Source organism: Lygodium microphyllum, chromosome 18 (genome assembly GCF_053477565.2).
Source record: "Lygodium microphyllum isolate KBCC chromosome 18, Lygodium_microphyllum_v1.1.10, whole genome shotgun sequence".
Classification (NCBI taxonomy): Eukaryota; Viridiplantae; Streptophyta; class Polypodiopsida; order Schizaeales; family Lygodiaceae; genus Lygodium; species Lygodium microphyllum.
The window spans coordinates 9,898,783-10,042,961 of NC_141152.1; the positions used below are offsets into that span (position 1 = coordinate 9,898,783).

General features: G+C 41.5%; 1 protein-coding gene and 1 pseudogene across 1 annotated transcript; one reads left to right on the forward strand and one right to left on the reverse strand.

Annotated features, from left to right (window-relative positions):
* Positions 1-55,109: 55,109 nt before the first annotated feature.
* On the forward strand, positions 55,110-99,246 carry LOC148020570 (TCP-1/cpn60 chaperonin family protein). Its single transcript, XM_087698350.1, has 13 exons — positions 55,110-55,458; positions 88,637-88,899; positions 88,974-89,120; positions 95,565-95,726; positions 95,847-95,924; positions 96,008-96,141; positions 96,280-96,352; positions 96,428-96,505; positions 96,584-96,706; positions 96,801-96,895; positions 98,118-98,327; positions 98,439-98,496; positions 98,615-99,246. The coding sequence occupies exons 1-13, from the start codon at positions 55,311-55,313 to the stop codon at positions 98,678-98,680; spliced, it is 1,635 nt and encodes a 544-aa protein (XP_087554476.1). The 5' UTR covers positions 55,110-55,310; the 3' UTR covers positions 98,681-99,246.
* On the reverse strand, positions 78,257-78,867 carry LOC148020571 (uncharacterized; annotated as a pseudogene).
* Positions 99,247-144,179: the final 44,933 nt, after the last annotated feature.

Here is a 144,179-nt window from a genome sequence, read left to right on the forward strand (position 1 = left end):
CATGTATCACTTTGGCATGCCCGTTTGGGGCATATGTCTTTGAAGGGAATGAAAATGTTATCTAGTTTGCAGTATCTTCCGCCTTTGGACTATGCACGTTTTGACTCGTGTGATCATTGTCTTTATGGTAAGCAGAATAGGTCTATGCATAAGAAATCGGGTAGGCCATGCATGAGTGAGCCCTTGGCTTTGGTGCATTCAGATGTTTGTGGGCCCATGTCGTGTATGCCTATGGGTGGCGCGAAGTACTTTGTTACCTTCATTGATGATTTTTCTAGGAAAGTATGGGCTTATCCCATAAAGCAAAAGTCCGATGTCTTGGCAGTCTTTCAGCGTTGGCTTGCTCTTGTTGAGAACTAGACTGGGTATAGGCTGAAATGCCTTAGGACTGACAATGGGGGAGAATTTGTCTCACATGCTTTTGAGCAGTTTTGTGATGACAGGGGTATTAAGCGTCAGTTGACCGCCCCTTACACCCCCGCCCAGAATGGTTTGGCTGAGCGCATGAACAGGACTATTTAGGAGCGTGTCTGCTCTATGCTTAGCCATGCAGGCCTACCACAGAGCTTTTGGGCTGAGGCAGTTAGTACGGCAGTGCATGTCATAAACCGATCGCCTTCTGGTGGATTGGATTTCCAGGTTGCAGAGGAAGTTTGGGCTGGTAAGCCACCCTCTTATGCGCATCTCTGTGTCTTTGGATGTGAGGCATTCTGCCATGTGCCCAAGGACAAGAGGAGTAAGTTGGATCCAAAGAGCATTAAATGCATCTTTCTTGGTTATGGTGATTCAGGAGAGATAGGCTATCGCCTATGGGATCCGCAGGCGCGGAAAATAGTACGTAGCCATGATGTAGTCTTCCATGAAGACAAGATGCACAGGCAGCCTGAGAAAGTGGTTGAGATCCGCAGAGTGATCTTTCAGGAGGAGCCTAGAGCTCCTGCACAGCCAGTTGGACAGCCTACAGCTGCAGCAGATGCTCATGGTCAGGGTGTTGGACAAGCAGCTGGGCAGGCAGCAGAGCCTGCAGTGAGACGGTCTGCTAGAGACAGACGTCCACCTGATAGATTTCAGCCCTCTATGCATTATATTTTGGTTACAGATGCAGGAGAGACTTTCACTTATGATGAGGCTATGCGCAAGGGTGACAATCACTCCTGGGAGAGGGCTATGCAGTCTGAGATCGACTCCTTGCATAAGAATGAGACTTGGGATTTGGTTGCCTTGCCTAAGGGCAAGAAGGCTTTGCCATGAAAGTGGGTGTACAAGCTGAAAAGTACCCCTGGACACCCCAAGCCGGCATACAAGGCTAGATTGGTAGCAAAGGGTTTTAAGCAAGAGCATGGTGTAGACTTTGATGAGGTCTTTTCTCCTGTGGTTAAGATGACCACCCTGCGCTTGGTCTTGGCTTTGGTTGCTCAGCTTGACTTAGATCTATATCAGATGGATGTCAAGATGGCTTTCTTACATGGGGACTTGCATGATGAGATCTATATGGAGCAGCCTAAGGGCTTTGCAGAACCTGGCAGGGAGCACCTAGTGTGCAAGTTGAAGAAAAGTCTTTATGGCTTGAAGCAGGCACCTAGGAAATGGTATCATAAGTTTGATGCCTTTATGAAGTCACAGGGCTATAGCAAGAGTGCTATGGATCCGTGTCTTTACACGAAGAAAGCCCGTGATGGTTCATTGCTTATTTTGGTACTCTATGTGGATGATATGCTGATAGCAGGGAAAGCTCATGATGAGCTAGATGCTCTTAAATCTCAGCTGAAGAAGAGCTTTGAGATGAAGGATTTGGGACAGGCCTCTCACATACTTGGTATGCGCATTAGACGTGACAGGCATCAGGGACTCCTCTACTTGTCACAGAGGGAGTATATTCATAAAATCCTTGAGCGCTTCCGCATGCAGGACGTAAAGCCTATTGGCTGTCTATTGCCTTCTTATGTGAAGGTATCACAGGCCGATTGTCCGTAGACAGATGAGCAGAGGGCCGAGATGGCCCAGATCCCTTATGCTTCAGCCATGGGCAGTTTGATGTATGCCATGATAGCCACTCGTCCATATATTGCCTTTGCAGTTGGTGTTGTGGCACGTTATATGGCTATACCTGGTAGGAAACATTGGGATGCCGTGAAGGGTATCATGAGGTACCTGAAGGGCACAACAGATATGTGTATTTGCTATGGCAGCCAGGATACAGGGGTCATGGGGTACACTGACTCTGATTATGCAGGACATGCAGATAGTAGGAAGTCACCTTCTGGCTATGTATTCACCTATGCTGGAGGTGCTGTCTCTTGGATGTCCAGGGTTCAGAAGTGTACAGCTTTGTCTACCACTGAGGCCGAGTATGTTGCAGCCACTGAGGCTTGCAAGGAGGCCATATGGCTAGGCCGTCTAGTTGCTGACCTTGGGATTGATGCTATACCTACACTGCATTCGGATTCTATGAGTGCCATTCAGTTGGCTAAGAATCCGGTCTTCCATGCGAAGACAAAACACATTGAGGTGAGGTATCACTTCATACGTGGTGTCGTGGAGGACAAGTCTGTTGACCTTGTCAAGATCTCCACTGACGAGAATCCTGCAGATCTGCTCTCGAAAAGCCTCACTACTGAGCGCTTTGCCTTCCTCAGGAGATTGATGGGCGTTGGATGAGATGTTGCCTTTCCTCATCCCTTGTACCTATGTACAGTTGTACTGTCTTTTTCTTTTCTTTCTCTCTCACTGGGGCAGATTCGCCTTTAAGTGGGAGGTTGTTGGGGTAAAGGCGCCTCCGCCGTGCCGCCCCGTGTATTACTACGCTGACAGTACCTGCCACTGCACACTGCAGGTGGCGGGCGCCCGTCACGTCACTTTATTCTTTACATTCATTTTTTAGTGACTAGTAAATAAAGGAAGGCCCGGTCACACATTGTGACTGTTGGAGTTCCCATTTCTTGTCTCTCTCTTTCTTGCTCTTGCTCTCCCGCCATAGCTCATGTGCAAGCTTCGATCCTTCTCACCTTTCACTAGTGAGGTGAGGAGATTGCTAGTTGCTTGCCATACTCCAGTCTCTGCGCTTCCTAGCCAATGGCTTGGCTGATTCATTGGCGCGTAGCGTTTAGGCTTTGTTTATGCGGCACTGTTTGTGGTGCTGCTACATTTCTCGATTTTGGTCATGGAGGTGACACTAACATGCTTATGCTTATTGAGAGATCATCAATCTTGTCCTCCAATATGGGCTTGGCATCTTTTAGGTGTTCCTAGGTTTCTTTCACCCACTCCTTCATCTTTTCAATGGCTTCGAGTTGGCGCTTTGGGTTGGGGTACTCCCCGACCCTCACACTTCCTTTCTCAGTCGTCCTTGGGGCTGATGTATCTACTTCTGTGTCCGTCGCTTTCTTTATCACAGGCATCATTGTGGCACTCTCTATTTTTAGCGTGACCTTTGCATCCAATTTCTTCCTCCTCCTATGACTTCCCTTTCCGATTGAGGCTGTATCTAAAGTTGCTAAGCCCTGGCAATGATATGCTAGCCTACTTTGTCTGTGCACGGGTCATGACATGCAATAGGATAGGTGTGGCCTCCCCTCAAGTGTCTCGACATAGAACAACCCTAATGGGGTTGAGGGCTTGTTTGACAAGTTAGAGGAGGGCTTTTGTTTGGGGAAATCAACAAAGAGGTGTGTGATTCCACATTCAGCACATCTCTGATCGACCTTATCTCGATTTGCTTGCTCCCATTCAGGGTAGGATGAAGAGATATGTCTTGGTGGGTGATCGCAAGTCCAGCATGTGATTGGTTCTTGGGTCCCCCCTCCTAAGACTCTACGTCTCCCTCTACCTAATGCCATCATTGGTATTGGTCGGTAGTCCATAAGGACTGCATTTTCCCCTTCATCGTATGAGACGTAAGTGTGTATGTAAGGCTCTTTGTTGTTTGGCTCTTACACGTAGTGGATTGGAGTGTCACTTGGTGGATGGGTCACGTAGGGTCTAGGTGGTCTAGGTATGCCAATAGGGTTTATCTCCATCATAGGGATGGTTGATTTGGCATCATTGGGTGCCAAAAGAGCCAATGGGGCTCCCCTTGCGAACAAGTTTGGCGGTCTATTCACTAGGTATGTTTGATTATATGGTTGCGAGAACAGGAGTCTCCTAGCAATCTGCAATGCATGACATCGTGGCCAGGCACAAGGTCAAGACCAAGGATCCTAACACTTGGCTAGTAGGTGGTTTTCACCACAATATATGCATTGGATGTGAGGGCGTGTCAGTTTTCTCATTATTTCTTGTAATCTAGCCAGCTCCTGGCTTGAGTTCGTGCCCTTGCCTTTATCTTGAGTACTTGGGCCTGATCTTTTGCTTGTTGTTGAAGCTCTCTCGGGATTCCTAGAGGTAGTCTCTTCTCGATTCGAGCTCTTGGAATTTCTCTCCTTGAGCTAGTCGTCCACTCTAATGGCCTCTTCAAAGACCCACGTCAGCGCATCTCATTGTAAGCTCAAGTTGCTGGCCAAGGCCTTTTAGAGCTCTTTGCCTCGTATTTCATTAATGAATACTATGGACCTTGCTCTCTTGGTTGGTTGCCCGTTTCCAGTAGGGATTCTCTTGAAGGGACTCCTCACATGGGTCACGTAATCCCGAATATCCTCATTATCCCTCTACTTGGCATTTATCAGTCACACTAGCAGGTTGTCGGAGTACTTAGGCTCAGAGAATATCTTAATGAAGATACCCTTGAGGTTGTTAAAGTCAGTTCACTTGGCAACGTCTAGACTCATGTTCCAAGTCCTACCCTTATCTCCTAAGCATAGACCAAAAGCTTGTGAGTGAAAAGTAAGAACTTGGTGAGGCCGTTGGCCTCGTAAACTTGCTCAAACTGCTCTAAGAATCTATATGGGCCATTGTTTGGTTGATACTTGTCTAGCTACTTTACGACTATCCGGATTTTAGACTTGCTCTTGGAGCCCTGAGTAACTCCTAATCCTGCAAGCAACAAGGTTGCCATGTAGTGGCACTTCGCTCGGCGAAAGCGTTGTCTATCAGTTAGTGTAAGATCTCCCTCTAGCGCTCTTTCCCTCTTGGCATTAAGACATGTCCTATTTTTTGCTTGCTAGTGCTAGCACCCACTGAATTTCTTGCATTTTTATGTTTTGCTGCAAGTTCTTGGTTTGTTGCTTCCGATTGTAGTTCATTACACCGTGCAAAACTTCCTATGCTAGTCTTCTTTCCTCTTCTAGGTCCGTTATGATATCCTCAGATGTCCTACCGTAGTTGTCTTTTTGGGTTTGTAGATCGTAATTGGTGATTAGCTGTTGGAGCTGTTGGATTTCTATAGAGAGACCGCCTAAGTCGAGCTCCTCGTGTTGTTTGTGATTTGTGCTTGTCTTTGCCATGTTCGTGGTCTCATGCTCTACCAAGTTGTTAATGAGATTGATTAGGTTGGATAGATCCACTTCTCTGATGGAGTTTGTCCTGCTGCACCTGGCTTCTCTGTTGTGTTTTTAGCTAAGTCCTATACTTGGGGTTTCAGTCACCCAACCAAGTCTCAGGATCTTCTCCTCTACTGGTGGGTTCCTTTAGGTTATTGCCTCTGAGTGTATTCCTTGTTAATTACAAGCAATTCTCAATTTATAGTCACTCTCTGTGTGTGTGTGTGTGTGTGTGTGTATTCTTTTTTGTGCACTATGCACAATCAGGCTTTTAGCTTTTATCAAGTGCACTTCAAGTGTTGGAAAATAGTATGAGTGCAAAGACAAGATGACTATTCAAGTTCTACACTCCCACTTGTGTTCATGGCATGATGGGGATCTAAGCTCAGTTCTTGGCCTTCTTTTCCACTTGTTAGGGTCTCTGCCATGTCGTTCAGTTTGTTCAAGGTTAGTTTGGGGTGCTGGTCACCTACGATTCTAAGCATGTCAAATTTGCTACTAAGTGTGTTAGCATTATTCGCTACCGTTTGGCTATGATTTCTAGGTCTAGAACCTTGCTATGAGCACAACCTTAATCTTCTAGATCACTCCCCTTGTGATTCCAATACATCTAAGCACTCCTTTTTTCCATTTTTCCCTGTTTGTGCCCTGTTTGGGCCAGTTTTACAGCAATGAATCCGAAGCTTTCCACTTCAATTTCTCGATCCTATCCTACTCTACATGGAACAGAAATCAAAAGCAAAGTACTAAACTGATTTCTCCAACTCAACTAATCATCAAAAACCAAAAATACTTACGTGTAGCATGGATTAAAACCCAAAATCTCCTACCTAACTCAATCTCCAATTCAGGGATGAAACCCTTACTTCAACACTCGATTTGAAGTGCACAAGCGCTCAATCTTGAATCCGTTGGTCCCGACAACGGAACCAAAATGTAAGGGGAGCTCTCGCTCAACCGCCAAGACCCACGGACCACTTATTCCTTCAAGTGTTTCAAGCGAGCACTAATGGCTACCTCTCACCTAGTTGACATGGTATCCCTCTCTACGAGTGCAGTGAACTTACCTTGATGCCCAATTGAGTTGTTTCCTCTTTCAAGCACTCTGATAGCTCCACAATTCGTGATGGCAAGCTCAAGCATTCTCAAGCCTCTTCCTCCAAGATCCATCCTCCATAGCCACACGGGAGATGAGAGAAGAGAAGAGAATAGAAGAAGAAGAGAGGAGATGGTGGAGGGCTTCACCTCCAAGATCCCTCACCCTCACACACTCACTCCCTCACTCACTCACACTCCCTTCCTCGAGCACTCGCAAGCAAGTAAGCAAGAGAAGAGAAGGAGAGAAGAAGAAGAGTCCACTTTGCCACACACCAAAGAATGAGCTCTTCATTCACTTTTCAACTTTATATACAAAACCCTAAATCCCTTTTGGGTGGTCATCCCCTCATCCCTCTTTTTTACATGGCAGCCCTCTTTCCCATCGTCCTCCTATCTTCCTAACTTCCTTTATTTTGCCCATGTACCTTTACAATTTGCACAAGAGGGAGCCTGGCGCTCTTTTACAACAGTTTTAGGGGTGCCTTGTATTTAAAAATGTGCTTTTGCCTTTGACTTGATTTTTGAGGACACCCTTGCACTTTTAGTCGTTCTCCTTCCTGCCTCTTTCGTTGTGTCTGATTTCCTCATGGGCCACCTCTCTTAGGTCTTGTGCTTTTCTATTTTTTCTCTTTCTTATTGTGCTGAGGTTAATTGTTGAGGAAAAGTTGAAAACACCTCTTATTTCAAACCCCTCTACAACCTTCAGTGTTGCCTCTCCTTGTTCAAGCATGTGGTCCACCTCCCTCTATCTGGCTAACCCTCAAACGTAGAAGTAGATGTAGTTCCTTAGCCACCTCCTTTGGTACTTTGTAATCCACCTATAAGCACATGTACTCCACTATACCTCCCTTGGTGTACTCTATGCCATCAATAGACCATCGAATCTTTGTGCCCTAAAGAGCCCTTGGATGATGGGGTTATTGACATTGATATTATAGCCACTAGTGATTTTTCCCTTGAGGATTCTTCGGTAATGAGAGTACTAAGGAACACTTTGTAGGTTAATGCATTTGTGACTACATTTTCATTTTGCCTAGCTTGTCTTTAATCTCAAAGTTGTACTCTTGTAAGACTTCAATCCACCTTAATTGTCTCATGTTTAGATCCGGTTGGATTTGAGACTTTTATGATTTGCTACCACCAAGGTGAATTTCTTATTAAGCAAGAAATGTCTCCACAATTTGAGAGAATGGATCATAGCAAACAATTCTAAGTCATGAGTAGCATAGTTTCTTTTATGAATCTTTAGCTTTCTTGCGAGGAATAAGCAAGTGGATGTCCCTCTTGCATAAGAACACAACATAATGCAAGAGAGCTTGCATTCTTAACAACCTCAAATCCTTGGTTTAAGTCGAGAAGCTTCAAAATGGGGGATTATTACTAAACTTTGCTTAAGTCTCTCAAAGCTAGATTGCTCAATTAGGGTCCATACAATGTAGATCTATTTCTTTAGCAAGTCAATGAGAGATGCAATAATCAAGACATAATCCTTGATAAAGATCTGTAGCATCCCGTCAATCCTAAGAAACTGTTTACTTCTTTGATTGTCATTGGGGGTAGTCATTCTTGTACATCCTTGACTTGGCAGGATCTACCATAATTCCTTACTTTGATACTATGATCCCAAGATACTCAATTTGTCTTTTGAAGAATGCACACATCTTCTTTTTAGCATAAAGCTTGTGCATCCTCATTATTTCAAGAACAATGCACATTTATGATTCATGTTCCTTATTTTTCTTGGAATAGGTCAAAATGTCATTGAAGAAGATAAGAATGAAATCATCAAGATAAGTCAAAAGATATCCTTTATTAATCTATTGAAAAGTTTGTTGGAGCATTGGTTAGTTCCAAAGATATAACAATGAGCTCATATTGGCCATACCTTATATTAAAGGCAATTTTGGAAATATCTTCTTATTTTATCCTTATTTGATAGTACCCAAACCTCAAATTGATATTTGAAAATATCTTTGCTCCTTGAAATCTATCAAATAACTCATGAGTCCTAGGGATTGGGTACTCATTCTTAACTATGGCCTAGTTTAGCTCCTGATAGTCAATTTAAAGATGAAGGGTTTCATCTTTCTTTTTCTAAAATTGGACCAAGACTCACAATGGCCAATTGCTTGGCTAGATGTATCCCTAATCCAATAATTGCTTGAGTCATTCTTTCAACTCAATTACCTCAAGATGGACATTGGGTAAAGCCTTTTTGCATCTAGAGCAACTCTTGGGACTAGCTTAATATCGTGGTCAACTTCTCTTTGAGGTGGAAGTTCAACTAACTCTTCAAGAAGGATTTATCTTGATGATTCACTGGTGTGTGAATCACTGAGAATTGATAATTTGGTCCCTTCTTGGCGAGAGCAATCTTGTTGAGAGTAGCCCAGACCATCCCTCTTCCCATTTTAGCTTGGCAATTCAGTTCCTTCTTGTCAAGAGTAGCATTGACTATCCCTCTTTCCACTTTGGCTTCCATTGTGCACTATTCCTTTTCTTCTCTTATGAGGGTCACTTGACTAGCCCTTCCTCTTTCTCTTCCTTTTGCACTTCTATTTTGGATATGAAACTATCCTTGTCAAGAAGATTGGTTTAGCTTGGGACACTGTCTTTTATATTAGTCGAGTTCATTGCAATCGAGACACCTTTGAGTGCCCCTTGTTGATGCTCCACCATAAGGGGAAACTTTCCACACGTGACCTCCTACCTAAACATTGGTCAAGCACTTGTAGGTAGGCAGAAACTCATTCATCTTCAAGGCATGATAGGAAGGTAGAATATACATTCCACGTATAGCCTCCTTTGTGAGTTCCCAAGTAGTAGTAATATGTGAGATTCCAATCTTCCACCAAAGATGCGCTTCGACATCTCTCTCTACATCCTTACCCTTCCCATCAAACTTGGGGGTTTTTATTTGTTTGAGAATGGCTTTTTTCTCTTGTAACTCAATAGGATTAGTTTATAATATGCAAACAAAAAGTTTCCTATATGTTATTAAGATTTCATATAAACTTTCTCACCTTTTAATGTAAGATTTGTAAGAGCTATTAACCTTGCACAATATAGAAGAGAAGAAATACCTTTTATTTAAGTTTTTCCAATAGCCAGAGGCATTATATTATGACAAGGATCCTATTATAATAACTCACTCGTGGAAATCTAATACATCAATAGTGTGCTAGAACATAGGTTCGGAAAATAATTCTAGGAGTTTGTATTTGGAACTGAAGGTTTGGATAACCTTCTTTATAATAATTTTGGCAGCATCTAGAATAGCAATTCTATTAATTAGAATCATGTCAGTTACTTCATCACTAAATATAATGATTTAAATGAATCTACCATCCTCTGATGAGAATATCACTTTCAATGAAATGACCAAAATATATGTAAAGGCACGTGATTGCCTAGTCTTCCCTTAAGAAACATTAGACTTAGTTGAGCATGGGAATCCTAGTTCTACTTCATAGGGGAAGCGTAGATAGGTCACCCCTAATAGTAGTCTAACACTCACTTAAGAAATATCACTTTGTAATCAATTAGAGTCAAGAATAGGGTTAATATTGCACCTAGTTTAAAGAGAGTAAAAAACAAGAGAGATTAGAATGTTGATCCCTCTATCCATGAGGCATAGTGTCACGTCGACCCTCTAAAATAGAATTACGCTTGATATATATCTTATTGAATTTGGAGAGTCACACAATAGCTCTATCTAGTGTTTAGGAAAGCTACAAGACCTATTAAGTCCATCCACACAATAAGAGGCGATCGGCCCTTGGGATCAAGGCTATCCCATTTTTCTTGATGATGACGAATTTTATTTATTTGGTACGGATAAATATCAATTATTGTTTTTTGAAGTTTTTAATATGTGTGCTAAAGGTTGCGTTAAACAAACCATGTTTTATGGGATGATAAAATGAAGCTTTTTAAATATGTTTCAACTGCGTTTTGTGTGGCAGCATGCTTTGCATAATTAGATAACTACGAAAAACCTTGTTGAGGAAAGTGTAAGACTTCAATCCCGATGATAGATCACATATGGCTAGATAAACTTGATAAGCTAGGTAGCTTTCCTAAATACATGATAAAGCTATCAATATATGGCCCTCCAAATTTGATAAGATAGATGGCAAGCTTAACATCATTTTAGGGGACTGATATGAGATTGTGCCTTATGGGTAGGGGGATCGACATTCTATTTTTTCTTGTTTCTCAAACTATTTGAACCAAGTGTGATTTTAGCCCTACTCTTATCTTTGATTGATTATAGAGTGATATTTCTTAGATGAGTGTTATAATACTATTAGAAGTGACCTATCTAGGCTCCCCCTATAAAGTAGAACCGAGATTCCCATGCTCAACTAAGTCTCGACATTTCCTAAGGGGAGACTGTGTGGTAATGTGCATGGACATGGAATTTGGTCGACTGCTAGAGAACTCATTTGGGTTTATTAGAGGAAGTACCTCATATGTGATATCAGAGAAGTGGTTTGAAGGATAGGTGAATGGAAAATAAAAGGAATTAACTAAATAACAATACTTGAATGAATCTTTGTTGGGTGCATGTACTAAAGTGAGTGGAAATGTAATATGATGCATAGGAAATTGGAGAGGAAGAGATTATACGGTTGAGGGAGATCTTTCTAGTGATGTATCGTGTAACATTAGGCTCATGTGACTTCTCAAATCAATAAACTATGTTCGAGATAGTGAACAATATATTTATTCCTCCAAATATATTGCAACCTTACCAAGTAGATGGAACATGAGTGACTTTTGAGCAACTAAAGTTAATCAATGTATATCTTTCATTTGTTGCTATTGATGAATGATTGTTGGCAATTGGCAACAAACTAGTACCTAAAATATTGTGGATCCATTACATATAGTATCATGTGAAAGAGTAGTTATAGTGCTAAGAAGGCCCACATTTGGAACCGAATGTTAAGGCTACCCCCAAAACTTGCTAAGTACGTTATTTGTCATACTCAATAGAAACCTGCTAAGTAGATTTTGAGAACTTTTATGTGGAGAGAATTTATGAAATTGATATTTTGCTAGATTGACTACGGTGGATAAGTTTTGCAATTAATACTGCATTGATAAAGAGCAGCCTTGCCGCCGTAGAAAAATATAAGTATTATACCCATGCTTAATAGTTGAGTTTGGCTAAGTTCCCGTATGCATCCATAGTGTGGACACTTTGATGTATGCCATGATAGCCACTTGTGCCGACTCCCATTGGCTCAGCTAGCTAATTCCAAAGAACGGGTATCAAAGTTTATGGGGAAGAATAAGGAAGATCCTAACTGTCACTTTGTTCAATTTGAAATTTGATGGGATTAGTGGCTTCACCCTGCTATATAATGATAAGGTCAAAAAAACATAGTTTGGTAGCTAATCCCAAAGTACAGGTGTCAAAGTTTCTAGCGAAGAAGAGGGAAGATCCTGACTATCACATTATGCAATTTGAAATTCAATGGGAGGATCGTTGCTTCACCCTGCTATATAATGAAAATGTCAAAAAGACATAGTTTGCTACAATCCTCCAAGGAAAAGCCATGGATTGGTTTAGTAATACCCACCCTTCAAGTTCAGTATGGGCAAGATTTTTTATTATGTGTTGATTGTGGTGGTCTAGAAGAGGAATGGGAATATTGACAAGGAGCAAGCTCCTCCGTTACACATAAGCCAATTCTTACTTGTAGATCTTGGAAACAAGATCACAGTTCCTTGCATGGTATACAATTGGCTAACACTTGCATGCACAACTTGGAAGTTGGCACCTTTTGATCCTTCTTGAGTCTCCTTCTCTCCTACACAATATGTGTAGGGCTCTCCTCTTGGCGCTTGATTTCAGTAGAGCTTCTGCAGCACTTGCACCTTCTCTTCTCCTCTTGGAACTTGATTTCAATAGAGCTTCTGCAACACATGATTTTTAGCAGAGCTCTTGCAGCACTTGCACATTCTCTTCTCCTCTTGGATGCATGCAAAGTGATGCTTCCTTCTACCTCTCTTACACCCAAGGAGAGTCTGCTCTCTTATAGGCTTTTAAGAGCTTCTCTTCTTGGAGAGAGACTTGAGTTGATCTTCATGCAAGATGTGGTTGTTCCAGGACCTATTCTGGAGCACTAATTTCGAGATATCTCTCTGTGCGTTGTTTAGATGAAAAAACGTCCACCACGAAAGTTGTAGATCTCGTTGTTTCCGATAACCCACGCGGCCCATTTTTAGAGATCATCTTTCTATCGCAAGATATTTTAAAAATGGATTCACCATGTCTTTTTTAAAAATAGCATCTTCTCAAACTGTACTCTTAACTTGTGGTCCATGAAACCACCTTAAGAAGAGTTCATTAAATTCCCTTGGGCCTCAACCTTAAATTTGACTTTCACACAAAAGCTTGTGTCTTTTTAGACCTTAGAAATAGAAAATCACTTCTCTCCTCACTTCCAGAGGAACACGTCTATTGTCTTTCTTAGTGAGAGAATTACCTCTCTTGTCTTTCTTAATGAAAGAAAAGACCTTCAACCTTGACTTGTAAGGGAGAGGATGACCCCAAATGAATGCAATGCTCATTACACACAAGTAAACATTTCCAGGCGTCCCCAAATGCACACATAAATACATATACACAATGCTAATGCACTTCCTCTTCTTAGAACTTAATCCATCTTCATTTATGTGTAACTCCTTGGTTTTGTGTACACTCTTACACTTGGCAGACACTTCTTCCCCCCTTCATAACTTGTATTGCATGTATGAGATATCCCCGTCACAGTGCTCTGATCACCCCATTAAGTGATGCACCAAGAATATTGGTCTCTAAATGGTCTCATGGCCATGCTAGATCATCATCAACACTTAAAGAAAAATGAGTCATTAATTTATTGGCATGAATTTATTAAATAGAGAATGCGTAATAAGTGTGGGAGTTTTCACTCAACCGCCAAGACCCTCGGACCGCTTATTCTTTCAAGCGTTTCAAGCGAGCTCTAATGGCTATCTCTCACCTAGCCGACGCGCCGTCGATCCTACGAGTGTAGTGAGCTTACCTTGATGCTCGATCGAGTACCCTCCTCTCTCTTGCACTCCGGTAGCTCCACGATTCTTGATGCTAGCTCAAGCATCCTCAAACCTCCTCCATCTCCAAGCTCCATCCTCCATAGCCGCACGCGCAAGAGAAGAGAAGAGAAGAGAAGAGAAGAGAAGAGAAGAAGGGAAGAGGAGATGGTGAAGAGCTTCACCCTCTTGATCCCTCACTCTCACATATACTCGCTCCCTCACACTCTCACACTCACTCTCTCAAGAGCACACACAAGCAAGAAGGAGAGAAGAAGAGAGGAAGAAGAAAACTCTTTTTGCCACACACTAAAGAATGATCTTCTCATTCACTTTTCAACTTTATATACAAAGCCCTAAATCCTTTTTGGGCGGTCATCCCCTTTTCCCTCTTTTACATGGGCGGCCGTAGCCTAGGCCCTTTTTCCCATTTCCTACCATTCTAATTTATCCTATTCCCAACTAATGCGTACACTTTGCACAGGAGCGAGCCTGGCACTCTTTTACAAAGATTCGGGGGGTGCTTTCGCATTTTAATTCTTTTGTTGCCTCGGGCCGACACCGAAGCTTCTTGAGGGTCATGCCCGAACATTTGAATTTTTCAGGGACTGGCTCCTGGTCAAGGCGCCTTTTTTTGCTTTTATCTTGCGCCTTTTTTGCTATGTCCATTTTTTTCCATTTTCCGCTCCTCTGTGCTACGGGAACACAGTAACATTACCCCCCTTCTAGCCAGGTGCCAGTCCCATGGCACTGCGGTGGGACATAGTGGCTAGTTAGGTCGGCTGCTGGGCGGAACAGGTAGGTGGGTGGTTGGGGGAATGATAGGTGATGGAGGTTGGGGACAATGACTAGGAAAGATTCCGGCGTACTTTAGGCTCCATAAAGATACTCGGCATCTTTCGCACTGTTGTGGCACCCCTTATGTAGCCGGTCGGCTTTTGAGTATTAGAAACGCTTGAAGCAATAAGAAATCCCTTAAGAGGATGGTATTGGAGGGATTTATTCTGGAGAAACCCCCTAAAACTATTTGTCTTGAAAACCCGTGGTTTTGATTGAAGATCCTTGTGTTTGAGTTGAAAGTCTTCAGTTTTGAGTTGAAGGTCTTTAGGCTTGTGGAATCAATAAGCGATCCGTGGATCTTGAGGCGTTGGGCATGGATCTTTGGACGATGAGGTTCCAAGATCTATGCCAATGGTAGTTCTACCTTGACTTGGTTCGATCATGGTGGCCATCAGCAGCAGCAGGCAGATGGTTGGATGCCAGCGCATGAAAAGAAGTTTGGGTCATTAAAGGGTGTCGTGGGTGATCTTCTTCTGCGGGTAGCCATTTCTTGAGAGTCGATCATAACCTACAAGAAAAGTTGTGCACTCCCTAAGGGGTGTATCTGCTCGCCGTGTAGTGTGTGGTGCTCGTGGCAGTGGAACTGGGAGATGGGTCCAACCTTGGGTAAGCCCTTTGTAACGTCCCACACTTGAGGACCCAGTTCGTGCTTCGTTGGAGGTGCGGTGCGAGTGTTAGGGTGACAGGTCCAAAAGTTTTGCCCTTGATGTGCCCTAAGCATGGAGTGGGTGAGGGGACTAGGGAGAACCCTAGGTGCAGTGACTGTGGTGCCTTTTTTTTTTATAATGATACATAGGCCTAATTGTCTTGATCGGAATGAGGAGGAGAAGGGGGTCGGATAGACTTGCTCAAAAACTGGCGACTTTGCATGTAATCTTTCAGATTCATGCATACATGAAGGGAGGTGGTGGAGAGGAAGGGGTGGGTGCATCTAGTGAATTGGCTTGTCGTTCATGTCTTCTAAGAGGGCTAGGTAAAAAGAGGGAAGCAGACTAGCCCTCATCATGAGACGAGCCATGGCGCAGTTATCTATAGCGTTAGGGTCAAAGAATAGGGGAGGCAGGCTGCGCTCTTATGGAGTCGGGTCCTACTTAAGAAGTAGCCTAAGTAACCTAAGATAATTACAAGTGGTTATAAAAGCGGGGTCAAGACATGAGGAGAAGTCCGCAAGGAAGCGCATCATAGACTCTTCTAGGCTTTCTGCGGTAAAAAGAAGGGCACGGCTCAAAGGATACTACAGTGGAGTTATAAATAATGGGAAAGTCATACCGCCCATGGAGGGTGGCATCAAAATCTACCCCTACCCTTTGAGGGTACACCATATAGGTAGGGTCCTTCCACTCGAATGGCAAGGTATTACAAAACGCCATCTAGGCGAGCATGCTTATGTCGCATACTCGCCTCCTCCACAAGGGTTGGCTCTTGTAGTTTTGTACAGTGTGGGGGATTTCAAAAACCTTATCTTGCTAGTAGTCGGCCGCTTCTGTGCCCCAAGAGGTTGCCCCAAGAGGTTGGGGTCTTTTCCCGCTCTTCCAGCCATTTTTTTCCCAACCGGCCACCTACCGCGATTACCTCGTCCATCATTTTGAGCGGCAGGACCCTCCGCAGACTGTTGGGTAGGAGGAAACTGAAGGGGAATGGATCCTTTCCTAGTTCCCGTACCTCCCACACCACCAGTTCTGCGTGGAATCCTGCGGGAAGATCATCTAGGCACGGAGGGAGAGGCGCGGATGGTAGCACGGCTGGCTTGGCTCTAAGTTTTTGTCTGGCCTCCTCCACAGCTTTTTGTGTATTTCTTTAGAGATGGCTTTTCTTTCTGCAGGTCACCTTGTGGCGGCTCTTGGGCCTGCGGTGAGGGGGTTTGTGAGACTACGTTTTCCCTTAATCGATTCACATAGATTTCTAGCTCTGCTTCTTTCCCCTGCCGTTCTACATGTGCTACTTCTTCCTCAAATCCAAGGGCGTCTATCTCCTAGGGGTTAGGCCGGCCAGCATTAGGTATTTTCGCTGTTCATCCAAACTCAGCCTAACCTCCGCAAGTAATGGTGGCATCTGCAGTCCAGCATGTAGGACTCTTCTTGCCATGCCGAGCTTTCTTTGCATTGCCTCCAGTGGCCCTCCTTGCACTGCATGCATGGCGTCTAGGATAGTGTCGAGGAAGGCCTTCTGTTGAGTGCTGAAGGCCACTTGGGCTGCCTCCACCTTGCTCTCCACGATGATTTTCTTCTTTTCTATCAGAGTAAGGCACCGCGCCAGTGTCTTCACCCTCTTTTCGTTGTGCGCAGCCCACTCCTCTACCCTTTTTGCTCATTACTTCCAAGCCCTCTCCCTGTCTTAAGGTCAGCATCATGATTTTCTGCTCATAATTCTCTAGTTCCCTGACTAGCCTCTCTTATTCTCCTCTTTCAGAGGTCATCTGATCTGTCAGGCGCTTGAGTTCCTCCTGCTGCTCCTCCATGCCTCGTTTTCTTTCTTCGTCCCTGGCATTCAGCTCCGTCACGAGTGCATCAACCTGAGTAGATTGCGCAGCAAGATCCTGGTTATGCACTATTAGGAGCTTGTGCTCTCTTTGCATGTTTACTAACTCTTGAGTCTCATTTTCGAGCAGCTGCCTCCAGTGTTTCTCCCTCTCATCCCTAGCCTTCAGTTCTTATCTCAGATCTGTAATCTCCCGTCTGCTGCAAGGCTATCATTCTTGTCTTATCCAGCTGGAAGGCGGCCACTGTTTCCTTCTCGGCTATCAACTCAGCCCCACGGCTATCTTGCAATCCTCCTTTGCTTTCTCCAATTGGGAGAGCAGCTCGACGACGTATTCGTCGTAATTAGTCGATGGCGTCATTATTGTGTGAATGGGTGAGGTTGAGGCTTCGACTTTTTGCTTTTTGGGCTCTTGCTTGGACTCCGCATCCGCGGCTGGCCTCTTTGTTCCTGTGGCCGTAGTCTCTGTGCTCTGCCCCTGGCCCATCTCCTTGTTGATGAAATACTGCATCCACGCCACGAAGTTTGACACATCTGCACTAGTCAGGATACTGGGGGTGATGGTGGTGAGTTCCGCGGAAGGCACCAGGAGAGTAGGGATCGGATGGAGCGGGGCCTTGCCCTTGCCTTCACGGACTGGAGGTGGCACAAACTTTGGCACTTGTGTGCTAGACCCTGGCCCCTCTTCTCTGTGCGGGCTCAGGTTCCTTAGTTCATCTGCCCGGCATTGTTGTTCAATGGACCGGCGGGGTGGCCTCCGCCAGGTCCTCTTCCTCCTTTCTTCGTAGCTCCTCCTCCTCCTCATCCGCTTTTCTCTTCCTTTACTCCTCCCTTTTTTTCTGCTCCTCCTTCTTTTTCCCTTTCTGTTCTTTTTCCCTCCTTTTCTCCTCTTCTGCTTCTTGTTTTGACACCTCCTTTGCTTTCCGTAGCTCCTCTTTTTCCCTCTCCTCCTCTTGTCTCTTTGTTCTCTCTCTCTCTCCTTTGCTTCTTTTAGGGATTCCTTCTTCTCCCTTTCCAAGTCTTCCCTTTCCTTCTTCCTGCCTTCATCATTCTTCTTCTTCCTCTGCGTCGCCTTCTTCTTCGTTGTCCTGATTGTCTTTTTGCTAGTCTGTCCCTCCCCTTCTTCTGTTTCCATTCTGTCGGTGGACCTGTCTTTGTCCTGGCAAGGAGGCGACCTCTCCGGCGTTTCTCCTTCTCCCTCCTCCACCTCCTGTGCTTCCTTTACTGCCTCCTGGATGAGTGCAATCCAGGATTCCTCCGTACCCGATGAAGGAGGCCTTGGAGGAGGCTTTCTTCCTTTCCGTAACTTTAGAAGCCGGAGATTCTCCTCCTGTTGGTGCACTTCTTAGGGCTAGCGCTTTGGCCGCTTGATCAATCATTTTTCGCACATAACCATTCCAATCTACTTCGTCTAGAGTATGGGCTGCTACATTCTCCAGCACTGGCACGCTAATTCGATGCATTAAGGAATTATAACGTTGGCTGGAGAAGAGCACGTGCACCAACTTGGCCTGCAACCTGGCTTCTGTGTTAGGGATGTCCTGGATGCTTATGCCGTCGTTCGTGAGCACCTCTTCCTTCTTCATTTTCAGCAAGGCATAGACATCCCTTTTTTGTCTCCTTTCTATCCTTGGTACCAATCCCAAAGCCTTCTCCACCAAGGTTGGATCCAACCGGACTTGCACCTCCTTTGCACCCTCTCCTCGGCCCACTGTTACAATGCCACCTTCTTGGTTCAGATTGTATGTTCTGAGGAATTCTACGCATTTTAGGTGATCCGGCTCCTGCGAGAATTTTTCAATATACTTTGTAAGGTTGCATTGTTCCACTACCCTCCTGGCTGCTTCCTCCTTGGCCACCACGACTTCGATGTTGTGGATGGTTCAGAACTTGAGCTAGCCAAAGGCGCGGTTCTCTAGATGGATGTGATACTACTCCCTTTCCTCGTCTGTGAACGGGAGTCGATGGGCATGGTCTTGCTGTGACATTTTCTGCTCCTGCCATAATTCGTAACTTTCATTAGCATTTTCCACATATCACTTTGCTGTTTATGTGAGAATAAAAACTCTTGAATGAATTTCTGAGGAAGCCATTTTTTCATACTATATGCTTATGCTTTTCACTACCTTTACTTTATTGTACCCCCTTTTTATTCATTTCCTATCTGATTCCTTTCACCTTCACCACATACCCACATACCCCTTCCCTTCCAGCTTAGAAAAGAATCCTTCCTAGGATTGGGGGTTAAAAGGTGAGGGGCTTTGGGCCTGTTGGGGTAGGAGTTACGTGTGAAGAAGCCACGTGTAGAATTTTGGATTGTATTCCAGTTGAGTATGACAATCAAGAGCAGACGGTTGGATGGAGACTTGGGAGATATAGGTCAAGACATCGTGAAAGAGATCTCCAGTATTAAGGCAGCTGGCAACATGTAATTCCTCTTCTGTGAGGAATTGGTCAATGTAGGGGTGAGCGAGCACATGGTCGTCTAAGTGCTGGTTGTGGGTGATGGCCAAAACCCTAAACGAGATAGGTGCCACATAAGTAGGGTCATATTTGATGGTTTTAACTGCCCTACGTTGCTCAGCATTGGTCATTATCCGACAACCTTTTTTCTCCCATTGGATTCTCAGAGTAAACCACTGCTGCAAGAACGTGGAAGGCGAGCTCGCCATCTACGTGAGCTCTTGCAACTCATGTTTAGGAACAGAACGAGGAGGCTTACGATATGAAGTGATTAGTCTTCTGAGGGCAGCTTGCTCCTTTGAGATTTCATCGTTTGCTATCAGTTCGGCAGCAATTTTGGGGAATTTAGTGGTCATAAGTTCGTATTCTTCCCAAGTGCATGGTAATGCACGAACATCCAAAGCAAGTGTTTTGTCAAGAAGACCTAGGTCTAGCCTCTCATAACTTCTAGCAAATGTAGTGAAAGTTTTGTCCAACATCTTGATACAGGTTATTAAGTCATCCCCAGAAGTCGCGACGAGGTCTTTAGCCAAGGAGAGGAAAGGTCGTATCGCGTAGGAAGGTTTAAGACCTGCTAGTGGGGATGGTGCAACTGGACTGGATAGTGGTGACTCCATCATTGGTGTCACAGATTAAGCTTTGCACTCCGAAGCACTTTGAGGTGCTGTAGGAAGCTCTGGGGGCATGGGAGTTGTGCTGGGTTCTGAGCGAGCAGTCATGGGGGTTTTTAAGGTCTCTGGATTAGGTAAGTTTAAGGCTTGTGGCGTTTGCTTTGGTCAATAGATGAGCTGGGGCTTACTAGCCACATCGGGCAATGGTTTGCTGACTATGCCCTGGGCACCACGCATGCAAGCCTCCCTCACTGGGGTGAGACTGCTTGTAGATGAGCTTTTTAACTGGCCATTTTTAGGCACCCAAATCCAAGGGTTGCCCTTGTAGTATCCTTGTGCTCGCAAGAGATCTTTGGGGATCCATCACGGCGTGGTTGTGTGTCTACGTCGATAGCGTCTAGAATGCCTCTTAGGCCACGATTGGCTGATTATTTTGGCGTTTAGGATCACGTTTGGGTGGTCTACCCGAATGTGGTCTTTGCCGTTTTGGCACCCATATAAGCTTGGACTCCTTGGCCTTGTGAGCACTCTTGGTGGGTTTGGGCCTAGCATCGAGAGCCTGGCATGAGGCCGTAGTTTTCTTCTGTTTAGACTCGGGCTGGAGCATGGTCGCAGGGGTTTCTACCGGTGGCTTCGTAATGGTGGAGGAATCAAGACAGCCCTTGCTGAAAGTCGTCACTATACGCACAGTGCCTATAGCAAGATGAATGCGGTCTAGGTTGTAATCCACATTACAATTCGTTTGCTTCTTGAAAGTATGACCCAATAGTGACACATTACCGGCTCCTTTAGTATCAAGCAACACATGGAAGAAAGCTGGTAAACTTTCAGACTCGATAGAAACGACTACCTTGCACTTTCCTAAGAGTGAATAAGCAGTACCCCCAAACGGGGTAAGTTTGGCATTAGTGGGCTGTAGTTTCGATTGACCAATGCGTGTCCAATGGTCATGCGTCAAGATGTTGTAGTTGGCACCTTCATCAATCAAGGCATCGAAAGAATACGTCGCTCTTGCTGCGACTGCGATTCGTAGATACACCGGTGCCACTGCTTCTTCGTCCTGATTTGTAAGGTCGGTTATAGTAGCCATGCAGACGTTCATTGGGGGTTCTAGCATGGGTGGCTCATGTAATGGATGGGAAGGAGGATAGTACTTCTTTATGCGGCTGCCATTAAAAAATCCTATTCCTTCACCTTCGTCTCTAACTCAACATTCCCTGTTCTACCAATCATGCGTACTCTGAAATGCCCTAGCCCTCGAAACTTCATCTTCTATTTATGTCCTTTTACAGAGTATAGCAGAACAAGGTCCCCTTGTTCAAAGTCTCGCTGTTTGACATGCTTGTCAAACCACATCTTTCGTCGAGCCTTCTCACAAATCAGAGAGTGAGTGGCGGGGAGTCGGGTCTCCGTTAAGCGCTCTAGCTCCACTAAGCGATTGGTCCAAGCCTCTCTTCCCTCCCAACGCTCCTGGATTTCTATCCTTAAGCTAGGGATGAAGAATTCTAAGGGTAAAATGGCTTCAATTCCGTATGTCAGTCTAAAAGGCGTTTGTTCTACAGCCATTTTATAAGCCGTGTGATAGGCCCACAAGGCCGCCATTAGCTTGTTGTCCCAGTCACTTCTTGAAGTAGACACTACCTTTGTAAGCACGTTGACTAAGATTTTATTCGTGGATTCGGCTTGGCCATTAGCCTGAGGGTAATAGGGAGAGGACTTCCGATGAATTATTAGGAAGGTAGAGAGCAAGTGGAAAATCACCTCATTAATGAAGTGTGTGCCAAACCATGATTGGATAGCCAAACCATGAAATGACCTGCTCCCACAAGAACTTTGCAGTGGTTCTAGCATCATCCTTCCTCGTGGCTCGTGCCTCTACCCACTTCGTTACATAATCGGTTGCCACTATGATGTAGCGAGCTTGGGAATATTGTGTCGCAGGATTGATAGGTCCAATAAAATCGATGCTCCATTTTTCAAAGGGTTGTCGGGCTATGACAGGGGTCAACTCCATCTTGTCTTTCAGCACAGGCACTTTGGTCCTTTGGCACTCATCGCAGTGCTTTACGAATTTAGCTGCATCGCGGAAAAGGGTGGGCCACCACAGTTGGGATTGTAGCACCTTTCAAGCTATTGTGTCCCCGCTAAAGTGTCCTCCAGCGATTCCGCCATGTGCTTCTTTCAATGCATCGTGCATCTCGTGCTCACATACGCATCTGCGCAATAAACTGTCTTGTCTCAACCTGTAGAGTTAGCTGGCTATCAGTTGTTGGTATGGCTGAATTTTCAGGATAAGTCTTCTCAGCCTGGCCTTCTCAATGGGTCGCTCAGGTAGTCCACTCTCTAGTACTTGCACTATGTCATCGGCCCAATACGGCGTCAGATCAGCTTTGAATAATTCTCTCTCGCTAGACAGGTTAAAGAGATGAGCATCCGGTAAATCGTTAGGTATGCCTTGTCCAGCGGCTTCTCTTGTGGGTATGCGGGACATGTGGTCAGCCATGTAATGCTGCTTTCCTTTGTGTACAACCACAGAGAGGTCAAACTCTAGTAGAAGGAGTAACCATCTAGCTATGCGTCCTGTAGCGCAAGGCTTGTTCACAAGATATAGCAAGGCTTGATGGTGGTCAACAAAGAAGACAAAGGGAGTGGCCAACAGGTAATGCCTAAATTTCTTTACCGCGAATACCATGGACAACCCCTCCCTTTCTGTCGTGGAATAGTTCATCTCGGTCTCTGTGAGCTACATGCTGGCAAAACTGATAATGTAATCTAAGTTATGTTCACCAAGCTGGCATAGCACGGCTCCAATAGCGAACTTAGAGGCGTCTATGTGTACATGAAATGTTATGTTCCAGTCTGGGGCTCATAAGATTGGTGCAGTCGTAAGAGCCTTTTTCAACTCCTCATATGCGCACTGGAATTCCTTAGTCCACTCGAACACTATCAACAGCTTGTACAATGGTCTAGCAATTAGTGCATAATTTAGTACAAAGCGTCAATAATATCCAGTGTGTCCTAAGAAGCACTGAACTCCCTTGTAGTTATCAGGTGGCGGTAAGTCAAGAATGACTCTGACTTTAGAAAAGTCAGTGGCAATGCCGTTCCTTGACACTATGTGCCCTAAAATGCATCTGTGTTTCACCCACAACTGGCACTTTAAGGGGTTTAACGAGAGGTGGTACAACCTACACCTTTCAATGACAGCTCTCAATTTCTCTAGGTGGTCGACCCAACTAGAGTGTAAGCACAAGTCGTCTACGAACACTTCCAGTTCGCGCCTAAGCATGTCCTTAAAGATAGTGCACATTAGGCGTTGAAAAGTCGCAGGTGCATTCATCAGCCCAAAGGGCATGACAATGTAGGTGAATACACCCCATTCCGTGGCAAAGGCAGTCTTGTGCCTGTCGTCGGGGTGCACTTGCACTTGATTATAGCCCGAGAAACCATCCAGAAAGCTGTAGGCTTCTTTACCTGCTACCCTCTCAAGCATGTGCTCGGTGTAAGGTAAAGGATAGTTATCCCTCTCCGTAGCAGCATTCACTTTCTTGTAGTTCACTCACACTTGGATTTTTCCATTTTTCTTCATGACAATCACGATAGGTGATACCCAGTCCGTGTGCTCGATCTCATATATGAAACCTGCCCTCATGAGTTTATCAATCTCCTCTTTTACTGCATGGGCGTGTTTGGGATTCATGGGGTAAGGTCGTTGTTTCGTTGGCACTGCATCAATGACCATTGGGATATTATGAGTCACAACCCTAGGATCGACTCCCTTAAGTTCATCCAATGTCCAGGCAAATACGTCAATGTACTCTTGTAAGAGTGCAACAAGTTTGGTCTCCTCATCCTCTGCCAAGTCATCAGCAATGAATACAGGTCTTGGCTTTTCACCTTCCCCAGCCAAGTTAACCTCCTTGACTTTGGCAGGTCCCTCGATCGGTTCACTAGTTTGGCCTTGTCTTTTCGCACTTAGCAAAATCACCACTCTGTCACCCTTTTTAAATTTTGTAAACTGTTTGGGTAGATCCTGCGGTTTCTTTTGCCTTTCTGCTTTCTGAGTCCTTTGCTTGCTTCCTGGCCTCCTCCTTTAGTCTCATGTGCCTTAGGTGGACTGGCAAGTCTCCCTTAGTGCGTTTGACTTTAGAAGGTTGTGGTATCTCGGGATCACTCTCAGTGTTGACTTCCGACTTTGAGTTAAACTCGCACCCCTCACTTGAGGAAGGTGTTTCCCCAGGCGGTCGTAGTTCAGTAGGTGCGTCCGTCTTGAGCACTGGGATTACCCATGGTCGTGCCACTGTGGCTTGCTCATAATCCACGGCTCCTATGCGTTCTAGCCAGGATCTGTCACACTCCATTCGCATGACTCCTTTTTCATTCTGACTGGTCCTTCCTCTCCTAGGCCTCGAGTCTGCCCTGATTTGTTCTATCGCTTTTCCTTCCGTGTCGTACTCTATTGTATCTATCTCTTCTTCACTCTCCTCTCCTGTAGAGCAACAGTCCTCATACTTGTCATCATCAGAGTCCTGTCCTTCTGAATGCTCATCATCACCTAAGCTTTCCTCTCCAGTCTCTGTGTCATCAGTAACTAAAGCCCGGTTATATAACAAATTCAGGTCGTGGACCTTGGTCCATTTCCATTCTGGCTTAGCTAATAGATCACGTAGAGGTTTTAAGCTAGCAGCCAAGTTGCCTTCCAGTTTATTGGTCAGATACTCTACGATTTCCTGAAGCTCTAGTTTGTTGCAGGGGATATGGAATGAGGTTGGTTTGCCTGGGTTGAGTGAGCTTCCTACCATCATGCAGAGTGGCACAACTGGCTCCTCAATTGGCATGGTTGCGGCTTTAGCAGCCTGCCGATATAATTCTTCCTCATCCGAGAATGGTAGGTCAATGGTTGCCAAAACGTGCATCCAATCCCTCTCATCCTCAGGGCAAGGAATATATTTAGTGAGTGATCCATAGGGTTTGGTTGTTTGAGTATCGCCTTTCAGCATAGCTCAGATGGCATCTAGGTCAATAGGGGTCGTCTTCCAAGTGTCCATCTCTACCCTTACTGCACTAGTTTTGTTCCCTAGGAAAATCAAACCATCGCCCCAGTCCTCAATGACACGTGCATTCCTCATCCAAGGTCAGCCTAATAGTATGTCGTAATCCACTCCCTTCATGATAATGAAGTTTGCAGAAAACTGCACACTTGCAATCTTTACTGGCCAATTCTTTGAATGGTCTTACCTTCATCCCATTTGCTAATGTGACATTAAACCTAGCAGTCTCCACAAGAGGGTTTCCCCATGCCTCTAAGACTGCATGGCTTAGTATACTAACACCTACGCCTGTGTCTACAATTCCTTTTCGCGTCATATCTCCTAAGGCTAGGACAGGTAAAACTGCATGCATTTCAGTGCCTTCCCAAAAAGCATTGATGTGCAAAGACTTAGGATTTGAGTGTAGAGTTAGACTTGGGATCTGTGTGACTGCATCATGATCTTGTAGATCAGCACCTGCAAGTCCTGTATGTCCCTCCATCAAGTCCTTTAACTCCTGCCATAAGGAATGATTTTGCCTAAGCAGATCTTCCAAGCTTAGAGTTACTGGAGTAGACAACAAGGTTGTGAGGAGGCTACTGGGCTCTTGTCCTTCCCTGAGGCTAGCATTTCTAGGCCATGCATTCTGTCTGCCCTGGCAAGTTTCCCCCTGGCCTTGCTACCCCCAGTGGTGCAGGTATGCTCGCAGCTTGTGGTCTTGAAGGTGAGACTGGTGTGCTCACGCTAGAGAAGTCCTCAATGGGATCTTCTAATATGGGTTCAGCATCCCTGAGGTGCTTTTGGGCGTCCTTGACCCACTCCTTGACCTTAGCTATAGCCTCAAGTTGCCGTTTGGGGTGGGGATACTCCCCTGCCTTGGCACTCCCTAGCTCAGCTGTCTTAAGAGCTGAGGTCTCTGTCTCTGCGTCTGTGACCTTCTTTCCCGTTACTAACGTAGTCGCTTCCTCGGTTTTAAGAGTTATCTTTGCATCGGTTCTCTTTTTCCGTCTCCTCTGGCTTTTCTTTTCTATTGAGGTTGCGTCAAGGTTACTTGGCCCTGGCAAGGAGATGCCTGCCTGTTTTGTTTGAGATCGCGTCATAGCATGTAGTGGGATGGGCGTATCCTCACTATCAAAGGTTTCCACTCCAAAGAGCCCCAAAGGCACCGATGGCATGTTGGCAGAGCTGGTTGATGGCTTCTCCCTAGGACAATCAGGAAACAAATGTGTGATTCCACACTCTGTGCATCGGAGATCCGCTTTGTCCTTGTTAGCTTGCTCTCGTTCTAGGCAGCATGATGAAATGTGGCCTGGGTGGCCGTAAGTCCAGCATGTGACTGGATCTTGGATTGGCCCTCCAAAGCCTCTGCCTTTTCCTCTTCCTAAGGCCATCATCGGCACCGGCCGATAGTCCATCAGGACTGGGTATCCCTCCTCATCATAGGATATGTATGGGTTGACATATGTTTCTTCCTCATTAGGCTCCTCCACAAAGTGAACAGGAGCATTGCTAGATGGGTGGGTTACAAAAGGCCCCGGTGGTCTGGGTATACCAGTTGGGTTCATCTCCAGCCTAGGCACGGCAGGTCTTGAGCATGCTAGAAGAGCTAACTAGGCTCCCCTCCCAAAGAAATTAGGTGGCCTATTACCTAAGTATGGAGGATTGTACTGTTGCGTGTATGGGAATCTCCTCGGCATTCTTCAATGCACTGCATCATGCCCGAATCTACCTCAATTTGAGCACGGTCGAGATCTAGGATCTTGGCACTCAACTGGGAGATGATTGCCGCCGCAGTATATACATTGTACATGTGATCTCACAGGCTTCCTTACCAGCTCTTGCAACCGTGCAATCTCCATTCTCATTTCTGCCATCCCCTGGTCGTGGTCTACACTCTTTCCCTTATCCTGCACACTAGCAGTTGCTTTTTCCCCCGAAGTAGTTGATCTCTCAGGGTCCCTCTGGCTCGCACTTTCTCGGTTGGTAGTCCTCATGCTGCGTTCCCTGAGTTGATCATCTACGCGTATTGCCTCTTCGAAAACTCTAGCTACCACGTCTCGTTGCAAGGTGGAGTTACTAGCCAAAGCCTTGTAGAGCTCCTCACTCCGAATCCCGTTCATGAACACTGTAGACAGTGCTCTCTCGGTAGGTCGCTCATTGGCAGGGATCCTCTTGTAGAGGCTACGCACCTGAGTGACGTAATCCCTAGCGTCCTCCTTCTCCCTTTGACTGATATTCATCAACCTAACGATGAGGTTATCCGAATACCCTGCCTCCGAAAACCTCTTGATGAAGAGGCCCTTAAGGCGAACAAAGTTTATACGTTCTGTGTCATCTAGACTAGAATACCAGGCCCTCCCCTTATCGCCTAAGCACAGGCCGAAAGCTTGAGCTTGCTGCGCAGGGTCAGTAAGACCGTTTGCCTCATACTTGCTCGAACTGCTCCATGAAGCTGTACGGGTCATTGCTAGGTTCGTATCTAGCTAGTTGTTTTGCTACGATGGGGATTCTAGCCTGCCCTTTAGCCCCTTGCGTGACTCCCAATCCCGATAGTAGCACGGTGGCTAGGGTAGTAGCGCTCTGCTCAACGAATGTGTTGTCCAAGAGTCGCTTTGCTACCAGTTCGCTCAATGTCATGTCAGCCTCTGCTGCCCGTTCGCTCTCTACATTCGGTCCAGATTTGGCTGCTCCAGCTAGGTCTAGCACTCGTCTAGCCTCGTACATATCTACGTCTTGCTGTAGCCTTCTAGCTCTTTGCTCATGGTTGTAGGCAATTATGCCTTCTAGCACTCTCTTGATTGCTCTTCTCTCTTCCTCCAGGTTTGCTACCACTTCCTCTACAGGTCTGCCTTGGATTACGGTCCTAGTGAGTAGATCGTAGTTGTGGACCAGTTCCTGGACTGAGGTTGGAAATTCTCCTAAGTCCAATTGGTCCTCTCCTCATTCGCCTCTTGATCCCGACATTGTTTTCTGCTTCCAGCTCCATGAGGTTGTCAATAAATCCAAGCAACTCCAGCAGCGTCCAATCCTCTATCTTGTTGCTTCCCGTGTCTTCGTGTCTTCTCCAGGTCCTACTAGTAGGGCACTCAGGCACTTGTCTAAGTCTTGGGGTCTTCTCCTACTAGTGGGTTCCTTAAGCGATTTATCTGAGTGAGTTTCTTTGATTATTGAATACAATCCTCAATTTATGGTCACTTAGTGAGTGTGTTGTTTCTCGTGCACTTGTGCTTAATTAGGCTTTCAGCTTTCTTAAGTGTACTTCAAGTGCGGAAATTCAATGTGAGTGCCGCAAGCAATTCCTCGGCGTCTTACTCACTCTCGCTCGTTTCGGGCCTGATAGGCTTGTAGGTCCATTTTTCGGCTGTTTAGTCAAGGTTTAGGGTTTCCTTGTAAGTTGCCTTGTTCGCTTCCGATCGATCAGGTTTTACGGCTCAATGGCTCGCGGCCAAGTCCTTGGGTCCCTCAAACCGTTAAGCGGCTGTGTACTACAATTTCTCTTATCACGTGTGCCAGAATCAAGTTCTGGGCGCCCGAAGGGTTTCGACAAGTTGCGCTAATGCATATTTGCCGGGTCGGGTCAAATTTCTGACAGATTTGACAAAAAGTTGCACTCGGACCAACCGGTCCGAATTGCAGGGTCCGAGTCAGTCACTCGGACGAGCCGAGGCATGGGGTCGAGGGCCGAATTTCCGGATTTGACTCAGACGATTTTTATTCGGATGGGCCGAATGGCAGGTTCGGACTGGCTGAACGGCGCTTGGTCGAGGGCCAAATCCCGGGTGTGGCCGAGTGTTGAATTTGAGACTCGGATGGGTCGCTCGGACGGGCCAAGGCCGGATGTGCCACGTGGCAAAGAGCTTTGACTCGGATGGCCAAGTGGGTTGACTCGGATAGTTGCCTCGGACGGTCCGAGAGCCGACTAGGGTTTGGCCAAGTGGGCCGAGGGCTGATTCTGGGACTTGGCCCAAGAGAGGCCACTCGAACGGGCCGAACGCAGCGCACTATCCCGCGCGAATGCAAATTCGATCGTTTCACCCAATGTAGGCCGGCGCCATGGTCATGCACTTCCAGATCCTATCTAGGGAAGTAGAGGGAGAGGTTTGTATACCTGAACGGGTCGGTAAGTGCGTCGGTGATGCGATCGAATCACACGGGCTGGGGCTCTCTAGCTCTCTCTCTCTCTCTCTCTCTCTCTCTCTCTCTCTCTCACTAAAATGGCACAAATGAGCTCTCTTTTGGCCTCCTGGCTCTTATATGCCTTCCCAAATGTGGCATTGAGGCCCCCAATCACTCTTGTCGATCTTAGGCCTCATCAACAAGCATTTTGCGCATTTTGCACGATTTTTCCCTGTTTTGCCCTGTTTTGAAACAGTAAACCCTACCCTTTTCCGGTTCGATTTCCTAACTTTAACCTACGCTAAATGCAATGAAGATCGAAGGCAAAAAACTGAAATAGATCCTCCATGCTTTCCAATCATCGACCAACCAAAATATCCCAAAATACTTACTTGTTTTGAAGATTAAAAACAACCAACTTCCTATCTATCTCAAGCTCCGTTTCAGGGATGAGTACCCTACTTCGATGCTCAATATGAGGTGCGCAAGTGCTCAAGCTTGAATCCGTTGGTCCCGGCAACGGAACCAAAATGTGGGAGCTTTCACTCAACCGCCAAGACCCTCAGACCGCTTATTCTTTCAAGCGTTTCAAGCGAGCTCTAATGGCTATCTCTCACCTAGCCGACGCGCCGTCGATCCTACGAGTGTAGTGAGCTTACCTTGATGCTCGATCGAGTGCCCTCCTCTCTCTTGCACTCCGGTAGCTCCACGATTCTTGATGCTAGCTCAAGCATCCTCAAACCTCCTCCATCTCCAAGCTCCATCCTCCATAGCCGTGCGCACAAGAGAAGAGAAGAGAAGAGAAGAGAAAAAGGGAAGAGGAGATGGTGAAGAGCTTCACCCTCTTGATCCCTCACTCTCACACACACTCACTCCCTCACACTCTCACACTCCCTCTCTCAAGAGCACACACAAGCAAGAAGGAGAGAAGAAGAGAGGAAGAAGAAGACTCTTTTTGCCACACACCAAAGAATGAGCTTCTCATTCACTTTTCAACTTTATATACAAAGCCCTAAATCCTTTTTGGGCGGTCATCCCCTTTTTCCCTCTTTTACATGGGCGGCCGTAGCCTAGGCCCTTTTTCCCATTTCCTACCATTCTAATTTATCCTATTCCCAACTAATGCGTACACTCTGCACAGGAGCGAGCCTGGCACTCTTTTACAAAGATTCGGGGGGCGCTTTCGCATTTTAATTCTTTTGTTGCCTCGAGCCGACACCGAAGCTTCTTGAGGGTCATGCCCGAACATTTGAATTTTTCAGGGATTGGCTCCCGATCAAGGCGCCTTTTTCTGCTTTTATCCTGTGCCTTTTTTGCTATTTTTATTTTTTCCATTTTTCGCTCCTTTGTGCTACGAGAACACGGTAACGATAAGCCATCAATTTAGTGACATTACTCTGGCTTCTAAACAGTTGACCTCAATTGTAGAGGGGATACATGGTCCTTAAGAAGATGTGGAAAGTCTTATAGTTCTCTCTCAATCATAAACTGAGCGTCCAATGGGGGATAATTCTTAAACTTAACCAGATACTTTTGTAATACCTTACCTGACCTTAGAGTATTGTCCTGATGGTGTAAAATTATTTGAAGCACAATGAATTCTTCATTTACTTCTATGTCAGGTAAATCTTCATTGATTGGTTCCATTGGAGGTTCTCCAATATAGGGATGTAGAAAACTTATATAGAAAGCATTATGAATGTTCTAATGACTTGGTAGATCCAAACAAAAAGTCACATCATTTAACTTATCTGTGATCTTGAAAGGGCCATAGAAATAATTAGAAAGCTTAACCACTTTACCCTTTTGACCTTTCTGCTTCTTCAAGTGAGCCTTCTCAAACTTAAGAAGAACATACTGTCCCAACTTGAGATCTAACATATGATGATGCTTATCACTTTCACTCTGCCCATCCATTTGAGGATGACAATTTTAACTTTGTCCCGAGGTTCTCGAAGAGAGCTTGCCAAAAGAGGCTGGTCATGTAGGGATCTCAATCACTTATAATGGACTTAGGCATGCCATGATGCTTGAAAATATGAGCAATGAATACCTTAGCTATATGATCGGCTTTGATTATCTTTTGCATAGGTATAAAGTGAGCTTGCTTATTGAATATATCAATGATAGTCCAAATTGCATTGTTGCCTGCTTGTGTGTGAGGAAGCTCCATGATAAAGTCCATGGCTATACTTTCCCAAGGCTCATTGGGAATAGGTAATGGCTTCAGTAGACCAGGTGGTTTATGCATGTCATACTTTACTTTTTGGCATAGCTTGCATTTGCAGACATATCTTTCAATGTCAGCTCTCTAAGAGTGGGCCAAAAGAAATATATTTCCAATGCTTGAGTAGTGGGTAGAATACCCCTATGTCCAGTATATGGGGATGCATATGCTTCATCCATTACCTCATGTCGCAATGGTAATGCTACACCAATTGCTTGATTATGATACAAATAACCATCTCAAATGAAGTAAGGTGTAATCAACTGACCTAAGTTAAGCTGATCCCATGTGGTTGAGAAGTCGGAATCAATTACATACATTTTGGATAAATCCATGACCTCGTTATGGTAAACAGTTGTGATTGCATTCACTTGAGGTCGCCATGATAGAGCATGTACTACCACATTCTTAGTTCTAGATGTATGAAGGATTTGAAAATGAAACATAGATAAGAAATTTGCCCAACACGTTAGTTTCTCTTAGAGCTTCTTCTGAGTGAGGAAGTATCTTAGACTTTGGTGATTTGTTTTAATAACAAAATATGTACCAAGTAAGTAGTGTTTCAATATTTGAAGAGCATGTACCATTGCCATAAGCTCTTTCTCATATACTGGAGCATGTAGCTCATGATCCTTGAGGCGTCGACTCTCAAATGCTACTGCATGATGCTCTTGGTTAAGCACAGCTCCAATGCAATCCCCAGAAGCATCACAGTGAACTTCAAAAGGTTTTTGAAGATCCGAAACTATGAGAACTGGTTCTTGAGTCACAATAAACTTAATTCTTTCAAAGGCTTGTGGTTGCCTTGATCCCTAGTGAAAAGGCATTCGCTTCTTAGTAAGGTCATGTAGAGGAGATGCAACATACACAAAATCTCGTATGAACCTCCTGTAGTATGAACATAGGCCCAAGAAACTTCTAACTTCATGTATAAAAGTAGGTGTAGGCCATTCAATAATGGCTCGAATCTTCTCAGGATCCATTCTCACCAAATTGTGAGACACAATATGGCCCAAGTAACGAGTTTCCGAAAGGAAGGATTCACTCTTCTTAGCATTGACTTGTAGTCTATGCTTGGGAAGCTCTTGAAAAATAGTAGATAGATGTTTTCTATGCTCTTCTTCAGACCGTGAAAATATTAGAATGTCATCAAAGAATACACTTGTGAACTTTGAGTGAGGTCTAAAAATTCTCTCCATCATTCGATTGAATGTGGCGGGTGCATCAATCAAACCAAATGGTATGACTAGAAACTCGTATAGTCAAAACTAGATCAAAGAGTATCAAAACTCATTGATTGTTGAGGGTCCCCCAACCCTTTAAACGTTGTCTTTTCTTCTCATTTTAATGAGTGTTAGCTTGCACATCCGGAATATAATTTGAGCATGGCCGAGGAGGATCTTTAACCACATTTGCTTCCTTCCTTTTGTGAGGATAATCAGGCTTCATATGCCCTAACTCACCATAAAGAAAGCACCTTCCTTCCTCTTTGTACTTTTGTATCTCAGAGGGTGAGAGATACTTTTGTTTCTTCTTGTTACCCTCTGGCTTTGAATATTGGTCATGGGTAAAGGTAAGTCTTATTCGATTAGTCTTGTCTCTTGGTTGATTATAGAGCTGCTCTTGTGTAGCTCTATAAGAACTCATCTCCAACTTTCGAGATGTACCAGGTGTATGCAAACTTTCAGCTATAATGGCAGACTCCATCATGCGAGACAAGGTTTCATGTGGATACACCTTCATGGTTTTGTGTAAATAAGGGAGTAGGCAAGCTTCAAACTTCCTTTTCTTCTTTTTGTTGATCTCCATGAAAGGAGTAACCTTGAGAAGAGTAGACCAAACTTTCTAGCCTAGCCAATCCCACTCCTTCTTGACATCATTCTCAAAATCAGGAGGCAAGAACTGAGCATAAAACTTCTTCTTGAACTTTTCCCAAGTCATGGGTTTTCTTCCCTCCAAAATGAGAGTCAACAACCAATTGCTAGTAATGTCTTTCAAGTGCATGCCTATATGCCTTAGCTTGGACTTTTCTGAGAAATTACCATCAGAAAAAGCAACTTCAAATTGCCTGACAAAGGCTAATGCCTTAGCAGCAGTGCCACTTCGAACAAGGTGACTTAGTGCTCTTGTACTCCATTAAGGGGCATAAACAAAAAATGAAGTTTAAAGGTCTAGGGCCGTTCAAGGTTCGTGTCATCAGCCAACGAACCGGTAATGTCGAACTCAAGACTTTGGAAGGCGAGGGTGTAGGCTTCTTCAATGGCACTCGCATCAAGAAGTATTATCCCCCCACACACCCCTTGCACGAACCACCAGTCAGAGTAAGGGTAGCCACAATCACGGAGATTGACGAGGAAAATGAGGAAATTGTAGAACCTTCCTACCTCCGCATCACAATCACTGCCAAGCAAACCTGCACTGTCAATGCTTTAGTCAATGAGGGAGCAGACTTCAATGTCTTAATCCACGATCATTGGACCCATATTGGCAAACCACAACTACAACCCACTACTACCAAACTGAGCCCATATGGGGGGCCCTCATACGCACTCCTAGGGAAATGCAGGGTCACTATTTCTATCGAGTCTGCGAACATACCAATGACATTTTATGTGTTGCCGAACACTGAAAATGCTGGCACTGAATCTCTACTAGGTCAAACCTTTAAAAAGCAAGCTCACTACAATGTCGATTATGAGTCGCAACGTATCCACTTAACCATTGGCAATGTCCGCATAGTGGCAGCTTTCAGTAAGGGCTGCGCAACTCCCACTAGACCCGCAATGCCACTGGTAAACACACATTCAGCCAAGTCCAAGGAGGAGGGTTGTGATTTGTTATACCCTCCCAAGCCTCTATGCCAGCAAAACTGACTAAAACCAAGGTCAATGCCCATGAACATCACTTAAGGTGGTGCCTAAACGTCATAACCTACCACCCAAAACCAATCGGCCATGCCTTCACAAGGCTAACAGCACAACCTCAAAACCTAAAAGGCCAAAACAAAGCTACAAACATTGATGGGTGGTCAAGCCACGATGGGTTCGTAAGACCCTATTGCAAGCACAAGGTTATTATGAGGGTAATGCCAGGATATGGATCCCTAAGTCTAAAGCAGCCAAGAGCACCAATCAAGCACCACCCCCACGCATAACCGTACCCCACCATGTAGCAGGTCAAGACCTAATGCCACAAAAGACTCGAGTCACCAAGCACATTGACTCGCAACTAATTATACACATGCAGGCTGACCAGGTCTACCGGACCAAACTTTAGCATGTTGTTCCCAAACCAGTCTCAGGCAACTTAATCAAGACTCAGGAGGCTGCACCCCCAAGTAGCGACGTCCCAATCATCGCAGTCCAGTCGTCTGAGCCCGCCAAGCAAGCGGCCCAATCGCAATCTCAGGAACAACTAAGCCTGCAACTATCTGCTGCCCAACTCTCTAGTTCTGTCAAACCTCAACCACCCCGCAGGCCTTAGACCCTCCTATGAGTGAAAATCATTCTTGTTATTGGCCACGGATCTAGCCAAAGACACGGGGATGACATCATTGCTTGTCTCAGATGCTTGGATGCCATATTCATGTCACTGGCTCTGAGTTACGACCGCTTGAACTTGGACCTCTTGCAAGAGCCCTTTGTGATAGAAATTCGTACTATGCCTTGTTTATGGGACACACTGGAATTTACATTCATCAAAGCACCCCACTCAGCCTGCTGCAGAATTGCTCCGCATTGAGATATCTACAGAGCAAGCCATCAAACAGCAGCTCATCATGTCATATGATAAGCGAGTCTCTTTTGCTATCATTGATCGAGAATTAGAGGAGTTAAAAAGGCTTGCTGAAATCGAATCCCCATTCTTACGGAGATGGTATGCCCTTCGATTGCAATGGGAACTCAAGGGATACCAAATAATGACCAACGCTGAGCAGCGAGACGAGCCATCAAGACATCGGAATACGACCCAACTTATGTCACTCCAACCTTGTATAGGGTGTTAACTACTATTCGTGACCGACCCCTAGAAGAGCACATCAAAGGACACCCTTACCTTGACCACCTCCTGACAGATGAAGAGTTACATATTGCTATTCGCATTGATTCCGGTGACGTCGTGAGACAGATGTCCTCACTTACATCACACAGGTAGGTACCCGACCCTTCGATATGGACTGCGATGCTCAGTTGGAGTACAATCCATACTTCTATGCTTGGCTCATGTGAAGGTAAACACTCGACCATAAGCTGACAGCCTTGGGCCTGCTAGATTTCAATCCTAGGAAGGATTCTCCCCAAATTCGGAAGGGGAGGGGATAAGGTAAGGTGGGTGAGTCAAATTGGAACCAATAAAACCAAGCAGATACATAAACACGTGGGGAAAAGCCATGCCGCTATGAAAACCTCAGTCGACATTTAAATACAGGAAGAAAAAAAACATATTAGTTTGCGAGTGAGGAAAAATGTCACGAAAAAGTTGAATTAAAGGGTAGAAAAGCAACCATTGTCACCCCAAGCATCTCGGCCAGCACCGATGTGAGCAGTTTTGTGGCATGGATGCAGTACTTTATCAATAAGGAACTAGCACAAGGAAAGAGCAGGGAGACCATGGCCACCGGGCAAAAAAGGCCAACTACAGATGCCGAGTCTAGGCAAGATCCGAAATGCCAAAAGATGGAAGCTTTGACCACCCCAATTCCTACCACTATGATGCCACCCGCAAACCATAACGAATATATTGATAAATTGCTCTCTCAATTAGAGAGGACAAGGGAGGAAAGAAGGATAGCGATGACTGAGTTGGAAGCGGAAAAGGAGGCGATAGCAGCCTTCTAGCTCGAAAAGACGAGGCAAATGGCTACGCAACAAAAGGAAATCCTCGACCTGAAACGAGAACTAAAAACCAAAGAAGAAAAGGAGCAAAGCTGGCAGTGACAGCTCATAGATGAAAATAAAGAGCTCAAGAGAATGTAGGGAGAGTATAAGCTTCTAATCATGCAACACGAGGATCTAACAGCAAAAATAGGTCGGATCGAATAGGGCATGAAAGAGTTTACCGCATAGGAAGAAGGAAGGAAGCGAGAAGAGGAACAACACCACCGAGAAATGGAAACCATGACCGAAAAGCTGAGCCTTGAAAGAGAGGAGCAGGAGAGAATGAGCATGGAATTGGAAGACCAGGAGCGGAGGCTCATGGCCCTGGTGCAAAGACAGGGAGAAGGTATAGAGGAAATGAAAAAGAGAGTTGAAGAGTGGGTAGGCCAAAATGAACGAAGAGTGAAGACCTTAGCGCGTCGCTTGGCTCTCATGGAAAAAGAGAAAATTCTAGCAGAAGGTAGAGCAGAGGCAGCCCAAGTGGCTTTCAATACTCAACAACAAATCTTCCTAAATATCCTGATGGATGCCACTCATGCGGAGGAAAGGGAGTCCTTGGAGGCGGTAAAGAAGAAGCTGAGCATAGCATGCAGAGCTTTGTGAGCAGGGCTACACATGCCCTCCCAACCCATTGCACTTGGGCTCAGCCCTGATGAACAACCTAGATACCTGCTATCAGCCAGCCTAACCCCTTGGGATATTGATGCTTTGGGGTTCGTAGAAGAGGTACAATAGCAAGAGCGCCCAGGGAGTGAGGCTGAACTACAAATTGACCTAGGTGGATTTGAAGTAAAAGTGGTCCCACAACCCCCTTCACCCCATTTTGAAGGACAAGGGCAGCCAGTAGACATGTCCCCAGAAAGAAAAACCACCCTGAGGGAGAAGAGGAGGACATTGGTGGAAGAAGCCAAACAAAGATTGAGGACTAACCCTACGGTAAAGCCGTCTGTACCCCTCCCACCATGCCTAAATGACCTGCCGGCCAGTTTTCATGCGAAGCTCATAATCTGGGAGAGACAAGAAAAAGAGAAGCAGCCCTTCAACTTCAGCTTCCTCATCCCCAATGCCCTGCGCAGAGTCCTTTCCCCTAAAATAGTGGACAAGGTGATCAACGTCAAAAGCCAGCTAAGCCAACAGTGGCTGAAAGAAAGAGAGAAGAATCCCACCCTCAAAAACACCGAGGGTGTGGAATACTGGCAAAATAAAAATTTTGAAGTGCCTCGGTCCTTGCTTGGATACGAGTGCCAGCCATTGTGGCAAAGACGCATCGGCGACGACGTGTTCGCATGGATGGCCTTCTATAACACTCTCCCTTCAGAGAGGAACAACCCTACCCACATGGCATACCCTCGTAGAGTAGGAGTAGACTTTGATGCAAACACCCATGGCCATTATGACTTCCTTGTCATATATAACCCATGTACTACCACCTTAGCCCATGCCCTCACCTTCACCTCCGACAGCTTAGATGCCACCATGACACACTTTATTGCTGATTTCTCCTCCTGCCCGAATCCCGCCTTCATTACCACTTGCAACTATCTTAGGCTATTAAAAATCCTACTTAGGCAGGACCCCACCCCATCAGAATGTGGCCTCCCTCCACTCTTTTTTTATCCTAACGCCATTGATAGCTGCGCAATGACCCACCTAATGATGCGAGCAAGTCTCCTCCCTTCCTTCTGCCTCGTTGTTCTTGAAGATATGAGTGACAGCCAATTCACCCGCTCCTCTCCACCACCCCTCTCTAGGTTCGCTTGAACCTTAAGAATTTCATGCAGAGTTGAAAATTCTTGAGTCACTCCATTAAATCTCCTTCACCACCACCTTCTGAGGATGAGAACTGACAATTATCTACTATTGAACCCTGTACCTCATAGCAAGGTCTTTTTAAAAAAAAGTATCCGCAAACAAGTCGTGGCACATAGCTCATTGTCACTACACCTAGGGGTCCTCAAGTTAGGCATGTCCGGTGACCTCAGTCGGCCGTTCCTAACCCACTAGCCCTTTTTTCCTCCCCACTTCACACTTAGGGCACCCCAAGGGCAGGACACACCTAAGGAGATAGCACTCGCCTATGGTTAGACCTATCACCCTAAGCTACACACATAGAACCTCCCCTTACACAAATAGGATTCTCAAGTGTGGGACATCACCCAGGATTACTTAGGATTAAACCCAACTCCCTATTCCACCAGCACGAGCCCCAAGCACTGCACGAAGACGTAGACACTCCCCTTAGGTTGAGCACTTTCTCCTTCCACGTACAACAAGATGCTGCAAACCACCAACTTCGGAGGCCCCCCATCATCCACTTGACACACCTTAATTCTCCACCCAAATTGTTCTCGAAGCTTCCCAATCGCACGAGTCCCCTAGCCCTAGCCCAGAATCCACCCTTCCACAAGAGAGATCTCGAAGTGCCATGGGATTGGCACCCGTCTCGGAGGGGGGTAATGTTAACCTCAGTTCAAGATGATGGAAAAATGAAGCAAAAAGTGAAAAAAGAACAAAAAAATAGCAAAGGCACAAAGGTGGCCCCTAAAAGACTAAGCTGAGACGAAAGCGCAATTTTAAGGAGAAGGCACCTCAAAAAACTCCAAAAACTCTTGTAAAAGAGCGCCAGGCTTCCTCCTGTGCCATTTATAAAGAAATAAACGGGTGTAGGTTTAAGGCATGAGGCAAGAAAAGGGAAATAGGAGAAAGGACCTTACCACAAAGGCCAATCATGTAAAAAGGATGGGCGGCCATGGAGTTTTAGAGCTTGTATATAAAGTTTAAAAAGTGAATGGAAGCTCGTTCTTTGGTGTGTGGCTAACAAGAGACCTCTCTTCTTCCCTTCTTCCCTTCTCTTTGCTTGTGTGTGTGCTCTTGAGAGAGGGAGTGTGAGATGTGTGGGAGTGAGGGATCAAGAGGGTGAAGCTCTTCACCATCTCCACTTCTCTTCTTCTCCTCTCTTCTCTTTGCTCGCGCATGGACGACTATGGTGGATGGAGCTTGACGAAGGAGGCTTGAGGGTGCTTGAGCTAGCATCAAGGATTGTGGAGCTACTGATGTGTGCAAAGGAGGAGGTAACTCATTTCAGCATCGAGGTAAGCTCACTACATTTGTAGGTTTGAAGGCGCGTCGACTGTGTGAGAGGTAGCCATTAGAGCTCGCTTGAAACGCTTGAAGCAATAAGCGGTCCGTGGGTCTTGGGAATTGAGCGAGAGCTCCCACACATAAGGACATACTAATATGCAATGATTACCTCCACAATAATATACATTCTTAAGTGGCATGATTGTATTGTCTTTGAGTTCCATGGTCAATACCAAATTGTTGTTCCCTTTATCTGGGAGTTCCACATTAGCTCACGAACCAAGTTGTAATGGGTATATAAAAATCTATCATGATGATAGCTCCTTCACCGGGCAAGGGACAAGGAACTTTTAGGATTGATACCTTTTGAACACATTTTGGTTGCATGGCAAGTTGGACTTGGTTGTGGACCTAGGTAAAGGGGAATCACTTTTTTTAAAGCTATCTCTTCTAATGATGTTGTTGGTGGGGGTGATTGGATTGATTCCATATTAAGCAAATGGATGTTCACTATTTTGGTTACTATGATACTTATTTACATAGTCTAGGATAGCAAAGAGCCCACGTTGATTGGACTTTTTGAAAGAAACTTTGTTCAAAGTCTTTCTTCAAGTGCCAATGCTTTGTGCCTTGATGATTTTATTTGCAAAAAATAGTATTTAATGCTATCACGAAGAGCATAATGCTAGTGCCCTTGGAATTAAACTCTATGCATTATTATGTTGGTTATTACTTTGATGGTTCACAGACCACATCCACCTAAAACCTAAAGCAAATCCAGATTTCAAACATCTCTTTCTTTTCCTCATCTCAATGAAGCCCTAAACCAAATTCAAATTTCAAATATCTCCTTTTTCTCTCAGGTCATCTACACCTCTCTCCCCCCGGGGCCTCTCCAATAGGTTATAGCACAATGGGCTGTAATATTTGCCAAACAGAGTGCTCTCCAACATGGAGTGGGCACGACCAAAAGGTGGGGTGGGCAAAGTCAATGGAAGCATCTCTCTCTCTATCAAACCATATCAATGAAGCCAACCTAGGGTGCAAATTTCAAAGCCACGGGATGGCAATTCATGGCAAAATGGCACAATTTAGGGTAGAATGTTCTGGGTGCAAAGTGGACCTAGGGTCTGAAGCTAGTGGACTCATAGTTTAGGGCAGCCAGAGCCTGTGGTAGTAGCCAAAGCCCAGCAAGAAATGAGTGGTTGCCGACACAACTTGAAGGAAATGGGACATGTGTAGAGCATGTGCAGGTAAGTAGAGCTCTATACCCTTAACAAGGGAATAACATGTGGAGAGAGCCCCAACATTTGTAACATCTATAGTTGGATGGGGAGATGCCTCAATGTCCGTATAGCTTCTTTCCAGCTCACGTGACTTCATGGCCTTTGTCACAATGGGTGAGAATGGATGGGACAATTTGGAGAGAAGAGACTAGAGTAGAAATCAATGAGGCAACTTAAAGGGGGGCAACATGACATGGACAGGTGGGTTTGAGTGGATACTAAAGGATTACCTGAGCTCTTACTATTCATCTATGTGGATGATTTGATTATTATAGGTAACAGTGACAGTGGAATTGTGAAGTCAAGAACCTTTTGAAGAAGAAGTTTAAGATGAAGGATTTGGGTGAGCTAAGATACTTTCTTAGTATTGAGGTGATCATATGTGATGATGATATATTGCTACCCCAAGATAGTATATTCAATAAATCGTGGATTCCTTGATCTTTTTTTCCCTCTTTTTTGCCTAAACCATTCTTGAAGGATTGCATGAGAGAGAGAGAGAGAGGGAGAGAGAATTTGAAAGGGACATGTGAGGGCAAAAAAATGTGAGGAAGATGCTAGGATGTTACTTTGCTTTCCTTACAATATTGCTTTATGATATAGTCAGACCTCTAAGAGGCAACTTGCACATGTTTCAAACCTCTAAAAAGGTTCCAATTTTCTAGAATTCAAATTAAAGTGAGGAGCTACGAATTCTCTTTCACTCCATCTTCATCACCTACACTTGGCATCTCTCTCTCTCAATGTAAGAGGGGAGGCCAATGAAGCAGTTGTGCGGGCATTACAACTTTGGGAGGTAAGCTTAGCTATTCATGGGTTGAAGGTCGGGGTCATTGGTAGACCTTAGCAATTTTGAGTAGGAGAGAGGAGGGGAGACAGTGGATGGAATTGGTAGGAGAGAGAGGATCCAGGGTGGGGGACTCTCTCTCTGTCTCTTTGGATGCAACAATGGTGAGTCCACGAAGCAACAATAGTTACCAGACCTTAGTTGTTCCAAGCAAGAGAGAGAGGAAGGGAGGTGGTGTGTGAGATTGGTAGGAGAGAGAAGAGTTCAAGACAAGGCATTGAAGCCATGGGAAAGCCATTATTGATGGGAGAGATAGGTTGCAAATTAGCTGGAGTTAAAGCTAGTTAAACACTGCCCAGCCACGCTACAAATCCCAAAAAATGAGCGCATTGTCTTTACACACTAGAAAACTTGGACTTTAACACAAAGTGGGCCATGGTTTAGTGGTATAGCCAATCAACTCTAAACTCAATGGTAGGAATTTGATTTTATTTAAATGTGCTTGATCTTTTAACGGTCAAAAATTTCATCTCTATTGGGATGGGCATGCATGATGCAAGCTACGTGATGAGTGTTGCCCATCCAAATGTTTCCATGGTCTATAAAATTCGGCACCCATGTGACTTTGCCATGTGTCAAGATGGCACTTCAAAAATTTGGGTGGGTGGGGGTTTGCCCTCGGTGTGTAACCTCCCTAAGCAACATAGTCTAATTGGCATGGAGCAAGTAGATAAGCTCAACGGGGCTCAATGTTGCAAGATTAATAGGCATGGTCGTGAGGTCTGGCCTAGTGAGTTTGGCCAAGCTTAGTCAAGGAGATTGTGCCAACTAGATGGGGGGAGAGCGAGCATGTGTATACGGGTGGTTCCATAGTGATACTTCCTCTTGCAGCACACAGTGTTGTGCCGCTATGCAGACACAATGTGAAAAACCCTAGATGGCATCATCATCATCATCTGGCTTTCTTATTAATCTAGAGAGTCAATCTCATCTGAGTCATTAGTGTTGGTGTCCATAGTATGGTTAGTTCCAAAATATGGGATTTTTGGGCAAGTTTAGCCTATTTTTGATATTTTGGATATTATTTCTTGTAAAAATACAAAAAGGTGTAGAAAACTTTTAGAATAGGGTGGCATACAAAAAGCAAGTGGCTTTTCAGTTGGTTTTGGGAGATCTTAAAAAAAAAGGGACTTTCAAATTCGTGTGGCGTGCAATCACAAAATGGGGAGAAGAAGGAGTCATTTGGAAGAATTCTGAGTAGGTGTCTTGTGATTTTAACCCCCTTTTAGAGCCAATAGAACCATTAGATTTGTCATCTGAGCAGTAGAGAAGAAGCTAGTGTTTGGTGCATGCTTTTGGTCTACTAGGAAGCTCCGTGAGATCTAATGCTTGGAGATTGCTTCTGAGTAGTCTCAGTCAAGGATTTTGCTTATCTTCTTAGGTTCTATCAATACATAGTGCTTTGATTCATCGAGCTTTGTCTTTATCTTGTGTACCTCTTGTCTATTCTTTTTCTTCTCTTCTATCTCCTATTCTTTACTTCCTTCTCTCTTTGATCCCTAGTGGATACAACCTTTTGACTAAAACCCCTGTGACAACGGGCTACAAAGCATCTCTCTCTCTCTCTCTCTCTCTCTCTCTCTCTCTCTCTCTCTCTCTCTCTCTCCCCACATCCGTGTTTGACTCAAGAATCACCTAGCACACAATGACAACCATTGCCAAACCTTGAAGATGAAAGAGGTAAGCAACAACATTAACATCAACATCATCAACCTTGTGTCAAGGGAGACGACTACCTTTAGGCCACGCTAATGGTGAGCAAGTTGAGTATAATTGCCATGGTAGTCTATTGGTGCTAATTGTTATGGGGGAGATTCAAGGGGTTAAGGCTAGGGAGGGAAGTCGTAGCTTCCATTTCCATTATTAGTAAGGGCGATAGCCAAGCTAACTTTGTAGGGAGGAAATGTGTAAACAAACCTCTTTCTCTATTGTCAGCAAAAGGACAAGGGTGTAGACATCAAAAAGTGGAGTAAGGCAAGCATGTGTAGTGTGGGTAGTACAAAGTCACTTTAGAGAAGTAGGTGATAGACCATAAGGGCACAACGAATGGGCTAGCAGATTTTGTGGGCGGGTAGATGTACCAAGCACACACATGCATGAGAGAGAGAGAGAGAGAGAGAGAGAGAGAGAGAGAGAGAGAGAGAGAGAGAGAGAGAGAGAGAGAGATGCTACTTCGCCATAGCTTTGTGTGATAGCAAGGAATGTTAGTATGATTTAACTAGTGAATCACCATATTGACAAAATCCTATGACTCAACAAGTTACTAGATATTTATTTCTTTTCATACACATCAGTGGAGGTGCATACAATGCTTCAGAAGTATTTATTTATATTGGTTCATGAATTAACAAGGATGCACTATCACATGCAAGGGCATTGCTCTTTTTGCTCACACACACAGAAATACTATTTTTTATTTAATTTTCTAAAATAAATTATTCTTTCTTGAAAAGTAAAATATCCACACATTTCAAGGCTAAGTGAACTACTTAACTAAAGTTCACAATGGGTACTTTTTTCGAGGCATGCACCACCTCTTCACATCACACCATTCTATAAGCATATGCCCTAAAAGGTGATGCTAACAAAGGTCTTCTTTTGTCGTATTGTGTAGCTCCTCATTCACTCAACCATTTTCAATAGTTTTTCTCTATTTGAAAAGACCTTATCATGTTTGCATTTTGAAATGGTTTAGTTGTTGTCTATTCATATTCGTAATTTCCCTTAGGGTATGAGGATTCGTGAGGTGATGGCCTTGGAGAGGAAGATAATTGAGGCCCTCGAAAAGGTTGTAATTTTGTTTAGAAATACATGGATGTGATCGCATTTTGTGCTAATCTAACAATTGAGAGCAATCAATTTCCATCATTAGATTGTTCTCATCTCCTCTTTTGGTCCCTCACTAGAACCTAATTGTTTTACAATGCCACACCATCATTCACTCCATTTATTTTCACACTTCCTCGTTATTGAGTGAGAGCCTTTTGCTTCAAGTGTTACATGACAATTATGAGGCATCACAAGCAAAAATCAATGGAGTATAGAGTAAAGGGGCACTAAGATCACACTCACCAAAAGCAAACATATCCCATCTTGATTTAGCGATAATTTTGCATGGAAGCTATATCTCTTTTAGCCACTTAATTGTATTTATCACATATGAGCCTAATATGAGTCATCTAAAGTTTTAAAAGACTTTTGAGTTTTGTAAAGCCTTGAAAGAAACAATGCAACATTGAATGTCACTCTGTTGACCCCTAATTGTCACTCTTTTGTAAACCCTTCATTCCTAACTAGGTCTACTTGATAAAAACATCAAAATATCCTAAGTTATTTAGTTTTAGTGTCATAGATAATGTATGTAGTTCAACTATTAGAGAAAATTTGATGTAACTCATTATAAATACAACTATGTATCGTTTTTTTAATTTTGTTTTACATTATTTGGAGAGATTTGGAAGATTCGAAAAAATCGAAGTTATTTCACGGGTCTATGGCATGATTTCCGATAAATAAAAAGAAAACACATACATAATTTATTTTTTGAAAAACAAAAGCAGGGGAAAAGAAAAACATAGACACCTGCCAACATGCAATGTCATTGCAGTTCCAACTACAACTGCACGCATCTTCCTTTCCCGAGAAACGGCAAATAAAAGGAAAAAATAAAGTTGGTGACAAGTGATTTTATTAATGCTAGGATAAAGTATTGGGAATGGCTTGGGTGGGGTACAGGTACGAGAGGGATAGGGCCCAAAAATCAATGTCAGGAGGGCAACCTGCCGGGGGGGGGGGGACAATCATTAGGGTCAGTGGACATCAAGTTGTCTTGGCATGCCCTTTTGATTTGACTCCGTGTAGGGATTCGAGGTGGGGCCAATCCATGCACCACCGTGCACTTCCTTTCCATCGCTCCATGGCTTTGGGCTTTGGGCCTCCTGAGACACCGACTCCCAATCAATTGCACACCTCCCTTTTTTTAATTGAGGGGGAGAAAAAAAAGGCAATTTTAGAAGTTGAGGAAATCGTGCTCGCAAGTAAATTTCGAAAGTTGAGGTAAGCATGGTCATATAAACGCACTGCATAAATAACAAAATGCTTTAATGATAAAGCTCTTAGCTTTATATTAACACTTATAACACTTCATGAAAGTAAGGCAACGCTTGGCTTTAAAAGTCTACACAAGCCTCTATGTGCCTTCCCATCAAACAATCCTGTCTCATTAATTCAACGACTATGGTGACTATTGTCTCACTCGTGGTACCTCTACAATCCACCGGCCCCCACAGGTTTGGTAGACGTGATATGACATGTTGTGGTGCTTACCACAGAGGAAAAAGGTGTTGGCATTGAAAATTTTGAGACACGTGTCCATGACAAACGCAAGGGACATATTAAGTAAATAAAATTCTCATGTAATTCCCAAGGACCTCAAAAGATGACAAAGAGTAATAAGTTGTCCATATATATGAAGAAATTTCAAATAATTTAATAAACACTTTGAAACTTTAATGACCCCATCTCTCTTTGCCAATGTGAAGAAAAGTTAAAATAAAAATCTTAGACGTTTAAAAACCTTTAGACTTTTCAAGTTTCTAAAAGATAAAAGCCTCGAAAAGCTTAATTGAAAGCTTTTAACATTTGAAAGCCTTATGCCTATGTAAAGGGAGGAGAGTTAAGTAGTATGGGCCATTTCCATGGTATCGAAATTTGTCTATTTATGTTAGGAGCAAGCAAGATCATACACAAGTGTGTGGAAATGCGAACATTAGTTCATCAGTCTCGTTGCATTTGCAAGACAAAAGGTTAGAATCAAATCTTCATCCTTTATTTTGTTGAGGATTAGTTTAAACAATTTTGTCCTTCGTCTTCATTCTCTAGTCACAAATATTATTTTTAACGATTAGTTCATTATTAAACCATTAGTTTTAACTAGTAGATTATATCATTATTGTTAGTAAATATATTTGTTAGTACTAACTTATGTAGTATTAGTAGTATTAGACCATTAGTTAGACTTACTAGTAGTATTAGTGTTAGATTATTAGCAATATTAGATAGTTAGAATTATTAGTACTAAGTAATATTAGTAGTTACACTTATGTTAGTTAGACTTATTAGTATTAGTAGTATTAGTTAATTAGTTAGACTTAGTCAAAGTAAGTATCAATTTTTGTCATTTAGTTTGTCACGAGTCTTGATCGTGATACACAAACATGTTAATTTGTATGTAGTTGTTAGTTCGTAAGCTATAATTTGTAAGTGAACATGGAATAGCAACCATAAGGAATCAGAAATGATTGATTGATCATAAGGAATCACAAACAATGATTATGAAGGCTAATGACATGGCCAAGCCAAGTCCTAGAAAAGCGCACCCTTAGCACTGCTTCTAATAGCTCGCATGCCACGATACACACACCAAAGCCACACTTTATCACATCACTAAATCAAAGCCACCACTAGGTTTAGCACCACCATTAGCCAAAGTTGGACGAATTGAATACTTGTGTAAGCAAAGGCAAAGTGGTGGGCTAATGACTTGGGCAAGCTAAGGTGGAGTGTAGGGCTTGTAAAAGATGAGTTGATGCAAAGCAAGGTAGAGCTAGTGGACGACTTGGGAGCTAGTGAGGTCCTCACAAGCTGCTAGAGGCAAAGAATAAAAAAATTAGTTAGTAGGACAAGACTAGAGAGAGAGAGAGAGAGAGAGAGAGAGAGAGAGAGAGAGAGAGAGATTATTATTAGTTAATTACTTAGACTCATGTAGTATTAATAATAGTTAATTAGTTAAAGTTATGTAGTATTAGTAGCAGTTAATAGTTAATTAATAGTTGTAGTATTAGTAATTAGACTTATTACTAATATTAGTAATACTTAATTAGTTAGACTTATTAGTACTCAAAGTATTATTAGTTAAATAGATAGATTTATGTAATATCAATAGTATTTGTAATAATTAATAGGTAATTAATAGTTCTAGTATTAGTAGATAGACTTATGTAATATTAGTCATATTTGTAATAGTTAGTAGAGTTAATTAGTAGTGAAATGAAGGGGAATGAAAATGACATTTTGAACGTATGGGAAAAACGAAAGTGTAACGATCTTTCAAACGTACTAAAAACCAAAACCGTATATCTTCAACAAATGGTATATTTTGAATGGATAGGGGAATGGCACATTCTCCCATGATTATTTAAATATACAAAGAGACCTTTGCCAACTCTTCGGCATACTATACAACATGTTTTTTTCATTTCATTTAGTTCTTGAAGTATTGTTAATGTTTATTCTTTTAAATATTTATTGATTTCATTTATTCATTAGAATTACTATTAAGAAAAAAATTATCATTCTCACATGCAAAGAGATAAGCTAGCTTTTTAATTTAGTTTAAAATATGCAATTACAAAGTATATCATGCTAATTTCATGAACAAGTCTAGTGTAGTTGAATGATAAAAATATATTGTTCTCATCAGCATTAATGGACACTACACAAAAGCAAAGTCATAGGGCATCCTTCAAGACTTATAGAAAAAGGAAAACTATGGCTTGTAGAAAAACATCAGTAAAGCCCTTTGCTACAGCTTGGTACGACATAGACAACTTCGCATCATCTTGGGTAACAAAATGTGAAAGCATCATTGGAAGACTAACAATGTGTGCAACCTGTGGTATAGTCACAATGCAACATCATGATGTTATATCACAAAAGAATGATCCATCTACAACAAAACTACAAGTAAAAACAACTTTATCAAGTACTATTCTCATCCTTGCATACCAACAACATGGAGTCAACGTGATGGTCATGAAACATCGACCATGTCTTGCAAACAAATAAAAAACAAAATACATGGTCTCACTGTTAGCAGAGTACACAAAACAAATTCTCAATGCAAAGCCATTACAACTTCAACTATTAAGCATCATTGATACATCCATATCGATCTGCAAAATGATAAGAGCAATTGCAAATGGAATCCTAGACCGTCAATCTATTCTCGACAACCCTCTAGTCTAGTGGAATCATGGATCACTTTCGCATCCATCTACTAGAATTGACTTGATTATGTCTGATATTGCAGATGTGTTTGCTTTCAACATGCTACATAATCCATTGATACAGAAGTACATGGCTATACCATAACATCCACATCCAAGGTTAAGGCTTTGCATCCTGAATAGGCAATCCGTCGAAAGGATTATAGACCTCCACCATGAAAGCTCTCCATTCGACCCAATGCTCCAAGCAGAACATAAGAATGAAAGAGGTTACAATTTGCTCGACAATATAGTCAAGCTAAGTCAGCGATAGGCATTCCAAAGAGCTGATCAACACGAGTTCGCATGCATCATATTACGGAATAATAACTATCTCATAGCAAGAATAGCAACGTTTTGGATGAATAGCTTGTCTCCAAGAAGCTCGCCCTACCTAGATATCACATTAGAAAATACAGTGTTTCTATTCCTGTTCCCACTTGGCCATGGCACCTATGATGGCAACATCTATCTTATTGAATACATCAAGATGCAGGCATCAACCCTGTTCACTGTGTACACCTTACACAAGCCTTACATCCTGATTCTATACCATCTAAAACATGTTGTCTTGATCGCAAACATCATAAGTACAACTTGCTTACAAAGGGACATTGATAACTATAGGCGTACAAACAAGCACAATTCCAATGAGGAGGTCATCCAACACATCCTCCGCTACAATGTTCCCGCTTGAATACCGGGATCCCCATCCTAGTACCGACGTAACTTGAAGGACCTTATCACAATGGTCAACGTTCGGGCCATGCCTCATTTCTTCCTTACTTTCACCACTATGGATGAGATCATCAGTATAAGGTGGACTAAGATCAACAAGTTGGAATGTATTTTAAAGGAGTTCAATCATGAATTCTCATGAAAAGATTGCCCCATAGAGTGTGCCATCCTCTTCCACACCAGGTTCCACCTTTTCTTCAACTAGTACATCCTTGGCAGACCTGCTTGCATTGGGTGTGTCCAGCACCATGTCATTAGGTGTGAGATCCAACATAGGGGCTCCTTATATGCACATGTCATCTTATGGTTACATGATGAAGATGTTGCTAATATGACAAACAAGATATGTGCGTACATTCCATCCAATGATAATCATTACAGTTCAACAAGAAAATTAAGAGCCCTTGTCATGGCAAAACAGATTCATAGGTGCCATGTGCTTGCTACATAAGCAAAAGTAACGGCTACAAAAAATGCAAGTATAAATTTTTATATGTGTCATGTGATGATTTGGAACCAAAATAGACCCTGAAACTCAACGATACATCTACTACCATCATAGAGATGAGGATCAAAATGTTATGCCATATCACTGAATGTTGTTGTTGCTATGGGGAGTGCACATGACTATCCAACGAGTAACAAAATCTTCCATCTCTTACTACCTACTCAAGTACGCAATGAAGGCAGAGCCGATCTAAAAGATAAACATCTAGACAAAAAGATGCCAAGAGACTGGGACTGCGAGACTTGGACTCAAACAAGCAAAAAGTAAATTCTGTCGCAATATTGTGCAAGCTAATGTCACCCACCGAAGCGGTGTCAAATTGCATACAGATCCCAATAGTCACATGAAGCAAGCCCGTGGATTACATTGATAGCTCCCCTGCACAAATATGACAACGAAAGCTCACAAGGGTAGGAAACATCATCATGTACCCTGTAGACCTTTATTGTGCCCGGCCATCGAGCTTAGAGAATGTAACATTCTATCACTACCACAAAAACTATAGCATCACCAAAACCACCAATGCATCTGATCACAAATCCACTCTCTACCGTGAAGTAGCATACAAGACTGGTATGATTCACCAAATTTCACCCATGTTACCAAATTTAAGGTTTCTTCTTCAACACATCACTGCAACAAACAACCATCAAGTCATAGAGTGAACTAGTAAGCACTGAGAACTCAACACAATCAATCATACATCAAGTGCCAACTACGTGGTCTTGTGTCCAATGAGGAAGACCTTGAAATGTTTATCACAGAATACACGCAAAGAAACTTGCTCGTCTCGGACTAGAACCCACCAATTGATGAACATGATCATTCAAAATATCCCTTTCATCAAAGACAACCCAACAACATTCATATTACCCCTCCAACAACTTTTCACTATGAAAGTAGTGTTGCATCAATACGGATGGGGATGCTACAGCTCATAAAAGAGTTCCAAGCATTTCCTAACAGTACTCCAACAACAGAGAAACAAGAAGCTGTCTACAACCACCTCATCGATGTGACTTACAGTCTACACATCGTCAATGGCACACTAAGCAGTGTGGGAAGAGCTTCCTCATACGTTACTAAAGTTACAACCTCATTGCTAGGAATAACAACATATTGCTAGCAACAAGCACATGAGTAGATGCAACTAGACTATCCAACCTATCCACCACGGTCCACTCCAGTTCAAGATACTAATATGTGCACATTAATATCTAGTATAGTTGTAAGATATGGACGAATGCTACATTACAATAAGAGAAGTTGATGCAATCATCATCGATGAGATCTCCATGTTTAATAAGGACAATTTTTGATAAATTAGTGTGCTAGATAGTGAGTGTCTGCCAAGGCTCACTGCTCAATCCATTCAGCAAGAAGCTCGTGATACTATTTGGCGATCTTGCACATTTATTGCCTATCTGCAACAACCATCAAAATGAGTTTTGTAAACAATGGCATATTACCTCCTTATCGTACTGGGCACATGGAAAGCAACACTCTCTCTAAACCTCAGTTCGGTATGCATGCAACTTGCCATTCCTATAGTTTCTACAAGTGATCAGGCATCGTTGTTCAACAAAGTGAGAAATATATGAAAGCTTGCATTAGTGTATGATCGACGAGGATGGCCTAGATTTCATCGACAAAAAAACGGCAATCATATGCATATACAAGAAAGATGTTCACAACTACAATAACTAGATTCTACACAAATACTTCACAGCAACTGAACAAATCCAAATCGTCAAAGTTCAATCAAATGCAAATGACAAGCTAGCATTGCAGGCCGGCTACATGACAATAACTTCCACAAGATAGATGAGATAGCAATTAGGGTGACTGCAATGATAAGTGAGAACATTGACCTCACCATAGGTGTAGCAAATGGTGCGATGTGTAAGATCAACCGTATTGACACATCAAATGACAAAAATGGCATGAACAATCTAGGTCATGATCTAGTCAATGAACTAACAACTCACTTTGCAGCGTAGCAAGCACAAACGCAAGGCACTGAATAGCAAGTGGTACCATAAATCCACATTCTCTTTGACACTTGCATACGTGATCATCACTGGTCACAAATCGCAAGGAGCCACAATGAATCAAAAAAGCACTTCTACACATAAGAAGTGTGTTCGTGCCTAGACTAGTATATGTAATGCTCTCCCACACGATCGAAAGAAGAAATTTGCATATCATCGACCTTCTAGATCCATCTACTACTATTATAATATCCAAGATACACACTCGACTTTCTTATATGCTTAGAATATATATGGTGAATATTATGCTGGCGCAGAGAGAGAATAGATGTGAGAGAGAGAGAGAGAGAGAGAGAGAGAGAGAGAGAGAGAGAGAGAGAGAGAGAGAGAGAGAGAGAGAATTTGACAACACACTAGGGATTGGAAGGTGGGCCCATCCTTGCCCTTGTGGAGTTATATTATTGACAAGGAGCAAGCTCCTCTGTTACACATAAACTAGTCCTTACTTGTAGATCTTGGAGACAAGATCACGGTTTCTTGCATGGTATACAACTGGCTAACACTTGCACAACTTGGAAGTTGGCACCTTTTGATCCTTCTTGAGTCTCCTTCTCTTCTACACAATATGTGTAGGGCTCTCCTCTTAGCGCCGCTTGATTTCAGCAAAGCTTCCGCAACACTTGCACCTTCTTGAAGCAGAGCTTTTGCAGCACTTGCATCTTCTCTTCTCCTCTTGGAACTTGATTTTAGCAGAGCTTCCACAACACTTGATTTCAGAAAACATATTCTCAAACTTGTACTCTGAACTTGTGGTCCATGTAACCACCTTAAGGAGAATTCATTAAATTGCCTTGGGCCTCCCTTAAGATTGACTTCCACACAAAAGCTTGTGTCATTTTAGACCTTAGAAAGAGAAAATCACTTCTCTTCTCAGTTTGAGAGGATCATGTCTCTCGTCTTTCTTAGTGAGAGAATTACCTCTCTTGTCTTTCTTAATGAAAGAAAATACCTTAAACCTTGACTTGTAAGGGAGAGGATGACTCAAAATGAATGCAATGCTCATTACACACAAGTAAGCGTTCCCAAGCATCCCCAGATGCACACATAAATACATATACACAATACATTCCTCTTCTTAGAACTTAATCCATCTTCATTTATGTGTAACTCCTTGGTTCTTGTGTACACTCTTATACTTGGCAGACACTTCTTTCCCCCTTCATAACTTGTACTTCTTGTACCAGATATCCTCGTCACAGTGCTTTGATCACCCCATTAAGTGATGCACTAGGAATATTGGTCTTTAAATGGTCTCATGGCCATGCTAGATCATCATCAACACTTAAAGAAAAGCGAGTCATTAATTTATTGGCATAAATTTATTAAATAGAGAATGCGTAATAAGCAATTAATTTAGTGACGTCTGCCTTTGCGCCAACACCTTTCCTGACACTATGACTCAAGTAGAGAAACAACACAGCTTTAAAAAAACAAACAAAGATTAAACACAACACATTCCATCACATAACAATGTTATATGCTTCTTGTAGCATGTAATAAAGCAATCTTGCAAACCTTCTTTCAAATGTTGTTTGTTAATATACTAATGTGTATTCGTAATTTTATTATCCTACTAATAGATTTATTAACATACTAATGTGCTTACCTCGTTTTCTCCTTTATAGATACATAGCACTCATCAAGGGCAAAGGTAACTTCGGACGAGGTACGCACAATCCAAACGATACCTAGACTGTATAAGAAAAAAAATATGTTACTTCATCTGAACACATTGACCTATGCATGTAGATGTTCCATCTATACATTTAAAACCATAGGAACACCCAATGCTAAATCGAGAACCGTCCTGCAAATACACAAAATTGTAGGTATGTAACGACAAACCAGATGAGAATGGCAAACGTTGTTGGGAAAAAGCCATCAACATACGTCAATGGATTCACAACGTACAACGACCTCCAATAATTGATGGCCACATGCATTCAAAATCTTGATAGTGAATGGTGTCTTGCATCAGATGACAAGATCGCAACTAGGACATAGCCTCCTACAAACTCCGCAATCTTCATTTCTACTTGAAACAACAATGTTAAGACATATACACTTAACATGTAGGATTCCTCAAAGACATACTCGAACTTGACTATGAAGACTCGATTGACAATCCACTATCAACAAGCACGGCCCAAGTACTTCTAGACACAAGAACAAACGACATCGGAACATATCCAATTGAGTTGTTGCACTACGGATTTAACATCTTGCTCAACCAGTTGGTAGAGGTCACAAAAAACGAAGACAAGGATACACTAGAAGATTACATGAAAAATAACCACCACTACAATCATGGTCGTGACAATCATGTAATAACAATCAAGAAGGTCACATACCTGCTGAGTAGGGAGGTCTACAACTAGAAACATAATTCCAGCTCTAATCCATTCAGGAACATAATCTACGTAATAGGCAAGTTCTCAAACATGTCTTCTCAAATATCTTTAAAAAAAATAACAACATCAATTTTTCTTGTTAAAATGCAGACAAAAGCAAACCAAGGAGAAATCAAACTTCTTCAAATGCCAAGCTTGCAGCTCCAACCATTGCAAGTCCTGCCACCAGCTTAAGTACTTCCATATCATCGGGCACCTTTCGCAACCAAAGCCAACAAGCTAGTCTAGAAGCTCCTACGCAAAGATACAAAAGCCAGTACTTCATTTACAACATAATATGTAAGAGGAATGGCATGGAGTATGTAGGATAGGTGAACAACATCGAGAAAAGAATCCAACAACATTGAAGAAATCTTGCCAAGAAAATGAAGAAAGACATAGAAACATTCTAGCCGTTCGAGGATAACTTCAAGGTTAACATAGAAGCAATAGTTGACAAACATAGACAAGGTTAGGAATCTTGAGCAAACCACCATCTGTGAGAAAAATGCAACCGTGACAAGGTACAACAACCTATACAGACACCCAACAAGATGTAAAAAGTATTATTGTTTGAAGAGAAAAAAACCTCATTTAACATAGCAAAAAAATAAAGTTCAAAAACACAATCGGATACTCAAGCTATATAAGTAAACATATTCTCGTTTTGAGATTTTGTACACATTCAAACAACGTTAAAAATTATCTACAAACTACTTTGCTTTAAAACACGTCATATATCTGAACACCATCAATAAAATTACAATATAATAAAAATGCAAGAATTGCATATGGAACTTCTTATTCCTTTGTTGGTATCTATCAACCTAGTTTGAGGAAAGAAGTATAAGTGGGGACCATTAGATAACACTCTACTTTGGGCCCGTTATTTCCGGTGTCACTAAGACAATTATCAAACCAATCCCTCACTAGCTTCAACAGAAGAAGCCACAAGGGCACCATCGGGACTCCGGCCCCTCATGGTACAATATAAGAGAGTAGCATCGAACTGGCTCAGAGTGTCGCGAAACCCTTGTTCCCAACTTTCCCTCCAAAAGGCCGTGGTGTCGTCGTTCTTGCTGGGAACTTTTCTGCTCCTCGGCGTTAGTTGGCTTCTTCGTCGGCCCTCCGAGCAGTCGCGATGCCTTTCCAGTTGCAGCCGTATGGCGTGCAAGCCATGCTCAAGGAAGGACACAAGCACCTTTCTGGTCTGGATGAAGCGGTTCTTAAGAATATCGATGCCTGCAAGGAACTCTCCCACATCACGCGAACCTCCCTCGGGCCCAATGGTAAGTCTCCTTTGAATAACAAATACCTTTTCCTTCATTTCTTCACCTCCTTCCTCACATCTATCTGTTTGCTTATCTCACATTTTAATTCGAGGAAGATGTCGTTGGACAAATTGCTTGTGCTTTCTCCATTCTACGGAGTGTAGTTTGAAACATAAAATGCGAGGCCTTGGTAACTGGTGGCACAGATATTTTATTTCGTATCCTGATTATTGTCTAGTTGATCGATCGATGTGAGATGTAGTGGAGGATCGATTCACAATCATGTTCCCAAAGTTCTCTCTATGTAAGAAAACTTGAAGCATGCAAGATTCGATAATGCGGGTCTCTTTGAGCGTTTCTCTTTGGGAGCTCTAGGTGCGTTCTGTCAGGCATACAATAGTGTAGTGTGATTTCTTTTTCCCTCGAAGGTAATCCCTGCACAATACCATGGGCTTATCCCTTTTGAAAAACATGTTGGAGTTTTAACTGCATGAGTTGAATCCAACTGAACCTGAATGCTCTTCAGCAAGAGTTTAGCAGGCATGCCTCACACTATCTTGCTAACTCTGAGTATGCAATAAGATTTTTGCAGGTATCAATCTCATATTATCATGATAAGTTTGAGTATTTAGGGCCCTTTTAGATTAGGCCGGATGGATGCTCCATAAATCACATGGTCCCCTTTTTAGTTGTGAAAAAAATTTGCAGATGATCAACTCTTATATAAGCTATTGAATGATTAGTTGGTTTATGTGGCAAAACTAGATCATTTTATGATGGACATTGGCTTATTCCTCACGTATCTCATAATTTTGTTGGGTGAATCTTGCTATTGTCCATCACCTATAGATGGGACATTTATGTCACGTGATGGACATCACTTTGACCCATCTCTCTTTACATGTTAAAGTTTTGCTCTTGTGTTCAACAGCTTTTACATGGCTGTTCACCAATTTGAATCCACCCTTAACAAAATTTTTGGAGCCATCTACTTGAATGCTATTTAGTAAGAGTTTTGGAGGCATTGTCTTGCACTGTGATGCTAAGTTAGAATTTCTCACAAGACCTTTAGAGGAATCAATCCATAGTCACAAGTGGGGAGGAATAGCCATCACGTGTGATTGTATAATCAAATGGAATGGGACATGGGATGGAAAGAAGCTATCATCTTTGTTATCCTCAAGTCCAAAAATGACCACCTCTTGTGACTATGAATCAATCTCTTAATGTTATGGTAGCTTGTAGGTTTTCCAATCATGACACAAGAGGTACTTGAGTAATTGCCTTATGGAAATCAACTTGCAAAAGGTGGTTTTACATCTTCGAAAGTCACATTTGTTGATAAAATGTAGTTGGAGTTGTCACATGATTTACTTATTTTGATTGTGCAACCCTACACTTAGGAGTATATCATTTGAATTCAAAAATTCTCTTTCTTTGACAATTGTGCTTCATTATTAGTGCCTATGCTCACATTCCAAAGAAACAAAGGGATAAGTCCAAGACGGCTTTCAAGAGATAGGTGTTTGTTGGCTACAATTTTTAGTTACAAGGGCACAGGATATATGATCCCATCTCATAGGATGTCTATACGAGCCAAGATGTGTTGTTCGCGTGGAGTTTCTAACGCTATAGGGGGAGCACCCTATTCTTGGAGATCCAGGTGATAGTTGGGCACGTAAGCAGAGTCTATGCCTCTTGAGGTTTTATTTATAAATTAGGAGATTGCTTCTCCATTGGCTTTCCTATTAGTGGATGTTCGAGAGACTTTGGTAGAGGCAGAGCGGTGAGGAGAGGATGAGCCTCCTCATTGTTGGGCTTCTGAAACACTCTGTGATGTGGGGGGTTGAGGGTCTTCTCGAGGAGTGCAATGAGTACTTGTACTAAGATGCTTACTATTATTCTTTAATACTTTGTTTTGATGCACTATAAGTTGTAGCAATGGAAAGAGTGAAAATTTCTTCAATAGAAGCAAGACGATATACTTCACGTGCTTCACCAAATTTGTGTTTATGTATTCATTCTTAGTCTCTAATGAGTTGGAAAGACTTGTCACAACAGCAATGTAACAATAATTATAGTAATCATGCAAAGGAGGTTGGGCAACAAGTTGTCATGTGTTTGTGATGGGCAGAGTTGATTATTGCTTGGTTGGTCAATCCAATTAAGGTTAGACAATTTGATGACATGACATCATAAAAATTTGAAAGTTAAGTTGGTTTTTAAATAAGGTTGTGACACAAGTAAAGATCGTTGGTGCAAAACACATGGATCTAACCTCTTAGCTAGTAGAGTTGAAAAGAGGATAGTCACTTAGGTAGTCAAGATGTGCACACATTGATCTTTGGGAGAGGTCTCATGTGCTTTTCAACTGTGGTAGGTGATTCCAAAACTCAACCATTAAGAGATGGCTTCGATACTTGTCAAGAATTTGAAGGCCTCACCAATAATATACTAGTTCATCATGAAAATGAACCTAGTGAATGAAGAAGGAAGATGTGGCAATCCTTAGTTGGTAGAGTTGGAGGGACAATCTATTGAGTTTAAAATGCATTACAAATTGATTAGCTCTTTAAATAGGCCCAAATTATGTAAATTACCAAAGTTTCATTGAATAGTGCAACGTTCTAGAGAGTTTTTGTGTCCCATAAGCAAAACCCTAATTTGGGAGGATTCTTTTGCATCCATAAATAGACAGGTTGCCCACCATTCAACCGATTCTTGTTTTATAGGTTTCCACCTTTAACACCTCCTTTAGTGGTTGTCCAACCTTTGTAAAATATTGCCACATCACCATTAGCCCTTGGGGGTGGTGCTTGTCTATTGTTGTTGCTCATTGTTTCCAATTGCTGGTGATTTCTCCTACAACCCTAAACAACAGCGTTTTCAAGTTTTGTAGGTTGGCTTATTGTTTAGCCATCTCTTGTGCATCAACTAGCTAGCATTTTTATTAGTATAAGCTTGTTTGACATTTGATACAACCTCCTCAACTGTTGTTCTATTGCCTACAAACTTGGTGACTAGATTTTAGTCTTTGATTGGTGGTACATTGTTGTGTTTATAAGTTTCTAGCTTGTTGCCCTTTGATATTTAGCACTCACTTTGGTTTGCTTGATGGTTATAGCACTCGAGATCCATCTTTAATGGATATCACCTCTTCGACTACTCCCTTGGCCCACTCCCATGAGAGCCACTAATTGTTGGACAACTTTGCCCTTGAGCATTTTGCACATTAGTCCTCTTTCTTCTTTGTTTGTGTTTGTGTTTTTGCATTTTGTGTTTTGTGCTTTGAGTTTTGCGTTTAGGGTTTGTGTTTATTTCATTTATTGTGTTTAGTTTATGTTTTCTCAATGCAAACCCTAGCTTATCTTCATAGAATTAAGCACCTAGGTAGTTGGGATGGCCTTGTAGTTGGTCTTACGAGAGTGCTTTGATACTGACTAAGTGTCGTAGCTTACTTAATACTCAACCTTGAGAGATGATTTTTATGCCATTCAAGAATTTGAAGGTACAACCACTAAGGTAGTAGTTCACTTGACATAAAAAATGTACATAGTGGTCCTCTTAACTGCCAAAATATGATGTACCAGCGAGATAGTAAAGTTTGCGGGGAGGAACACGGAGTGAACTCGGCAAACATGGAGAAGAGAAGAGAAGAGAGAAGAAACTCTGATGAATGGAATGATGAAGTTCCGAATCATGGAGTGAATGTGGTACAAGGGACCAAGGGTGTTGTAGCACAAGGAAGATGATGAAGACAATCACGAACCACGAACTGCAATGTCCTCTTGAAGGGGTGTGAGAGTAGTGGAGAGACTGGAGAGAAGAGATGACGGACTGAATGAATCAGCCGTGAGGAATGAATGAGAGTGGCCTATAAATAGGCATAGTCAGTCTAGGATGGCGCCTCTTTTTGGGGCTGCAAACCCTAAACGCAAAATGCAGAAACGCAAAAAACGCAAACTGCGGGTGAAGGGTTTCTCAACACCCCCTCTCAAGCCCAAAAAGGGGAACAAGAGAAGAGTGAGGTGGAGATGCAATGCTACATGTTGAAAAATGCTCATGCAGCAGGTGCCACTTGGACCATGTCCCTTGTGGGAAAATTGTTCACATGCCCAAGTGTCCTAATACATAGATGATGAAATCATGCAATGCATAGGAGGAATATCGGACTTTGTGTGGTGTCGAGAACCATAAGGATATGCCCGTATTCGATCTCGGGAGGTGGCTCCGTGCTGACCAAGGGACGAAGGCAAGAAGAGAAGAGGAGGAAGAAGATGTAGAGAGTCCCTGAGATCCAAGATTTCCATCGAAAAGGGAACCTGCAGTAAAGAACAATAGACAGAGTGAATTGGAGAACCCAAAACTCAACCTCGAGATAGAAGCCACTAGCTCCGTGCATCCATGCTGGAAAGAATACGAAGGCCTCGTCACCAAGTCGCGGTTGAACCTCCGAGGTCCCAATCTAGGTGGTACGTGAAGATCTTGGGTATCAATAGAAGAGATGATTGGTTGAAGAAAGCCATCCCAAGAAAGTAGAGGATGGGTAAAGAACTTCATGTGGAGTAGGTTCCCTCTTTGAGGTGGGAGGTGGAAAGTCCAAGAAGAAGTAGATGTCCCCTTTGAGGGAAAAGAAATAACATTCCCCTTTAAAGTAGATAGGGAATCCAAAAACTCATGGATCACGAATTCTGAAATGTCTGCTGACGAAGGAAGTGCCACCGGTCAGGCGAAGAAGGTATCTGGGGTGCTGAAGAGCTCCCAGAGGTAGCCTCTCAAACCTGAGTAGTCGAGGGTGGGGAAGGGTGGGGCTCAGAATGAGCAAGAGGGGGATGCTATTTCTTTTCCCCTTTGAGGGAAAAGAAATAACATCCCCCTTTAAAGTAGATAGGGAATCCAAAAACTCATGGATCACGAATTCTGAAATGTTTGTTGACGAAGGAAGTGCCACTTGTCGGGCCGAAGCAGGTATCTGGGGTGTTGAAGGGCTCCCAGAGGTAGCCTCTCAAACCTGAGTAGTCGAGGGTGGGGAAGGGTGGGGCTCAGAATGAGCAAGAGGTGGGCAATAGTTGCTGTCTCTCAGTGGAATAGAATGGGTTGCCGAAGAAGAGAAAGGAGTCGAGCAACCACTGTCTCTTAAAGGAGCAGACTGACGGAGACGGTATCAAACAATCACTGTCTCTCGATGGAGCGGACTATAGATCTGTAGGTCGTGGAAGCCACTGTATCTGAAAATAAGTGGGAGAAGACTGTCGCTGGCATTCCTACGATCTCCAGGAGGTCATAGCACCAATCAATCCTCCATGTGCTCGAAAGGACTTAGTGCGCATTGGATGCGTATTATAGCCTTGAGCACAGTACTTTGATAACCGATGTAGAACGATCTTGTGGCCCAGAAAGGAGAGGTGGCACAAGGAGTGCCTGGTGGAAGATGCATATACTCCGGGGGGGGGGTGGGGAGCAAAGGTTGATGTCAACAGTCTTCGGTGGGATGACCATTCGTGCCGCAATAGGAACACCCAGCAAATTGGTCATCTATTGGTAAAGAAGCCATGGATACCAGTGTGCCTTGCTGAAGAAGGAAGAGGTGGAAGAGGTCAGCCACGAACCATGAACCGCAATATCCGCCTCAAGGGGTGTGAGGGCAATGCAAAGCACGAACCGCAATGTCTGCCTTAAGGGTTGGGAGGGTAGTGGAAGGGCTGAAAGTGAGCTGTGAGTGAGAGGAGGATGTGACCAATAGTAAGAGGTTGCAACCAGTAGAAAAACGCAGGTGAGGAGAGAGAAAGACTAAAAACGTAGGTAGCAGGTGAGAGAAAGACTAAAAACGCAGGCAACAGGAGAGAGGAAGACTAAAAACGCAGGCAACAGCTGGACCGTGATGACGTGGTAGGCTGTATGGTAGCAGGTCTGCATAGGAACAACAGTCTCGTGGCTGGAATCAGCTCCAAGCTGTGTGAAGAGGGCTGAAAATCAGGCGCCAATTGATGGAGACAGCAATGGAGAGCTTCAGTTGAGATGTTCTCCGCGAACGAGGTGTGGGCAGCAAGTTGAAACACTTGAAATCTACAAAAACGAGATGTTGATGCAACGGAAGAAGAAGAGCAGTGGATGCCTAACTTGCCACCGGTCTTTGCCTTCACTGGAGTGGAGGATCTTCACTGCTAGGTGAGCAGATCCAGCTCTGATACCATGTCAAAGATGACGTACCAGCGAGATAGTAGGGTTGGCAGGGAGGAACACAGAGTGAACTCAGCAAACATGGAGAAGAGAAGAGAAGAGAGAAGAAACTCTGATAAATGGAATGATGAAGTTTCGAATCATGGAGTGAATGTGATACAAGGGACCAAGGGTGCCATAGCACAAGGAAGATAATGAAGATAGCCACGAACCATGAACCGCAATGTCCTCCTGAAGGGGTGTGAGGGTAGTGGAGAGGCTGGAGAGAAGAGGTGACAGACTGAATGAATCAGCTGTGAGGAATGAATAAGAGAGTGGCCTATAAATAGGCATAGTCAGTCTAGGATGGCACCTTTTTTGGGGCTGCAAACCCTAAACGCAAAACGTAGAAACGCAAAAAACGCAAAGTGCGGGTGAAGGGTTTCTCAACATTAACATGAAAGACTAGCTGAGTGGTAGTGAAAGAGTATAAGTGAAGTGCTACTCGAAACCCGATCTTTGAATTGAGGACATTGTCTTTGTCTCCATGCGAATCAAGGATGCAGAGGTATACTCACCAACTCTAGGATAAGAAAACCATGCCTTGAGCCTAGCCAAGACCAGTACATTCTTGCAATGTTAGTCATGATGTGAATTACAAAACTTGGCATGTAAATACTAGAAGAAAAACTAGAGCTTGCATACCAATTGTTTCATATTGAGACTCTTTTGGTACTTAGACAAAAATGATTCCAAGTGATTGTGTGTAATGGAAAGTAAATAAAATGAGTGAATGAATACAAAGTAGAAGGCAAAGAAAAAGTGCTAAGTTTATGGGAGCCTAAAGAGATGTAAGATAATTTATGTAGCTTGTAGCCTAAAGGGATAAGACTATCAAAATCCATGGGATTGTGTCTTGATTAGTCTAAGGATCCTAAGGGTAACCTAGGAGTCTTGGGAATCTAGACTAATGGTGGATAATGATTGTACCAATTAGATACATTGTTGCATTGGGGGATATACGAACAAAACGGTCTACTATTTTGGTCTCTCGAGGTAGTATTTCACATGTAGGGATGGTAGGTCAACTTGTTATTAGCTTATAGAGATGTAGTTGTAACTGCCTTGCCCTAGCTTATGCCCTCGAGGGGCTTCAAGCCCCCCTGTTGCCACTGATGGTGGTAGAGACAACAATGTTCGATACCTTCATCTCCCTCGTCACTAATGATTAAGATAGTTGTGTCCGCACATTCTCCTTTTCTTTAGTTACTTGTGGTTGAGTTAGGTGTACCTACACCTCTACCTTCCTTGCAGTTGCCAACAGTTAACCCTTGTAGTCATGGCCTTCACAAATAGTTTAATAGAGGGTTTTAGTGTCTTAGGGTTTTGGCACTCAATAGGGGGGACGAGACTCTCCACTTACAGGAGAGAGGAGTTTGTGCCATGAGTCTTGACCATCCAATAGAGGGCGAGGATGCTCCTGTTCTAGGAGAGAGTATGTGACGAGATTTTCCTACTCGAGATGTTGCAAATGTATAGAGGCATTATTTAGTTTATAGGATTAGGTAGAGATTTTAATGCTTAGCTTTGGCATTATTAAGTTGTGCACATGTGAGGTGCATATCAATTATGTCATGTTGATGGCCTAAGTATCTCAAGCGAGTAGTGGATGACATTGGCAAAAGTTGTATAAAGTTATGCTCGAGAAGTACTTGTGGGTGGAAATCAATTAAGTCTTGACAATAGTACATTGTTAGGGGGAATGCCACCCTTTATCATTATGCCTTAACACACCCACAAGTGAGCACTTTTGTTTGCCTTGGGATTGTGGTGATGGATATTCCTCTCACTTTCCATGAATGCTCATCTTCTCATCTATTAGGCTCCCAGATATAGGGATTTTCATCCCTTGCTTGTGATGCACTGTCACATACTCCATGGATCACTCCAATGCAAGGATTTCCATCCTCTACCCCACGTGTCCCTATCCCTCTTCTATGGGCTATGCATGCGGTCATTGCACGTGTCCCTATCCCTCTTCTATGGGCTATGCATGCGGTCATTGCACCTATGCCTAGTCAATCCATTTTCACTTTTGGATCCATTGCGCACACTTCATCCATGCATGGTGGGCTCTTTGGGATTAGCTCCCAAGCGTACTCTTCCCTACCCTACCCATTCTACCCACCTTTTCATCTTACAATACTACACTCCTGTTGCTGTATGGCTAAGAATACCTTCATGTATACAATTAGTTTGAATGTATTGAATTTTACCACGTGGTTGAACTTCATGCAACAAGTGCTTGAATCTCAGTCTTTGGGACCTAGTTGTTGGTCTAGAGCCTATAATGGGTCCTCGGCTGGCTTACCTTGATCACATCCATCAATGGAGAGTTTGCAATGCCACAACCAATGTTGAGTTAATGCAGGGGTTGCTTCTTGAGTTCCACTCTTAGTTACAACATTCTCTTATGGTATTTGAGCCTTGGAAGGCATCTCATTGATGTTATGGGGCATGAGATTGCACTCGATGTATCAATTTCGTTTTTGAGCTTTAGGAGTTTTTTTAGGGGTTGCTTCTCGAGTTTCACTCTTAGTTACAAAATTCTCCCCTTGCATTTGAGCCTTGGAAGTCATCTCATTGATGTTATGGGGCATGAGATTGCACTTGATGTATCAATTTCAACTTTGAGCTTTAAGAGTTTTTTTATTAAGCAAGGGGATGATATGAAAGTCAAGTTGGCTGAATATTAGCGATTTGTTGTCAAGTTTGCCACAATAGACTCACCAAAGTCAGATGATGATCGGATTATGTTTTTTTGGAATAAATTGCCTAAAAAATACTTCCATTTCATTTAGCACATAATTGCGATGCCCAGATTGCCAATCTTCTCTGAGTTGGAGTGTCAGTTCTTGTATTATGTGAGGCTACATGATCAAGTCCTCAAGATGTAAGTGCGGTAAGAATGTGAGAATAACAATATTTGAACTTAACCAACTTGATCAATTATCACCATGAAAATCAATAGAGAGAGAGAGAGAGAGAGAGAGAGAGAGAGAGAGAGAGAGAGGAGTCGACACCACATTGAGAGGGAAACCTGTTCCTCCCTCGTTACAAGAATTTATTGAAATAAACCATGGGTACCAAGTGCGTGAACCATATACAAAGGGTTGATTTGTAGCAATTCTGAATATTAGGGTTTCGAAATCCTAATTTTTGTATACTCCAAGCAGCAAGCTGATTTTCTTCTTAGTGCTTGGACTAGATTAAGCTAAGTAGATAGTTCTTCTAAATCCTAATTTTTGTATACTCCAAGCAGCAAGCTGATTTTCTTCTTAGTGCTTGGACTAGATTAAGCTAAGTAGATAGTTCTTCTTGGATGAGTGATAGATATGAGAGTACAAAGCACGTGGTTGAAATCTCAACATGAGAGTTTATTTAAAATTAAGAGAGACTCCAATATGTAGTAGTGGGTCTTGGGTGCTTAAAAGTGGAAAATAGAGGCTAGAAATAACAAGTGTTTGTTGAAATTGACAAGTGTGGGGACTTTTGTCTCTCCAAAAGGACACGTCTAAGATGCCACATGTCACTTTTTTAGAGGAAGAAGTTTTTGAACCTTCTACTTAAAAAATCTCTCAAATGGTTAAGAATTTGAGATAGCTATTGAAGACAAAATTGCTCCTTGTAAAATTCTAGAGCCTTTGACGTAAACATAATTTTCATTTGAGCAAGTTTGAAAAATAGTAACCTCCTAAATTTTAGGAGTTGCCAAATTTAGATTTTGGAGAGCTGCATTATATAGGTTCACCGGTCCATGGTTTGTTTCTTTGATCATGAGCATATGGTTTCACATTTTAAAACCACTTCTTATATGGTCTTCTAGTCCACATGACTATTCAAGTATAAAAGTCTTAGTGATATGAGCTTTTTGGTCAATCTGACTACTCGACTAAATTTTTAATTTCTCTTGGGCATCTCGTCAATGACGACCCAAGCATAATTCAAGGGCGTTTTTCCATTGGCCATCCTTGAATAGAAAGATGAATAATTTAATCATATTTTGAAATACTTAAATAATACAAATTATCTTTCAGAGTATTTAAGCATTGAGTTAATTTGAATCATTGAGCCAATATGTTTTGGTAACAATTGACAAACAAAAGGTTGGTTACACAAGGAATTCTCTTCATATTTTTATTTAGAGAGGGGTTTGGTTGCCTCTTCTTTACAAGGGAAAATTGAAGGTGGCAAGAACTGAAGATTCGAAGGCAACTCAAACTAAGGGTGACACCCCTTCCTTAGATGAAAACAAAGATTCAAAACCCATTTGGTAACAACTCCCTAAGAAAAATGGGTTTTGCATACATTGCTAGGAGATTGGGCCATGTGGACGAGAAGTGTTGTTCCAAGGTCTAGTCTTTCTTCTAAGAAACCTTTGTAGACCATTGCAATTGCCTCTACTCTTGTTGGAGGGTCTAGTGGAGCTATGCCTCTTGCATTTGCTTCATTTGCTCCTTCTACCCCTATGGTCACTGGACATATGGCATGTGCCCGGCCTCTTTTAAGACCCTTGAAGGCTTAGTTGATTGGTTTGCTATAGCAGTTCATCACCCATTGCACTCTTTGCATCCATTTCTAGGCTACATATATACATAAAATAATGTGAATAAATTTGTAGGTCATAATTGTAGCAAAATTCATCTTATAAAAGTATGCATTTATTTTTTCTTCTAATAGCATTTAACAACTTTCAGTAAGTAGCTAATCAAATAAATGATAGATTATTTGTGTATAAAGTGTAAGGGTAAATATTATTATACATCATTCGCAATTATGTCTCAAATCATGTAAAATTTTAAACAATTAAAAAATGCAAGGTATAAAAGATTTTGTTTTTGAGGAGATAAGAAGCTCACATAAATAATATCCATATTTTGAAATAATTAACTTCTGATACTTGTATAATATTCATTATATACTTTTATAAAATAAATTATGTGCAAATAGTTTTATTTTTAATATAGTAATAGGTTTTCATTGATCCGTTTTGGGTTGGAGACATGGGATGCGCATCGCCACTTTCTTGGTTTTATCTTCCTAGGAGATTTAATCTTCTATTAGCATGGATGCTTCCCCTTCCAAGGCAAACATGTAGCATCTCTCAAGATGATATAATGGTGGTGAATTCTACCTTGCTCTTTCAATCGGGGTGCTTCATCTTCATCTTCATCTTCATTCTCATTTTCATCTATCTTCATGGTTCTTGGCACCACACGAAGACTAACATCAGGCTCCTCTTTCTCTTTCGGCCTCGATATCCAAGGTTCAGAGGGGGTCTTTACCCTTTCTTAGTATTCTCTAAGATTCCACATTTGTCTTCGACATCGGTCTCCCTTTCTTGTCATATCTTCCCTTTGTATTGCATGATCATCATCATCTTTGTACAAGGGCGCTTGGGCAAGTGAACAATTTTCCCATGGAAGGGACTGTTCAACTAGCACTTGTGGCATGCACATTCTCATCATGTAGGACACTTGGATGGATCTCATTTTGTAAAGCACACTTGAGCGGATCTTGAGCTATCTCCATTGGCAGTTCTTCACCTCGTTTACGACCACCTCACTATAGTTATTCACCACTTTTCCTCTTTATCGATACCCACGAGTGTTTGGGATAGCTTCTTTGTTTTGTGATGTGTTGGATCTAACCATCCCTTTTCATTCTCCCCATGGGGCACAATTGCTTAAAAGGTTGCAAACCATATCTATTCACAAAAAAAAAGAAGTTCAATGTGGTTCTATTTGCCTTTGTAGGTTTTGGTAGGCCATGGGGCAATCAATGAGCACCATTTGTCCAGTACCTTGGTCTCTTTGGGTTGATCCATGTGGACTTCCTTGTAAGATAACCATTGCCTCTACAGTCTTAGTCGGCCTTTGGGTAGCCGACGTGCACCCTTTGTTTGATGCCCTGGTTGCTTTGGGGTGAGATGCCTTGGGGTCCAAATGGGCTTCAACTTTTCTTCCAGTTCCTTCTTGGTTCCAATTTTGAGCTTGAGAGGGAATGTTGAGTTAGGAATACATTCCATATTGATGAGCTCTTTAAAACAGCTCCAAAACATGTAAAGTATTAAAGGTTTCGTTAAATGGGGACCGGTTCTAGAGAGTTTTTGTCCCCCACATGCAAACCTTAATTTCGGAGGCTTCTTCTGCATCTATCTCAATCTCGAACTCTTGTGTCTCGAGGATTGAGGCAAAGATGTTGAGCAGGAGAGTGTGTTGTAGTCTTGATGGATTTCGAAATTTAGCAAAGGTAGCCTCTGAGAGTCATACATCTGCAAACGCAGCTATGGAAGCTAGACTTGATGATGTAGACAAGCAGTGAGGAGAGAGAAAGACTGAAAACGGAGGTACTCGAGGAGAGAAAAATTGGACAATAAGAGAAAACTGAAAATGCAAATGCTGATGTGGTCCTCTTAGGCAGGTGATAGCTAAAACAATAGGGCGACAATCTTTGGATGGTTGCTAGGAGCAAGAAGTGGTCCAGAATCAGTCGCCAATTGTGAAGGGAAGTCACCAGGCAGCAAACACAGCAATTGTGTGGCTAGATCAGCAAGGCAATGGTTGGAAGGTGAGAGAACAGGAGGACAGAGGGAAACATGTGCCAAGGTGATGTAGACAACAATGGGCAGCTTGGATGAGATGCTTTTCGTGAATGGTGTGTGGGCAATGAAGCTAGAGGGCTTGAAAATTGCAAAAACGAGATTAAAATGAATGGAGGGCAGCATGCTTATTTATAGAAAGTTTTGGGACCTTGTCCTGTGCACCATTTCAAAACTCTCTTGAACTGTGCATCATTTCAGTGTTTTAATTAATTAAACATTTTTGGGGTTGTTTAAGTGGCTAGTTCAAAACATAATGCTTTTGTTAGCTCAATACCCCCTCTCAAGCCCAAAAACTAAGCTAAAAAGAAAGGCCAACCTAGATTTTGGAGTGTTTTAGTTTGTATGTGTTTTTACACCAAATCCCAAAGCAGCTAGGGTATCGGACTAAGGGTGCATGGTGGTTGTCCAGTGGCCTACTAAGACTATAGAGGCGATGGATATCTTACCAAGGGAGTCTAAGTGGTTACCCCAGAGAGGCCAGGGTATGGGACAAGGGTGCATGTTAGCTGCCCAATGGCCTACCAAGTCTTGCAAAGGTGGATGGAATTACATTGTTTCTTTTTTTTGGGTGGGTTAGTGGTTTTGGTTTAATAATGATTGTTTCAAAAGTGGAGATAGCGGTCGATTAAGTAATGAATGAGAGACTAGTAGCTAGACTTGAAGGTTTTCATAAAATAAGCAAGCTATACCTACCGCGATTGGAAGTTGATGATGAAGGAAGAGGTTAGAGGTGTGTGAAGCAAATATGGTGGGTATGTGGAGAGGCAAAAAAGCAAACTAGCAAGGCTAAGCAAGCAAGGGAGGCTGGCTTCGAGATTGTCATGTGCAATGCCGCGAGTGTGGCGGATCTAGAGTCAATCACTTAGAAAGACCGAAAAGGGATAAATGTGCATAGATGCATGTTTAGAGAAAATAATGCCACTACACTGGAGTGATGCAAGAGGCAATGTAAGTGTGATCATGCTCATGCAAAATACTATGCAACAGTGCCCTCATAGGGAAATTGTTCACTTGCCCAAGGCCCCTTTTATTACAATTATGTCATCTTGATGATGGAGACGAAGATACAATGTTTAAAAATGTGCAATAAGTATAATGGATGAATCAAATTCTATAAGCATCATCATTGTTACTATCAAGAGGAGAAGTTGCCTCCCTCAAAGTGGAAGGGAAATTTATAGACCGCCCCCCCTCTCACCATCGGACAATGGAAGGAGAAGTAAGCATCCTATCTATCCACAAGATGTTGATGTCGATGGGGAAAAGAAGTAGCATCCAAAGAAGAAGAGTGAGATACATATCTAGGTGAAAACTTGTCAAATGAATAGCCTCCAAGGTGGCCTTTAAAGTAGCAATGACAAATCTTGGGAAAGAAACGCCACCAAAAGATGCAACCATGAGGAGTGCCAAATGATCCAAGGCTTCGCTCTGAGGTAGGTGGTAGATCTTGTAGAAGCGAATGCAATGGCAAAAGGAAGCAAAAACTACATAAGATCATATAACATGTAGATCTCAATTTCAATAGAAAGTGCAAGTGGGTGTTGTATACAAATGTGAAAAGACACCCACTACCAAAAGATAGGCACACTAAGAATGTAAGAGACTAAAGGAAAAAGGTGCAATGGAAAAGAGAAAACAAACTAGAGTATGCCCTACAAGGATCAAGTGATGTGTAGGTGGGAAGTGGAAAGGAACCATAGTCAGTACCATGGAGATCTGAACCAAAGGAAGGCTCCACAATCTTTTGGGCTGAAGGGTCTCCAGAGAAAGTGGGCTCCAATGCTTTTGGCTACGTACATGAAGGAGAGGGAAACTCTAAGTGGGAAGGGATTCATCAAGTCTTTCCTCAAGATAGACAACATGTGTTCGAGGATAATTGAAGTCTGCAACATTTGGATGGGCAGACATTTCTAATAACTTCTCAGGTGAAGAGGGAGCAGAAGAATCAGTTGCCATGTGAGTAGTGGGTCTACCTTGTCTCGGTTGTGGAGGGGGGATAGGAGTGCCCTTAGTGGATGTGCTTGAGACGTGAATCATGGACGGACTGTCCTTAACCTTGAAATGACATTTGTTGTCGAAGTGGCAAGTCTTTTGACAATGTTGACAATATTGATTTTTCTTTGGTACTTTTTGCCACTCGGGTTTAAGTTTTGACATGGAGGCTCCTAGTGACCCTCTAGTTGGGGTTTGATTTGGATTTTGAATAGAAATTTGAGTTTGCTTGTGTGAGAGTGCGCAACAGAAGAAGAAAACACGAACATGGAGGAGAGAGAGAGAAAGCAGAGAATGAAGGAAGAAGATCTGCACTGACTGAAATGGATGCTGAATACTCTGAAATGGACTGATCAGTCCCTGCACGCAGCTCGGAGCGTCAGTGAGGGCACCAGATCAGGCTGAAAACAAGGGCAGAACCGATGCCGGAGTGGGAGAGGAGAGAGAGTGCGCTGAATCTGAAAGACAGAATGGACTGATGGGGCCAGTCCTAAAACTGGCCGACAGCCCTAAAAGTGGCCGATTGGCCCTAATCTGGCCGACTGGCACACAAAGCAGCCAATAAAGGCTGACTGCCACTCGAGAAGGGAATGCACACAAAAATCAGCAACACATAAATTGACAGAGCTCCTTTGTCTCTTGCCAGACTCTGACAGGAGCTCACAACTAGGAGATGACAGACTGAGAATGAAATAGAACAGGCTAACACCCACCCCCTCTCAGATCCTAGGAGGGTCTGAAGACCTAACAACCGCATGTGATGAAGCAAAGAAGCCTGAGGCAAAGGCTTCGTGAAGAGATCAGCCGCATTGTCCGCCGTGGGACAATAGGCCACTGCCAGCTCCGAATCCACAATCCGCTCTCGAACATAGTGGTACTGAATCTAAATGTGCTTTGTGCAAGCATGAAACACCGGGTTCTTGGCCAGAGCAAGGGCACTCTGGTTGTCCACGCGCAGCTCCGTAGGTCCTATCTGGGAAAAGCCAATCTCCGCCATCAAGCGACGGAGCCAAACTGCCTCCATAGCGGTTGAACATAAGGCCTGATACTCAGCCTCTGTAGAAGAAAGTGCCACAGTAGGCTGCTTCTTGCTGCTCCAAGAGACAACACCGGATCAAAGGGTGAAAGCATAACCTGTAGTGGATCGTCTCGAACCCACATCACTTGCCCAATCAGAATCACTCCATCCAGAAAGATTAATCCCATCTCCATACATGATCCCGTAGGATCGAGTCCCCTGTAAATACCGAAGAACACGCAAGGCTGCCCTCCAGTGATCCTGTGTAGGAGTCTTCATAAAAGAAGACAACAAAGCCACTACAAAAGAGATATCCGGCCTAGTGTGAATAAGCTAGATAAGAGAGCCAACAAGGCATCGGTAACGAGTGGCATCTGTAAGGGGGACTCCATCTGCCAAAATCTTGGACTCAGGGTCCATGGGGCATGAAATAGGCCGACTCTCGGCCACACCAAACTCCGAAAGAAGCTCGGAGATGTATCTGTGCTGCGAGATAAAAATGCCCTGTGCCATCTGATAGATCTCCAGACCAAGAAAGAAGTGAAGGATCCCTAGATCCGTCATGTCAAACTCCTGTCGTAGAATAGCCCGAGTATGCTCCACCTGTTGAGTGTCGCTCCCTGTAATAATAAGATCATCTACATACAAGATAAGCAAAACACAAAGAGAACCCACAACCCTAAAGTAGAGGTTGAGGTCATGATCGGAGCATTGAAAACCACTCTGTAGAAAGAAGCGGTCAATCCGTTGGTACCAAGCACGAGGAGCCTGCTTCAAGCCATAAAGGGCCTTCCACAGCCTATAGACATGATCCTCCTTTCCCTGCACAAGAAAACCAGGAGGCTGTGAAACATAGATCTCCTCCTCAAGGACGCCATTCAGAAAGGCTGACTTGACGTCCATCTGATAAACAGGCCAACGGTGGTGAGCTGCAAGAGCCAAAATAACTCGAATGGTAGACATCCGAGCTGTAGGAGCAAAAGTCTCAAAGTAGTCCAAACCTGCTCTCTGTGCAAAACCCTTGGCAACAAGCCTAGCTTTATTCTTGTCCAAGGAGCCATCTGCAAGATACTTGGTCTTAAAGACCCATTTCACACCTATCACCTTCCGTTTCTTGGGACGCGGTACAAGCTCCCAAGTATGGTTCCGCTCGATGGAGTCGAGCTCTGTCTGCATAGCCTGTCTCCAAATATCCTGTGCAAGAGCCTCCTCCACTGTGGAAGGCTCTAAATCCTGAAGAATCTGAGACATAAGAGCATAGTTCACACATAGTGAACTATCCCGTTGGGCTTGTAAGCGGGCGGATCTGCGTGGACCTGTAGAAGTAGGAAAGTGAGTAACACCTGAATCCTGCATAAGTTGGCGATACCACAAAGGAATCCTAAGAGACTCCTCCTGTTGCGAGGGAGACCCAGTAGTCTTCGGAACCTGTAAAGCACGTGTCTCTGAGAGGGACTCCCCCTCACCATCCCTGCTCACCTCAATCTTCCGTGTCGTTGGGTCGTAGAGCCGATATCCCTTTGTGGTCGTGCTATAGCCCATGAAGATAAGCTGTCGCGACTTAGAGTCGAGCTTCGTCTTCCTCTTCTTCTTGTCCACATGGACAAAAGCATCACATCCAAAGATGCGAAAGTGGGACACGGAAGGCTTCCTCCCAAAGAAAGCCTCAAAGGGAGTCATGTCCTGTAATGCTGAAGTCGGAGAGCGGTTGCGAATATGCACCACTGTAGCCACCGCCTCACCCCAAAGGAAAGGAGGAAGACTCCTATGCTCCAGCATAGATCGGGCCATCTCCACCATGGTCCCATTCGCACGCTCCGCCACACCATTCTCCGATGGTGTGTTCGGATGGGAATACTCCACCCGAATGCCGTGATCCTTGTAAAACTGAGAGAAAAGGTGAGAAGTAAACTCGCCACCGTGATCAGCTCGTACACCACGAACGTTGGAAGTTGTTTGTGTCTCCACAAACACCTTCCACTCGCAGAAACCGGAGTACGCCTCGCTTTTGTACTCCAAGAAATATGGCCACACATAACGACTAAAGCCGTCCACAATCAGCATCAAATACTTGGCCTTTCCAAGGGAGGCCGTGCCCATAGGTCCGCAAAGGTCGGTGTGAACCAACTCAAGTGGAGAAGTAGCCCTTCTAGAAGCAACCGGTGGGTGAGGCTGCCGATGCTGCTTGCCCCTCAAGCAGCTAGGGCACAAAGTGTGAAGAGGAGGGAAATCTGGAAGTCCCTCCACCATCTTCCTTCGAGAAGCCCGCCGAATAGAATCAAGGTTCAAGTGACCATAACGAGCATGCCAAAGTAGCCCAAGCTCGTGAAAAGCCCTCGCAGCCAAGGCTGTGAGCGTGTAAAGCCCACCCTCCTGTGGACCTGTCCAAAGAGCATTATCTGTAGAAGCATCCTCCACTGTGACTGCATCCTGTGTAAAAAATGACTCGGGTACCGAGCTGAGTAAGACCATGCACAGACAATAGATTAAAGCCCAAATCAAGTACATAAAGAACTTTGGCGGAAGAAGACCGCCTGTCAGAAAACATAGGTAGCGTCCCCACGCCTCGAACGGGAACTGTAGAATTGTCACCAATGGTGACGGTGCCCCCTCTGGAACGAAGATCCTAAAGCCAATCCTGTCTAAAGGTCATATGAGAAGATGCTCTGCTGTCCACGAGCCAAGGCTTCTCCTCAGTGGTAGAAGCTAGGGCTGTATCCTCCTCAACAAAGACATGCACAAACGCAGACTCTGTCATGGCTGGGGCCGCCTTCGAGTCCTTCTCCTTGGGCTTCAAATGGGGCTACTTCTGCCAACACTTCTCCTCGGAATGAGTGCCCGTGCCCTTTCCACAGTGTGGGCACTTGGGCTTCTTCTCCTTCGCATCCTTCTTGGCCTCCTTGTCCTTGGCCTTCTCCTTCTGCTGCTTCTTCTCCTTGCCGCCACCTGTACCTGCAGTAAAAGCCTTGGTGGAGCCACTGGCTCCCACCTCTCTGAGTCACTCGTCATGCTCCAAGACAAGCGGGGAAAGTTCCTCCTTTAGGAGTTGCTCGCGGGTCCTCGAGGTGATGAGGCTGGTGTAGAAGACATCATATCGGGGTGATGGCAGCTGAGTCAAGAGAATCATCGCCATATCCTTGGACGATATCACACGACCAAGAGAGGCTAGCTCGCCTCGCATGTCCTCCATCTTCGTGAGGTGCTCCTTCATAGAAGAAGAATCATCAAGACTGAGCATCCGCAACTTCTTCTCCAAAGAAATCTTGTGGGCAAACATCTTATGCTGATACAAAGACGCAAGCTTCTTCCACACTTCTGCCGCGGTCTTTAACCTGTGAACATGTACAAGAATCGAGTCATGAAGACTCATAAAAAGAAAGGAACGGGCTCGAGAGTTGAGCCTATCCCACAAGGCAGCACGGTCCATAGAGGCTCCATCTGACGAATCCACGGGGGGACGGTCGATGGGTGAAGAAACAAGCTCCCAGAGGTCGAATGTATCGAGGATGCACTCCACCTTGCACGACCAGAGGGAGTAGTTGGAACCATCCAACTTATCTTCCTTCGGAAAGAAAGGGAGAATAGGCACCTGTATAGAGGGAATCCTGTATAGAGGGAATCAAGGAAGGCATCCGAACATCTGAAGCAGTCGTCACGGATGGAACCTTCACGGTAGATGGAATCCTCTGAGATGCATGGATTGAAGAGGGACGAGTGCGAGGAGTCTCCTCCCGTCGTCGAAACGCCTGATAATCTCGTCTCCGCTCGAAGGAATGATGAGAGAGGAGCTCATCCTCTGAGTCGTCAAAGCCTGAAAACTGGTAAGACATCTTCCAATCTGCAAAACACCAAACACCAAAGAAAACTTTGCCGATGCCGAAGAATGACCAGCAGTATGATCACCAATCACCAAAACGCAGGCTAGGGAGGCCTAGTGACACTTGGAGCTGCAAAACGCAAGGTTGTCTGATGAATATCACCAAGACAGAAGCCGCCAGCACCAAAACGCAGCCTGGGAATAGGTCGCCAGCAGGAGAAGAGCCGCCTGGAGATGGAACGATAGCCAGATCAGCAAGGCGCAGGCTGGAGGAGTGTCGCCCAGCTGTAGGAGTGGCCGCCCTGACTGAAAACGCAAGCAGGAAGAGGTTGTTGATGACGTGGCAGCCATTGGAGAAGGCGCCTGCAGCAAACGCAAAGATTGGGACCTCCTGGAAGGGCCATCTTGGCTGTTGGAGATGAGGCGGCAGCAGCAGAAGAGGGGTATGGTCTCTCTCCAATCGATGAAGTCCTCCGTGCTCTCAGTTAGGCGATGATACCATGTGAGAGTGCGCAACGGAAGAAGAAAACACGAACACGGAGGAGAGATAGAGAGAAAGCAGAGAATGAAGGAAGAAGATCTGCACTGACTGAAATGGATGCTGAATACTCTGAAATGGACTGATCAGTCCCTGCATGCAGCCTGGAGCGTCAGTGAGGGCACCAGATCAGGCTGGAAACAAGGGCAGAACCGATGCCCGAGTGGGAGAGGAGAGAGAGTGCGCTGAATCTGAAAGACAGAATGAAGGACTGATGGGGGGGGGGCTGCTGCTATAAATAGTCCCCCAGCCCTAAAACTGGCCGACAGCCCTAAAACTGACCGACTGGCCCTAAACTGGCCGACTGGCACACAAAGCAGCCAATAAAGGCTGACTGCCACCTGAGAAGGGAATGCACACAAGAATCAGCAACACATAAACTGACAGAGCTCCTCTGTCTCCTTCCAGACTCTGATAGGAGCTCACAACCAGGAGATGACAGACTGAGAATGAAATAGAACAGGCTAATAGCTTGCTCTTCCCTTGTTGCCCCTTTTGAGAAGATGCAACAAAGGCTCCCTTTGTGCGGATGTCCCTTGAAACTTATCGAATAGCCAAGCATAACGTAGTAGCTAATACCCAAATTCATAGAACATGGGCATTTGAAGCTATGAGATCACTTGCTACACAAAATGGAAATATTCTCTCGGCAGCTTATTAAGGAACAATGTGACCTGATTGTTAGGGGACTTAAGGGCTCCAATAGTTGAGAATTTAGTGAGGAGACATTGATACTCAGCCAAGTCATCCTTATTAGTGGTTGTGAAGTTTTGTATCTCATGGTCTAAGTTGATGCGATGAGTTTGATCCCATGCCGCATAGTGGTCAACGAGATGGACCCAATGCTTAGAGCATAGAAACATGAAACGGGAAACGGGGAACGGGGGACGGAGACAGGGACGGGAACGCCAAACTTGGGGAACGGGGACGTGGGAACGGGAAGGGCATTTAAAAAATTAAAATTCATGAAAAAAATTTAATATTTCACTCATAATCCATGTGGACTTTGGAGTGTTAAAACTTAAAACCAAGGTATATAATCCACAAGGACAAATCATTTTAAGTTTTAACTTTAAGATATCATGCATCATTCTAAAACTACTCATTAGAAATTGAATTGCAACTTACAAGGCTCAAGAGATAAGCTATTCAATTATAAATAATAAAATCCATAATACATATGCCAAAAATGATAAAACAATGAACAATGAACTAAACTTTAAAGTCTAAGCTAAAAGAACATGCTTATGGTACCATTGCCAAAAAACTTAAAAGATTACAAATATGAAATTGAAGTCTAATCTTTAAAAGAACATGCTCATTGCTCCAAAAAAGACTACAAATATAAAGTCTAATCTCTAGACTGAAGCAAAATGCAGAATGCCAAAATAGCCCAAAGGGCAAGTGCAAGACTGTAAGATTTAGGTATAAATATAATATCGGCATGGCACAACTGTCAACAGCCCAAGTGTCACACTGTCATCAATGATCATAATATCATATATAATGTAAATGTGTCATGTATCATGAGACTCCTGATAAGTAAACTAAATCAAAGATCATGATCATGATCTGAGGCTGCTCTAGCCACTCCTGAGGTGCCAGCCTCATCATCATGTGTACCATGAATTGCTGCATCTCCCTCAACATCAGCATGCGTCTCCTCTTTTTGCTGCATCTCCCACTCTGTGAATGGATCAGGCTTTGTTGTCATACTGTTACATAACATCCTCAAATTAGCACTAACGAATACTAGATCGTTTGCTCTCTCCACACCAAGACGGTTCCTCTTCTTTGAAGCAATGTGAGCGTATGTACTCCACAATTGCTCCAAACAAGAGGAGCTAACGGATTGACTCAAAATACGGATGGCTAGTTGCTATAACTCAGGACCATTTGAACCATAGTTCTCCCACCACAAAGCTGCCCCAATCTTACAGCGATCCTCCTGTGCATCCCCTCAACCAAAAGAACCTCGAAAAGTCCTATAACATGAAAGCTGATCTCTGATCTTTCGTCTAGTGCCATGATTAGGCACTAGACGAGATAATATAAGTCTCCATGCATCCATAACCTCAGTGTCATTCTCCTGACCCTTGCCCTGGAACTCAGGATCCACAACAAATGCAGCTGCATGCATGGATGAGCTATAGGAGTTTCACCTCGTCACAACTAAATGGTGTATCTCCTCATACGCCTCATCATTTGGTGCCAACTCCTGCAACTTTTCATTCAGTCTATCCATAGCCTCATATACCTTGCCAATGCAAGGTTGCATAGCATTCATAATCCTCAATAAATGTACAATAGGTGATACCATAGCATCTATCCGCTTTACATCATCCCAAAAAGTGGAGTTATTTGCTTTCTCCAAGCATAAGATACCTGTAGGAGTATTTGCCAATGTTTGATGAGGTAAACTCATCACTAAGAAATAACTGTCTCAAGGCACCATTGCATTCTCTTAACTTGCCTAGCATCAAGAAGTTAAAGGCAAATCTGATATCAGAGTATTTTAAAAGTGTCTTCTTCGATCGCAAAGAGAAGTGATGGCGAAGAAACTGGTGATTCAAAACAAAGCTTACCATTTGAGCTCCTTGCTCTATGACAAGTGCAATCCATGACAAGTTACCAATATCCTTTAGTAGGTTGTTCAAGCAATGAGCCATACAATATGAAACTATGATATACGGATAATATTCCTGAATAATAGCACCTGCTGCCCTATTTGCAAGCTCTCCATCTGCAACAAATCCCACAACATGCTCTGGGCCAATAAGCTCAACACCTGTAATCCACTCTGTTGCAAGTACATCTGCTGACTTTCTCGTCCCCGATGCATCATGTGAAGATATAAAATACATTTCCCCACGAGAATAAGCAACCATACCATGAATGGATCGCTTGCGTGTATCACTCCAACCATCAGCAATCAAGGAAACTCCATTTTTAGCCCACATGCTCTTTCTAGTCACTGCTGCTTGCTCAACAAGGTGCTTTTCCTTGTCGAGCAAAGTGGTGCATAAGGTCTCTGATGATGGAGGTACATACGAAGGGCCATACTCACCAATCTTCTTGCACATCAATTTAAAATACTCTGACCTGGCTGCACGAAATTGAATGTGGTCATGATAAAAAAAGCGTGCCACTGATGTATCCACCTCTTCCTTCTTCTTGGGATCCTAACTAGCATTAAGTGTGCTTTGTCTACGTGCAACATGTGGTGTTGTTGATGCCATGGCCAATGCAATGCCTGCAGTAGGTGTGGAGGTAGCACTTCCTGATACTGACCCTGCTCTAGATACATCTGATGGGGATGGTGTTACAAAAGTTGCAGGGTCAACTGCAACACGTCGTGGTCTAGATGCAAGATAAGCTTGTTGACCTGCTACACGGTCATGAAGCTCCCTTTGCTTCTCCAAGGTCACATTGGGACAAAACTGCACCTCTGAATTTGGCTTATGTAGGAGATGAGCTCGGATCTGATTATGCATAAATATTAAAATGGAACAAATGGCAATTGGTATTTTATATTTTAATATTTAAGTAACTTTGAAAAATTAAAATCAATAAAAATTTGAAATACAAATGCTCGGCTCAATGGATTACCTTGTTTGCTCCACTAGTTCGCTTGTATGGGCAAAGCTTGCAAGTCCATGGTCGAGATCCTCCACCACTCAAAGGGCGGTCAGCATTTACTTCTTTCCACCATGACCAATTATCAGACCTTCTTTCTCGACCACCAACCCGATGAGCGGGGCGGGAAGATGAAGCCATTTATGATTTCAGGCTGAAAATTGAAGGCTCAAGAGTCGGGAGAAGGAAAAATTGAAGGCTGAAAATTGAAGGCTGGAGAGAAGGGAGAAGGCTCAAGAGTCAAGACTCACTCAAGAGTCGAGAGAGAAGGGAAAAGGAGAGAAGGGAGAAGAAGAAGAAAAGAGGAGAACTTGGAACTTGGAAAAGAACTTAGAAGGAAGACTCAAGAGAAGAGGAGAAGAAGGAAGAGAAGGAAGAAGGTTCAAGAAAGAAGGAAGAAGAGAAGGGAGAAGTGAAGAGAAGGAAGAAGGAAGAAGAGAAGGTAGAAGAAAGAAGAGAAGGAAGAGAAGAAAGAGAAAGAAGAGAAAGAAGAAGAAGGAAGAGAAGAAAGAGGTTTGAGGAGGGAGGAGAAAGAAGAGAAAGAAGAAGAAGGAAGAGAAAGAAGGCGGTTGGGAGTAGGACGTAGGCCAGGACGTAGGCGGGAGCAGGCAAACTGGGCGCAATCCAAGCTTTGGCATGCTTCGTTTGGCCACCTAAATTATGATTACCTTCGGAAGGCTTCTAGAGGACAGGTTGTTTGAGGTCTATCGAACATTGTGGTAAGCCAATAGTCGTGTGTATCTTGCATTCGTGGGAAACAACATTGCGATGCCATTCCCAACAAGGCTTCGAGGTGGTCTTTAGCGCCCTTGGAGCTTGTATCTATAGATCTGTGTGAACCTACGAGGATGGAGTCCCTTAAGGAAAGCTTGTATCTCATGCTGATTGTGGATGATTTTAGCAGGATGATATGGGCTTATTTTTTGCAGATGAATGGGATGTCCCTGAGGGATAGGGAGGTGGTGTAGGATATGGAGGTGGATAAGGTGGATTTGGTGGTGGTGGATAAGAGAGTGGAGTAAGTGGGTAGGCAGAAATAGGTTGAGTGCCTAAGGAGTGCCGATTGATATGGAGGCGTTGGAACATGAACGTTTCCATAATTGTCCATGTTGGAGGAGGCACCAGGACAAGTGAGCCTTGTTCAAATGTTGATTGGGAATAGAATGATTAGTTAGTCCATTAGGTGATGCCACAGATTCAAACGACAGTATCAATTGGGGCACACTTCAGTATGTTTGGGATGCATTCCCAAAGGGATAATCTGAAAGTGTTTGTGGGGGAGGCCAAGCCTCCATTATAGGTACGTTGCTCGGATATGTGGAAGGTGTCCCAAAGGCTATGTTTTAAGTGTGTGGAATCCTCCAAGGTGGTGTGTGGTGGAACATGTGGTGCAATTAATGGAGGCTAAAATGAAGGTGCAATGGAATACGAGGGTGGGAGCTCAAAAGGATTTACGATTGGTGTGATAGTGGAAAATGAAGTGGGTTTCTTTTGTCCATTAAATGTAGTAAATTGAAAAGATGATTGTGATGTGGATATGGATGCACTTGCTTGAGTTTTACCATGAGAAACAAAATCTTTTGAAAGAAAAGAAAGTGAAGGGATACTTACAACTTCTTGCTTCAAATTTTTACCTTCTTTTTAGTTTAGCAAGAAAAATATGTATTTTTCATTGCTTACAAACCAAAAATCATTACAAATAATCCCTTCATCAAGAGGATCTCTCGACCCTTTAGAAAAAGAGGAATCATCTTAAATAGAATTAGAAACATATGTGTTCATACCTGACTCTGAAGTAAAGATGAATGATGGAAGTAATGTATAGTCTGTGGCGGTTTTCACTTGCGAATGGTAGTCCGTGGTGGAGAATCCATCTTTCCTGCATGGTCATTAGCTCTATGCATTGAAACTAAAGGAGAAAAATTCAGTCTTACCTTCAATCTGCTATTGAGCCCTGTGAAGAAAATTGCTAGGGTTTGCACTGAGGAAACACAGTGTATGACCACGACAGAAACACAAAGAGACAAACACAGACACAGAAAGCAAAACTCAAACCCTAAACTCAAAACTTAAAACTCAAAACTCAAACACAGAAACTCAAACACAAACAGAAGAAGGGAGAGAAGAACACTACTTTGAAGTGAATGAATATTCCAAATGAAGAGTGTACAGATACTCAAGGGCAGAGCAGTGTGTTGGAGAGTGACATCCATCGGAGACGGTTTCAAAGTCTATGACCACCAATCGAACTGTGAAGAGAGAGGAATCTGCAAAATGCTGACACGAGGTTGGTGGAGACCGAGGCGACAGTTGCAGAAGGGTGTGGTGATGTTAGGCGGCTCCTGATGAGTGCGAACGCAAGCAAGAAGATGTCACCAGATGGAGGAGCAGCTACACTATCGCCAGGCTGATGGAGGCCCAAACGCAGGCAGTTGGAGGGTGTGGAGACTGATGTCTGGCTGATGAAGATCAAACGCAAGCACCAAATGATGGTGGAGAGGCTGGCGATGGCAGATGGAGGCCAAACGCAGCCTAGAAGGAGATGCTAGACAGTGGGCGACAATTGGAAGAAGGCGATAGGGCATTGCAAGGCTAGAGGGGCTGCCACATGTAAGTTGACTGATGGCTGAAATATGCAAAAACGAGATGGACTGAATGAAGGACAGCATACCTATTTATAGAAAGTTTGGGTCCTTCCAAGTGGGGTTGAGCTTATGGGACATAGATACTCTCTAGGAACTCATTTCTGTTTAAAGAACAAGTTTGATTCATTAATTAAGTACGTTTTGGGGCTGTTTAAGTAAAGCTAATGCATTTTTAGCTCAATAAGCCATGTGCAGAATGATGAGATCGTACTCCACAGTTGAAATCTTGTATGGTTAGTGGACTCCATGGGAGTTTGAAGACTCTCCAACCATGCCAGATCTATCAATGGCAAGTTGGGAGGTCCACTCTTGATTGTTTTTGGACATGTTTGGTTGTAGAGACTGAAGCGGTGTGCAAGTCTTTGAAGTCATTTGACCCTTTTGTTGTTCTTGCTAGGGTAATTGATATGACAAAGCACAAACTGATAACATAGAATACAGCTAGGGTAACTGAGAGACAATGAACACAGAGAATTCTGAAAGTGAATGTCTACTGAAAATATAGTGCCCATGCTGCAAACGCACTATGCAATGAATGAATATTGAACCTCAAACTCTCATGTCTCGAGGATTGAGACAAAGGTGTTGAGCGGGAGTGTGTCGTAGTCTTGATAAATCTCGAAACGCAACAAAGGCAAGCCATGAGAGTCAAACACCAGCAAACATAGCTATGGAAGCTGTATTCGATGCAGATAGGCAATTAGGAGAGAGAAATATTGAAAACATAGGTACTTGAGGAGAGAGAAAAATTGGGCGATAGTAGAAAACTGAAAACACAAATGTTGATGTGGTCCTCCTAGGCTCTAGCTAGGTGACAATAAAAACAGCAAGGCAACAATCTTTGGATGGTCGTTAGTAAGTAGAAAGTGGTTTAGAAACAGTGGCCAATTGTGGACGGGAGTCGCCTAGTGGCAAATGCAACAATTGTGTGGCTGGATCAGCAAGGCGATGAGAATAACAGGGTGGAGGCTGAAAACAGGTGCCAAACTGATATAGACAGCAATGGGCAGCTTCGGTTGAGATATCCTTCACAAAAGAGGTGTGGGTAGGGAAGCTAGGGGGCCTCAAACTTGCACAAACGAAATTGAACTGAATGGAGAATAGCATGCCTACTCATCGAGTGTTTCGAGATCTCGTACCGTGCATTGTTTTAATTCTCTCTTGAACAGTGCACCATTTTAGGGTCTTGATTAATTAAGCATCTTTAGGGATGTTCAAGTGGCTAATTTAGCATGTAATGCTTATGTTAGTTCAATGCAGGTACCATTCTCCTTCGGTGAATCTACATGGGTCGTAGCCTTCTAGTTCGAATCCATAGGAGTAGAAATGGCGTTATATCTCTCCATCTCAAATGTGGCCAAATGTCATTGGAAATTGAAAATCCCCCTCGGAGTTTGGTAAATCTCATGGCCTAAAATGAAATGGAGAAGGTCCATATCCATCATCTCGAATACCTCGTATAGGGTCTCCTTTGTCTCCTTGACCTTTTGGGCATGGTTACCCGTCAAAATAAGATCATCCACATAAAGCACGAACAATGCAATGCCCGTTAGTTGGGGTGTGGACATACAACTGGGGGTCGGAAGAGGAATGTCGATACCGCAACTTCCTTTGGAGGAACGAGTCTATCTTCTCGTTCCAAGTATGTGGAGTTTGTTTGAGGCCGTAAAGGGCCTCCTTCAACCTGTACACCTATCGATTTGATGAAGAAAAGCTAAGAGGTTGCTCAAGATAGATCTCCTTCAAATCACCATTAAAGAAGACTTATCAAGCTCATAAATAGGCCATCCAATCCTTGAATCTCAGAGCGTGTCTTGAGCCCAATGAGGAGGAGGCCGATGCTTTTCTCGTTGCTTTCCATTTGTAGAAGTCTTTGGAATATCCATTGGGATTGACACACCTGTTGAGTCGAGTGGTGAAGCAATCTTCTCCTCCATGGAGGGTGGAGCTCCAATAGGCAAAGGTTCCAAAGACACCGAAGTAGGTGCCCAAGTGTCACATGGATCTCCAAGAATAGGATCTTCAACACTCCCCTTTGCAGCTGAAAAATCCATGAACGAAACATCTAATCGACAATAGTATCCCACAGATGAAACAAAACTGTGAACTTCCCTAGGACAAGTGGATGGGCTTAGGGCCACAATAACAACCATTTTTCAGGGTTAATGGCAATACCAATTAGACTCACAACATGACCCAATTGTAAACCATAAGGCACCCTGAAATACACACTTTCGAGGATTCAACGCTATGTTCACGAATTGCTCAAAGCATGTGCCGAATCGCTCAAAGCATGCACATAGAATGATCAACTGTCTATGATGGGTCATGCCCCCAAATCATTTATGAAAACATTTAACTCTTCAAGGGATATATCGACAAATGTCATGTCAATCCTTGGAAGTCGGCTTAAATTTGTCTCTCTTTTTTTTTGGGATGCAAACATAGGCATCACACCCGAACACCCTAAAATAAGAGATGCTTATCTTTTAAAACAAGCCTCAAAAGGGGTTATCCCAACCATAGCCAAAGTAGGGGATCGATTAAGGATGTGGATAGTGGTGTTGAGCATCCAAGAATGGCATACTCAACACCTCTCTCTATAGTTGGAAACTCTATGAACTGAACACCTCGACTTGCGTATACCTCTCGAGAAATGGGATCATAGACCCTATATCCTTGGGGATTGCGAGCTATCTCCCACGAATACATGCCTCTTGGAAGCGTGCTCAAACTTCTTTCTCTTCATCTTTAGGATGTGAACATAGGCATCACACTTGAACATCGTGAAATAAGAGACATTCGGCTTCTAAAATATGCCTTAAAAGGGGTCATACCAACCATGATTGAAGTAAGGGATCAATCAAGGGATGTGGATAATAGTAGCCATTGCTTCGGCCCAAAGACATTGCGGTGTTTGCTAATGCTTCATCATAGTCCGCACTTCAATTCTTTTGCTCCAATATGCCATTCTCTTGAGAGGTATTTGTGTTGGCAAACTCTTGGTGAATGCCAAGATTTGCACAAAAATGAGTTAACTCGTGGGACACAAACTCCCCTCCTTTGTTGGAACGTAGGGTCTTGAGTTTCTTACGAGACCTATTCACTTCAAAGATCAACCAATCCTTAAAATGTGAGAATGCTTTAGACTTCAAGGCCAAGAAATATGCCTATATCATCTTATCATCTTGCTAAAATCATCAACAATTAGCATAAAATATAAATTCCCCTTAAGGGACTTATCACCCTTGCCTTTGATGGGAACTAAAAAACTATTTTCTATAAGGGTTTTTCCACGCATTCAATGCATACGGACAATCCCTACCGAAAAAGGAGTCGCGGCGGAAAGTGCCATTGTCCATAATCCACTCATGAGATTGTGGGGTCATCATCATTGCATCAGTGGTCGTTGGAGAAGTATCCTCTATCAATTCTAAATGGAGTAAGGCGACCGATGAAGGAGGAGCCACCATGCCCAAGTCCTTTGTAGTCTTCTCCTTCCTAGTGTCCTTCTTGTCCTTGTCGTGACAATCTTTCTTCCAATGATTTGATGTGACAAGTAGACTCCTTGGCTTTGTTGTGTTTGGACTTCTCGTCCTTGTTGTTTTTCTCCTTCTATTGGGAAGACTGATTGGTCAAAGCCTTCGACCCAAGAGTGTTCTGACCTTTGAATTGTTCCTCTTGGTCTAAGACCATAGGAACTAACTCCTCCCATTTGAGGGTCTCTGTTTGCCCTGAAGCAATGAAGGCAGAATAGAATGCATTGAATTGAGGTGATAAGGAAGAAAGAAGAGTTATTGCCATGTCCTTTGAGATTATGGCCTTCTTTGCGTTTTGGACGTGCATCTGCAATATGCCAAATCTTATTGACATGCTCCCACATAGAAGAAGACTTCTTAGGACTGTCCTCATTTGAACCTCTAGAGACACTCGCTTCATTACGGTCATCTGGCTGTACATTTGATCAAGCTTCTCGGCCATATCTCTTGAGCCATTGTCAAGTGCTTGATGTGAGCAATGATGGTTGGAGTGTAAGAGAGAAAGAGGAAAGAACAGATGTGGGCATTCAAGTTGTCCTAATGTGCCTGTACATGTGCTTGTACCTTCATCAACTTGGTGTTCTCATCCGTAGAAAGCTTGAAGGCATCACGGGCTGTAGGACGGTCTATAGGCTTTGTCTTGAGCTCCGCCAAATCATGAGGCTTCAAGATGGCAAGCATCATTATGTGCCAAATGTGGTAGTTCTCCCTATCAAGCTTTTTATTTGAAGGAAGAGTCGGCAACATAGGAACCTTACGGTCCATAATAGCGTGAAACTCCATGTCAAATTTGGTCAACATTGTAAATGGAATTACCTGCACAAAAACAAGAGCAGTCCCCTTTGACTCCTTGCACGGTTCCGGTGCTTGGTAGGGCTTCCTCCATTTGTCCTCAAAGAGTGATGAAAACTCAAAATCTGCAGCAAAAAGCTGAAGACACAGCCTTTCCTCCTTTAGGAACAGCAAGGACCTGCAAAAAACAGCAACTTTGCTCCTTCTCCATGCACCACCTTTTCACCGCAGCCTCCAAATGCTGAAAACTCAAAACTTTTTATTGTGAAGAATCCTCCCGATCAGGTCTGCCCATAATCAATCAGCCGTTCTATGCTGCTCTGATACCATGTCAAAGTGCAATGAATGCAGAAGTGTATGGACAATACTGAAAGACAATGAACATGTGAGAAAGGGAGAGAGAAAAGAGCCAGAAGAACATAGAAATCTGCAGTCAATGAATGCTGAAATGAAGAGGGCAGATGTCCAAAGGCTGTTGGTGTGCCTCCTCCAGCCGAATCTCTCTCATCAAAACCTGAAAATAGAAGTGAGGAGGGCAGGGGATGACTAATCTCTAACATGTTGACTGTCCACATTTTTGTGGTAAAAGTTTTATTTCAGATTTGTGACTTCATTTGCTTGCTATAATAAGTGTTAAATCAGGTTATCTACCATCCTTTTTGAGGAAGGCTGGTTTCGAGGGTAGTGCTGGCTAACTGTATCCCATTTGCCACCAAGTGCTACATCACATTTTGTTAGGCCTTGCCCAAGTCATGCATTGGCCAAGTAAAGTACCACATCATACATTTTATTTGGTAAGGTTGGGACGGAAGATCGATGAGCACTAGAGTAGCTTGGGATGCTATCCTTCAGCCTAGATCTAGTAGTGGTTTGGGGATCATAGACCCAGACAGTCGGAGTAGAGCTTTGTTGGCAAAGCTTATTGTGAGGGGTCTTCCTCTAGGTGAGGAGCCGTGGAAGACCAGAAATCATTACTCTTGCAACTGTAGAACCATGGCAGTCCAACATTCATTGGATTTTTCAGTAGATTAAAGTGATGGAGTTTGGGAGAGGTTTTGAGGTTGGGTTTTCGATTGCCATTGTACGAGCCTAGAGATCAACATTTTCAAGACTTTACTGGGTTGCTTTGGCCACCATTGAGCAGAAGATGATGCATCCTCCTCTCTTCTTAGGCATCTTCCACAATGGGGGAGTGGTTTATTTTTCTTAATTTATTGTTTGATCTACAGTGATAGAGATGTTGGGGTATTAGGGGAGCCAGAGCCACTATAGAGACTGTTATGGTGGGAATATCCCTAGAGTGGAGGATTGATATAGGCACATCAAATCTGGATTGGCCCTTTTCTAGAGTGGAGAGGCTCTAGGGTGACTTGAAGACTATGAGGTCTAGGGTGACTTGAAGACTATGAGGGGAAGGAGAGATGCTATTTGCAGGATCTTGCTCTTGACACCACCTTTCATTTTCAGTCGCAAATGGTCTTGCATTACAGACCTCCTGATTGATTATGCATTCTGACCTTGTAATAGACTTTCTTTTTTTGCTTTATATTTGTTATTTTTGCGAGTCCATTACATGGCTTTCTTTCTAATTTTGCCTTGGGGGATTTATTAATAGAACAATTCTTTTCTTTTTAAGAAAAAAGAAATGCTTAGCTGCATGTGTCCCCTTGTAAGATGGATTCGTAAAGACAGAGAGAAAACCCTGAAACTACTTCTGAGCACGAGTGATTCTTCTCCTCCCAACCACGCCTAGATCCGTGCTGGCCCTCTCACTCGGATTCCTTTGCCAGCCGTCAACTTCCTGGAGTCCTACTATTCCTGGACTCTCTAGGCTCCCCTTAACCCCGTTCGGGCGCCCAAGAGCCCGGACGGTCATTCTCGTGCATGTTCCCCTAGATTTACCTTAATGTGACATTAAATGTCACTTTTAATGTCACATTCCATATTTATGACCTTAATGTGACATTAAATATCACATTTAATGTCACATTAATGTCACACCCCTTCCATTGATATAGAAATTATTATGAATTACAGCTTTTTTGTTGAAATGTGTGCTTTCCTGAGTATTAGTGGAACACTCTGCACCTCCATCATCAGAAGTCACAAATGAAATGGGCATTGCAAAATATGTTCTTTTTTAGTAACATTTTGGCCTACTCTGCACCTCCATCATCACAAATGAAACAGGGAGGAAAATGATTATTATAATATCTGGCTTACTCGTAGGTGTTAAAATTGAATTTGATAATGGCAGATTTTGCTAGTAATTCAGTGGCAACTATGTTAAGAAAATACTATAGCTGGCTTTTTCCTTACCCATTAAGTATGTGTTATGATGTTTTCAAGTAAGCTTGTATTTTTACATAGTAGTTTATGACATTTTTTCTGTACAGGAATGAACAAGATGGTTATTAATCATTTGGACAAATTGTTTGTTACAAATGATGCCGCTACAATTGTGAATGAGCTGGAGGTACAGCATCCTGCGGCAAAACTTTTGGTACTTGCAGGTAAAGCACAGCAGGAAGAGGTAGGAGATGGTGCAAATCTGGTCATTTCACTTGCTGGAGAGCTTTTGCAAGGGGCTGAGGAACTTATAAGATTGGGGTTACATCCAAGTGACATTATTAGAGGCTATACAAAAGCATCCTCAAAGGTAGGGAGTTAAAATATCAGCTCATTTGTTTGAGTAACTCCAAGTTTTGTGTTTGAGGTTTCCCTTATGCACAGATAATGGATTTACTCGGAGAACTGGTGGAGCCAGGGTCAGATAAGATGGATGTTAGAAACAAAGATCAAGTGGTACAAAGGATGCTCTCAGCAGTAGGAAGTAAACAATGGGGTCAAGAAAGCATTCTTTGCCCTCTCATTGCTGACGTATGCTCAACTTTTCAGGAAACCCTCTTTGTTATGCATGTCCTTTTTAACTGCTTGAACACATTGCAAGTATGCTGGGTGATTGTTGAGGTGGCAGACTGCAGTGGTCTTTGTCTTCAAAGAATTATGACTGGTACAGTTTGCATTACCAGCATTCAATGGTGTTAAACTTGTAGGTAGACATATTATCCCTTGGACTTGTGATTTTGCAATTAATATAATCATCATGCATGCTTGGACTTGTGTTTTTCCAATTAATATAATCATTGTGCATGCCAGTTACAGTAACTGCTTTGCCGAACTACATTGTGATGAGGTTGCTTTCGTATCTCAATCCTATTTGTTTTCATTTAGTGATCAATTTATTGAGTTATAGCTAGACACTGCTGGAACTGTATTTGCTACGATTGCTTAGCATCATGCAGCAGCTGGAAGCAGCTGTAAGATATGTAACACTCACACCAAGCATGATGAGAAGTTGGCTCTTGAGGTGCTTTGCCTTCCTTTTTTCTTTTCTACTGCAATTTCTCACGTGAAGCCCGAAATCAATCTCTAATTTTCCCAAATTAACAAAGACATGTTATGACTTGTGTCTTATCATATTGCCTAGGGTTCAAATTGTGGGTTCCTAGATTTGCTGGACAGCTCGCTAGAAAGCAACTTAAATAACATTCTGTGCACCTCTTAAAGTACAGCAGAATTCCTTTATTTGGATCTAGCTTTGTCTAGACAAACTTGTTTATAGATGGTTTTAATGTCATCCGAATTTTAGAGTTTTGGACACACTAGAATACATATGCCTAGGTCCTTCAGAGTGAGATTCCATCCTACGCAGAAGATGTGTAATCCATCACGTCTGTCCTACAGTAATGTGAAAACCAGCTTATCCATTCAGGATTGCTCAACTTTAACCATTCAGGATTGCTCAACTTTAATTGTTAAGTCATGGCTGCACAAGTCATCCTCGACTTCCTATTTCTGAAATAGGAAGAGACTGCATGTTCTTTTTACTTATTTTTATGTTGATAAAGTTTGAGTATAAGCAAGGACAACGTAGGATATTCCTTCTTTTCATAATCCAAATTGCATGCATGGAATTAGTCAATTCTGAAGGTTCTTGCATTGCAATCGTTTGGAGTCTCACAATTTAATGATTGTTTGAAGTTTGACAATATTTTGGCTGTCTAAAAATTTTGATTCTGAAGCCTTGCAATAGTATGGCTGTCCTACAACATTCTGGTGTCCAATATTCTTTTTTTTTTGAGGTTAAAAGTTGTTAGGGTTTTCCAAATTTTCAAGTATTCAACATTAAGTTTTTCAGGTTCTAATGATGGTAGCTAGCCTCTTAAAGACCCGAGGACTCTTCCCAGACTTTTTGCTGACCCTGGCTGTGGTTTTTTAATTCTTTTCCAACTTTCTCTGGCATCTTGCAGCTTCAATGTTTCTAGAAATCAGCACTAACACTTCCTTGTGCTTGCATTGTCTGGACACTATTTTGTTGGGGGAGCGTTCTTTTTGAATCATTTGTGAAATGCTTGCTTATGGTCTTCCTCTTCTCCTTGTACATTGATTGTGGTCTTCCTCTTCTCCCTGTATATTTGCCCCATGGTATCAAACTTGCTCTATTAAACTGCTTTGTACGGATCTTTCATCTAATTGATGTAGGACTTATTATGAAAATTCGGTAACCGTGACTCGCCCTCACAATATTATACATTTTAAAGGCTGCTTTTAACATTGTTCTGTCCACATGGTCTATCTCTCCATTCTTTGATTCTGTGATCCTAGTTATGTTTTGAGCCTCATGGGGAGCTCCAGAATGCAAGACAAGAAACCTGGAGGTCCATGTTATATTGCCAATGTATCTTTCAAACTTTAATGTCTCATCTTCGATTGTTGAATCATAGGGTTTGTGCGTTGGTATTGAACTTACTGCATGAGTTTCATAAAATCATGGTACCAGAATAGGTTTAGACTTGTTTAGTCTGATGATTGATCAACATCAAGTGAGATGGAGTCTCCACTCTGAAAAAGAAAGCTGTAGGAGGAAAGACACTAAAAATTCTGCAGAGAACTCATGATCAGGGATGATGAAACCACATGTAATGTATGTGGATGACTAGACGAACAACATGCCATTGAGATAATAGAAAAACTTATTCATATTTTATTTCTATTCAACAAAAATTAGGCTGGCCAGTTAGGGGTGGTGGATCACTTGCCACATTGTAATGACCTGTTGCCAGAGAAACATTTTTGTACAAATGTATATCTTTTGAGAATAAGCACTGCTGCTCATGTTGTTCTTTACTGCCAATTTCAGCCTGGAATGTTAGAAAGGCAGCCTATTGATTTGTTAAAGGACGACTTCTGATTTTCTGCTATCTAGATATCCAACTGGAGCAATAGCTGGACCTAACTTCAGCCTCTCTGCTCACTACTCTATCTACATCCCACATTCTACTTTGCTATTATGACAGTCTGTTCCAGGTCTACAAGAGGTGTGGAGGTGAAGTCACATGTCCCACAATCTTTCCAGATTAGGGATCAGTGTGTAGAAGAGCTTCTGGGACTTGTCAGCAGATTGGTCAGCGCACGAGCGAGTCTGTGCATGTGTATTTGTGGGCTGGGCACAGGAGTTTATTTATATCTATTTATTTGTAGGCTCCCTCCTCAGTTATCATCCACTTGCAGACTTCCAATGCAGGTTCTGCTGGAGAGAGGGAGCTGGTGCTAGTGCCCACTCACTGTTGTAGACAATTGTCTTGTGTTTGGTATATGGATTCCATTTCCCAAGCATATCTCTAAGTTTTTTCTTTGCAGTGTTCTTCTGTTCCCTCTTTTCTCTTTTCTCTTGTGTTGCGCAGCAGTCTTCTACGCTTGTGTCACTGCATCCACTTTTGTATCAGGCATGTTCGAGCCCTGGGTGCTGTTTTCTGCTGTGGACAGTCTGCCCTCACACCTTCTTGCTGCTGATCACCCTTCTACTGTCTGTTGTTGCCCACGCTATCTGTCCCTGATCAGAATCGGCTTGATTTCAGTCATCTGATGCTTGGATTTTGTCTATAGCTGGCTGTGTTTTGATTTTCTGCATTGTTTTATTGCTGTACGGCTGCATTTAATGCCAGGACTGCTTGCATTTTTTATTCAGCTGTCTGCATTTTTCTGTTTTTGACCTTGTGCAGGCTGGGCGATAGAAGCTTCAGGTCTTGTTGGCTGTAATCTTTATCTTTCGGTTGTGCTTGATCCGATTTTTGTTGTTTCGTCATTCATTTTGTGATAAGCTTTCTCTACATTGCGCGTGAACTCGTGCCAAGTGGATTTTGTGTTGTGTTTTGGTTGTGCTCTCTCTTTGCCTCTTGTCTTTTCTTTTTCTTCTCATCCTATATCCTCTCCAAAATGGTACCTTCTTGCTCATATACTTCATGGCCTTGATTATTTAACTTGGAGTGCTGTTATGAAAGCATGGTTTATGCAAAAGCGACTATGATACGTGGTTTTAAAAGCTATTGAGCATCCCCAATTTCCTCTTATTTCAGATGATTGGAATCATGCCAATCATGAAGAAGTTGTGTTTACATGGGATTACAATGATGCCTATGTGTATTTTGCTCTACTTTGATGCATCTCTAAAGACATTCTACCGGCAGTCAACTCCTGCAGGATAGCTTCAACGGTACATGTAGTTCACTCTTTTAGAGGCTCATCTTGTGGAGGTTGTACTCTATAAGCTCCTTCTAGAGTTTGATGGCGCAGCCAATGCTTTGCAGGCCCAAACATTATCAATGCGAGTCAATTTTATACATGTCTTAGATGTTACTAGAGTGTGAGGCGTTGTTGAGATTACAAGGGAGGTTTCCATCTCGGTATGGTGGCCATGATGAGGCATTTGCAACTTTAGAGTTGGGTGATAGGAAGAAGTCAAAGACCCAGTGTTGTGGTAACCCCAAGGATTGTAAGGAGTTAGCGGCTTTGCAGAAGAAGAATAAGAAGCAAGATACATCTCTTTCGATGAGTCATTCTCTTCTACCTTTAACTCTGACTCGGATCCTTTGGCCAAGGCGTGGAAGGGGTCATCTTCTTTAGAGAAGTGGAAGGGGTTGACTACCCATGCTTTTGTTGTTTCCTAGTGCAGGTGGTGCGGTCATAGAGGGACTTCCCTTTTGCATCGATTGAAGTTTGGTAGGTCTTTGAAATCTTGGAGTTGGGATAGACATCTAGGTTCATGGTGAGCTGTCTTGATAGAGAGTGGGATTGGCTCCTAGTTTGAGCTCACATGAGGGACACTTCGGTAGTTTAGCCGAAGGTAGGGAATCCATGGTCACGTATGCTTCGAGGCATTGCCGATGATAGGATGGTCATGTATGCTATTTTGAGGCATTATTAAAAGACATAGAGAGATGCTATGATTATTTTCTATTTTCAGGAGTTAGAATGATCAACATCAACATTAGGTTCTCTTTGAGGCACCTTGGTGGTAGCTTGATCATCCACTGCTTGGGTATGCATGGTGCTATTTTGATAGTCTTCGTTGTATGGACTATGATGAGTCATTAACTTTGTATCATTGTATTGTACCAGATCACCCATGATCAAAGAGGGTGTTAGCAGGTTGGTCAGCTCATGAGTGAGTCTGTGCATGTGTATTTGTGGGAAGGGCATAGGAGTTTATTTTAGGCATTTTTTCGGTGCTTATTTTTATGGTTTCTGGCATTTCTTGGCTGGCCGACTATATTCTTAGGCCATTATGATGCTGGAACACCCGATGCATTTTAGGCATTATTTTATGCCTATTTATTTGTGAGCTCCCTCCTCCTTTCTTAGACTTCTAGTGTAGGTTTTGTTGGAGAGAGAGAACTGGTGCTAGTGTCCACACAGCTAGTGACTCATTGTTGTACGCGACTGTCTTGTGTTTGGTATATAGATTCCATTTTCCAAGCATATTCTGAGTTCTTACTTTGCAGTGTTCTTCTGTTCTCTCTTTTCTCTTTTCTCGTTGTGAGGTCTGTTACAGCAGTCTCATACTCTTCCATTGCTGCACCCACTTCTGACAGAACTCTCAATACAGTGATATGAAATCCAAGAGCTGGTAGAGTTGAAGGTGTATGTTTGAGAAAACAGAAGGTTAATGACTGGTTGTTTGAACTTGATTGACAGAACAAAAAAACTTCATTCTCGTGCTCCAGATATTCTTGAAACAAAAGGTGACTTTCATTGCTTTTGACCAAGTGAAGAGTTGGCTGATTCTTTTAGATAGATTGGAAGGGTTTTGTTACTGCGGTTTGGTTGCATACTTGGAATTTAAACTTTTAGTTGGCTTGTTTGTTGTGTGTCTGTTAAATAATTTGTCAACCTCTGATTGCAGAATGCGTGAACTTAAAAAAAAGAATTAGTGGATCACTGATGGCATCATCCAAATAAAGATTGCTTAGGTCTAAATTCTTAGTGTGCTGTTTTAAGTAGATTGCTTGGGTTGATTGTAGTGTTTCTCAGGTCTGAGTTTGGTGTTAACTAGGCAAATGTAGGTTTGAAATTAGGTTTTTTGAAAATCAGGTTTTTGACCATAAGACAGGAGAAGGTTAAAAGTGTGTTGGAGCAAGTGAGTGAATTGATTATACTTCAAAATTGAGTCTGAAATTTAGCTTGACGTGTTGGATAAGAATGAAAAGAAAACTTTTTCATCAAAGCAACTCAAGAGGACCATAAAGCAATTTACATTATCTGATGAGTCAAACGTGTTACCCCTGAAATCACATGTATTGACAGGCTTAGCTTAAGATATCTGGTATTGTGAGTAGGTGAGTTGATACAAACATACTAAACTGATGATCTCTGGAGCAGTTTGTATAGCATGACAACATTATGGTGGCCAAAAATCTGCCTGGTCTCCACCATGGCTGCCCTTTGTTTGAACTTTGCATTATTATTGCGGGGAAATTCATGGTGCTTGAACTTTTTCTGGATCTCTGTTCAACATTCATAATCTGTATATTTTTGTTTTTGTTCCACACTGAGAAGTTGGACTCTCATCTTGAGAAGCCTGTGGAATTTAGTAAAAGGTGATAGGTCATCCCCTCTCTAGTGTTGTGCTTGCTCTCATCATTGCTCTGGTTCCTTGGTGTTATTTTGATTAAGAGTAAGTACGAGAATCTCTGACACAACCATAGGTAAGTTGCAATATGTACAATTTTGTGAAGCATCAAACAAACTTGCCCGGCAATGGTTCCAACACGTTTTTCAAATGGTATTTGCTGTATGTTCCCTCATCACAGTCATGTGTTTGCTATGCTCACATGCTTGACTTCCATGGCATATCCATAGTCAAAGTCTTATACATTATGTCTACTGATAAAAGCCATTAGTGTGAGTCTATGCAGCATGGAATTTTGCAGGTTTTTTACTTTAAGAATGGTTTCTTAAATAGTTGGTTATTTCCATTTGCAGGCATGCATGCAGGTTTGCCCCAACAATCCTTCCAACTTTATTGTCGATAATGTGAGGGTTGCCAAAATACTTGGTGGTGGGATACATGACTGTTGCGTAGTACGTGGCATGGTTTTGAAAAGTGATGCAGTGGGAACCATCAAACGTGTCAAGAAGGCAAAGGTGCATTTGGTGAAAACAATTTCTAAATGTGCTTTCCCGATTTGATGTCAAGGAGCAATTGTATGTTTGGACTACCAGCTTGTTATCTAAGGTACTAGGATGATTGTGCTTACTGAGTAGATTACTGTCTTTGGAGCTGGCCTGGATACTTCAGCCACAGAAACTAAAGGCACAGTTTTAATAAAGTCAGCTGAGCAGGTAGAAACACAACCTTACAAAACCTAGTTGTCTATGCACTGGGGTGCATATGAATGCATCTGATTTTCTTCTTTCCTGATCAGCTTGAAAATTATGCCAAATCTGAGGAAGCAAAGGTTGAAGCATTGATTAAGGAGGTTGCAGATGCAGGAGCTACAGTTGTTGTGAGCGGAGGGCCTGTTGGCGAGATGGCTCTGCATTTTTGCGAACACTATAAGTAGGCTTTTGATTTGTCAAATTGGTTGCCTTGTGTTATATGAGAGTGCTTTCCCACTTGCGGTTTTTTTGAAGGAAATTATGCTAACTAGTGCTTAAAAGAGTGTATACTGTATCAAGAGCAATTTTTTCTTGGCAGGTTGATGGTTTTGAAGATTAGCTCCAAGTTTGAGCTGCGCAGGTTTTGTAGGACCACCGGTGCAGTCTCACTGGTAAACAATTTTCTTCTTTTGATAACTGCTCACTGGATTTTTTGAAGTGCCATCTCTAATCATCAGTATCAACAGGTGAAATTGGGGAGGCCTTCACCAGATGAACTGGGATATGCAGATTCTATTTCAGTGGAGGAAATTGGGGGAGTTAGAGTAAGATACTAACTTCTACTGTGCTGAAGTTTAAAATTGGCTCGGAACTGAATCGCAAGCATGTATCTGTTGCCCTAGGTTACAGTAGTGAAGAACGAGGAAGGTGGTAATAAGGTGGCAACTGTTGTTTTACGAGGAAGCACAGACAGTGTTTTGGATGATGTTGAGAGAGCTGTTGATGATGGTGTCAACAGCTTCAAGGTACTTTGTGAACTTATTTCAGCCATACATGCAAATTATTTCCGTTTTTTCTATGCCACAGTTTCATTAAATAGTCAGTTTGCTACCATGATAGGCCATGTGTAGGGACAGTCGCATAGTTCCTGGAGCTGGGGCAACTGAGATTGAGCTAGCAAGAAAGCTCAAAGAGTTTGCCTACAAAGAGACAGGGTAAACTCTGCTGCAGAAATCTAAAACAATAATGTCTAGAGTCTCAAGTATGTATGCTCAGTCATGCATTATTTACTTATCTTTTCTAAAGAAAGTGTTGCACCTTATTGTCTGTGCCATTTTCCTTCATTTAACGGGCAAAAATCTTAGCTTAGTAGACGCCATGCCAATGATCCAATGTCAGAAGACGTTTGATGTCCTGCTCTCCTCCTATAAGAGAGCCATCTTGGGTCTTGGTTATCGGCTTTCGATTTCTTAAAAATTTCAGCTTTTCTTTGGTGTTGTAGTTGCTTGCCAAAAGTAGAGGCAACAGATGCGACATTTTTAGGTTATTCGAAATGAGGTGCTTGTCTTCAGCCCATTCTTTAGTGTTCAAGTTTTTCAGCTCATGTAGGAGTATTCTGTAATTCCTTTGCTTGCCAAAAGTAGAGGCAGCGGATGTGACATTTTTGAGTTCCTAGAAATGAGTCGCTTGTCTTTAGTCCATAATCAAGAGATTGTGAAGTTGATAAGAAAAGAAATTATTTGCTCAGAGTTTGTTTCAGCTTGGAAAAGCTGGTTTGTGGGGAATAATATATAGATCCACGGGGGGATGCTCTGTTCTGGGAAACCTAGGCTAAACCACTCAAGTCACAGATATATGCCTGTGCACTATTCTTCTTTACATGGCTGACTGCAGTCAATTTTTAAGAAAAACCCACCAAGCAATCATGTATTTATCACACACAATAGCCCACACTTCTACCATTTTAAGGATTGTTTGTCTCAACTCTCAGGTTATGCCTCCCATTCTTCATGTAGAACCAAAACATTGTAAATCCTCAAACTCTCGGAACCTGGTCAATCCAGCTATGGATCTTCACCATGCTGGATAACACATCATTTTGTTCCATGGGACCATATGTCCTCATAATCCACTCTAATTTGCATTTTTACACATAGGATTCTGGATTAACATGAGTGACAACTTATCTGCAATGCCACATGTTTCTGAATGATGAGTTTGAAGATAATTTTGGAAACAAGTCCTTTATCAAGGATCGGACACCTGAAGTAATATTTTCATTTTTGAAGTTGTGGATAGTGACATGTATTTCCTTGAGAGAGAGTAGCTGATGTGGGTGCTGTCATGTTTGTCTTTGTTTTAATTAAACCAGCTGCTTTTCTGGAAAAACCTTGTGTGACCTATTTCTGGGTCTAATATCTCAGTTGTATGTTGTAGGCTGGATCAATACGCAATTGCAAAATTTGCAGAGGGCTTGGAGGTTGTTCCCAGAATGCTAGCTGAGAATGCAGGCCTAAATGCAACAGAAATAATCTCCTCCTTGTATGCTGCTCATGCATCTGGAAATGTAAAGGCAGGTGTGGACATTGAAAATGGTACCTGCAGGGACATGACAACGGAGGCTGTATGGGACTTGTACTTAACCAAGTAATCACCACTTTCCGTTCTAATGAAGCTTGTTGTAAAGAGATGGTTGCACATTTGGTGAATTGGAGTTTTCATCTTTTAATAGTTTTTTCTTGTCGACTGCATGTACAGACTGTTTGCTTTTAAGCTTGCTTCTGATGCTGTATGCACTGTCCTCAGAGTGGATCAGGTAAGCCTTTCTTGGTGAATTTTGTAAAGTATGTTCTGTTATATAAACCAAGTATGAGCAATCCTTCAGAAAATCCTTTTTGGCAAAGACATTCCAGGTGACATGGACTGTTTTGCAGATCATCATGGCCAAAGTAGCTGGTGGTCCTAAGCCCAACAAACCAGCAGGTGACGACGAGGATTGATGTTCTAGAGCAGATTTGATATGTTCTGTCTTTTCTTGGAGAGCTGTAGTTAGAATGCAACTTTACATACAAAGTCAAGTGGCAGAAACATCCCTGACACTTGTAATTGCAAGTATGCACTGACCATCAGTCAAATGTCAAATCATTTGTGGGAGATCTGACATTACAATGAGAGGTTTTAGATTTCAGTGCTGGGAAGGCCTCCCACTGAATTCTGCAAAGGTGTGCTGCTAGTGAGATCCATAAAGCTTTTGATGCAAGGGTTTGAAATTTCTCAGCTGGGCATATGAGTTTTTGACTTTACAGAATGTTACAATAGGCCTTTATGTCTCATCTGGCTTGATATTTCTGTTTATTGAAAATGCTTAGGTTACGTAGATTTTGTGCACCTTTTATCTTTGCATTTTGCAGTGTTCTGAGGATTTTTGGCCTCAACATTTCTGTGTCTTGTCACTCTACATGGTTTCACAACAAGAATCTAAGGCCAGTCAAATGATACATCATATGTAAAGCTAAAAGCAGTCAGGATTTTGTTGTTCAAGGAGAAAAGCCTTTCAATGAGTTTATATAGTCTGTTTCAGCTTATGTAGGCAATTTCTCACAATTTAAATCTTAGAGCTGCTTTTGTGAAAGGCAGGCCTGCATGGTATTTAATCCTTTTCGGGCATGCCTGCTAGGAGGCCTAGTGTTGTGTATAGGCAGACTTTTCCCTTGTAAGATATTACATGAAATGGACTTATTTTTATGGTTGGTTACATTTGTTGTGGGTGATTTAGTTCTATGTTTGGAATATGGGTTTTGACCTGACGGACTTGTGTCCACGTGAAAATGGCTGTGAAAATGAAAAAAGCCAGTCAATAGAAATCTGCTATTTTTTTAAAAAAGCATTTGTTTTTGATACAACTGGGAATCAAATAAATGGATGAGATTGTGTATTGGTAGAATAACATCAAATGGATGGACAGATGGATTGTGGTTATTACACACTGGGGGGTGGATATAACACTCTTGACATTTCCAGCGAGAAGTGAGCAGGGGCGGCAGTGTGAAGGATGACAATGTTAATGAAAGTCTTAGTTTTTAGTTGATAGCATACGGTGAAACTGCAAGAAGGAAGCATACATTTCAAGCCTGCTGCAGTTTGGTGTATTACAGATTTGTTGGTAAGGTTTTCATCAAGTTCTTGCTGATCTTAGACAGAGAGGTACTGGTTTTATCCTGCTCTGTTGGCTTCAAGCATAATTTGGTTTACAGTTTTACCTTGGTCTGCTATATTTTGACCTCAGGATATTCTTCTCGGAATGCCCAGTTCAGGTTCCATTTCCCCAACCTGCATGTAATGTTTGAAGCTGAAGCATGAGCCATTGTGGCTTTGGGTAAGGTGTTATAGGTGCCTCCATTGTGGCTTTGGGTAAGGTGTTATAGGTGCCTCTCTCATCTAATGCTAGGGGGCAGGAAGGGCTTGTGTATTATGTATGGGATAGAAAAGTGGAGCCTGCAGAAATTATAGAGTTCTATGATAGCCGAGGCTTTGAGGTATGAGTCATTGTTGTGGCTTTGGGTAAGGTGTTATACATGTTCTCTCTCATCTAATTCTTTTTTGGGGGGAGGGGGGGGGGGGGGGGGTGTGGGGAAGAAGGGCTTCCTTGTTATGGGACAAAAAAGCAGAGCTTGTAAAAGTTCTAGAGCTCCAAGCCAGCCAAGACTTTGAGCTGCTGCAAGGTGCATTTCTCCAGTTTTTGAGATGTTTGCTATTATTGCCATGAGTTTGGGCATTTTGCTTGAAGCCGTACCAAAGTTGCAAAAGGTCTTGGAAGACATGAATGCAGAGTGGCAAGAGAAGAATTGTTCTCCAATGGTGTAGAAGTCTTAGTAGGCCAACATTCATCCTCTTTTTGACAATGGAAGCTCACTTGGTACAAGGGAGAGAGGCTATTGTAAGAACCTTCCAAGGAGCAGACAAGTTATTATTTTCAACCTGTTGATGTTAATAAAACTAAAAACTCTATAAATTCAACTAGCAGAGATTGTAAAGAGGGTGATTCACTTGTTAGAAACCTGCTACTAAAGTTGAGGAGAAAAGAGACATCTCTGCTCATGAAATTGGCTAGGGGGGTAGTGTTGGAGGGGATTGCAAGGGGCCTTATAATCTATACTAATGGACATAGCATTTAGTTAGATCCAATCCTTGCTTGGAATGTGTGGGGGTTGTGTTTGGGAGGTAGCCAAGCATATGGGGTTGTGTTAGAGGGGATTGCAAGTGGCCTTATAATCTATACTAATGGACATGCATCTAGTTAGATCCCAATCCTTGCTTGGAATGTGTGGGGGTTGTGTTTGGGAGGAAGACAAGTATATCTTTGTTTGTTGAAGAGAAATAGGATTGCAATAGTTGTAAACAAGAGTGCTTCGAGATGGATTGATCCCCACGATGCAAACCATTAAGGGTACATCTATTTTGTTAATTTTCCAATCTAGAGAAAGGGGGTGTGTTTTGCTTTGTTGAGGAAAAGTGGAAGCCATGCTTGCTAGCAAAGTCAATTATGTGGCATAAGAGGCACATTGATGGTACATGGAGAGGTGGTGGCTTAGGGCGCCTCTATTTGTATGATGAAGTGTCATGGGGCATAATAGGCACATTGATGGCACATGGAGAGGTGGTGGCTTAGGTTAGAGAGGTGGTGGCTTAGGTCACTTCTATCTATATGGTGAAGCATCATGGTCATCTCCTAATGTAAGACAACACATGTTTGGATGTTTTAGTCCTAGACATTGAGTTTGTTATGATTTCCCTCTGGCTTATTTGTGTAAGAAAGACATTAAAGGCTCTGCCGCCCGTTGAATTGAATCCCAACATAGATTCAATGAATATGAATCATGGTACAAGCCCAAATGCAGTAGATGTTATTCCTATGAAAGCAGTGAAGGGGCATATAAAAGGGTAAAGGACATATATATAGGAGATCATTTTTCTGAGACAATAATAAAACTTTATCCTCCTCTCAAGCTCATGGATTCTATAGTGAATATAGCCTATCAACTAATGTTCTTATGTGATGAATTGGGTCCACCCTCATAGGGTGAATGGTGCATTCGATGGGGAAGCATCCGCCCACTTTCATTTGATATGTGCGGTCTTTAGTCTTATTAAATGGGCATGCTACCTCACTATGAAACATATAATTTAGAATTTAGTTACTTTATATATGCAATCCACCTTAGCATGCCAATATCCAGGGTGGCACAACTAGCAAACATTTTGAATAATGGCAAACAATCCAATTCAACATGTCAATCTAGGGGTTGTTATAATGCCCCATAGCTCCCTTTTTACTTGTGGGCATCTCCTTTGTTTTACATTTATCACTTGCATTGAATTTGATTGCATATCTATTCTCCTTCTCATCATCTTGCCCGATTGCCCCCACTCAATATTGGGCTAGTTATTTTTGTTTGTAGGATTGGAATCTTTACACTTTATCTATTTTTAATAATGCATTTTTAGAAATAATGTGAGGTGTCTACATCATCCCAATGGAGACCCTTCAAGCTAACTTCTTTGTGTAATCAATGAGTGTGCAACCCTCTCTTGTAGTCTCTAGGTGATGGAGATTTCCCATTATTTCAAACCATAAATATATGATTGCTTCAGATATAATGCTTTAGAATATTAGATACTTCTATCATCGTCTATCCTAAAAATATACTTCATTATGTCATGGGAGTTATTTGGTAAAGCTCTTAAGTAAACCGTATAGGATTCATTGTGTTCTTTTGACACATCGAAATTTTTTTGACTTCAGTCTATTTACTTTCTTTTTTCATGCTGTTGATAGAACTAGAGTGCTACACCCCTAATTTAGTTTTGGACTTTGAGTTGAGTTTAATTTACTCATATCTAGAGATGCCCTAAGAAGTTGGTGAACATGATGGCTCCACTATCCTATTGGCCTTCCTCGTGGGGGAACAGATTTTCTCATGAGTACTCCCTTGATAGAGTTATGAAAACGATTTTGGGTCTCTATGGTAAAGTCGGGCTGAATACTTCATGAGATTGGAGGAGTATCTGTAAATGTGGCCAAAGCTGCGATAATCGCTACAGAAAAACTAATAACTTGGATACAAAATTGCTCATTCTCGGTAAGGCAAAGGGCTTCAAGCCATTGAAAAAGCAATAGACATGGCCTTGTGGTGATATTATTGATTAATTCCATGATAAGAACGGTTTTTTCCACTCTGACCCACCCCTTTGAATGAATTGATCTTTCTAGATAGGACAATGGGGATTAGAAGTTGGAGTTCCACTCTTTTCCCATGCATAGTAAGGGTAGTTACATTGCTCATGCTTACTCTTTTGACTACCTAATTGGTGACCACTATTTTGGCTATCTCATTACCTTGATTTGTGGCATTGTCTAACTTGATAGCATGCTCAAAGGGGCTTGAGGTGAGTGTGCCACGGTGTGACCTTTACTTGTCTAGTTCATCCATAATCTTCAATTTGAGTGATGGCCTTTTCTCATGAGAGGAATCTTCTTAATTATCACAATAAAAAGTTAATAGCCAATTCCAAGTATGAAAAATTAGTTCTTTCAAGGCATTTATTCTACTTAAAGACAATGTGATGCGATAATCCAATCAAGGCACAATGCTTGCTTAAATGAAATGTGTTTTATTAAGAAAAGCAACATTGCATAGGCATGAAGAAGTGAAAACATTGTTTAATATTGAACTCAATTGACCCCTTCTTGAGGGTCTTTAAACAACATTTGAGGTAGAAGTGACTCCTTCTAGGGGATCTTAAAAGAGCCTTTAAGGTATTCTTTAACCAAGATTGTGTGTTTCTAAGTTGGCCTCAGGTATTGCTAATTGGTATGCTTCTTGAGTTTGTTTGCTTCAATTTTGGGGACACTCATGGTTCAAGAGTTGGAATACTCTCGGCTTTATGCAATCAAGGCAAGGCGTTCTACAATTCATGATTTCTATTCCTTAAGATTGTGTAAGTTAATAAGCTACTTAGAGTTGCTAATTGTGAGCCTTTTTGAATTGGTTGTTACTAGTGGGTAGATCCTTCAAGAAATCCTTACTTTGTTTAGAGTATTCATACTCCTAAGGTGTAGTTTCCACTGAGGTGCTTTTCCTAAGGGAGTTACTGTCTTTTGGTCTCCCTTATTAGGCCCCATAATGACTCATAGGCCTTTTTTAAGTTACCTAACCTAGCCTAATCCCTCATAAGCTTCCTTACTAAGCACCTAGGTTAGGTGGCAATCAGTCCCTTTGCAAAGACCTTATCGATGATCTAGTGTGTTTGGTTTAGGGTTTCACCTTAATATGCTCAAATTGTGAATTGGCTTTCATTGGTGTCATAATGGATCATAGCTCATGGTCCAAATTGGTGCACAAGTTTGATAGTGAGAAGAAGCTAGATTAAGAATACCTAAAGCCCTGGAAGAGGCACAAGAAAAAATAGCCTAGGCACTTTACCTCATAGATGCCAACACCCATAAAGGATGGCATGTTATCTCATGTTAGTCCTCCATATATACTTCTGGTTGCAAATCATTATTCGAGAAGACATTCTTTATATCCATCTAATGCAAACTTCAACCTTTGGCTATTGCTAGAGCAATTAGACTTCTAATAGTTGCCATCGTAGCAATTAGATTGAATGTCTCCTTGTAGTCTATGCCATATGTTTGAGTGTAGCCTTTTGCAACCAGTTTGACCTTATATCTACTGACTGAACAATTTGCATTATGCTTAATCTTGTAGACCCACTTAGATCCAATAGCTTTCTTATTCTCAGGTGGTGGCACTAAATCCCATGTCTTATTGGCCTCTAATGTAGCCATCTCCACATTCCCAATGTGCATGACCAACATCTTTCTCAAAACAAGTGGGCTCTACATCCTCAACTGGTTTCACCATATAAGCATAATGGTGAGTTGTATGACCCTAAAAATTAAATATTTTAATAAGATATCTCACCCTGCTAGGCCTGCATATCATTGGATCACTCAATGGAGCCTTTACATTATCATATGCCCTTTGTACACCAAATGTACTAATAGTAGGAATACCAAGCTAATCATCGAAACTCTTTGACCCACTAGAGTCTCCATTATGGATTGAATGACTAGTAGACATATCTTTACCATCTAACACTTTCTTCTTTTCTTTACTATTACTTGTGGTACTACTAATGCACTTGAAGATGCGGAGATGCTCCTTAAGTCTCCTAGTGAAAAAGATGGTCTTGCTTGCTTCCCAAAAGATTGAGCTGAGCTGCATAGCACAAACCCTAGAGACTAGTAAAAGCGGCTAGTGAGATTGAGTATAAAGCCCTATTCAGCCAAGAACTTAGACCAGAGTGCGGAAGTTGCATTCATTATCTCGTGTTTGCACCCACATTGTTTTCAACACTTGAAGTGCACTTGGAAAAACTGAAAGAGTGATTTCACATAGTGCACGGAAAAGAGCACCACGCACACAACAGTGAGTGAATGTAAATTGAGTATTGTCTGTAAATAAAATGGAACACGCTCAAACTTAATGAATAGAACGAGCCCACCAATTGTTTCATCCCACTCAATGAGACCTCTACATTTCAAGAACTCTTGTTTCCTTATAGCCTGGAAGGAGCTTCAAATTCTTGGCATCTCCTATATGGGAGAGCAAATAAGAGGTAAGAACTTCAAAGTATCCTGCCCTAGATCCATTGTATCCAGGCATGAAGCCAAAAACTCTTATAACTTCTTCCTTCTCCACTAAAATTATCTTGTCTAAACCCCTATTGAAAGCTTGGGATCAAATCATATTTATCTATTGACATCTTATACTATTGTGGTTTATTGTGCAGATATAAATTGAAGATGCAGACAAATTTCTTGGAAGAGCTAAGGGCTCAAGGCCATCGAAACTTGGCAAAATTCAAGGCCTTGGTCATTATATTGGAATCTTAAATAATCAAACAGTTGCAATTTGTGATAGCAGGTTGTCAAGCTCTCCAAGCTTACCCAAATATACTTTACCACCTATAATATGAAACGTGAAAATTGTAGCTAGGTTCACCTTAGAATTCCCCTCCTTACATTCATGCAACAAACTTAAGACAAATTAAGATTTTTAAATTTCACAGGCAAGATTGAAAACTATGACTTATGGAATGTGAGTATATATGCTTTCTTTGTTTGAGACGTTGTCTTATTGCATTTAATAAGATGAGTTACAAAGAGTAGCAAATTTGATTCAAATTAATTCTACCGTTTGTCTCTTCCTTTAGAGCTCGCCTTGCCTATAAAGATACCACGGCCTCTTAAAACTTGCATATCACCAAATTGTTGACTTGACCTGTTTTGCTAGTTACTACTAGTATGTCCCATACCATGGCCTCATGAGAGAAGAGGACCTGCCATACCCCTTTTTTGAACTCGAGAGTAGAGTTCTTGGATTTGTTCACCACATGTTTCGGATGATTTGCTTTACATATTGATCTCTTTAGAAATCATAAGAGAGACTAACTCATCAAAATCTAGAAGTGGCTTTCATACATATATAAAAGCAACAAAAGATCTCCATGCCTTTTCATTATTAAGGCCACCCAAAGTAGATGAATATTAATCACAATCATCAAGCATTGCATCAATGGCTATCAAAGTATCTAAAATGCTCTTCACTTTCAAAACATGCTTACTTATGGACATCTTTCCTTTATTGAATGTATTCAACTCTTGCTTGAATTAAATCTTTTGTATCTACATAGAACAGACAATCAAGACATCACTCTTTTATCCTTAGCATTCCATTCTATCCATGTCTTAAATTCTTATGTAGACCACTTAGTTTTTGGCTCCTTTTTCTCACCTAAAACAAACTTGTGTAGACCTTTTCCAATAAGAAAGTTTGTCACATGAAACTTCCATGATGGGAAACTATTCTTATCTAGATTTTTAATAATAGAGGTTTAAATTTTTTTAGATATTATGATAAAAATGAGTGCTAAACAATGAGCAAGTCTTCTGCAATCTTGCTTAAGAAGTCGCACAGTAATAAATCGAGCAACCTTTTTTTCTAATTATTTAATAATATATAATCTATAACCTCTTTGCAAATAAATCTTATATTTTCTTTCTAGTGAATACTTCAAAAGTAATGAATCTAAAATAAGTAACTTGTGCACTTGAAAGTGATTGATACAATCGAAATTGCAATATACCTTGAAACTACTATATGCAACCTTCTTGCAGAACTAAAGTATGGCCTGAAATGGCCTTAGATAGCCAAAAAACTAATGGAAAAGCCCTTATGGAAAATATATGTGCCATACTACTTGTACATCAAATATAATAATAATTTTAGGTTTTTGCTTTGCTTTGCTTTGCTTCTGGTGCCTCCACAGGCACTATCTAAGGGAAAGAGTGAGATGGAAGAGCTTTTTACGTATTGCTTGCTTGAAATCCTTTTTCTTTACTCTAGCCTTCAACAATGGTGCAACTCTCATAGGGTCTCACGAATCACGTGGTTGGGAAATTTGCTTAACTTGCATTGAATACACACAATCCATGTGAGTAGAAGCTCAGTCAAGAACACAAGAAGAGAAATGGAGACCAAAATGCTTTCTTGCTAGTTTTTCTCTCTTCTTTCACATGATACAATGTACACAAAAAGCATAGATAAGTTGTAACATAAAGAAACCTTCCTGTCCATACATACCATGTTGTGCATTTATCCCATGCTTCCCATTATTTCCATGTTGTCTATTATTACCATGTTAGCCATTACTACCATACATCCATGATGGGGCTGAGCCATATAAGTTTCATTGGGGCTTCTAGGAGGAGTGGGGAAGTTTCTACCAATGGTGGGCGAGGGTCTCACTGGAGGGTTGATTGCATGGATGATGGGGGACCTCAAAAGAGGCTCATCATTAGCATGAGAGGGTTCATTGACTTCAGAGGTGGAAGGGAGGAATACCCTTGGATCCAAGAATGCCCGTCTTCTAAGTTAAAAAATGTTTAGTTGACTATATTAATTGATTGGTACTATAACTATACTAGTGTAGGTGGATATAACTAACCAAATACAATAAGTCAACGGCCATGTGAGGATCATAATGACCAATGGCATGGTAAGTGTAGATACATGGATCCATCTAATTATGCAGTCCATCATCAATGCTCGTAGGTGTTGAGCTTGCCATTTTAACATCCTTTCCAATATAAGTATCTTTTCATTTCTATAACTATAAAAATCTTGTGTTTTTCTAAGAGTGAGTATGGTTTCCTACCATATGGATTGATCTTAGTTATTGTAGGTTCAAAATTTGTTTATCTATCTTGATCTATGCCTTATAGGTGAAAGTACTACAATGAGCTCCTTTGCCAATGAGAGCATGCAATGTAAGCTCTCATTTTGTAGTAAGCTTGATCTCAAAATAGATAGTGGGTATTGTTGGTTCCTCTTTTGTATCTAGTTCTATCAATTGGGTTTCCCTTACTTTTATCTCATTATTCTTTCCATTCATTTCCTAAAGGGTTCCATTTCTACTATATAGATACCATAAGCTTTGAGATAAGGAATTCACAAGCATGTCCCATCTCTACTATATAGCTGCCATAAGCTTCAAGACAAGGGATTCGCAAGCATAATATCCTCAATACTATAGGTCATTCAGAAAGGGGTTTCTTATGGCATTTGTAAGAATTTTAATAAGCCCATACAATTATCATAAGCTTATTTTCTTGATCTCCTATGGTTGCAAAAACTATCTTGGTGAGCACATTTATGAATAGGTTCTTTTTTTCTAACTCAACCTTCCATTGGATAGAGTGTATAATGTAATGATTGCATGAATGACCAAGAAGGTGGACAGAATATGTTCAATCACTTCATTCAAGTGTTTCCTTGTCACTCACCAATTGCAAATTCAATAAGGTACCAAATTGTGAGATCACCTACTCCCATAAAAACTTAGTCATTCTCTTGCACTATTCTTCCTCATGGCATAGGCATCAAGTGAGTTTGTTAATTAGTTGATCTTGCAATGCTAATGTATCATGATTGTGAGTGTTGTGCTATTGTGTTGATTGTCCAATGAATTCAATGCCTTTAGTTTCAAATAGTTGGAGGGATATTATTGACGTCAACTCCATTTTGTCTTCTTGATTTGTACATTGGTAAGCTAACACTAATAAAGTGTTTAATAATTATATAACCATTTGGAATAAGGTCAAACATCAAATTTGTGACTATAATTCTTCACAATGTTGTTCGCCCAATAAGGAGTAACTTTGTCCCTAAGTAATTGTGCCCCTTGTTTAACTTGAAATAAGGGTACAATAGAATGGGTATTGTGATTTTAGTTGGAGCTTCCCTACTTGCCACTTGGGACATATGGTCAACTATAATTATGTTATTTCCTCTTCTACTCTAGAACATCAAAATCAAAGTCAAGTAACAAAAGCTACTTCCAAGCCATTTTCCTAACTACATAAGGCTTGTTAATAATACAAAAAATGCTTGAATATTAACAAACAAAGAGAATGGCATACCTACAAGTAGTACTGGGACCTCTTAATAGTCGGTATTATTTCTAAGCCTCCCCTTTCACTGGCTCAATACTTCATTCCATGGCCATTGAGCTAGTGTGGACAAAGCTCAATGGGAAGGATATGTTGTGCTCACCACATTGACAAACCATTTTTATGGTAACCATCTATTTATATACACATGGGCATAGTGATAAATTGGGACTTGTAGTATTAGTGTAGTGATGATGGAATTTTTGCAATTTCCCATACGCATTTCAGCATTGTTCTTCAAGCATTGAACTCTCTTGGGGTTAGTAGATGTTGGAAGCTTAATGATTACATTGATCTCAACATTGTCCATGGCTATGCTAGCACATTGGCCCAACTATATAAAGATGCAAGTGACTATTTTCATAACCACCAAATGATAATACAATTTAATATCTTTTATCTTCCAAGCTTCTTGTCTAGCTTTCATGGCTCATTTTTCTTTCTTTCTCCTCTATCTCTTTCTCTCTTCTTTCTCTGTCATGTACTCTATTTTTCTCTCTCCTCTAGCTCAACTTCTTACACACAAATACATATATATACACACCCACACCCACACCCACATACACACTCATGTTCTCTCTCACACACACACACACACACACACACACACACACACACACACACACACACACACACACACACACACACACACACACACACACACACACACACACACACACACACACACACACACACACACACACACACACACACACACACACACACACACACACACACACACACACATAGGGGTGTGTGTGTATCTGTATATACACGTTTGTGTATGTGTGTATGTAATATGTATGTATGTATAAATATGTGTTTATGTGTGTATGCATGTATGAGAAAGAGGGGGGGGGGGGGGGGGGAGAGAGGTGGTAGTGGTGGTGGCAATGGCAATGATGGTGGCACTAGCAACAAAGGGTAAAGTGGCACTGGCAACAAAGAGTGAAACAAGTGGATTGTGTGAAACTAAAATAGGGGGACTACCAAAAAGGGTAGAATGGCACTAGGAACTAAGGGTAGATCAAGTGGACTACGTGAGACAAGGATAGGGGGGACTACCAAAAAGCTCACTTCAAAATCTTGCTTATTGCCCTTTTGTATGGTAGCATCTTTATGTTGGCAACTTCACTTTCTTTGCTGAAAGACTTCATAATAGAATATTATAATGGGTTGCTCATGGTTGTTATTTAGCAATCTTTGTTTTCTAAATCAAAAGATTAGAAACTCCAAAAATAATTGACCAAAGAAAATACATTTGAGTAATCTAAATGTTTGTAGTTAGACAATTATAAATTTTGCATGATAGATTTGACAGCATAACCCTTAGCTCATGCATCATTGGGATTTCTAATAAGGTAAATATTCAATTGATCAGGAAAATTAGAATGGAATAGAAATCAAAAGAGAGAGTAAGGCACATATATGTTAGGATATTGATGAATAATAAAAGGGTTAGAAATGAAAAGATTAGAAATTCATGTTGTATTTGGAGATATATGGGGTACGTTATCGGTTCTATCCTCCATTGGAGTCTTACCTTTGCTTCTTCACAAAAGTGTGGGTATTTTAGCATGACCTATGTGTATAGATGAAGAATTTATGTAAAAATGAGAAGGAAGGACAATTATTTATTGATTTTTTAATGCAAAAGCTAATGCAAACATGTGATAATCTTGCCAAATTTGAGTGCTTATCGATCGCTTAGTCAATGATTCACTCTTAGTAGCACCTTGTATCCTCTTAGGTGGTTACCTCGAATTTGAGCTAATATTCTAAAATTTTTGGCCATCTATTGAATTTAATTTGAACATGATTTAATTTTTATGAGGTGTTGATAGTCATTCTTATGATTATTGTAATTTAGCAATGTCCAATATTTCCTCATAATTATCTTAATAGGTCAAAACTTATCAATGTATTTTCTTTTACTTTTATTAAAATATTTTATTGACAAATTATTTTCAAAAAATTATTTAGAGTTGACAATCCTAGGGTTTCTTGCACTTAAGATCACAATATGATTTTCAAAAGACTTTTTTTTTGGATTTTGTAAGGTGGTTTGATTGATGTTTAGGTTCTATCCATGCTTTAAATCTTTTACATTATAAGCTTATAGGGCAACTTTAAATAACAAATTTATAATGTCGAGGTAGTGTTAAATAAGTTTAGCTAATATATTTAGTTTCACATTAAAACAAAGAACGCATTGTCTAGGAATTGAGTTAGATGTTTGTTTAGAAAGCTAGGAACTTGAAAAACTTTGTCTAGGTAAACTAAAGCTTTGATAAGTACAAACACTTTGATATTGAAAGTAAATAGTTTTACTTTAGAAGGTAGGGACATTGCATAGAGAGCCCCATGTTTGTGAAGCTAAAACTCTTGTGTCTAGTTCATCTTTTTGCTTTCCCCCTCAATCTATAAGGGTCGCCACTATGGCTTGCTACCTAATCTTCAAGCACTCCTTAAACATTGAGAGAATTTCTACCTCACCATAGTAGCACGAAATCTTGAGGAAGATATAAAGATCTACAAGATGAAAGGAGTATGGATCCGTCTACTATCTACTAGCATAATCCAAGTCTATAGAAGCAACAAGGAAGGGCCTTGTATGTCAAGGGATGGCTACACATAAACAATGAAACCAAGAATTGTTGAGGCTATTGGGTAGCTTGAAGCCTAGGAATTCTTACAAACCAAACAACCCATCTTTTCATTGTAGCTGCAATTTTTCTTACCATCAAAATGTCCTAAGCCCAAGAACTTTAGGATTTATGCCATTTGCGATATGTATGGAGTTGATATTTTTAGTAATGTGCCTCAAACCACTTGGTGTATACCCTACAAATTTATAATCAATGAATAGAGGTTTCATTTAGAAGGGGAGTCCTTAGCTTTTTCTATCTCCTCTAGAATTCATATTCATTATACTCATTATATCCTTGTGATTCTTCAGGATGTTCAACAAGGTCCAGCTTCCAATGAAGATGACCTTTCAGCCTATAACAAGATGACTTTGAACACTAAGGTACCGTACAAGGCAAATGTGGTAAGAATAAAATGGTTAGGTGAAATTGTGATCAATATTCTCCACATTTTGAATAATTTCTTGAAAAATGAGCTAATTTTAATTGCTTTAGTATATTTGAATGCTTAAAATTGTATTTGTTTGTGTAGATGGCAGAGTATGGACTTATGATTCCTAGTAGCAACATGACCTCGTAATGGAGCAACAAAACATATAATATAAAGCCACAAATATGGTGCTTTTAGAAGCTAAAGTACAGACACAAATGAATCCTTGATATGATATAGGTAAGAATCATTGAGTAAGGAGAACAATGTAGAAATGTCTTTAATGTAGAAATGCAGCTTGAATAGGTGCTAGGAGGACCAAGTAATTATCTAGCATGCCATTTATTCATTAGAAGCTACAAGCTAGATCTCAAAACTCTATTTGTCCTAGTTTAAAATCAATATGAAATGGTCAAGTATGGAATCACCATCACATTGAACCTTGCAGAAGAGACACTATGCACAAGGCAAAGTTGGTCTAGCCATGACAAAGCTAGAAAAGCCAAGACCATCCTTGAATACTTGGAAGAAACCATATTTGATTCAAGATGGCTTGCTTTTTTGTGCCATATTGGAGAAACTTTTTTGCCTTAATGCAAAAGTCTTGTAGAGCACAACTTGCTAAGTTAGATGGCTCTTCTCAAGAAAATCTCCTACAAAATCCAAGGCCATTTGACAAATAAGCTTCATCCTACCTCAGTGTCTTGTACGCATTTTCTCTTTTATGCTCTTAGCTGCATTTGCCAATGAGATTCCAATAGTAGTTTATAGGCAAGTGGAGACCACCTTTAGTTGCTCATGTGATTGGCATGTGTATTCTATTTCTTGGTTAATATGCTAGAATTGGCATTCTCTTATTTTGAGAGAACCATGAGCTTGATCACTGTGTTCTTGTCTTCTTTGTGGCTTTGCACTACCAAGAGTTCTTAGGTAGCGGTCTAGACATATTCTTGATATAGCACCTTCTCTAAGTTATCCCTAGCCACATAATTTCTTCTACATGGCTTTGGCCAATAAATTAGAACATCTACTTATGAACTGACTAAGGAAGACTCAGTGAAGAAGCTAAAATCTTCATGATATGGCAAACATGAGCTAAAGGAGGTGGGACTTTGTGTGGCAGTATCATCAAAAGAACTTTATGTATTTAGCATCCAACCCACAACACGAGAGAATTACTCAAGAATCCTTGGAAACACCCTAGGTGGCATTGCCTCCACCATGTTTGAAGATCCATGGGAAGTAAAATCTATGGAAGGGCCACAAACACACAATGAAGAAGAGCCACAAACAACAACAGAGGAGACAGAGAATTCTATGTATACTCAAGGGTAGTATGATAGAATGACTAAGATCATATGGACTCAAACAAAAAGGTGCTAGAAGCGCCATTGCCAGTTGAACTACTTACACTAGAAGAACATAGAGAATATTTTGAAGAGGCCATCCAATAGTTTCAAGACAAGAACAAGTGAGAAATTAAGGTAGTTTTTGACTTTAATGTCACATAAGAATTCGGTCTCAACAGGATCAACCTAGTCTGCACCATCGAGACTAGCTCATCAAGATGACTGCAAATATAGGTAAAAATGGTTGGACTAACAAGATAGAAAGGCCTTTGTTGAAGCATGTAATGCTCAAATCGTGTAGAATGCCAACCTTAGCATGATGCCTAAGGATACATGGAAAATGCATTTTTTCAACTAGAGTGAAAATACACTATCCTAGAGGTGGCTAAGCAATCTTGGTTTTCCTTTTACTACACTTTTGTATAGTATATGGTTGAGGCTGACTTTTGCTAATAGTCATGCTCATACCTTCAATACAATACAAAGGAGTATAGAATATAAAACTTTCCAAAGATCCCCAACCCAACCCAAAAGAGCTTGAGAATATTCACCTATTCCAACTAGGTGACCTAAGGAAAATTTCATTGCTTTCATAAAAAATTCAGCAATGATCTCAATCTAATATTTACTACTAGCAGCAAAGACAACTTAAGACTACTCAATCAACAACTAATACACTAAGGGTATGTTACTAGGATTGTTTTCTGTCATTAATGTTAGAATTGATCATGTTAGAATGGCATGACTCCATACCTTAGCATTACTTCTTCCATCATACTACTTGGAGTTGTTAAAAGATCTACTCGATATAGCAGATTTACTTGATATCCCCATCCATTCTTCCCATAGTCTTCTATTCCTAAGTGGGAATGGCTCCAAGAGCACATATTAAGCACAAGTTTCTTATAAAATAGTATCAAGGGTTGTACATCTTAGGCTTGCTTAGCAAACTTGTCACTGTGAAGATCACTACACCCACTCATTCCCTTGCACCAGTTGGGTCCCAAATGTGGGATTGACCTAGGGAGTTTCAACCTATTGGCGCCCACCTCACAATGCACTTGCACAATCACCAATTGCATTCTTGGATAGCCCCACGGAGAGCACATTTCATCTTTATAGGTGCATTTTCATAATACCTTGGAGCCATCAACAACCACTATTGCTATGTCCTCATTTGAATCTACTAGCCCACATCTTACCTTCCCATCCATTGAGTTCCACATACCTTCACGATCTATGATCTCCGTTCCATGCTATTACCTTGACATTCTTGAAAACTTAATTATATCATTTTAACACTACATATCCACAAGATGCTAGACTTAGTTTTAAAAAGATAATGTAATTCCTAGAAACTTTAGTGTATCATTCTATGCACGGTATATCCACAAGGTGCATATGTAATGATATGCAGGTTATAAAATTACCGAAGGTTAGATTAGAAGACCCACAAAGATTTGTGAAGATTAAAGGAAATCTTATTAATTTTTGCATGCACCATGTCTATAAGGCCTAAGTGGAATGTAAAGAAAGAGCCCAATCACAAGTAGAAAAGGGAAGAGCATGCCTAAATAAAAAATGCATTTTGAAATTTGTTGACATCTCATTACCTCCGTCCATCCTGATTCTCTATTTTCCTTCTTCTTCTCCTTGTTGATTACTTACTCATTCTTCGAGTTTTTCGAATTCACACAGTATTCTTATTCAAAGTTGGAAATCACATATTTAGCTATGGATTAATCATCCAATGATCCTTGTAACATTGGTAGAAGAGCTCTTTATCACCTTCATGTTGAGCTAGAATGTGAGCATAAACCAATTGGAAAAAGAATAAAACAAAACATTGTTTCAGAGTCCATGAAACATGTGTTTTGATTTGAAGGGGAACAAAATCTCAATCTTTGGTTGGATGGAAGGTTATACCCCAAAGATACCATAAAAAATATTACTCCTTTTTATCATGACTCTTTACCAATGTGGTTTTTGGGTGATGGTTACAATGGATTTTTGGGCTATACATTTAATCTTATTGCGGAGAATGATGTTCTTAAATTGGAGGATCACTTGTTAATAAAACATAGAGATGAGTTGTTGCAAAAACTACAGGATTGTCAACAGAAGAATCATTTATTGGAGAAACACATCAAAGCATACCAAAGAAAATAAACTAGTTCAGGCCTTCAAAATCGACAAAGATATCTCAAGAATATTGAGCATCTCAAACAAGGAGGAAGTGATTGCAGTAAAAGAATCCAAGCAGCAAGGTATATCTTTTTACTTAAGAAATGTTGAACATAACTTTGCTTCTAATGGTATTTGCGTTATGATGTTGATCTTTTTTAGGTCTCTTCTTCAACCAAATATAAGCGAGAAAGATGCTTCAAAGGCATCTCAATTCTCTCAGTAATGCCAAGGGATATTATTGAGAATAAGTTAAGAAAAGTAAAGACATAGTACTTGGATTCTTTTATTAGTAATCATTCCTTGGATTTTGAGGTGGTGTAGAAGACTTTGGATAGTATTGGTATCAATCCGAATGTATATACATAGATTTTCTAGATAATGTAATAAAAATGAAATAGGGTCATATACGAATTTGTTTACTTCCAAGGCCATTTGTGGTGAAGACTATTATACAAAGAGTCAATGGCAAGGTGATGGAAGTTTTGGGTGAGCCTTTCCATATCAAGACCGACTTCAAGAGCAAGAAGAAAGAGGTTGTTTATAATGAATTTAACAGCATTTTTAAAAATTTTCATACCCTACAATGTTCAATGATAAAAAAGGAGTAGCCAAGTTTGTGATTAAAATTGATGAAAGTGAGATTTTAAAGTATACAAAATTAGAAAGGTCTCCATTACTTTGATGAATAGAGCACTTTCATCAAGTCATTGCAATGATTCAATGTCATGTAGTATTCAATCTAAACACAATATCTAGTGGTTAGGAGCTTTTGAAGTAGGCACATAGGATTTTGATATATTGCATTAGGTTTTCTATAAAACTTCAATACCTGATGTGATTAAGAGCCAATATGTAGGAAAATAGCTATTTGTTTAGGGATTTGAAAACTACAAGGTCGAATTGCATATAACTATTGACTTAAAGATACTCAAATGCATATACAATGTATCTAAAGGAAAAAACTCTAGATATCCTTGCCTATATGGCATGTTCCAAGTTGCACAAAAGCTGAGCTCAAGCAATTGAAATAGAGCTCCCTTTAGGCATATCAAAGACCCACAATTCAAGTCAATTTTAGATATTCCTTTGGTCAATACTCATATATGTACACTTCATGCACGTTTATCTTTACATAGGGTTTGAGTGGAAGCTAAAACCCTTATCAACTAGACAAGATGCTATAAATAAAGATTGAGCAAGTTTTATCTACAATTGGTTTATATGTAGGTTAGTGGTTAAATTATACATACTCAAGCAATATCACACTCACATATACATTCACATCTCCCCTCTCAATTATTTGCATGAATGTTATAATTACATCATGATGTATTAGTACTTCAATTGTGCATACATGAGCAAAACTAGATACACTCACACTTACATATATATATATATATATATATATATATATATATATATCTCTCTCTCTCATATGTTGGGGACCAACCATTGACATGCCACTCCCTACAAAACACATCTCTCTCTCTCTCTCTCTCTCTCTCTCTCTCATATGTTGGGGACCAACCATTGACATGCCACTCCCTACAAAACACATCTCTCTCTCTCTCTCTCTCTCTCTCTCTCTCTCTCTCTCTCTCTCTCTCTCTCTCTCTCTCTCTCTCTCTCTCTCTCTCTCTCTCTCTCTCTCTCTCACACATATTGGAAAACCACGACATGTATCTCCCTCTTCTCCTCCTTACGAATAACAACCTCTGTGTGTATGTGTGTTTTTTTTTACTCTTAACCCTGTCATTTATCATCTCTCTCTCTTTATCTCTCTCTTTCTCTAACAATGCATTAGTAGTTCTCTCTTCTTAACTTATTTATATCACTAGATTAATCTTATGTGCTTATCTTTGATAAAATTATCACAATGTTAATGGTTCAATTATGCATACATATGAGATATCACACTACATATACATTCACATCCCCGTCTCTCCCTTCTTTGCACTTATTTTGTTATTATATATTGATATGTTAGTACTTCAATTATGCACACATGAGCAAACCACAAACACATTCACTTATACTTACACATTCCTCTCTCTCTTTATCTTGTTGTCTCTCTTCCTCATTTCATTAGGCTTACATATGGATTGAAGTTATGGATTTGTTTATAATAGACCCTTGCAAACAATTACTTCACAATCTTTGTAAAATATAGCTCCGTGTATTGCTTCATTACTTGTACCTATTATTTCTTTAAAAAATTCTTCATTTTAAACTCCAAACTTCAACAACCAAATATTTTAATATAGTGATATATTTCACATTGTATTGCATGAACTTAATACAAAAACTACAAAAAATACTAAATCCACAAATAGACTTGCAAGGTAGTAAACTACTATGTGCAAAGCAAATGAGCATATTTATTGCAAACATTAAATACCAATCCTGATGCCAGGAGGCATATTTCACGGTGGATTCCGTGAGGTTTTACGGTGGATTCCGTAAACTTTGATGATCGGGGCTCATACACAAAGTGGATTCTTTGTGCGAGAAGTTGATGGGGACGCTTGTCCTTTTCGGGCGTTTCATTAATTTAGTGTGTACATGGGTGATTCCATAGCGGGTAATTTCGCAAAATACATATTAAATTAATAAATGTTTATGAGTTTAGAGTGCGCACTCGTAATAAATTAAGGTTAGGATTTATTTCTAACCAGTTGATTTATTTATGTAGCTGAAGACTGCTAGGTATTCACTTTTGTCAGTTTAATTGTATTATTTTACTAACGATTGTGAATGCTTCAGTTGATGTGTAGAGATAGCAGCAGTGGCAGAGGAAAGCATTGGAGGATAGCGAGTATTCGATTTATGGATTATATTTTGATAGGCGCCACGCCTATATTTTGTCACGCCTATTTATTGAGGCGTCGGTTATTTATTATTATTTTGTATGCGCATGGGCACACGGTTATGTTATTTCTATTTGGACATTGTATTGGGGGTGCCAGATTCTTTGGGCACCGTCCATTAGCTTTATTCCTATTTTTGTGTTAAAGCAAACTCAAAAGCTAAAAGCTTGCTATTTTGTAAATTGGGCTATTATTTGAGCTTGAAGATGAAATATACATAAAATACATGCTTTGTGGAGCGCTCACATAAGGCATGGGGGGAGATTGCACTCAATTGGTCTCTTGCTCTTGTCGTTCATGCTTTTTACCTTGTAATTCGTGCAAAAAGTAGAGTTCTATTGTTCTTGGGGACCTTCCAGTATTCACTATGCGAGCGTACAGCATCAAATCTACGCACCAGTGGTATCAGAGCGAAGCTGAGATCAAGAGCTTCCAATCGCTACCCATCTCGTGCGAAGACGGAGCTCCTGGAACGATCGGGCTCTACGGTCAATCTCGTCGCGAACCATCGATACAGGCAGACTTCTGGCGATCAAGAACCCCTGTTTCCATCATTGAATCGCGAAGGACCGATCTGTAGAGGTGGAGGACCACTCCTACATCCTCAATACAAGTCGTCAAAAACCAGTGAGATAAAACTCCATAGCTCATAAACTTAAAAGCTTTGTCTTTTAATAAGCCTAGTATTAAAGCTTATAAGCTTTAAGAAGCTTAAAAGCTTCAAATTCGTCACGTCGGGACAAGAGGAGATCTCCGAATTTTCCACCAGCAGCAAAAACGCCCCCTCCCCCCCTCCCCCCACGTATTGCGCCGTTTGTTGATTTTTAAGCCCCCCCTAAGCTTAATTACTTAAGCTCCTTAATCAGTCATGTCCTCACAAACTCCAGGTCACACACAGTCAGTCAGATTTGGCAAGTCTATCAAGTTGAAGTACTGCAAGTTCCATAAATCGACTAAGTTCTGCAAGTTACATAAGTCTGCAACTCTGCAAGTCAGACAAGTCAACTGGAGTCAGAACTGACTTGTGCTTAAAACTCCTAGAAGGGCTATTCCTACACAGAAACTCCGAACTGCAAAGTTGTTCATTGGAAGGTACTCCACCCATACGCAGGTTTGCTGAAGCATTTTTAGCATATGAAGAAGGATAAAACATCGATTTTTCGAAGATTGCAAAAGCTATACCAAAAAACACATAAGCCTTGTATTCTCGAATTTGAGCTACGCTCATCCCGCTAACTTGATTTTGAGTGAGAAAGATCTTTTGAGTTTTGCAGGATGACGAAACTACATATGGATGATCTTTGGCTGAAGGCGACCTACCTGAACCTACGATGGAGCAAAAGCTGGACTTAATCATGATGCAATTGGATGAAGAACGAAGGGCTAGGCAAGCATTGCAAGTTCAACTGGCAAATTTATAAAGAGCGTCTACCGACAAAGAAGAACCTCAAGCTGAAGATCTTATCCGACGTACCATTGACGCAACTCTTGAAGCTCAAACCATCTGCAAGGAATCAAAGATAAGTAAAAGAAGTTTCAAATTTCGTACTTTCAATGGCATACGAGAAGGAAAAACTGTTTTAGCATTCATTAGTTAGTTTGACGACTATTTCCATGAGGAAACCTATGCAGAAAAAGATAAAATCAAGTATGTCACTAATCATTTAGTGGACAGAGCATCTCTTTGGTGGACTGTAGTACGCAAGAGTATAGATTGTCCTGCTACTTGGGAGAATTTTAAGAAGTAGTTCATGCAGAATTTCCTTCCTCCACAATTTCATGAGAAAGCTATTAAGCAATGGGACCTTCTTCAGCACAACGGGATCGTGAGCCTATTCCTCAGTATACAGAGCATTTATGGAATGCACTACTCTAGTTACGCATGCTTGAAGACGTACCTGAAGCGACACATAAGCGCAAGTATATGTCTGGACTTCTTGGACATTACTACGCTGAAGTTAACATGTTCAAGCCTGCTACTCTTGAAGACGCCATTTCACTAGCTCACGACACTGAAGACAAGCTGCGAGGTAGAGACAGACATCCACAACAATTCCAAGCCAATGGTAATTATGGATCTGAGCAATTCAATTTCAACTTTAGAAGATTTAATCCAGGTCATTTCTCTTCATCATCTTTCCGTAAAAATTGGGCAAAACCACCTGCATTACCATCCAATGTTAATCAAAACCCTAAGCCTATTCCACAACCAAACCCTAATGTCCCTAGACTTCCCGCCATTGCAAACAATGTAACCAAAGCCAAGCCAATAGTATGCTATAAATGCCACTAGCCTGGACATCTAGCAGCAAATTGCCATTCGAAGAAGCCACCTGCCCATATTAACTACCTTGGAGCAATGGACAAAGACGAACATGAAGATATGCCTGATTTCACAGAAGATGAGGACAACACTACTACTATTTCGGATACTTTACCAGGTATGCCAACTCCACATTCTTTATTGACTATGAAATGTTTGGTGCATGGAAAGGAAAAGATTATTTTGCATGATGACGGTAGCACTTATGATTTTATTTCAGCAAAATTAGTAAAAGAATTGAAGTTACAGACTGTACCTACGCATTATCGCATCAAAGCTGCATTCTTAGGCACTAGGTATAATGGTACACAGGAAGTGCATGACTTAGAGATTCAAATTGGACAATACACTGAAAGAAAAAATTTCCTAGTTGTTCCATTATAGTCGAGTGACATTATTTTAGGTATGCCTTGGCGTCACCAGCATAACCCAGATATAGATTATTCCACACATTCAATGAATATTAACTTTCAAGGAAAATCTATTACATTATATGGTATGCATGCATCTAATGTTTTTCCACTGCTTTCGCATACTCAAGCTAAACGTGCATTACGCAAGAGTAGTAAATCCTATCTCATTTGGGTGAATGAACTGCAAGTAAAAGATAATCATATGCACCCTAGGCATAAAGAATTTCTTGCACATTTTAAAGACTGTTTTGCCGAAGACCTACCACCTGGTTTACCTCCTTCATGTCCAGAAGACCATAAGATAGATTTGATTCCTGGCACACAACCACCTTGTAAAGCACCATATAGGCATAACCAGATAGAGCAAAAAGAAATTCAGAGTCAAGTTGAGGAATTACTAAATAGAGGATTGATTAGACCTAGTAGTTCTCCATTTGGTGCACCTGTTCTGTTAGTCAAGAAAAAGAATAATACCTATCGTATGTGCATTGACTATCGAGCTTTAAATAAGATTACTGTAAAGAATAGGTATCCCATTCCTAGAGTTGATGACCTTATGGACAAACTGTAAGGATTTGCTATATTTAGTAAAATAGACCTTAAGTCTGGTTATCATCAGGTGAGACTAGATAAGTCTGACATATTCAAGACTGCATTTAGGACACAGTTTGGTCATTACGAATTTTTAGTGATGCCATTTGGATTGACTAATGCACTTGCTACGTTTAGTAGAATGATGAATCGTATATTTTTGAAATATCAGTATTGTGTAATTGTCTTGTTTGATGATATTTTGGTGTTTAGTCAAAATGAGAAAGAACATTATGAGCATTTGTCATTGGTTTTTCAGTTATTAAAAGATAATCAATTGTATGCAAACCCTGAAAAGAGTGAATTCTTTAAAACAGAAATTGAGTATTTAGGTCATATTGTATCATCTGATGGAATTAAAGTTGATCCTAAGAAAATAGATGCAATATTGAATTGGCCTGTACCTAAAAACGTGCATGAGTTATGCTCATTCCTTGGTCTTGCTAGTTTCTATAGGAAGTTTGTACGTAATTTTTCATTACTTGCTTTACCACTGACTAAACCTCTGAAGAAAGGAATTGTCTATCATTGGTCCGAAAATCAACAGAAATCCTTTGACTTATTGAAACATGCATTAACCCATGCCCCTGTTTTACAGCTACCTGATTTTAATAGACCATTCTTTCTAGTAGTGACCGATGCTAGTGGATCAGGAATAGGAGCTGTACTTTTGCAGGATAATCATCCTATAGCCTATTCTAGTTGTAAGCTGAAACCCTCTGAACTGAAATATTCCACATATGACAAAGAACTATGAGCAGTTGTACAAGCATTACGACAGTGGAAACACTACTTAATGGGTTCAGAATTTATGATTAAGACCGATCAGCAAAGTATTAGACATTTACTTAGCCAATCCCAAATCTCTGATCGACATATCAAATGGGCATCCTTTATTCAAAGTTTTCATCCTATCATTCAATACCAACCTGGAAAAGAAAATGTAGTGGCTGATGCATTAAGTAGAAGACCTGCCATTCATAATATTTCTGTTATCTCTTTTGATTCTTTGATTGTTATGAAAGATACTTATCATCAGGATATTTCTTTTCATGCTGATTGGAATAAATTAGTTCAAAATAACTTGATTCCTATTGATTCATTGTCATATAATGATGGATATATGTTTTATGAAAAGAGATTGTGTGTTACAATTCCATTCCGATCTTTTGTTTTGAATGAGATTCATTGTCCTCCATATCAAGGTCATAGAGGTATCATATCTACTTTACGTACATTAACCGAAGATTTTTATTGGCCGCATATGGACACTGATGTATCTAACTTTGTTTCTGAATGTTTGATTTGTCAAAGAGTTAAGAGACATCATGGTAAACAGTATGGATTACTTATGCCTTTGTCTATTCCATCTAAACCTTGGGAATAATTTTCTATGGATTTCATTACTGGTTTACCTAATACTAAATCTAACCATGATATGATTTGGACAGTCGTAGATAGATTTAGTAAACAAGTATATTTCATTCCATGTAAGAAAACTTTAACAGCATCACAAGCAACACAATTGTTTTTGAAAACTGTTTTCACTAACCATGGATTGCCAAAAGTTATTATTTCAGATCGTGATTCTAGATTTTGTAACAACTTTTGGATTACTCTGTTTGCTAACCTAGGCAAAAAGATTGATTTCTCATCTGCATTTCATCCAGAAACTAATGGACAAACAGAAGCCACTAACAACACAATTCTAGATCTTTTACGTGCATATACTATCTCTAAACCTCAGACATGGGACACACATTTGCATTTATTACAGTTTGCATATAACAATACACCACACACATCTACAAAGAAAGCACCGTTTGAAGTGATTTACGGATATAGATTACCTACACCTGTTGCATCTTTGTCAAATAGAATTCAGAGTGCTGATGATATTGCTAGTATGCATAATACTGTTTTTGATGAGGTTAAAGATATGATTGCTAAAGCCCAGCAATCATATACCAAACAAGCCAATAAGAAAAGACAAGCAATGAATTTCAAAGTTGATGACTATGTTTGGTTGAGAATAGAAAAACGTAGACTACAAAGTGTAGATAGACACCTAGTTGTCAAATTAGCTCTTAGATTATATGGACCATTTAGGATCATTCATAAAATTAATGACAATGCATTCAAGTTAGAATTACCACCTCATTGGAAAATTCACAACACATTTCACATTAGTTTGTTAAGACCTTTTAGAGGCCAATTACCTGTACATCCTGTTTATGAAAACCCACCTTTGTTAGAGGAAGAGACTGAAATACTTGAACCAGAAGCTATCATAGATACTGACTTTATGACCACTAGAACTGGTCGAAGATATTCTAGATATCTAGTTAAATTTAAGAACCATCCTGTAGAGGAAGCACAATGGATGCATGCTAGAGACTTAAATGCTTTCCCCACTCTGTTAGCTCCACATTGAGCTAATAGCAATTGAGGTCACTTGCTATCCCACCCCGGGGGTATGATGCCAGGAGGCATATTTCATGTTGAATTCCGTGCCACGGTGGATTCCGTGAGGTTTTACGGTGGATTCCATAAACTTTGATGATCGGGGCTCATACACAAAGTGGATCCTTTGTGCGAGAAGTTGATGGGGACGCCTGTCCTTTTCGGGCGTTTCATTAATTTAGTGTGTACATGGGTGATTCCATAGCGGGTGATTCCGCAAAATACATATTAAATTAATAAACGTTTATGAGTTTAGAGTGCGCACTCGTAATAAATTAAGGTTAGGATTTATTTCTAACCAGTTGATTTATTTATGTAGCTGAAGACTGCTAGGTATTCACTTTTGTCGGTTTAATTGTATTATTTTACTAACGATTGTGAATGCTGTAGTTGATGTGTAGAGATAGCAGCAGTGGCGGAGGAAAGCATTGGAGGATAGCGAGTATTCGATTTATGGATTATATTTTGATAGGCGCCACGCCTATATTTTGTCACACCTATTTATTGAGGCGTCGGTTATTTATTATTATTTTGTATGCGCATGGGCGCACGGTTATGTTATTTCTATTTGGACATTGTATTGGGCGTGCCAGATTCTTTGGGCACCGTCCATTAGCTTTATTTCTATTTTTGTGTTAAAGCAAACTCAAAAGCTAAAAGCTTGCTATTTTGTAAATTGGGCTATTATTTGAGCTTGAAGATGAAATATACATAAAATACATGCTTTGTGGAGCGCTCACACAAGGCATGGGGGGAGATTGCACCCAATTGGTCTCTTGCTCTTGTCGTTCATGCTTTTTACCTTGTAATTCGTGCAAAAAGTAGAGTTCTATTGTTCTTGGGGACCTTCCGGCATTCACTACGCGAGCGTACAACATCCGATCTGCGCACCAAATCCAACTCCATTGCTGGAGGGTGAAATGGGTGTTCTCTGACAAACTTATAGACTCACCCATGAAAACTTGCTAGTGTACTCAAATAGGGAAGCATGTATTCCAAGAGGATGGTATTCATGGGATTTTCCTTAGTCAAATAGGGAAGCATGTGTTTGAAGAGGATGGTATCCATGGGGTTTTCTCGAAATGTAGATGGACATATAGAGTTAGGTGGTTAGATTGCATCTTCTTTATGTTATCATCCACAAATAATATCATTGTAGGGCTAAAGTGTGGCCAATCAATATTATCAAAACATTTTAGAAATTGTGGCTTCACCTTGAATCATTTGCAAAGAATGAGTTACAATAACAAATGCACAAGAGGTAGCACTTTTCTATGATCAGCCATAGTCTCTTTAGAAAAAATACATAAAAGTGCACCATATTCTAAAGAATATATGTGGAATTACTTACCAAGAATCTGGATGCTTATGTCTCTTAGACCTCTTTTTCTTCGAGTATTTTTGATATAATACTTTCTCATTAGAGGTGAATTCACCTCTAGGTAGTCTAGAAAGAAATATTCCTTAAGTAACCATTAAACATTAGTTCCTTTATGTAATTTATTGTCACAAATACAAAGACAATATCAAACAATCCTTTGAAAGAAATTGCAAAATAATATATTTATATTGCACCCTCTCCAAGATTCAATGCCACCCTGGCATTTTGTCCCTTAATTTAGGACTTTCTTCAAATCCTATGGAATACAATTCACCAATCCATCCTCATCTAACATTAGAACCTTCTAGGAAGTCCATCCTGGGCTCATAGGGTTTAGGCCAAACCCAAGGGATTAATAGCCAAACCCAAGGGAAGTCCATCTTGGGCTTATAGGGTTTAGGCCAAACCCAAGGGATTTATAGCCAAAGCCCCCCTTGCAACCCTTGTAGTCTCCGAGCCTAACATTCTCCTTCTGAGAGATCTCTCTCAGCGGAAGATAGGACATCTCTGGTACACCTCCTCATTCCAATGCTGGTCAATTTGGGGATACTTATATATGAGCTACTTCTCCTTCAAGTGCACCTAATCCCTGTATTTCCTTGGCAAAGTTTGCAACACCCCCTTCTCTAATTGCACATACATGAACCTGCCATTCATAGTTCTATTACATATAGAGAACACATCGACAAGATACCATTACAAATATACTTCTATAGAAGGATACAAAGTTATGCTTGTAGAGAAGTCTCCATGTTACTAACTTGCACAACTTCTATAGAAAGATACCAAGTTATGCCTGTAAAGAAGTCTCCATGTTGCTAACTTGCGTGACTTCTAAGACTCAATATCATCATTTGATTTGAAATTCTCTATATCTCCTATGTAAACTAGAAAAAAAATCTTTGTCCATTTGAATTTGTAGTAGTTTCCTCATTAAAAACCAAAGAGAGAGAGAGAGAGAGAGAGAGAGAGAGAGAGAGAGAGAGAGAGAGAGAGAGAGAGAGAGAGAGAGAGAGAGAGAGAGAGAGAGAGAGAGAGAGAGAGAGAGAGAGAGAGAGAGAGAGAGAGAGAGAGAGAGAGAGAGAGAGAGAGAGCTTTGAATCACAACTGCCCTCCATCATAGCTCTAAGGGGACGTGAAATTTTTTATTGCCATACAGGGGTTGCCAACAACCCCTTCTCGACAAAAGAAATTCACAAGTTGCCTCCTTCATCTCTACCTTTGTCTCTATGAGGGGACTTATGAAATTTTTTTTGGCTAGGAAGGGGTTATAGATAGTCCCCTATTCAATGAATTTTTTTTAGAGAGGACTTGTGAAATTTTTTTGCTAAGAAGGGATTGTTAATAATCCCCTGTTTGGTGTAAATTTTTTTACAAGTTTCGTGAAATAAATAATGAAGGAGACTTGTAAGATTTTTTTTTTGGTCTCGAGAAGGGATTACTGGCAACCCTCTTCTCAATGAGTTGCTAGCAATCCCCTTCTTGACCAAACAAAAATTCAAAGCAAGTCACATAAAGTCTCTCTCTCTCCCTCTCTCCCCTCTCTCTTTATATTTCTATTCACTAATTAACTAAAAAATAATTAGTAATTAAGTTATTAATCAAGCAATAGATTAAGTCGATTATATGTGTATGTACCTCTGTGTGTGTGTATGTGTTTTTATACATGGCACTTATCTTCAATTCTCACTATGTGTATCTCTAGCAAGTCTGTGCATGTTTCTCTCTCTCTCTCTCTCTCTCTCTCTCTCTCTCTCTCTCTCTCTCTCTGACATTAGGACTCAATGAGTTAATAGATAAAGAGCGTGTGCGCACGTACACGCGCACACGTGCGCGCACACGCACATGCACACACACGCACACACACAATGAGAGAGAAGAGGAGAAGGAAGTTTTAAATAATGTTTGATGAGAAAGAAGATATAAAATAATTACTAGCTAAGAATATCATATTATGGGTGTATTTATGATATGTTTTAATTAATATGAGACATAGCAGATCGAGACTTTATGAATGAACTATATTGAAATGTTTGGACCTTCTAAATAAAAAACATTGATTTTTTGGATTTTTTTTCTCTTAACATAGAAAACTAATCATTAATATAATGTATAATGGCTATTTTTTTTGCATTGTGTATTTGGAAACATAAAGATCTTATTAAAGATTTAAAAAAGTTTTATACTATCAAAATGTGACTTTTTAATCTAATTGTACTCAGGCCAAAAACTTTTAAATAGAGAATTTTGATTTGAAGAGAGAGAGAGAGAGAGAGAGAGAGAGAGAGAGAGAGAGAGAGAGAGAGAGAGAGAGAGAGAGAGAGAGAGAGAGAGAGAGAGAGAGAGAGTGTGTGTTTTGATTAAATATCAAAGTTATTAATATGTAAGAAAGGCCCAATAATAATATTGTAGCATCGAGAGAGAGAGAGAGAGAGAGAGAGAGAGAGAGAGAGAGAGAGAGATGTGTGTGTGTGTGTGTGTGTATGTGTATGTGTATAAAGATCTAAGGCTATTAATGTAGGAGAGGGTCTAAGGTAGTATTATATGAGAGAGTGCTAGAAATTTTTGAAACCACAGAAACATTGATTTGTAAAATGTACCTCTCTATCCAAACTACTTTTCACATTTCTTTATCTTTTCTCTTATCAATGATTTTTAAAAAGACACCTCCCTCTTATCTCTCATCAATATATATATATATATATATATATATATATATATGTGTGTGTGTGTGTGTGTGTGTGTGTGTGTGTGTGTATGTATGTATCAATCACATCCAAAAGTTATTTTTATCTCTCTCTCCTCCCTCTCTTCTCCTTTGAGTCCTAATACTCTTCCAATTAAAATTCCTTACATTCAAAGTATCTAGAATATATTTTTGATTTTAAAGACTCGATAAACCATTGATGAATTACTTAGTTAAGGTGGATTAGAGTTTGTATGAGCAATACTCTTCAAAGCTATGAAGTTTAATTCTATAATATACATTAGGTAAATCCACCTTGATTATTCTCTTCGTGTGTATGTGTGTGTGCATGTGTACACATGTTTGTGTGTCTCATTAAGAACTTATTTCTATCCTCTCTCTCTCTCTCTCTCTCTCATTAAAAAATTATTGTCACAAAAAATCTCTCTCTTTCATTAATATATATACATATTAATGCATGCATGTACTTGTGTGTGTATATTGGAAGTCCTAACATGCGCATACATACACATACACACATATGATTAGTTCAAAGAAGTGTAACTATATTTTATAGGCTATGAATATTACTATTACAACAACATGATGTCAAGTTAGCAAAGACATGCACAATGAGAGATCAAGATGATGGTCTTTCTTTCTTTCTCTCTCTTCTCTCTCTCTCTCTCTCTCTCATAAAGCATATTGATTGAACATCGAATTTATATTTTTTTCACCAATCAATATCCCTTCTTGCCACCACAATAAATAATCCTTTAGTAAGTATTTAGAATGGATGCAAATATAGACATGTTTATACACCAACCCATGCTTAAGGAAGAGAAATTTACATCTCATATTTAGAAAGAGAAGAACTTTCCCAACATCACCCATAGTGTGACTAGCAAAGCAAAGACTTTGCTAATTCCTAGAGCAAATGTATCTTATTTTGTTGAGAAAATATAGACATACCTTGGTTGGTTAGCTATGAATAAATTTATGATAATCTTTCATTATCATTGACTGTCAGTTTATGGAATAGTAGTACTCTTGCCACAAGTCAATGGAATACAAATCTAGATTTGGATTTCTTGCAAAAAATATTTTATATTGAGAGAGAGAGAGAGAGAGAGAGAGAGAGAGAGAGAGAGAGAGAGAGAGAGAGAGAGAGAGAGAGAGAGAGAGAGAGAGAGAGAGAGAGAGAGAGAGAGAGAGAGAGAGAGAGAGAGAGAGCCATTTACAAGTAAAGAGCGAATTATTTGTTGAGACACATGCCATAATCCAATGTAAAACAAGTTTTGTCAAACCTAAAGTACTCGTACAAATGTTTTTATTCAAAGAGAGAGAGAGAGAGAGAGAGAGAGGTAAAAAGAGAGAATTGTTCGTTGCAACATATGTGACAATCTAACGTAATATAAGTTCTATCGATTTGGAGTGCTTGCGCAAATTATTTTTAGGTTTAGAGAGAGAGAGAGAGAGAGAGAGAGAGAGAGAGAGAGAGAGAGAGAGAGAGAGAGAGTGTGTGTGTGTGTGTGTGTGAAGATGGTAGTGAAGATAGTGATGGTGGTGGTGTGGAGCCCCAAGATGAACACCAAGAAAATGAGAAATCTACTGCAAGAAAATCTATCTTGTATAATCAACAAGCATGTTCTTCAATTTTATGTGACCACATCAAGGAAAAGAACACCAGGAACAAGAAGTCTTCATGTAGCTTCATAGAAATAATTCTCCCATGACTTTAACTTGAACAAAATTGATTATGCTCTTTATATTCTTCAAAGAATTCATCAAGAAACCACAAAGACACAAGAGAATACACCACTTTGAATGGAAATCATCACATAATATTCTTCGTCAAAGGTTCCATAGCTTTCTCTCACAATCTCTCACTCATAGATACATTGTTTTGCATAAATTTTACTATCTCTCACACATGCTCTTTCTCAATAGTACATTGGAATAATGAAGAATAATAATCCATAACCCATCTTTGGTCATGGATACCCCTCCCAAGAGGTATACCTACTATGAAAGGTGAACAGCAGGACCACTATAGTGTCCTTCATAGCTTAATAGTGTCACTGCCACTTTAGTCTTTGCTTGAGTCTTCACTAGCTACTTCTTCCACTTCTTTGAGCTATTTTGAACTTGTATTAATTTCTTCCCAAGGTTGGAAAACTTCCCACAGCTACACATTTATCCCACATCACACTTAGAGAGGTATATAGAACAAAATAGAATAGAAATAGAGGCTCTATAGATGGTCAATAGAGGGTTAATAGAAAGACATCAAAAAGCCTTTAGCTCAACTTAAATCATGTAAAATCATCAATAATCAACCAATAAGCTTCCAAACACTCTTAAACTCCATCAATCATTATTCCAACCCCTCGTACAGAAAGAAAATATAACAAAAGAGAAGCTCAATAGACTCAATCAGAACCAATCATATACTATTAGGACATCAACAAAACATGTCAGAACATAATATCTCTACTATAAAACATTATGAGCTTTTCAAACCTATTTAACCTTATCCAAAATATCCCCAAACACTTCCAAACCAACTAATCATCATACAAAATCCATCAAAAATCAACCATTTAGTCCTCAAAAATAACAAAAATCAGCCAAAAAGTCAAGTCATTTCAACCATTAGGATATCCTCATACTTAATCAAGGAACATTCTCGTGACCTAGAAAAAAGAGAATAGAAGTTCAAAATATAGCTCAACTTGATCTTCCACAACATCTTCAAGAAACACCATCCAAGCACGACCCCAACATATAACATGTATCTAATATAGAATTGCAACGAAAGAAAAACACATTTATCCATTAATACAACTTAGAAACAGAAAAGCATGACAAACTTTTAAAGAATATAAGAGGATTGTTTCTCAATAAGCATCCATCCATCATATAGAATCACAAACCACAATCAATGAACTTCTCAATCAGCTCCATCTTTATCTTCAACTCCATGCAAGAAGGATAAAACACCACATCTATACCATAGAACATATACAAAAATCACATAGACACAATATAATGTAGTCTAAATGGCACATGATCCAAAAAAATGAAGAGCAAAGATAAATTTTTTTATTAAAAGGATTAGTACAGCGAAGAGGGTGTCCACAGGCTATGTAGGATGAAGATATTTTTTCTTGAACTTCATATTCATCTTGAGACGTTCTTTTGTTCTCATTCACAAATGTAGAGGCACATTCTGGAGAAACTATAAACAACACATCCTTTCCAATAGGATAATAAACCTAGTAGGAAAAGCTTGTGAAAAATAATACAAGATATCCATTTGAGCACAATCACATCCTCATTATGATTAATCATCAAGTTTGGAATACTCTTCCGAGTATTTAGGTGAGATAATAATACAAGATATCCATTTGAGCACAATCACATCCTCATTATGATTAATCATCAAGTTTGGAATACTCTTCCGAGTATTTAGGTGAGATTGTTGATGCATAAAAGCAAGATACCAACAAAAATGAGATGCCAAGCATACTGAAGTATCCTTAGAAGAAGCATGTGCTCTAGCAAATTGAAAATAAGAAGTATAACATTTTGTAGAAGTGTCCTAGGAATCATGAATGATAGGCCAATTAAACACTGGTCATGTCAAATAATCATTCAATGTCCACTGCCATCGATCGAAACGAAGGGGCATTAGGAGAAATATGGACTCTCTTTTTGCCCCTTAAGAAGTGAATAAAGAAATATAGGCCTAACCAACGAGAGAGCTAGGATTCTAGATTCATGCAACATGAATCTTCTACCCATATCTTGGCCCAAATCTTCCCTTAGTATTAAAATAAGGGAAAATGTGGAGAATAGAATGCTGACAGATCCTAGAAGTTTGTGACTCGAATATTCATTTTCTTATTTTTTTATGTTTGACTTTTCATTTCTCCCCTTTTCAGTTTTCCTCTCTTTCTTAGGCAGAACTCAAATTTATCATATCTCTTTCCCCGCTTCTTCTTTCTCGACGAAATATTACAGCCTCATTGTTGCTTGCCTTATCTGTAACCCTGTGAAATTTCATTTCCTCTATATAAACACAGAGTGAGTTTCACATGTTTTATGAGAGTAGAGCTTGTTCTACCAAAGCCCTAAGATTTTCGTCACCAAACTTTACAAGTATATTGTTCTCTTCCATGGATGTTCGATGGTAAAGTTTTATCTGGTCTGGACAAAACCTGTGTAAGTTATGTGCATTCTCTGACATGTTATTTCTTTTGTTTTGGTACTCTAGGAGTCTCTTACAGTCAAGAACAATGATCTTTTGAACACTCAACTTCTTCTTCAACATCTTACGGTTTCTTTGTAAACAAAGTTATAGGTATGTCGTCTTGTTTTTTTGATGCTTCATGGTTAAATTTTATCTCATTTGGACAAAATGTATGCAAGCTATATGTATACTAATTTTTCCTTTGTTTTTTTACTCTCAAAGTCTTTGAGGGTGGAGAACAATGATTTATTAAAAACTCAACTTCTTCAACATCTTTGGGCTTCTTTGCAAAGAGAGCCATAGGTATATTGCCACTTTTTTCTGTTGCTCCATCGTTAAGTTTCAACTCATTTGGACAAAGCCTATGTAAGTTATATGTATGCTTTGACTTGATATTTCTTTTATTTTGGTAATCTAGGAATTTGTAAGTGAAGGAACAATGGTATTGTTATAAGTCAACTTCTTGTTCAACATCTTTGGGCTTCTTTGTGAAAAGAATTGCAGGTACAATGTTTTTTTAAAATTGCTCCATTTAAAATTCATTTCATTTGGAGAGAACATTTACAAATTATACACATGCTGATAGGTAACTTTTTTAATTTGGTTATCATAGATGTCTTCACGTAGGAAAAACATCAGTAACATACTTGCAGTGGAGGTCTTCAATATGAATAATAGCGGCAGTAATTGGATTTGTGATAAGTACTATAAGTTGGATTGGATTTTGATGCACCCAAGTACTCGAGGGAGTTTCAAGGTCAGGTGTAAGGATGTTGCAAACCCTAGCAAACATTGGAAATATAGATTTTTAGAGTTTAGAAAAGTGTTCAATGGAACAAGCACAGTAACAAAAGTGTTGATCCAACATGTTTATACACACAAACAAATCTCTGTACACGACAAGAACTACATTGCAAATTATAAAAAAATCAATAAGTTTTTAAATTTTATTATTTTTTATTCTTTTGCATCAGATTTGTTTTTAAAAATCTTTGAAGTGTTCTAATTCAATCTTGTTTTATTGACAGCTCTATATCCATCGACTTTGCATGAATGGTAGAATGTGGAATATTAGAGCAGCAAGATACATGTTTGGCATGAAGACATAGGTTCTTTGATCTATAATAATAACAACTCTGCAAGTCAACTTGCAACTCAAAATATATTTTTTATAATTCATTGCATGTAGTAGAAAGCTAGAGATTGTAGCATGTCCCGTTGCCGCCACTATTTAGTGGTGAATGGTTGATTGGTAGGTTGGAGTTGTCAAGAGCATGTAAGTCCAAGATAAAATTTGACATCAATAGTGCTATGAAATCCACCATAGGCTCCAAAGAAGTGCATCTTAGTTGGTTTATTCCATTCTTCTTATTTGCACATTTGTTTGGTTCATGTGATGTTCTGAAGAAAACACAGATTACTTATCAATGTAAGTGTCCATTCGAGGAATTGATGAGTCAACTATTGGGTGAGTCTTGGCAAGTCAAAAGAACACATTTTGATGAGATGATTGAATGTAGGGTCAACTAATCTGATCTCACATTCAGGTAAATCTTTTTTACTACTTTTTGAATGCCTTGATTTAATTGACATAGGTCTTGCTTAGATATATTTGTTGTGTTATTCACATTTGCTTACCATTATTTTTATTTTTATTATAGGTATTTCATTGCTAGACAAACTCTGTGGATTCACTTTTGATATAGAAGATGGCAAGTTTTGTGAGGGGAGTGGATCAGCTTGGATCAAGATACCTGAGATGAGACAGATACAACTCTCATAGATGTGATTATCTTGTGGAATGGTCATAATCCTTTTGTGGTCAGCGCAGAGAGCCATTGGCCCATTTCTTTTTTGAGACAAGAAATCCAATTAATGTCCAATGAGCCCCTCTACAACTTCTATTTCAAGTTAGATAATAGAAAAGTCAGGATTGGTAGTGAACAATCCATGATATGTAAACAATGTGCTTCTCCACATATCCTTGAGATAGTGGAATCCTTGTAATTTTTTAAAAATAAAGAATGAATATAAACTTTTTTAAAACTTCTGAGTACTTTCAATTTAGATAATCTTAGTTTACTATGATCCAAGTGTGCGATAATACATACTGTAATTAGTCAATCATGCTGGTTAAAATCATAATTAAATTACATGTTGGAGTTCTATAATCTATGCAATATTGTCTTTGCATAATGATATATTGTAGCTCATCTCTTCTATTATTTCTTGAAATTAAATATTAAATTGGATCCAAGGGATTTGAAGGTCTTTTAGATTTCTTTTCTTAAAAAGTTTCTATATTTTCTGTAGTTGGAGTTGAATATACTTAGCAATCCAAGTATATATTGAAGATATAATAATGTAGAACGAAGCATTTATCTGTATGAGTAATTTTAATTGTTACTCTAAAGTATTGAAATAAAGAAACTAAGATAGGAGTTTTAATTTGAAACTTTAGGGTTAAAAATGAACCTTTATTTAAAACCCTAGATATATAAAAGCTGTAACTCCAAACTCATTTTCACTTTCATTCTCTACTTCCCTACACATGCTCTCCTCTTTTCTCTCTTTGTGTGTCATGGCTACCACTCCCGCCTTCGTCGTATGGATTAGCTCCACACGCTATACACACAGAGGAGACTAGATATACCCTAGGTTTTATGCAACCTTGAGTCTTGAGAGCTTGCTTTCCGCCGTAGGCCCTAGCTTAGTATATTGGCATCGTTTTGTGATGCGGCTGTTAGATATGATCAATGCCCCACCCTCATTAGGTGCTACCAATGATCCATGGTGCTCAAAGTTGTAAGGCCCCCATTATGAGGAGAAGCCAAATGTGAGCCCGGACATTGGTTGAGTCCTGACTTGTATATCAGATGAGGTCTATGTGACCGGATGGCAAAAAGGTGACTGTTGTGGGTCTAATCTTTGGGTTAGACGGAGTGGTTAAGCTGGTAGCAACTCGAGGCACATTGCATTGAGTTGCATGGTAAGGGAGTTAAAAGGGGCCCCTATTGTGGGGTCCGGGGGCAGCGCCCCCGGCCCGATGGTAAAGGGAATATTCCCTGGAATTTTCCCTGGCCGACTAGTGGAGGCTCATATGGTAGGTCGGTTAGCAGGCTGACCTAGCGACCTTCGCGGGCTATAAAAGCTAAACCCCTTCGCAGCCATCACTCACTCATCTTTCACCCAGTCAGAGTTGTTGTTCCAGCTAGCCTTAAGCTCTTCACCTATCTTCTGTCTAGATCGCCATCTAAGCTTCACACGGTGGAAGCGCATGGGTGGACAGAGCCATCTTTGTATCAGTTGATTGGAGTTAAAGAATTTACTGATTCTCCTCTTATCTGTTGTGTACTCTCTATCTCTTTCTCAGATTCTGTTCGCTGCGCCGTGTAATATTTTACATGGTATCAGAGCCCAGGGGGCTCTAGAGATCGGAGAGCGTGCAAGAGGCAAAGGCTTCAACAGCAAAGAGAAACTATGTCGACTCCGGGAAGCGGTTCTGGCGCATCAGGAAGCGGTGCAGGAGGTGGTGTTGCTGTATCGGCTATTCAAACACTGAGGATTCGTCCACCAACCTTCAGCGAAGGCAAGTTAGATGGTACAAACTACACCTTGTGGAAGTTCAAAATTACAACTATCCTTGATTCTTATGAGCTTCTTGAGACTGTGCTAGGGACTGACGCAGAACCATAGCCTACCCCCGACCCATCAAATCCTAGTGTGATGATTCCTCCGAATGCAGATCTTCTACGAGCTTGGAAACGAAGGAATGCAGATGCATTGTGTGCCTTAGTTACAAGCTGTTCTGACAGTGTTTTGACTCTGATTCAGCATACAACCAAAGCGTTAGAGGCTTGGAATGTACTAAGGAGTCAGTACGAAACGCGAAACCAAACAAGGATTCAAAACTTGGAGAATCAACTAGCAGCGGAGAAGTTTGCTGAAGGAGAGACGGTTGAAGCATTCATCACTCGGATTAAGAATCTGCGCGGCCAGATGGCTGGCACTGGGATACAAAAGACTAGCGAAGAGCTAGCTCGGAGGTGTCTTCGGATTTGTCCACAAAAGTTTGATGGACTAGTAACTGCCCTTAATACTCAGGTGAGACCTCAAGCTTTGACTTTTGAGGAGTTTTGTGCATTATTAATGGAGGAGGAGTTGAGACTGAAAGCCCGAGAAGGAAGCAACAATGGAGATGCTGCATTCTCTGCCAATGCAAAAGGCAAAGGTGTTTCCTCCACCAAAAATGATGGTGACAAAAAGAAGAAGGGCGGCAAGAAGAAGTTTCAAGGTAAAGGGAATATTCCCTGGAATATTCCCTGGCTGACTAGTGGAGGCTCATATGGTAGGTCGGTCAGCAGGCTGACCTAACGACCTTCGCGGGCTATAAAAGCTAAACCCCTTCGCAGCCATCACTCACTCATCTTTCACCCAGTCAGAGTTGTTGTTCCAGCTAGCCTTAAGCTCTTCACCTATCTTCTGTCTAGATCGCCATCTAAGCTTCACACAGTGGAAGCGCACGGGTGGACAGAGCCATCTTTGTATCAGTTGTTTGGAGTTAAAGAATTTACTGATTCTCCTCTTATCTGTTGTGTACTCTCTATCTCTTTCTCAGATTCTATTCGCTGCGCCGTGTAATATTTTACATGGTATCAGAGCCCAGGGGGCTCTAGAGATCGGAGAGCGTGCAAGAGGCAAATGCTTCAACAGCAAAGAGAAACTATGTCGACTCCGAGAAGCGGTTCTGGCGCATCAGGAAGCGGTGCAGGAGGTGGTGCTGCTGTACCGGCTATTCAAACACTGAGGATTCGTCCACCAACCTTCAGCGAAGGCAAGTTAGATGGTACAAACTACACCTTGTGGAAGTTCAAAATTACAACTATCCTTGATTCTTATGAGCTTCTTGAGACTGTGCTGGGGACTGACGCAGAACCACAGCCTACCCCCGACCCATCAAATCCTAGTGTGATGATTCCTCCGAATGCAGATCTTCTACGAGCTTGGAAACGAAGGAATGCAGATGCATTGTATGCCTTAGTTACAAGCTGTTCTGACAGTGTTTTGACTCTGATTCAGCATACAACCAAAGCGTCAGAGGCTTGGAATGTACTAAGGAGTCAGTAGGAAACGCGAAACCAAACAAGGATTCAAAACTTGGAGAATCAACTAGCAACGGAGAAGTTTGCTGAAGGAGAGACGGTTGAAGCATTCATCACTCGGATTAAGAATCTGCGCGACCAAATGGCTGGCACTGAGATACAAAAGACTAGCGAAGAGCTAGCTCGGAGGTGTCCTCGGATTTGTCCACAAAAGTTTGATGGACTAGTAATTGCCCTTAATACTCAGGTGAGACCTCAAGCTTTGACTTTTGAGGAGTTTTATGCATTATTAATGGAGGAGGAGTTGAGGCTGAAAGCCCGAGAAGGAAGCAACAATGGAGATACTGCATTCTCTGTCAATGCAAAAGACAAAGGTGTTTCCTCCACCAAAAATGATGGTGACAAAAAGAAGAAGGGCGGCAAGAAGAAGTTTCAAGGTAAAGGGAATATTCCCTGGAATATTCCCTGACCGACTAGTGGAGGCTCATATGGTAGGTCGGTCAGCAGGCTGACCTAACGACCTTCGCGGGCTATAAAAGCTAAACCCCTTCGCAGCCATCACTCACTCATCTTTCACCCAGTCAGAGTTGTTGTTCCAGCTAGCCTTAAGCTCTTCACCTATCTTCTGTCTAGATCGCCATCTAAGCTTCACACAGTGGAAGCGCACGGGTGGACAGAGCCATCTTTGCATCAGTTGTTTGGAGTTAAAGAATTTACTGATTCTCCTCTTATCTGTTGTGTACTCTCTATCTCTTTCTCAGATTCTGTTCACTGCGCCGTGTAATATTTTACATGGTATCAGAGCCCAGGGGGCTCTAGAGATCGGAGAGCGTGCAAGAGGCAAAGGCTTCAACAGCAAAGAGAAACTATGTCGACTCCGGGAAGCGGTTCTGGCGCATCAGGAAGCGGTGCAGGAGGTGGTATTGCTGTACCGGCTATTCAAACACTGAGGATTCGTCCACCAACCTTCAGCGAAGGCAAGTTAGATGGTACAAACTACACCTTGTGGAAGTTCAAAATTACAACTATCCTTGATTCTTATGAGCTTCTGGAGACTGTGCTGGGGACTGACGCAGAACCACAGCCTACCCCCGACCCATCAAATCCTAGTGTGATGATTCCTCCGAATACAGATCTTCTACGAGCTTGGAAACGAAGGAATGGAGATGCATTGTGTGCCTTAGTTACAAGCTGTTCTGACAGTGTTTTGACTCTGATTCAGCATACAACCAAAGCGTTAGAGGCTTGGAATGTACTAAGGAGTCAGTACGAAACGCGAAACCAAACAAGGATTCAAAACTTGGAGAATCAACTAGCAGCGGAGAAGTTTGCTGAAGGAGAGACGATTGAAGCATTCATCACTCGGATTAAGAATCTGCGCGACCAGATGGCTGGCGCTGGGATACAAAAGACTAGCGAAGAGCTAGCTCGGAGGTGTCTTCGGATTTGTCCACAAAAGTTTGATGGACTAGTAATTGCCCTTAATACTCAGGTGAGACCTCAATCTTTGACTTTTGAGGAGTTTTGTGCATTATTAATGGAGGAGGAGTTGAGGCTGAAAGCCCGAGAAGGAAGCAACAATGGAGATGCTGCATTCTCTGCCAATGCAAAAGGCAAAGGTGTTTCCTCCACCAAAAATGATGGTGACAAAAAGAAGAAGGGCGGCAAGAAGAAGTTTCAAGGAGAGTGCTTCTACTGTAAGAAGAAAGGACATGCAATTGCAGATTGTCGTGTTAAGAAGGCAGATGAAAAGAATGGTACCCTTAAAAGTAAAGGAAAAGAGACAGCCAATACGGCTGAAGCAGAGTTGGAATTATTCATGGCGACCATTGAGGAAGTGTGCTCCTCGGCACAAGAAGAATCTACCCCTGACTCTTGGGTGTTGGATAGTGGGGCCTCCCGTCACATGACCAACAAGAAAGGTCTATACAGTTCTATGCAGCCTTTACAAGAATCCATCACTGTGACGGTTGGAAATGATGCTAAATGCCCTGCTGCGGGCACAGATACTATTTCTTTTGTTGCTGCAAATGGTGAAGTCAAAAAGCTTTCAAATGTGTTGTATGTTCCCGAAATCAGGAGAAATCTCTTATCAGTTGCTGCCATAACTGATCTTGGTCATGAAGTGAGGTTCAAGAAGACAGGTGCAGAAATTATTGATAGTGCTAGCACAATTGTTGGCAAAGGAGAAAGAAGGAACAACCTGTATGAGCTAAGTGCTCTTACAGCCACCGCTGGAGTGGGCACAAGTAAGCTTTGGCATGAAAGGTTTGGACACATCGGATTTGCAGTATTGAAGGAGATGCAAAAGCAAGGTATGGTTGCTCACCTACCTACAACGACTGAATTGAAGGAACCATGTGAAGCTTGTATGATGGGCAAGCAACAAAGAAAGGCATTTCCACAAGAAAGCAAGAATAGAGCACAGGCTCCTCTAGAGTTGGTGCATGCTGACTTGTGTGGTAAGATGCCTACACAGGCCTTGGGGGGATCTTCTTATTTTATGTTGATTGTCGACGACTACAGTAGGAAGATGTGGGTGTACTTCCTTTGTGATAAGGCTCAAGCTTTTGGTAAGTTTAAAGAATGGCTAATACTTGTTGAGAATGAAACAGGGAAAAGTGTGAAGAAATTTAGAACAGATGGTGGTGGTGAGTTCAACTCAAAGGAGTTTGAAGGCTTTTGCAAGAGCAAAGGGATCAAGCGTCAATTGACGACGCCTCACACACCTCAGCAGAACGGTGTTGTGGAACGCAGGAATCGCACCATTGTGGAGATGGCAAGATGCATGCTAAAGGGCAAGGGATTGCCTAACCATTTTTGGGCTGAAGCTGTTAATACTGCAGTCTACATTCTAAATCGGAGCTATACAAAGGCTCTCAAGGGAAAAACACCTCATGAGGCTTACACTGGTAAGAAACCATCTGTCTCACATTTTAGAATTTTTGGATGTGAATGTTATGCACATGTTCTAGATGAGAAGAGAAACAAGTTACAACCAAAAAGCAGAAAATGTATCTTCTTGGGTTATAGTGATGAGCAGAAGGCTTACAAATTATATGACCAAGAGGCAAAGAAGATCATCGCGAGCCGTGATGTGGTGTTCAAGGAGGAGCCGCATACAATGGAGGAGGAGAAGGCAAGTTCTTCCACTTTATCATCAAGCGAAGAAGTAGTCCACTATGAACCTGTCCCGAGAGCTATCCCTATCCTTAAGGAGGAGGAAGCATCATCTTCAGATGATGAGGAAAAAGTTCACCAACCTGACATCACCCCACCGGAAAAGCCATTGCCGCGCTGGGTGAAGCAGCTCTATGACCACAATAATCCTATGCCTGCATCTGTTGAGGAGAAGGCAGACGGACCAAGGAGGTCTCAGAGAATAGAGGAGCAAAGGAGGGCTTCTGCTCACATAGTCAATATGGCCTTGATGGTTGAGATTATGAGAGAAGTAAAGGAGCCAACTGACTTAGAAGAAGCACTTGCAGATCCATCATGGAAGGCTGCTATGCAGGCAGAGTATGACAGCATAATAAAGAATGACACTTGGGAGCTAGTGGATCGACCAGCAAAGCGGAAGGTTATTGGCACCAAGTGGATCTGGAAGGTAAAATACAAGGCTGATGGTACCTTAGAAAAGTACAAAGCTAGACTGGTTGCCCAAGGATTTTCACAAGTTGAAGGGTTTGATTTTCAAGAGTCATTTGCCCCAACTGCCAGAATGACCACTATTCGCACGGTACTTGCAGTGGCTGCCCATAAGAAGTGGCCAGTGTACCAAATGGATGTTAAGTCAGCGTTCTTAAATGGTGACCTCAAGGAGGAGGTGTACGTGGGTCAGTCACCAGGGTTTGAGGCCCCCCATTCTGAGAACAAAGTGTGTAAACTGAAGAAGGCATTGTATGGGCTGAAACAAGCCCCCAGAGCATGGTACCAGCGGAGAGATAGGTTCTTTTTAAACCTAAACTTCAAAAGATGTGCCTTAGATGCTAACTTGTATGTTTACAGGGATGGTAAAAAGTCTGTAGTGATTGTCCTATATGCGGACGACCTTCTTATTACAGGTGACTATGAAGATATGATCAACCAAACTCGAAAGGCTTTGAGTTCTGAGTTTGAAATGACAGACTTGGGCTTGCTACACTATTGTTTGGGGATTGAAGTCTGGCAAGAGCCAGGAAAGATCTTCATCTCTCAGAAGAAGTATGCATGGGAGATCTTGAAGGCATTTGGCATGACCGAGTGCAAGGAGATAGCTACACCTATGGAGGTGAATGCAAAGTTATCCGTCGAGGATACATCAGCACTAGCAGACATTGGGAGGTATAGGAGGTTGGTCGGCAGTCTGATCTACTTGTGTAACACCAGACCAGATATCAGTTTTGCTGTTGGTGTTTTGAGCAGGTTCTCAAACAAACCTCATGAGAGTCATTGGAAGGCTGGGATGCGGGTGCTTAGATACTTGAAGAAAACTCTTGATTATGGTATCACATACAGTTTCGGAACTTTTCTTGTGGGGAACTGTGACTCAGATTGGGCAGGAGACATTGATTCCAGGAAGTCAGTTTCTGGTTATTGTTTCTCTTTGGGTTCAGGAAATTTCTCTTGGATTAGTAAGAAGCAACCAACAGTGGCATTGTCTTCTACCGAAGCAGAGTACAAGGCAGCTTGTTTTGCTGCATGTGAGGCCGTATGGTTGAGAAGGATTCTATGGCATATGGGAGTGCAGGATGAAGAACCAACTGTGCTGAGATGTAACAATCAGAGTTGCATCGCCATTGCCAAAAATCCAGTGTTTCATGCACGCACCAAACATATAGAGATCCAGTATCACTATGTGCGTGATTTGATGGAGGATGGGATAGTGGAATTGGTCACTGTCCAACAGAGGAGAATGGAGCAGATATCTTCACCAAAACACTTACGAAGGATCTGCTTCAAGTTCATCTTCAGAGACTCGGCATTGGGCCGAGGAGATAGTTCACCTATGGGTGGACATTGAGGGGGGGTGTTAGATATGATCAATGCCCCACCCTCATTAGGTGCTACCAATGATCCATGGTGCTCAAAGTTGTAAGGCCCCCATTATGAGGAGAAGCCAAATGTGAGCCCGGACATTGGTTGAGTCCTGACTTGTATATCAGATGAGGTCTATGTGACCGAATGGCAGAAAGGTGACTGTTGTGGGTCTAATCTTTGGGTTAGACGGAGTGGTTAAGCTGGTAGCAACTCGAGGCACATTGCATTGAGTTGCGTGGTAAGGGAGTTAAAAGGGACCCCTATTGTGGGGTCCGGGGGCAGCGCCCCCGGCCCGATGGTAAAGGGAATATTCCCTGGAATATTCCCTGGCCGACTAGTGGAGGCTCATATGGTAGGTCGGTCAGCAGGCTGACCTAACGACCTTCGCGGGCTATAAAAGCTAAACCCCTTCGCAGCCATCACTCACTCATCTTTCACCCAGTCAGAGTTGTTGTTCCAGCTAGCCTTAAGCTCTTCACCTATCTTCTGTCTAGATTGCCATCTAAGCTTCACACAGTGGAAGCGCACGGGTGGACAGAGCCATCTTTGTATCAGTTGTTTGGAGTTAAAGAATTTATTGATTCTCCTCTTATTTGTTGTGTACTCTCTATCTCTTTCTCAGATTCTGTTCACTGCGCCGTGTAATATTTTACATGGTATCAGAGCCCAGGGGGCTCTAGAGATCGGAGAGCGTGCAAGAGGCAAAGGCTTCAACAGCAAAGAGAAACTATGTCGACTCCGGGAAGCGGTTCTGGCGCATCAGTAAGCGGTGCAGGAGGTGGTGTTGCTGTACCGGCTATTCAAACACTGAGGATTCGTCCACCAACCTTCAGCGAAGGCAAGTTAGATGGTACAAACTACACCTTGTGGAAGTTCAAAATTACAACTATCCTTGATTCTTATGAGCTTCTTGAGACTGTGCTGGGGACTGACGCAGAACCACAGCCTACCCCCGACCCATCAAATCCTAGTGTGATGATTCCTCCGAATACAGATCTTCTACGAGCTTGGAAACGAAGGAATGGAGATGCATTGTGTGCCTTAGTTACAAGCTGTTCTGACAGTGTTTTGACTCTGATTCAGCATACAACCAAAGCGTTAGAGGCTTGGAATGTACTAAGGAGTCAGTAGGAAACGCGAAACCAAACAAGGATTCAAAACTTGGAGAATCAACTAGCAGCGGAGAAGTTTGCTGAAGGAGAGAC

Excerpts from the sequence above, each read along its gene's own strand:
- LOC148020570 (XM_087698350.1), top strand. The coding sequence starts at position 55,311 with ATGCCTTTCCAGTTGCAGCCGTATGGCGTGCAAGCCATGCTCAAGGAA. Across the intron at positions 88,900-88,973 it reads ATACAAAAGCATCCTCAAAG|ATAATGGATTTACTCGGAGA; the intron begins GTAGGGAGTTAA and ends CCTTATGCACAG. Across the intron at positions 95,925-96,007 it reads TAATAAAGTCAGCTGAGCAG|CTTGAAAATTATGCCAAATC; the intron begins GTAGAAACACAA and ends TTTCCTGATCAG.